Genomic DNA, 139,200 nt, shown 5'->3' on the forward strand with positions numbered 1-139,200 from the left:
CAGGGGGTCCCCGCTTGCAAGGGGTGCACGGTTGCAGCGGAGACCCCGGCTGCAGGGGGGTCTCCCGTTGCAGGGGGGACCCCGGTTTCAGGAGGATGCACGGCTGCAGGAGGGTCTCCGGTTGCAGGGGGGGTCCCTGGTTTCAGGGGGGGTGCACGGCTGCAGGAGGGTCCCCAGTTGTACGGGGGTGCAGGGCGACAGGGGGGGACCCGGTTGTAGGAGGGTCCCTGGCTGCACGGGGCTGCACGGCTGCAGGGGGGTCCCCAGTTGCACATGGGTCCCCTGCTGCAGGGGGGTCCCCCGTTTCAGGGGGCTGCACAGCTCCAGGGGGGTCCCCAGCTGTGGGAAGGAGGTGGGGGGGTCCCTGGGTGCAGGGAGGACACCCTGGTTGCAAGAGGGTGCACGGCTTTGGGGGATCCCTGGTTGCAGGGGGGTGCCTGGCTGCAGGGGGGTCCCCAGCCACAGAGGGGGTGTCCCCAAGGGTCACAGCTGAGGGGGTCCCCACCAAGCTGGGGTGGATCTGGGGGGTCCCCAGCTGCAGAGCGGGTGCTGGGTCATTGGGGTGGGGGGCGGTGGGAGCTGCAGGTGGGCTGGGTGCAGCAGCACCCTGTGTGGGGCTCCTGCACCCCACAGAGCTGAGCAAAGGGGGGTGACGCCCAGGTGACGCCCAGGTGACACGGACCTTGGGGAGCTCCTTGGGGACTTCTGCCCACCCCAGGGGGTCCTCACACCCCGAAACCCCCCGGTCCTCTGCCACGAGCTGCCGTGTCCTGCTGGCTGTCCTGGAGGGACAGGGACGATGCTCTCTCCCGCAGGATGGTGTCATGGGACCCTGGACAAGGCTGCACGGGGGTGGCAGTGGCACAGGGGACCCCAGTGACACCCAGCAAAGCCACCGTCCCCTGGGGCGGGAAGGGGGTGACGGAGGGAGGGAGGTGCAGGATGTAACTCGGAGCAAGCAGAAGGGAGAAAAACCCAAAAGGGTGTAAGAGGAGGAAAATCTCCGGCCCTTTCCCAGCCGGGGCCGCGGGGCGCAGGCGCGGGAGGGACACAAAGCGCTGGCAGCCCCCGGGTGTCCCCGCCAGCGGTGCCAGCGGGGATGAAAGGCGCCTTGTTCGCCGACATCCTCTCCGGCCCTAGTTCTGGAGGAAAATGTTTTTCCAAAGGTTTGGGGCGAGGAGGGGGGGAGCTTTGCATCAGCTTTCTGGCGTGATCCGTGCCTGGGTCACCCAGCCCCGGCTGCGACTCCGGGCTGGGAAACTGCTTGGGCAGATGAAAACGTGGAAGGCGAAGGGAACGATACCCCAAAATATCAGGGCTTTTTACCCCAAATCACGCAGGGAGAAGCCCCGACGTTAGCAGCACCCTGTGGCGACGCAGCCCTGTCCTGCCAGAGCAGGCAGCACCCAGCGGGGCGAGGGGGGGACGGGGGACGGTACCCGGGTGTCGCTGAGCCCCGTGAACCCGCCGGGAAGCTCCCAGCCCTGGAAACGGGACAACGCTGCCCGCCAGCGCCAAAAAGCTTCATCCAGGTTCCGCTCATCCCCGGGCTGCTGCTGTGCTGCTTCACCACGTCGGGCTGGCTTATTTATTTGGGGTCAAATCCCGGAGAAACTCTTGCCGGGAAAACTGGGGAGGACAAACCAGCCCCGGAGCCGGTTCTTGGGGTGCAGGCGAAGGACCGGGCACCCCAGTAGCACCTGCATCGATGATGAAAGGCCGATGCTGCTGTGGTTTTAATCCCAGCCCCGGCTGCATCGTTGCAACTTCATTTCCAAGATGACTTTTTCCTGGGAGCTGAAGAGCTTTTTGCCGAGGAAATCACGGCAGGCGCTCCCCGGGACGGGAGGATCGCTTGACGTGCTGCACGTGGAAAACCCGGGATGCGCCGGCTAAATCAGAGCTAAAAATAACAGCCTGTTTCGCGGGGCCTGAGGAGGAGGAGGAGGGGAGGAAGGCTAAGGGTGGGGGTTGCGGGGGTGCTGGGGGGCGTCTGTGTTTGGGCCGGCCTGGGAGTGTGCTCCTGCCCCGGGGACTCTCCTGTCCCCATGGCTCCGCGCGCATCATGTCCCCTGCCCAGAGCCCCAGCGCTGGCGCAAGCGGAGCAAAGGAATCTGCTGGTAACAGGTGGCTCCACTGACGGCTCTGGGGACACTGCACAGCCCCGGGGACACTGCACAGCCCCGGGGACACTGCACTGCTCTGGGGACACTGCACTGACCTCGGGACACTGCACAGCCCCTGGGGACGCTGCACTGCTCTGGGGACACTGCACTGCTCTGGGGACGCTGCACTGACCTGGGGACACTGCACTGCTCTGGGGACACTGCACTGCTCTGGGAATGTTGCACTGACCTGGGGACGCTGCACAGCCCTGGGGACACTGCATTGACCTGGGGACACTGCACTGACCTGGGGACACTGCACAGCCCCTGGGGACACTGCACTGCTCTGGGGACGCTGCACTGACCTGGGGACACTGCACAGCCCCGGGGACACTGCACTGCTCTGGGGACGCTGCACTGACCTGGGGACACTGCACAGCCCCTAGGGACACTGCACAGCCCCGGGGACACTGCACTGACCTGGGGACACTGCACAGCCCCTAGGGACACTGCACAGCCCCTGGGGACACTGCACAGCCCCCTCCCTGCCTCCTCCTCCCAGGCCACAGCCGCTCCCTGCGGCAGGGGCTCAGCAGGGCTGGGGTCACCCCAGAGCTGCCAGCCCCAACCCCACCCCATGGCAGCGTCCCCAGTGTCACCCCTCCCTGTTCCACAGGGGCGTGCAACGCATTCCCTCCATTTCCCATTCCCTCCAGTTGCTCCCAGCAAGCTCCCCAGCCAGGTTAGCACCGCAGTGGCACTTACTCGCAGGGATGTGTCTGTCCCCAGGGCTCCGGGGCCAAAGCGGACATGTCAGACCCCCGCCATCGGCACGCTGCGTGTCCCCCAGCCGGGACAGCACACTTCGGGGTGAAGGCGCAGGGCGATGGGCACCTCTCTCCAAACCACACCAGCCCTGAGCCGGGTGCGGATGCAGCCCCGTCCCCAGCCAGCACCGGCACCGCGTTGCCCCACGCTGAGCATGGAGCGATCCTGACAAATCCTCTCCCAGCGATGTTAAAAGCCTGTTAAAATAATGCCCGATAAAGGAATTAAGCCGCTTAAGATGCACGGCAGCGAAGGCAGGAGGGGGCTGGTGCGGTGCTGGCTCTGCAGGGTCCCCCCCGTCCCTGGGGATGTCGCAGGATCCGACCGTCGCTCTGCTGTTTCCCCTAAGAGGTCGGGATGGGCGAGTTGGTGCTTTTTCATGTATCAAGGGGAAAAGCCCCCCAAAATCCTACCGGGAAGAGGAGCTGGGTCATTCAGCACCTGAGGGACGGGCTGGGGACAGGCTGGGGAGGAATATCTTGGGGTTTTTTCCAGCAGCTGAACTGAAACATCTCAGTTCAGGAAGGGAAATGCAGCTGAGCCCAAGCAGAAGCAGGATATTTCCAGGATTTTGGGGAACCGACCTGGAAACATGGAGCTTTTAAGCTGCACAAGCCTGTTCAAGCGATGCACCGTGCTTCCCACAGCCTTTTAAACCCTGAAATTGTGTTTCTCAACCAATTGCTTTGCAAACCGAAATGGGAAGGGGTTTTTTTTCAGCCAACATGTTGCAACAAAACTGTCCCCAGTTCCCCGGCAGGTCACCATCCCGCTCCGTCACCCCACAGCCCAAACCACCCGGTGGTGAGTCACAAGGGGAAAAAGCCCAACCACAACCTCCTCGGGTGAGCTCTGGGATTAATTGGGGAATATATCCATGCTGCTTGATGAGGACCATTAATGCACCCTGGACCTGCCACCCGTCCCGGGGACGCGGCCCGAATTTTGCATGAGAGGAGCCGGAGGGAGACGTGGGCTCCACAAAGGCGCCTTGTTCCCCGTGAAGGGCTGGCGCTGGCCCAGGGCAAGGCGGCGCAGGCAGCCGCCAGCTCCCGGGGGGCTCCTTCCCCCGGGGAAGGGGCTTGGGGGAGCCCCCCGGGATGGTGGTGGTGCTGCTGGGATGCACGGAGGGGATGTATGTGTGGCGGGGATCCGTGGAGGGGATGAATAGAGGGGATGTATGCATGCATGGAGGGGATGCATGGAGGGGCTGTATGCATGGATGGAGGGGATGTGTGGAGGGGATCTATACATGTGTGGAAGGGCTGCATGGATGGGATGTATGCACGCATGGAGGGGATGTGTGGAGGGGATGCGTGGAGGGAATATACGCATGCATAAAAAAGATGCACAGATGGGATGTATGCATGCATGGACGGGGTGCATGGAGGGGCTGTATGCATGGATGGAGGGGATGAGTGGAGGGGATCTATACATGCATGGAAGGGATGCATGGATGGGATGTATGCATGCACAGAGGGGATGCATGGAGGGAATATATGCATGCATAAAAAAGATGCATGGATGGGATGTATGCATGCATGGAGGGCATGCGTGGAGGGGATGCATGCGTGGATGGAGGGGATGAGTGGAGGGGATCTATACATGCATGGAAGGGACACATGGATGGGATGTATGCATGCATAGAAGAGATGCATGGATGGGATGTGTGCATGGATGGAGGGGATGCGTGGAGGGGATCTATACATGCATGGAAGGGATGCATGGATGGGATGTATTCATGCATGGAGGGGGTGCGTGGCAGGGCTGTGTGCATGCAAGGAGGGGGTGCACTCATGGCCAGCAGGTTTGGGGACAAGCAGGAATTGCCCACGGGGCTCTGGGTGGGGACAGCTCCCCTCCAGCACATCCAGCTCAAATCCTGTTTAACAGGTCTGAAAGTGGGGGAGGGACTGTCACTGTCCCCCAGAGCTGGGGGGGACATCCCTCGCAGCGGTGCTGGGGCACAGCCAGGGGTGCAGGCAGGGGTGCAGGGATGGTTTTGGGGGTGGCACAGCACAGCACGCATCCTGCACGGCATGACACTAATCCTGCACAGCCCAGCACCTGTTCTGCATGGAGGGAAGAAAGGAGGGACAGGGGGAAGCAGGGAGGAAGGACAGATGGACAGACAGCACTGCTCCATGCAGCTACAGGGGTGGAGGTGGTGATGCCCCACCAGGGCCAAGCTCCATCCCATTCCTGGGGTGCAAATCCCATCCTCGATCCCTCCCCAAGCATCTCCTTCCACCCTGAGCGAGAGCTGAGGGGTCGGGGGGCAGCGAGCACCCAGCACCTGGCAGGATGAGCCTGCAGCCGCCAGCCCTTCCCCTGCCCCTTCTCCCCGCTGCCATCAGCCCCCGAGCGCCTTGCAGGAGCAATCGAGTTAAAATGAAGTAATCACTCTTCAAGTATAGTCATTTGCAGGAAAAATATAGGCCCTGCCATGATTGCAAATGGTCTCGACTGAAATCGTCCCTCCCATTCAAAGGATAAATGTTTTCAGCTCCGGGGTGTTCAGTGACAGCAGCCTCAAACGCAGCCGTCGCGGCCTCACCACATCTCTTGGGTTCCCACAGGTTGGGGGTAAAAAGCTGGGGTTTGGGGCTTTTGAACTGTTTAGGAGTCAACAGTGCTTTGGGGGGGATTTTTGTGCTCGCAGTTATCTCCATAAAAAGGCCGATCGAGGGAGAGGGGCTGCCCTGAGCCCGTACCCCAGCACCCGCAGGACGGAGCTGCAGCACCGGCCTCACCCAAACCAGCTGGACGAGCATCTCCACGCTGACCAGGGCTTTCCACACCAAAACCCTTTAATTTTTAATTTATCTACAGAATACCACATTTGCTGCCAGCGTAAATAATTCCCCATTTTCCCCATTAAAGCCCCAGGGCGTGGGGCCGGCACCTCCCCGGGCATCGCTCCCAGCGGCGCCTTCCCCGCAGCCAACGGCTCTTGCAGAGCTGCAGGGACACAACCCCCAGCAGCCTGCACTGAAATTTAAGCAATTTCACCCCCTCAATTTTTACCTTCTACTTTTTTTCCCACTTTTCCCTTTACACCAGGCTCTCTCCCTCTTCCCGCCGCATCCCCCTCTTTCTTTTTCTATACCTATACCTATTACACCCCCATCCAGTTCTTTATCTCTAATAAGTCTCTGTTATTTTCTCAAATCACCTGCCTTTCACTAATGCCAAAAATCCTTTTTCTTTCTTAACAGACAAAATAGATTATCTCATCTCGCCACTCTCCTCCCCGTCCGTCCAGCCCGGAGCGGTCAGACGCCCGACACGGTGCCGTGCCCGGATGTAATGGGGCTATTAGATGAGTTATCACAGCCTGAAAGGATGAAATAACTTCTGTGTCTTCATCCAAATAAACCTTCCTATTCCTGTTCAATGCAACGAATGAACAAGTGTTCCCAGAGAAAATAGCCAGGAAAATGTTAGAAGAAGCTGTTATTTAAGACCCGACCCCTTGCCAGCCTGCCTCCTGGTGTGTGCTCAAAGGGTGCTGGGGATTCTCCGCGGGGAACTGGGAAGCCCAAGGATCAGTGCCCAACACCCAGAGCTGAATCCTCGCCCAGGCGCTGCTCCGACAGCATTTTTTTGAGCGCTCGGTGGCACAGCCTCACAGATGCCCGACGCGTGGTGTGATGACCACATGCATCCAGAAAACTGTGCTTTTTTCACCCCAGGCACTGATTGCAAGGAGAAACGTTGCTCTCCATCTCAGAAGGAGCTTTCTCAAGCTACCCCTGCCTGTCCCATGGGCTGCATGCAATCTCCCCAAATTTGCAGGCGGAACGGCTGGCAGGGCCCACGGCAGCATCCCAGCCGGTGCGGGAGATGCTCCGGAGCCAGCGAGGCACCCATAAACCCCGGGCCAGCCCCACAGGGCAGCACTGCCCTGGCCAGCTCGGACTGACCTCCCTGTGCCCACAAATTCCCCCAGCAGGATTTTAAAGGGATTTTGTTAGAGTGATGCAAAAACCCCAGGTCCTCCCTCCTGGGCTGGCAGGGAACGGTCCGAGGCAGCGGCTCCGCTTCAAAACGTAAAATCCCAACGCTGTTATTAGGGCTAAGCTCGTTCCCTCTCTGCCACCCCACCAAAACCTCCCGTTTCTGTCCTTCACGGGGTGTGACAGCCATGGGGACTCAGCAGGGACCGGCACCGTCCCTGTCACCTCCAGGCACACCGCGATGCTCCAGGGGCTGCATCCAGGGACCCCGTGCCGCAGCCGCTCCCCAGCCACTGCGCTGCCGCCCGGGTGGGCTTAGCCCCAATGTCTCCTCCATGCCACCCTTTTTTGGGCTTATTTATCTCACTTTGGGGTTTTTTTTAATCTCTTTTTTTCATGCCTGGAAAGACCTCCATGATGGTGAGGGTGAAGTGGGGGAATAGCTCTGTGCTTCCCTGCGGTCCCAAACCCAGCATCCGCCGGCGTTGTCGTGCAAAACAGGTAAAAATCCCGTTATTGGGGACACGAGGGGCAGAATCGGTCCCTTGCCCTCTTCCAGAGCTGTCCAGGAGCATCCCATTTGCTCGTGGGATTTTTACAAACCACTTTTAACCCAAAAATATTCCAGAGCACCACGCACTGTCCATCTGTCCCTCCGCTCAGCACTTAACCCAGACCAGATACAATCCCAGCTGCATGGATTTGCCCACCCCTAAACCTTGCAATAAAATGACTTTGATCCAAAAAAAAAAGAATAAAGGCATTAAAATCAAGCGGATCTACAACAAAACTCTGTGCTGTCTCCTCCGCTGTTGCCTTGGGGTGGATTTTTTAAGGGAGGAGGGGATGTAAATCAGCCGGGGCGGTTTGGGTCTCTGATCACATCCAAAATCGCAAAAGCGGTTTATTTTCAGACCTGGGGTTTGGATATTGCTCAAATTTCTCATCATCGTCTCTCGGTGCTGACGGGCTGGAGCCTGAGCACGGAGACGGGTGTGCAACCAGCCTTCCCCGATCATTTAAAATCCAACTGAAAGGAAAGGAGGGAACAATATTGGTTCCTGCATTGATTTATTATTATTTTAAATTTGGTTTTACAGCCTGTTTGGTTTTATTTCACTCAATTTTATGTATGGGGGAAGAGTCAGCTCGCCTCCCTCTTCTTTGTCCTTCTCTGAGCATCGGCAGCTCCGGCTTGGTGATTTTCCAAACCCCGTCGGAGAAAGGACGCGCTTGGCAGTTTCCAACAAAAAGAGCTCGTCGGGCATTTGAGCAGAACAGGAACAAACAAAACCAACCAGCTTTTGAACTGGCAAAACCCAGAGATCGATCAATTCTTTTCCCAAATAAGACGGTTCCCGCTCACAGTTCCCTGCAGTGTTGGAAATGCTCCGGGTCTGCAGCCAACGGGAGCAGAATGGGGACGCACTGGGACCGTGGGCGGGGGGGAGGACAAAAGAAAAGCTAAAATACAGTTTAAAAAGGTTAAAAGATGCTGATTTGATGCCTTTCTTCACCTGGGCATCTTTTCAAGATGTTTCAAGAGATCTTCCCTGCCAAGCCAGCCAGGGGTGATGCCTTTGGGCACCGTTGCGGCAACACGGGTCCCAAAAGCAGCATCTCACCCCTGGCCCTCCTCCGCCCGGCTGGATGACGCCCCGCGGGCATCGCACCTCGGTTCTGCATCAGCCCCCCGACACCAATCCTGCACTGCCCCAAGCTGGAAAGATGCCTAAACAGGATGATTTTTGCATTAATCACCACTGAGAGTCCCGGGATGGACCAACTCTGTTGCACAACCCAAATATGAGCGGCACGGGAAAAAGCAGTCATAGGAAAAGCAACAGCAGGGCCCACGCAAGGACGATGTCCCGAGGTCACGCTGCTCGCAGGCAGAGCTAGCGGGCAGCAACACAGCTGGAGCCTCTCAGCATCTCCCTCTCCTTCCTTATTTATGGCTCGGGATGAAGCCTCCTTGTTCATCTCATTGGCAGAGGATCAGAACTCAGCAGTTCTCCGTTAGCCGCCGAACGGTGCGCTTCTTTCCATATTTTTTTTTATTATCTGACAATGAAACAATTTAAAGGGGGATAAAATTTGGAGGGGCAAGAAGCAGCCATCAGTGTGCTTAAAAAAAATAAAGCTTCCTTGGGCATCCAGTCGCATCTGCCCCAAGCCAGGAGCATCGGGCATAAATTTTTAGGTGAAGGATTCAATAGAGTCGATGGGTTTGTCCAGCAGCATCTGGGGTGTTAAATGAGGGATTCAGGGATAAGCTGAGGATTATGTAAAGGAGCCTTTAAGCACAAGGTATTTTTCATTCGAAGATTCAGGCACATCTAAGAAAAAGGCGATGGAGGCAGAGCGATGGGACTCTGCCAGTGCTGCTGGGTTTGGGGTGAAGGGGGCTCGAAATGGGAAAATAACAGCCGAGCTGTTCCTAAACCTTATAAAAAGCAGGTGGTGGGGACGGGTCCAGCCCCAGGACCTGCGACGGACGCCAGAGGACGGGACAGCGGCTGCAGCGAGCGGGCGAACAGAGGGAGAAGGGGCTGGTGGAGACGGGGGCTCCATGCTCGGTGGGACGGTGCAGCCCATCGACCGCCTTCCCCCACGGGTGTTGCGGAGCATCCTTTTCTCTGCCTGAAAAAGGGAATTATTTTGCGGATTGTTTTACAAAACCTTGTCCTCTTGGTGCATCCCAGCCCTGGGATCCCAGCCCGGCATCCCGACCCAAAACACCTGCGAGGGTGTGGGGTCTCCTGGAAATCCAGCAGTGCTCGGACCACATCTGGCTGCCGTGGGAAGGCCACCGAGATGCAACACCCAGCACCCCCCAAAGGAACCCCCCTTCACGCCAGGGTCTCCAGCCTCAGCTTTCTTAATTATTCCTAAGCGAAGCAGACACACCTTCAATTTCTCCACCAAAAAGGGAAAAGGCAATAGATTATTATTTTCCTTAATTAAAAAGCGTGTCGATCTTGTAAGCTGTTAATTAATAATTCCACATTAACTTGATTAAGTGCTAGGCAGCGCAGTGCACAGGAGGCTCCCGGGGTCGGGCTGAACGTGCTGGGCTCAACTCGTCCTTGTAAACCAGGGGCTAAATTCTCTGTCCTCAACAGGTCTTGAGGTTTTAGGGATAAAATCACAGCAAATGTCACCCCTGGTGTCACCCTGGTGTCACCCAGCACTTGCTCCCACCCATCCCCGCATCCCCCCAGGCTCTGGGCCAGGGGGTCCCCATCTCTGCAAGAATAAACCCACCTCACCGGCAGCACTTTTGCTTTCCAGCCATGAACAAGTAGGAATTAGTCAAATTAATCAATGGCTGTGACAAATCATAGCTCATTAACAATAACAGGGTTTTAAGGCAGAGGGAAGCAGAGAGCATCGCTCCTTCCCCGGCCGGAGCTCCCACCACAGCGCCGGGTGCTCAGGAACCGTCTCCTCTTCCTCCTCTCCCCACCCACTCCTAAACCCTCAATTGCAAAGTGGATTTTCATGCATCTCTCCTAAAAAAAATACAATTTCAGGAGATGAAGTAGTCATTAATCACCAGGAAATTGTGCTTGTTACAGGAGAAACATTAACAAAATAATCATAAATTGTCTGCCAGCCCTGATTTGCAAATGCATACATTTCTAAGGCTATGGAAAGGCATCTCATTTTGCTGGTGTAATTAGTTATTAACCCTTCGCCACGCGGTGCAGAGCGTGGGCACCCGCGTCTCCCAGCGTGCAGGCTCGCCTGCATCGCGAGCATCCTCCGCCGTGCCCGAAGCCGCTCATGCAGCTGCCCCACCGTAAAAAATCTGGAGCAGCCTGAGCACCCTCGGAAAGCTGCAGTTTTTAAGGCTATTAAAATCCTATTATTTTATTGCTGTGATTGGATTAAAGCACTGATTTAATGCGGCCAGCCATGCTGGAGATGACTGCACACCCCGCTCAGCCTCCTGAGGACCGTGCCTCCCCAGTGGTAAAGATGCTGCCAGGCCATGGATGTGCTCAGGATCCCACCAGACCAAGGAGATGGGAAGAGCCTGGTTTGCCCTCTGTGGCTCTGCTGTCACTCGCTGGCTCCACGCAGCGCCGTCACCAGTGGCATGGGGTTGCCCTGAGCCCTTTCAAACTCACTGCATGGATGGGGCATCCCCGGAGCTGCAAGAGCAGGGAGCAAACCCAGCCTCACGCGCTGATTCAGGCTGAGTAAAAGAGGGGGTGCTGCCAATTAGAGCAAGAAAATGTGGTTTGAAATCCATGGGGTCATCGAGTTCCTCTCTGCATCCAACGGCTGCGACCGCCCTGACATCGGGAGGCCAGGTCCCCGGCGCCGGTGTGGGGTTTCACCCTGGCAGCATCCATGTAAGGGGCTGGAAGCCAACTCCGGCAGCCCAAGGGCTGGCAATCCATCCTGACTTTGCTCGCCCCAGCACTCCTATCTGCCTGGGTTTTGATGCCGTATTGAATTTAATACGATGGAAATGGATATACTGAATTAATCGCCATCCCATGACGGAGGTGGCCCAGGGAGGCAGGGAGATGCAATGCCATGTGTCAGGGTCTGGCCGACCTCCTCCCACAGTGGATTCAGCTCGAAGGAGGGTGAATATCGCCCCGGTCCCCCCCTGTCCCTCCATCCAGCTCCTCGAGTCGTCCCACCCTGCTGGGAGAGAGCAACCAGCGTCACGAGCGGTGCCAGTGCTCTGCGGCACACAGGTGCCATCAGCTCGGCGAGCGCAGGGTGTTTGTGGGTGCATTTGTCAGCACCGATCAGCAAACCCCGCGGGTGCCTGAAGATTTGTACACCCACTCCTGTTACAAGCGACACCGAAATGTCTCGTAAGAGAAGACATCGGTGAGAAAAGTTCTTTTTCTCTTTGCTCCCCTCGTCTGTTGGCAGAGCCTTCGGCAGGGACGCGCCGAGCCGAGCCCTCCCTCGTCCCCGAAAGCAGCTGCAAATCCAACCCCAGAAGAGCAGGGAGGCAGAAAAGTCCTCAGCAGCACCTTTGAAGAGGATTTTTTTTCCAAAACTGCACTTTTCCTTCATCTCGAACCTTCTGCTCACATGAATTCACACCCCCAAAAAAGTGTTTTCCTTTTTTTCCTTAAAAAACCAATGTGAAATAGCAAGGAAGTTGATTATGATCTTTCATTTCAGATCACTACAGCCTTAGAGATGGGTTATTTGAGCCTAGAGGGACCCTCCCCAGCAGGACCCGGGCTGATTTCGGGTGCCCACCCGGGCCCATGCGCACCGTGACAGTGGGACAGGGACACTTTGGGGACAAGCTGCTGGCAGGAGATCTGCTGGGCGTGAGCCAAGTAACTTCTCACTTGGATATCGTTTGATTGCAAAGCAATTTTGCAGGAATAAAATATCAGGAGCTTGAAAATGGGACTGGAGGAGTGGGAAGGGAAGGAGGATGGGTTTACTGGTGATGCTGATGGCCATCGAAACCCAGCTACCATATGGCAGGGAAGGAAGCCTGACCCTCCCAGGCCTGCAAACATCAAAGTCTCCGGGAGGTGCAGGATCCAGCCGCAGGGTCAGTCAGTTTGCAGGTGACACCCAGTCGGGCGGGAGCGTTGACCTGCTGGAGGGCAGGGAGGCTCTGCAGAGGGCTCTGGCCAGGCTGGAGCCATGGGCCCAGGCACTGGGTGAGGGTCAGCAAGGCTCAGTGCTGGGTCCTGCACTTGGGGCACAACAACCCCAGGCACCGCTGCAGGCGTGGGGAGGAGCGGCTGGGAGCTGCCCGGCGGGAAAGGGCCTGGGGGTGCTGGTCAACAGCCGCTGAACACGAGCCAGCAGTGTGCTCAGGTGGCCAAGAGGGCCAATGGCATCCTGGCTTGTATCAGGAATAGTGTGGCCAGCAGGAGCAGGGCAGGGATCGTTCCCCTGTGCTCAGCACTGGTGAGGCCGCCCCTCGAATGCTGTGCTCAGCGCTGGGCCCCTCACCCCACGAAGGCCATGGAGGGGCTGGACCGTGGCCAGAGCAGGGCAGCGAGGCTGGGGCAGGGGCTGGAGCCCAAGGCTGGGGAGGAGCGGCTGGGGGAGCTGGGGGGGCTCAGCCTGGAGAAGAGGAGGCTGAGGGGAGCCCTCATCGCTCTCTGCAACTGCCTGAAAGGAGGCTGGAGCCGGGGGGGGTCGGTCTCTTCTCCCCAGTAACAAGCGATGGGATGAGAGGGAACGGCCTCAAGCTGCGCCAGGGCAGGTTTGGGTTGGATATTAGGAAAAACTTCTTCACCCAAAGGGCTGTCAGGCCCTGGCCCAGGCTGCCCAGGGCAGGGGCTGAGTCCCCATCCCTGGAGGGATTTAAAAGCCAGGGAGATGTGGTGCTTGGGGACATAGTTCAGTGGTGGCCTTGGCAGTGCTGGGTGACCGGTTGGACTCGATGATCTTAAAGGTTTTTTCCAACCTGAACGCTGCTATGATCCAGGCCCAGGCCCCCATGGGGGCTCCCAGGCCGCCCCAGGGACCGCAGCACCGGCCCCGCCGCCGGGCTCTCACCTGCGCTGATGCTCTGGGCCACGGCGGAGCAGCAAAGCCCCCGGGCTGGCGAGGGGACCACGTTGAGCAAACCAGGATTTATTGAGCTGCTCCCGACACCCAGTCGGAGAAGTCCAATCTCTACATGAAATTATTTTTAAAATCCACTGTTTATTCTGCCGTGACAGGTCGATCAGTAAGGCAGGCGTCTTCACTTCCCTTTTCTCCCTCTGATCTAATCAGTTTTAATTGGAAGAATAAATGAGACCTTTCCTTCACGATAATTATACAAAACATTGAATTAAATTACTATTAGGAATTTTTTTTCTCACCACTCATGCCAGGCATCTGTTGTTTTAAATACTCATCCAATTCACATTTGCCGTGCAGCTTTCCCTGCCGATCCCAAGCACGTACGTCCCTTCCAGGGTGGCTGGAAGCCATTCATAAATCACCATAAATCACCCTTAATAAAGCAGAGAAAAGGGGCTGTTCTCCCCAAAATGTCTCACCACCCGCACCAAGGCCCAAGGACCCCTTCCCTGGGCTCTGTAGGATGCTCCTGCGCCCGTCAGCGAGGCCTCTGGGCTGGCATTGCTGGGCACAGGGAGCTGGGGCCGCCTTCGCCGCGCTGACACGGACACACATAATATTTTCAGGAACGTTTTGGGATAAATCAGCCCCGAAGGAGGACCCGGGCCCCGGTAATCCCGGGAAACCCCCGGGCCGCCCCGCAGAGACCCCGCCGGCTCATCGCAGGTGTGGCCCAGCCGCCTTAAGGGCGGGCGGGGGGCGGGGCCGACCCGGAGGGGGCGGGGCTGCCCTCGTGACGCCGCTGGTGACCGCGCCGGGCTCAACTGAGCAGTGCCGAGCCCAGCCGAACCGGGCCGAGCGGAGCCGAACGCGGCCGGGCCGAGCCGAGCGGAGCCGAATGCAGCGGGCGGCAGCGCGGGTGCTGCGTGGGGCGCGGAGCGCGGTGCCCCCCGCGCGGGTTCGCTCCTCCACGGCGCGGTCCCCGCCGCGGGGGCTGCTCTATGAGCGGCACGGGGAGCCCGCGGCCGTCGTGCAGTAAGGGGGGGCGTGGCGGGGGGGCAGGGATGGGGCGGGGGGGGGCTGTGCTGGGGTGCGTTGCAGTGGGGGGTGCGGGGGGGGGGGGGGGGCAAAGATAGGGGTGCGTTGCAGGGGGTGCAAGTATGGGGGGGGGGCTGTGCTGGGGGTGCATTGCAGTAGGGGGTGCAGGAATGGGGTGGGAGCAATGGGGGGCATTGCCAGGGGGCGCGGGGGGGCGCTATGCTGGGGTGCATTGCAATAGGGGGTGCAAGTGGGGGCAAAAACAGGGGTGCCTTGCAGGGGGGTGCAAGTATGGGGTGAGGAGGCTACGCTGGGCTTCATTGAAGTAGGGGGTGCAGGTGGGGGGGCTATACCGGGGTGCATTGCAGTAGGGGGTGTGGGTGGGGTCAAAGATAGGGGTGCATTGCAGTAGGGGGTGCAGGTGGGGGGGCTATACCGGGGTGCATTGCAGTAGGGGGTGCAGGTGGGGGTGGGGGGGCTGTGCTGGGGTGCACTGCCATGGGGGGTGCAGGAATGGGGTGGGGACAAAGCTGGGGGTGCATTGCAGGGAGAGGGGGGTACAGGTGTAGGGGCAAGGCTGGGGTGGGGGTGCAGTGGGGGGCATGGGTATGGGGTGGGGGCTCGCAGAGGGGTGCAGTGGGGGGTGGGGGTGCAGTGGGGAGGTGCGGATGAGGTGTGTGGGTCTGGGGGTGCTGGTGGGCTGCTTTGGAGGTGCATTGCAGGGGGGGTCGGGGGTTGCCCACCCCAGGGGCAGCGGGGGGCGGGGATGGGGTGCAGCTCCCTGCAGGACCCCTGGGGCAGGGCCAAGGGTGCTTGGAGGCTCCCAAGCACGCAGGGGGACCCTGGGGGTGCCCCATTTCCCGCATCCCACAGTGTGCCGGGGGCTGCCTCCCCATCCCCCACCCGCCTGCTGCCACCCCTTCAATTTGCCTTAAAACCACGTGTTTTTCCCAGGAAACCCATTCTTGCTTAATTTGGGGTACGATGGGGAGGTCCAAGACCCTCGCTGCGCCCCGGCTTCGTCTTCGGTTGCATCGCATTGATGGGGTTTCTTTTTGAGGCCCCAACGACGGGACCAAGCCGGCGTCGTGAGCGTTTTTTGGGGACGCTCGGCGTCATCGTGGGATTTTCCTTCTGAACTGGTCAAAAAGCCTTTGCAAGAGAGATGTCACATTTTGGTGGATTTTAGGCCTTTTTTTTTCAAGGGAGGAAACCTCGAGGACTTGCTGCTTCGCTTGAACCAGCTCAGGTCACCCCTAGAAATGCAGGAGGTGCCGATGCGTCATCCCGGTGCATCCAGACACCGAACCCCCGGGGTTTTTTGGGGGATGGATGATTGGGTTTCCTTATGACCATTTAATTGTGCAACAGTGCTTGGCACCACTGCCCGCTCCTGAGATTTGCTGCCCTCACCCCGTTGCTTGTGCAAGGCCGGTCTTGTGCTTCATGACTTCTCTTTTTTGCAGATTTCTGGTCTGAGTTCCCGTAATGCTAAAGTGGGGCAGTACACGCCATAAACCCCCCGGCCAGATGAAACGGCGGCTTTTTTGCGCAACCTGCTGAATTTGTTAAGATTAGGGAGCGTTACTTTGCTTGGTGACGTGGGATCTTGTTGGGGAGTTGGCTTTGAGCAGCCTCCATCAAAAATCTGTCCATCTGTCTAATATAAATCCAATTTTTTTAATGTGATGGCAATCTGAGCGGCGGGTTTGTGCCCAAGGTGTTGGCAGAGGGCTGATGCTGTGCAGAGGTGCTGCATGGTATTAACTTTAACCTCAATATTTAACCTCATTTAAGAAAAAGGAACGGATTTCAATCAGTCAGACATGCAGAGGGTGGCAAAATCCAAAATGATTTACTTTGCTGCCTAACAAGGCAGAAAAATACACACGGCATGGAGACCGCATTGCTGGGGAGCGGGAGGCATGGGTGCCCATCGGCAGCGATGCCTCCGAATGGGTCCCTGTGTCTTCTAATGCTGATTTTTTTGTTTATTTTTATTTTTTTTAAACCTTAAACAGGATAGAGACACCATGTTTGCCTGCCAAAGCCTTGCAGTTCGGTTTGAAGCGGGTTTGCAAGGAGCTAACTTCATCCTGCTAATTCTGGCGGGTGGTTTGCACAGCAGCCGCTGTGCTGGATGTTAGACACACACCCAGCTTCATAATTCATAACCTTGCCAAAAACGCAGGGTTTTGAGCAAAATCCACCCAAGTCAGGACTCTTGGTCATACTCAGCAGCTACAGGGCCGTATCCTGCACCTGGCTGATGCCAGGCTCTCCAAGTGAGGTTTTTGGACCCTCCTGGGAGCCTCCCTCCCGTCTCATCATCCTAATGGCTAATTAGGAGAGGAAAATACTTGCAAAAGCCGGAGACCTGCCCCTGAGATGGGTGTGCAGGGACGGGGCAGCCGGCGTGACGGCAGGGGGGGATTTGCATGGTGCAGACGGAGGATTTCAGCGCTTGGGGGTGCTCCCGTATAGCAAGGGTGCTCAGCAGAGGTGCAGGCTGTGGGCTTTCTGTTTGGGTGGCTGCTGCTGAAAGCAGGAGCTGGAGCCTGGTGCCCTCACCCAAAAGCAGTACTGGGGCGTACGCGGGACCTAGAGCCGGGGCTGCAGCCGGCGATGCGAATTCCCATGCATTCTGACATGCGCACGGTGCTGTTTAATTCAAACCTCAAAGTCATCTCCAAATCAGGCGGGCAGCTTGGAGGAGGGAAGGGGGAAACCACTTTGACAGCATAGGCCAAGCCATGGAAAGAAATTCGGTGTTTTGTGCCTAACGACATGCACTTAGCGGGGTGTAATTGCGGCAAATAACCGCTCTTGAAATTGGCTGCCTTCACAGAGCCCCCAGCTCGTTTAAATGTAGTTAAAATTGGCTTCATCTTGCAAACGGGCACGGCTGGATGGGTTCGCCCTGGCTGGGAGATGGGTCAGGCAGGCATCGAGCCCCCGGCTCCTCTTTCCCCTTGGTCTCTGTCACAGTGCTGCTGGATTTTCTGGAGGAGCTTTTCCCTCCCCTTGCAAGACCCAAGGTATCCCAAAAGCTTTATATTGCAGTTCCCCGGGGCCGTGCATGCCAGGAGGATGCGTTTTTGGGAGGGAGATGAGCTAAATTACCCAGCCCTGCTCTTCCCTTGGTGTAAGAGCATCCTCATTGCATTTAAAACAGCCTCATGGCAAAGGGCTTGGGGGCATCAGCCCTCTTGGAGGGGCTTTTTTCTAGGCAGTGAGCATTTAGGGTTTGTTCCTCACCCCGGCTGAGGGTGTGAGGTTTAGGGGTGGATACAGGCATTGCTCCCTGCTGCTCCCAGGGCACAGAGGAGTCTCGATGGGCTCGGCTAAGTTGGACGTCGGATTTCTTTGCTGGAGGAGACCAGGCTACAGCAATATAGATGAGGCGGGGAATACAGTGCTGTTTATTTTAAGTCTAATGTGTTGTGTAGGTGATACAGGCGGCTCTTTCCAGCTTAAACCAAAGTGCAGAAGACGTCAGCCAAGCCTGTATTAATGCACTTTTCCTTTGTCTCTCCCTGTTCAGACTAAAGGACCTCGAGGTGGCCAAGCTGGGGGACTCCGATGTCCACGTCAAGATGTTGGCAGCCCCCATCAATCCTGCTGACATCAATATGATCCAAGGTAACGTGCTGGCTGCATCTTTTTTGTACATTGATCCCTGCGGGATGCTCCCGGCGGGATGTCTCGGAGGGTTTGGAGCTGGCTCCTGGGATGGGGAGGTCTGGGGTATGACGGGCTCCGCAGCTCACCTCCGGCTTCCCGGCAGGGACCTATGCCATCCTCTCCCCGCTGCCGGCCGTGGGAGGGAACGAGGGCGTCGGGGAAGTGCTGGAGGTTGGGCGTCGCGTGGCGGCTCTGAAACCCGGGGACTGGGTCATCCCGGCGACCACTGGACTGGGTGAGTGCGTACCCCGGGAGCCACGGCACCGCTGGATCCTTGCTTGGCGGTGAGGTCCTCCTCTGCATCCCCCCACCTGCAAAGCATCTTCTGAGGGGATTTTTGGGATGCTCGAGCCCGCCAGGAGCGGCCCAGGCATGCACAGAGAGTAAACCCGTGGTCCTGCTCTCGTGCAAACTGATGCTTGGGGAGCTGGTGCGGGGATTTTGGGGGTCCCGGAGCAAAACTGCTCCTCTCCAAAGCACCGTCTTTGCTGGGTGTGGGTAGAGCCACATGCATCTCCCGCTTATAGTGATTACATCTAATCAGATGTGACTTAAAATAAAAAAAAAAGCTCCATTAGAGAATGTTCCGGGCGAGGGAAGCAGCAGTTGGAACCCATTTAGTGCCGTATTAGCCTAATCATAAATATAATGGGCTGGATTGTCTCAGGCAAGAAGCATTGGGATAACCGCTGGAGCTGTACAAAGACCTCTTAATTTCTTACCTGTGTATATCTTGGTATAAGTTTTATTCTTTCTGCCACGTATTTTTATTTTTAATGTATTTTTTTTAAAGCGAGCTCAGTACCTGATCCCCAGCCCCAGCGAGTGATGCTGCTGGCCCTCTGCAGATGCAGGGGGTCCCCAGGGAAGGACGGGGGTCCCCAGAGAAGGGGACACATGCAGTGCAAAACCCGGAGCACTTGCAAGAGGAGCAGTAGCGATGCCATTGCTTATGCTAAACTTGAATTTAGAAATAATCTACTTTTCTATAGCATAGACCCTTTATGGGGCTTCTGTGCCGCTATAAAGCATTGCAGCAATCTGTGCTTCTCTGGAAACAACCGTGTTTTGTCACATCTACTGAGAGCTTCTTTAAAGACCCGGGATAAAGCAGTTAACCTGTGCAAGGTCATGGTTACATCTCATTACAGTTTTCTCCTCAATAGTGCTCTGATGGGAAAGCAGGAGAATTTATTTTCCAACAAATGTCTCTTGTGCTCCTCCAGAATGCCAATGGCCAGAAAAATTGTCCGTCCTGGTTTAGCCTAACAGCTTGTTCCTTGCCTATTTCTTCTTAAAAGGCTTTTTTGCTTAATGGGAGAATGAAAGCAATCCAGTTAAGATCCAAATGTGAGATTTTTAAACATAAAAAAAGGAAATGGATGATAGGGGGTTAAATCAGATATATAGAGGGAGTAAATCTAACTAAATTGGCTTTGAATGCATGGGCTCATCCATAGGGGGGGAGTATTTCCATTAGCTCTGCACACACTCCCTGCGCCCGGGGAGCCCCGCTCCCGTTATCCCTCTGGGAAATGATTAGACTTTGCTGGGTGATAAATCTTGGTGGGCAGCGGGGGATCCAGCCCCTGCCTCTCGCAGTATTTTGGCCGTACCCATACGGGAAAATGTTTCATAATTCATTCTCTGGGATTTAGACCGTGCCTGGCGTGGTGATGCTGCCGCGACCAGTGTTAAGGCTATGGCATGAGTTGAGGTCTCCTAACATTTTCCTTTCCTTGCCCACCTCCCTGCCGCGCTGCCTGCGATGCTGCCGGTGCCCCAGGGACGTGGCGGACGCAGGGGGTGTTCCCCGAGGAGACGCTGTTGAAAGTGCCCAGCGACATCCCGGTGCTGTGCGCCGCCACCCTGAGCGTCAACCCCTGCACGGCGTACCGCATGCTGACTGACTTCGAGACCCTGGCGCCAGGTACGGCTTTGCCGGGTGGAAAGAAATCCGGGTGGATTTGCCAGTCGCTCCTGCAATGAAAATCTGGATATATTTATATCCAGGTGACTCCGTCATCCAGAACGCTGCCAACAGCGGCGTGGGCCAGGCTGTTATCCAGATCGCCAAAGCCTCCGGCATCAAGACCATCAACGTGGTGAGGGACAGGTGAGTCCCCAGGGAGGGGAGAGGGTCTCCTACAGAGCAGGAGCTGCCCTCAGCGTGGGCTGGAGGCTGGCAGGAGGTCAGGCAAGTTTGGGGGCAGGATCTGGTTGTCCTGTCCATCCAACCTGGGATTTTCTCCTGTGGTTCAGCCTGCAACCCGTTTGCTCCTCCAGGGTGTCCTCCAGCCTCTGCCCTGTTGTCCCCAAGCTGCGTCTGAGCAGGAGGGAGGAGAAGGTGGTGCTGCTTTCTGGCTCATTGAGTCCTTTTTTTTTTTTTTTTTTCCCCCTCTCCCCCAGACCTGATCTCTCAAAGCTGGTGGAGAGGCTGATGGCCCTGGGCGCAGACCATGTCGTCACGGAGGAGATGCTGAGAAAGCCAGAGATGAAGGATATATTTAAGGTACCTCAATGCTGATCCCACTGGAGAGACCACGCAGGGCTGTCCCTGTGGTTCAGCGCTGTGGGAAAGGGTGCAGGGATGGTGGGAAGGGCAAATATCTCTCTAGATCAGGATTTAGCCCCAGAAGTTGAGGGCTTTTGCTGCTACCGCAGGGCCAGATCATAGATTTTAGCTCTACGACTCTTAGCTGCTCCCAGGTAAATGTTGAGGTTAAGGCAGTTGCTCCCTCAAGAACCGCGGTCCCATCCTCAAAAGGAGCCCTACAATTTGGGAACCTTCTTAATAAACTCTTGCAGAGCATCCCGAAGCCCCGGCTCGCCCTGAACTGCGTCGGAGGCAAAAGCACTACGGAGATGCTGCGGCATCTACAGTAAGTTTGGCTGGGTGAGGGCTTGGGGACAGCAGCCAGCACCGGAGGGTCCTGCTCCGGAGCCCCCAGAGGACAAGAGGTGGCTGGAGATGTTAGCTGATGTTGGTCATCACTGAAGTTTTGGAGAGGGGAGATGGGTGGAGAAGAACTGGTTTTGGAAAATAGCAGTGACTTAAAGTTAACCCATCATCACTGTGTGTCTCAAACGCTGCTGGTGGCTGGAGGCAGCTCCAGTTATGAAGGTCCAACCAGGTCCTGGCCAGGTATAACTGGTGTATTTAGCTGCAAATTCAGCTAATGGTGGATAGGATCGAGAGGGGAGCTCCAGAAAGTGGGGTCTGAGGGGTAACTGGGGGAGCCCTCGGTGCGAGAACAGCCCCATCGGTGCAGCGGTGGGGTTGGGCACAGCAGAGGGAGAGGTCGCAAGGTCCAAGCTGCATGTTGGGGACCGCATAACCAAACACCCCCTTGCTCTTCCAGGCCCAAAGGGACTGTGGTCACCTATGGGGGGATGGCAAAGCAGCCTGTGATGGTGCCTGTGGTGAGTACTGGGGATGCTCTTGATTTCCCTCGAGGCATGTCCCCTGTGTCCCACTGCAGATGTCCCCATCCCCTCGGCTCCTGCATGGCACTGCAGGAGCTCAGCTCTCCCCTGCCTGCAAATGGAGAGCCTCCAACCTTCTTTTTATTTAACTGATGGGGTCCGTTATGGGACAAGCTGCTTTGCATCCCAGTGCAGGCCTCTTGGGCTTTATTTATGGAGGATTTGGGCTGCTGTGAAATCCCAGTGGGGAAATGGCTCCGCAGATGCTAAGCATCAAACCTGCCCTGACTCCACGCCTCGGAGTCGCATCTCTGCATCCCGCTGTGCCCTGACTCACAAATGAGAGCGCTAATGAAGGAGCGAGGAGCCTCATTGCCACCTTCCACCGCTGTCGCACCGGGAGGGGACGGGTCTCACCTGGGTGCACGGCTCCCTCTCTCCGCAGAGCGTGTTCATCTTCCGGGACTTGCGGCTCCGTGGCTTCTGGATGACCCAGTGGAAGAAGGACCACGCGCAGGGTGAGCCAGATGGGTGCTGAGGGATGGCACCGGTGCGGCGGGTCAGCACGGGAATGGGTGCCAAACCGTCACGCCGGTGCCGTCCTCTTCATTGTTACTTGTGTCGCGAGTGCTGATAGTCCTCAGGGTGGCTGAAAGGCAGGCGCTGGGCGATGCCACCATGCCGGGGGTCCTGCCCCGTCGCGAGCTGGGAGCACATCGCACCCTGGCGTCCCCGGGACCCTGTATGGCGTCAGGCGGGTGTTTCCATGGGCACAGTCGGTTGCTCTGGCACGGCACAGGCGTGGGACATGCAGCAGTGAGAGCTCCCTCCTTCCCCTGCAGACCAGGAGAGCCTGACCAGCATGATGGACACCTTGTGCCAGCTCATCCGCAGGGGACAGCTCACCGCACCGGCCTGCACCGAGGTCCCGCTCCAGGACTACAAGGCAGCACTGGAGGCATCCATGAAGCCCTTCACGTCCTCAAAGCAGATCCTCCTCCTCTGACCCCCTGAGACCTCGGCTCATAGGCAGCAGCGGGCTGAGCCCGGTGCTGCTCCACCACAGCCAGGCTTTCCCTTGCTGTCTGGTCTGCAGACGAGAGATGCTTAGGGAAAAAACCTCCAGATCATTGATATTTTTTTTTTTTTAAACTTCTGGGTGCCTAGTTAAAGTTTTAAAAGCCTCTGCAGCTTTGTATGGATGGCAGCGTGCGTAATTGCTTCTGGAGGGAGGCTGCAATCTCGCTTTAGCTGGGGTGAGTTTGGGTGCAAGAGAAAGCTCAGGGAGCCCGGGGACGGCAGCGCGCTCGGCTCAGGGTGTCAAGAGAGCAGCAGCTCCCCTCGCGCGTGTTTTGGGGGCTGGGGGGTCGGCGCCGCCACCTCCTGCCTGGCTTAGCAGCTGGCAATGTCGTTCTGCTGTTTGCGCTGTCCCTCCGGGTGAATTTTGGCTGCTTTTGGGTGACTTTGCAGGGTTGCACGGGGCTGATCGCTGCCCGTCTCCCAGCCGGCACGGCCCCCCCTGCGCTGCTGCAGCTCTGAGCCACCTCCATGTTCCCCCCTCCAAGGTCAGCAGCCAAGTGTCCCTGGGCTGGGGGCACTCCCCACCTTGAATTGCAGAGAAAAACTCAATTTTTGAATTTTTTTTTTTGTTCTTCTAAATTTTTAAAAGTTTTTCTCTACCCAGCCCATGCAATGCTGGTAGGACAGGGGCAGGGGACACCCATGCAGGCTGGAGGACAAGGGCCCAAAGGGCTTTTCCAGCCCTTGGCGTCACTTCATCTCAAAAATGAGCTCAAACAGCAAAAAAAAAAAAAAAAAAAAAAAAAAAAGAGAAACGCCAAGTTACCAAGTACCAGCCAGCAATGCCACAGCAACGGAGCTGTAAGACACCGTTGTCCCTTCGGGGACAGCTCTGGGGTGGTGGCATTCAAGGTGGGGACAGGACTCACGCAGCAGGTCACAGCCGGACCCGTGTAGGGCAAGGGGGGCTTTTTGCAATACCTGGACTTGAATTCAGTTTTGCTGCTGTTCCTGCTGCCACTACTGATCGTGACAAGAACCTCTTGGAAATCAGTCTAATATATATTTTTTTTTAAGTTGCTACCAATAAATGTTTCCGTGCTCAGTCTGCCGTGCGAGGGTGGGCAGGGGATGCGCGGCATCAAGAATGGGCAAACCCAATGCACCAGGCTCCCTTGCGGCCTGGCCCTTTCCCCGTCCTAAATCCCAGGGATTTTCCATCCTATAAAACTTTAATTACAATAAGCTTTAATTACAAAAGCTTTAATTACAATAAGCAGTTAGCGTCCTGCTAAAACCGGCTGCGGGATGGATGCGGTTTTGGGCAGACAGGGCTGGCTCTGCCATGTTAGCACCTGTTGGGCACCAAAACCAGCATTTCTTGCCCCAAATCTGTGCCCCAAGACAGACAAAGAGACATTTTTCCCCCCAGTTATTGCAATGGGAAGGATGAGGCTCATCCTCAGGGCAACAGGGCAGGGGGACAAGAGCCATGAGTCCCTTCAAAGGCCATTTTGAAGCAACACGCTGTTCATTTTAATTTCAATTTTTGGTCTTAATTACGATATTCAGCAGCGGGGGAGCTGCTGGTGATGTCCCTCAGCGCCGTGGCCAGCAAAGCCCTGGGGCAAGGGGCTGGTGCCTGGGTGGGGGGATGACTCCCCAGCCCTTTGAGGTCCATTGCAAGCGGCAGAGAAACCCTGGGTTATTTATTCCCCCCCAAATTGGTGGCCACTTATGTCCTTTCGCTCGCCCCTGGGTTCAGGGTTGGAAGAGGACTGTTGAATCCTCAGCTGCAAGGGGATGAGATGCTGCAAGTGCAATGCATGCTTTTACCCATCCTTACACCAGTGGCTCCACCAGTAAGGCCAGAGCCACCCCCAGTCTCATCCACGCTCACCAGAAGAGTGAAAATCCCAAAGATGTGCTATAAACCATAAAACCCAGCAGTGGAATAAGGGGGGGAGAAACTCCTTGTGCTCCCGCTTGGGAGCGAGGTTCAGCTCCGCTCAACCCTATTAGACAGCAGAGAATCCACATGGCAGCACTTGCAAAAAAACATCGATTTAAGACAACTTGCCAAGGGATAGGGTGGGATTTCAGATAAAAAACTGGCTGATGGCCGGGCCCAAAGAGTTGTGGTGAATGGAGTTAACTCCAGTTGGTGGCTGGTCACCAGTGGTGGTCCCCAGGGCTCGGTACTGGGGCCGGTTCTGTTTAATATCTTTATCAAAGATCTGGACGAGGGGATCGGGGGCACCCTCAGTCAGTTTGCAGGTGACACCCAGTCGGGCGGGAGCGTTGACCTGCTGGAGGGCAGGGAGGCTCTGCAGAGGGCTCTGGCCAGGCTGGAGCCATGGGCCCAGGCACTGGGTGAGGGTCAACAAGGCCCAGGGCTGGGTCCTGCACTTGGGGCACAACAACCCCAGGCACCGCTGCAGGCGTGGGGAGGAGCGGCTGGGAGCTGCCCGGCGGGAAAGGACCTGGGGGTGCTGGTCAACAGCCGCTGAACACGAGCCAGCAGTGTGCTCAGGTGGCCAAGAGGGCCAACGGCATCCTGGCTTGTATCAGGAATAGTGTGGCCAGCAGGAGCAGGGCAGGGATCGTTCCCCTGTGCTCAGCACTGGTGAGGCCGCCCCTCGAATGCTGTGCTCAGCGCTGGGCCCCTCACCCCACGAAGGCCATGGAGGGGCTGGAGCGTGGCCAGAGCAGGGCAGCGAGGCTGGGGCAGGGGCTGGAGCCCAAGGCTGGGGAGGAGCGGCTGGGGGAGCTGGGGGGGCTCAGCCTGGAGAAGAGGAGGCTGAGGGGAGCCCTCATCGCTCTCTGCAACTGCCTGAAAGGAGGCTGGAGCCGGGGGGGGTCGGTCTCTTCTCCCCAGTAACAAGCGATGGGATGAGAGAAAACGGCCTCAAGTTGCATCAAGGCAGGTTTAGGTTGGATATTAGGAAAAACTTCTTCCCTGAAAGGGCTGTCAGGCATTGGAACAGGCTGCCCAGGGCAGTGGTGGAGTCCCCATCCCTGGGGATATTTAAAAGCCGGGGAGATGCCGTGCTTAGGGCCATGGGTTAGTGGCGGCCTTGGCAGTGCTGGGTTAGTGGTTGGACTTGATGATCTTAAGGGTCTTTTCCAACCTGAAAGACTCCATGACTCTGTGACAATCAGTGCAATAGCTGGACTGTGGCTGAGGGCCTTGCTGGAGAGGGTTGGGGGAAGGAAAGGGCCATCTCGCCATTGCTGTCTGCTATTTAAGAGGTTTCTTTGATTGCACACTCTTGTGAGTAAGAAACTTTCAAGCGTAGGTCCCCCCAGTGTATGTGTATTTATTTATTTGTAAGTCATACGTATGTTCTCCTGTACTAATACATTAGGTACCTTATATGCCATACACAGGCAGTAGAAATTAAAAAAGTAGGTGATAAAGGTGAACAATATTTGAAAACAATTTTTTAAATGTTAATCTGGTAATGGTACAATGCCCCCTTTTTGCTCTTGCTAAAAAAAGATACCATTAATAATACTAACAGTGTTTTATAGTGAGGGCTCTGTGATTGCCTACGCTTCATGAGTTTTGAAACTCTTGGTTTAGCACTTGGTGATCCAGCCACCCGAAGGGCTGGTTCCAAGTCCAGTTTATTTTGATACTGGGATTTAATGGCTGTCACTGCCGAAAAAAATTCCTCACGCAGCTGTGTAGGTGCAAATGGAAGAAGTGCATCGTCGGCTGCGCTTACTAAACCCCGATACTTGTTTTTCAACCCATCCACTGCTTAGGCGAAGGGTTTTCTCGGCTGGTGAATGTCCGTCTTGCCTGGCGTCAGCCCGTTGCGCTTGCAGACTAACTGGGAGGTGTTGCATTTGGGGGTTTTAGCAAACGCTCTCTCCATAGCACGAGTTCCTTTCAAAAAGCAGTTGTTCTCACTCGTCGGTCAAACAGCACCTTCACCTTGAAGGGGCACCTTAAGCGTATTTCTTTTTTGGACGAGATCTGCTGGGTAGCGTACCACTGACAGCAGCTGGTCACCAGCAAGTTTGCAACGCTTGTCTTTTGGTAAAATAAAACTCCTTTAAGTGCCACAGCTCTTTTAAGCCCTTCGCCGCGAGATAAGCAGCAAATCTCCATATGGTACGAGAGATTTTCATGGTTGCTCCCCGCCTCATTGCAACGTATCGTAAAGAAGTCATTTACTGTTGAGAATATTCCATCTCGGTATGAGAATATATAAATCAAATGAAAATAAATAGGAGCCCAAGGATTTCCTTCCCGCATCCCGACGGACTGTCTTGCACGCCCCGCTTTGGAGACCACTGGCTTAGCGAACCGAAGGGAGGAACGATCTGGGTGTCCTCTGCTGGGACCGTGCTGCAAGCCCAGAAGCCTTCAACACCCGGTTCGGTACAAGTGACCTCCCCCTCTCTGGATCAGCGTTTTTAACGTTGATGACTTCATCGGTTACGTTTCCGTCTGTGAACCTTGCTCGAACCAGTGTTCCTGCTTTGATCTGCTTCTCAATGCCTTTGTGCAGACCTGGAAAGCTCTCAGCTGCTATTGAAGATCTCCAGCGTCCGTAACCCAAGCCACCGCTTCAGCAATATGTATTTTAAGGTCATTGGGCCAAGGCATGAGATGAAATACATTTGTCTGCTGCTTCCCGGTGCCGGTTGAAGTGGCTGTTGTCCTCTTCATCTGCGTATGGATGCTTAACTTGGGAGGTGGAATCACGCACTCGGCTCTCTTACCGTGGGACCTGATTTAGGGACACTTTTGGCGATCGGACTGTGCCGTGTAGCGCTGCGTGTTTACTGTGAACCTATGGACTCACGATCTAATTTCTCATGAGCGCTGCAGTGTTTTTGCATACACGGCTGTGAAGGGTGGATCCTCCTCCACCACAGGAGTTACAGGGCTGCTCTCACCAGAACGTGAAATTCCCTGTTCTGTGGAAAGGAAGGGGATCATGAAGGAGCATCTCGTTTAAATGCCTTGGTGAAAGCCTCTTCTCTAAAGGAGGCCTTAGTAAATGCTGATGGGAGAGGTTCTTCCTCCGGTCGGTGCAACGGGTGACTCCTGCAGGACAGATTTATGGCTTTGCCAGCTGCAGTGCTGTAGTTCTCCCCAGCTGTGGTGTCGGATGGGCAGGAGAAGCCCTCGTCTGCTCCCCGCAGCCCCGCTGCCCCTTGCCCCTGCTCTGAGCTGGGGGAGGCAGGGGCATGGACTCCGCAAGAGCCCTGAGGGATTGGTTTGGTTGGAGTGGCCCTGGGTGCTGGCGCAGCTCCTGGAGAAGCCCCAGGTTGGCCTTCTGCTGAGTTTTGCTGAGTGCAGCGCTAGGGCCTGGGGCCTTTGGCTTTCGCAGGCTGGAGCCAAACCCTTCATGTCCCTGCAGGCAACGGCCCGCCCCGGGCGTTGAGACAGTGACCATGAGACTGTAGAGACAGGACAAGAGAACTTGAACAGATTTATTAGTGAGAACAAGAAACAATGGCTTATGACTTATTCCTATCCTAATGTGTTTCTACCTCTATGACGCTTAGGTGCTAGCTAAGACCTCTGCTCTTTCTAGTGCAGCCCCCGCTGGGGTCCAGCCCCGTTGCCGGCCGCTGCGGTATTTGGTCCGCAGGTGCAGGTTGGGCAGTGGCGGTGGGTTGGAGCTTGGCCGTGCGGTGGCCCTGACATGGCAACGGCAGAAGCCGCGGCCAGTGCGGCCATGGCAAACCATGGAGCGCAGAACAGAGGCAGGCCAGCCCCGGGGACCTGCACAGCAGCTCCATTTGTCTGCCCGGAGGGCAGTGCGGGGAGTCCCGTGGCTGGTGGGAAGGGAGTGTTTGGGGCAGGCGGTGAGACACGGGGCGGTGAAGCCGTGGATGGAGCAGGAGGTGCCTCCTGGATGCCAGCGGGGCTGTGGCTGCGGCGCCGTTTTGGCGGGGGTGGACCGGCACCGCCCGTGCGGGCGGTTGTGTCAGCCCGTGGCTCGGTCGGTGCGGAGCTGGTGGTTGCAGATGTCTGGGTGTCGTTCTCCTGCTCCGCAGCTCCTACCGCCGGCTGGGCATGAGGTCGTCGTCTTCTCGCGTGGTCTTCCTTCGGCTGGGCGCCCAGCGGGGATGCAGCCGGGGCTCCCTTTCTGTCACCAGCACTTTGTATAAACATGCGGAGGAGGCCGGGGTAATCTCTCCTAAAAAAGGGGTTGTAGTAGAAGAGCAGCTACAGAAGGCAAAGGAGAGGAGTTAGTTGCCATCATTGCACGGAGGAGAGAGAGATGCGATAACTAAGCATCTGCATCAGCAGAGACAAACGTGGGCATTAAAAAGGACTCTCTGGGGCATTTTGAACCTCAAGTGGAGGCTGAATCAAATGTTCGGATGGGGTTTTGTTAAGTAATAACCGCCCTTGTGTCTTGGGCAATTGGGAGCAGAGAAGCGTAGGGTTTTAAAAAGCCTAAAAACCGATGGAGAAACCCAAATGCCACCAGTTTTCAGGCACATCAGCGTGGAATGGGCATGTTGGGAATAACGTGATGCTGACGTGTATCTTGTCAGCATTAGACAGAGGCCACAAGAAGATTTAAACTTGTGGTGCAGCCAGATGCAGAGCAAGCACAGAAGCAGCACGATCCGATGGGACTATGTTTCCCTTTCACGGATTTGCTCCCATCCCCGTCTCCTACCTTGTAAAGGCTTATTTTATCTGAACGTGAACCTCTCACCCCCGAATGTCCCGAGGGTTCTTTCGCGTGCGGAGGAACCGACGTACCTTGCCCAGAGCAGAACCTGCTGCCGCTGCTGCTTGCAGCTCCTCGATGGAGGCAAATAAGAGCGAATTCCCTTCCATTTTGCAGAAGCCGTGGAGGTTGAGCTGGAGAATGAAGCCTCTCATGGACTCCACTCCAAAGATCGCCAGGGGTCCCCTCCTCCCCAGCACTTCCTCGCTGAAGAGTTTTTCTGCGATGACGACGCAGTTGCCATCGTTGCCCCACCAGATGGACCGGAAGCGATGGCTGCCAGTGATCTCCCAGAGGTTCTCGAGGAAGAGGCGGGCTGAAGCCTGGTTGGTGTTGGCACAGCTCTCCGAGAAACCAAATCGCAGGGTGGGGGCCGGGGATTCATCGGGCAAACCTTGAAGGGCGTTTTCTTCTGCGCGAGGTCTGGTGGCAGCATCCCCAGCGGCTGCCGCCTCACCTCCTGGCTGGCCGGGAGAAGTTGAAGCTGCCCGCCGATCCGGCTCCTCCGGGTTGGAAGCCCCAGATGTCTCTGGTGATGGCGGCTCCATTTTAAGTACTTTTTTCACAGCTTGGCTGCAACTTCCAGCTGTGGCCCTTTCCCCGAGCAGCCGGGCTTGGTCCTGCCGCTCAGCAGAATGAAGGGCCGTGGCGCCGGCTGCCTGGGGAGTTCTGCAACGTCACGGTGACGCCTGTGTTGCATCACGGTGACATCACAGCGCGGCGCCTGTCTCCTGGCAACAGGAAGCGGACGATGGAAGAAATTGCTGGAAAGCCCTGGTTTCTTTTCCTGGAGAGAGCTGTTTTGAGCCAAGACGTGAATCCAAGCGTAGTTGCCTTTGGGCAAATCCTGCTAGGGCAGTGCTGCGTCCCGTTGCCCCTGGGAGCTGGTCCCCAGGGAGGGACGGGGAAGGCTGCAGCGCTGGGCATCAAAGTGCCCCAGACCTGAAGTTCTTCCCTTGGGCCCCTTGCCCCCGTGCAGAAATGCCCATGCCCTCTTCTATGGAATAACCCCCGCTCTGTGATTTCAGGAGCGCTGCTTCTGCTGCGGCTGTCCATGTACCCAGGTGATGCTCTCAGCTGGCAGCAGGCTCTGCGTGCTGCTCCGTAAGATGAAGCATAAGTGAAACACCACCTAAATATATTTTGCAATTGAAATAAACTGGTGCACCAGCTCAGAACAAGGATTTTGGTTATTTCTTGCGCGGCCGTGGTGCAGCACCACGCTGTGCCTCGGGTAATGCCATCCTTCAGTTGAGCATCCCGCAGTTTCAGAGTCAAGGCAATATTTTTTCTTTCCCAGAGGGACTTTTTGAGTATCGCTGGTGGAGAGTGGTAAACGGCTGCTCTGCTCCACGGCTGCCATTTGCTGATGGCGGGGACGAGCCGCAAGCGGCACGTTTACCTCCCCGGAGGGTGACACGGGATGGAAAACACCGATATGTCAAATTACTGCGGCAGGGGGGAGTCTCGCTCCTCCAGCTCAGCTTTTGGGAGTGAAAAGGGGGAATTAAGCATCGTACGTTCATTTTCAGGCGTTTTCTGGGTCTGGGGGGTGAGGAGAAGGGCAGTCGGGCAGGGGCATTCTCAAGGTTGGAGGGGGCTCCTCTACAACTGTGTTTGCTTTTGGAGGAGCAAACCACTTTGAATTTAAAACTCACAGCCCATGTTAGCAGCTAAATTTGCCAGGCCATCCCCTTGTTATCCCCTTGTAACCCCTCACACTCAGACCTCCCTTAGACAAGAGCAAACCAAGAAGCCTACTAGATGTAACCCGCGATAAACTCCTTGCCAGCATCTGCCCTCTGCTCTCCCAGCACTTTTAAACCCCCTAATATTTTGTATTTTCATTATCCCCGCAGCAAAGCCGCCAGCGTTGGAGGCAGGGCAGCATCGCGTGCCCCAATGCTTTCCTGATCGACGAATAAACGGGGGAAAAAAGCAAGAAAAGGATTGTTAAGAGCGCTATTAAGCATGACATAAAGCAGAAAAATTAATGCAAAGCTTTTATCTCCCTTGTTTATTTGACTCGGCAATAAAATCTAACAAGCTTTAGAGAAGCCTCTTTCACAAAATGTTCCCGAGCGCTTACTCCTACACCAGGGCACGAAGGAATAAATAATTAAATTTAACTCTACTTGTCAAACGAGCGGGATCGTGGTTGGAAATCCAGCTGCCGGCATTCCAGATACACGCTCTTCGTTTTTTAGGGGGGTGATGGCGCGTTTTTTTTGGGGGGGTGGTGGCTACTAAGGCTGAAATGTTCCCGAGAGCCTCTGCTGGGGTTTGGTGTGATTTAGGCATCTGATGTGTCGACTGAAACGATAAAAATAAGTCCCCAAAAATGGCATTTAGGGATCTGCAAGAGGAACGCCGCTGTTCGTCAGTGGGGACGGGGCACGGCTGGGTGCGGCCGGGGTGGGGGTGTCCCCAGGGAGGGGGGACCCCCAGCACCCCAGGCTGTGGGGATGGGGGCCCCCATCCCTGCCTGCATCTGGGGAAGGAGGAGCCCATCGGTATGCGTCGTATCGGGGAGGGGGCACCCCACAAGCCCCCGCCGTATAGGGCACCCCATAAGCACCCTGGCACATAGGGGACCCCCACCCTCCCACCGCCGGCGTGTGGGGACGGGGAACCCCCATCATCGCCGTGTGCATGGGGAAGGGGGAGCCCCGCAAGACCGATGGGAAGGCGAACCCCAACAACGCCCCGTATACGGGGAGGGGGGACCCCGTAAGCCCCCAGACCCACGGGGAGGGAGGTCCCCACCCACGCCCCGCATATCGGGCAAGTGGGTGCCCCACAAGCCCCCTGGCACATGGGGGACCCCCATCAGTGCCCTGTATATAGGGAAAGGGGGGGACGGATACGTCCTCTCCATATGGGGAAGGGGGACCGCCATCCCCGCCCTGTCTCTGGGGCAGGTGGGGCCCACCACATCCCGTAGCGCACTCCGCACAGCGGCGTGGCCCCTTTAAGAGCCGGGAGGCGGGGAGGGAGGCGTGGCCTCCCGTGACGTATCCCCCCTTATCGCTCCCCCCTCCCGCGCGTCCTGACGTTACGCCGCCGCCTCGCCCCGCCCTCGGCGCGCGCGCTCCGCCGCCGGTGCAGCCCCGCCCCTTCCCGGCCCCGCCGGGCGCGATGCCGCGGGTGTACATCGGCCGCCTCAGCTACCAGGCGCGGGAGCGGGACGTGGAGCGGTTCTTCAAGGGCTACGGCAAGATCCTGGAGGTGGATCTCAAGAACGGGTGAGCGCGGAACGGACCGGCCTTTTTCCGTCGCTCGCCGTCGGTGGAGCGCGGACCGGGCCGGCCCGGCCCGGCCCTGGCGCCGGGCGGCGGCTGTGAGGGGCGGGCGGGACGCCCGGGCCTCCCGGGGGGTGAGGGCGGGCAGGACGCCTGGGTCTGTGTGGTGATGGGGGGGGAGGACGCCTGGGTTCCCATGGCAACCGGGGGCGGGCGGGAGGCCTGGGCCTCCATGGCGGGCGGGGGGGGGGGGGGCAGGGCGCCCGGGTTCCCATGGCAACGGGGGGGCAGCACCCCTGGGTCCCTGCTTCGGTTATGGGGGGGTCCCCTGTGTCCTGCACCCCTCGGGGGGGGGGTGTCCCTGAGGGCTTCCCCTGCGCCCCCAGGCCCCTCCGTGCCCCAGGCTGAGCACCCAAGGGTGGGCCGGGGCATCCCGCTCCCCAAAACCCGGCTGTGGGGGGCACAGCCCCCCTTCGCAGCCACCCTCGCAGCACCAGAGCTCTGTTCGCAGCACCCCGGGGCGGCATCAGCCGGTGGGGGTGTCCTGCCCCCCCCCGAGCCCCCCTGAAGCCCTGACCTACCCTGCGTGTTCGTACCTGGGTGCTGTTCCAGCTCCGCGCAGCACCTAGAGGGTTTGCATCCTGCTCCACCAGGACTTGCCCAAGACGTTCAAGTCTGGATTTTTCAAGAGAAAACAAATTGCTATTTTTGGTGTTGTTTTTTTTTCTCCCCAACACTTAAAGCCGCCAGCCGCATGAGTGTTGGCGTCTTTACTTTTTCCAAGAAACCCAACTTGAAGTCTTGCTTCGGAAGACTGAGTGGAATATGGATTTTATCGTTATCAGCCAGGAGAGCCAATTATTATTTTTGCTTTAGAGGTTGAGATGAGGAATCTCTTGTAAAAGTTAATCCCTGAGCATTAAAAAAAAAGCCTCATTAAGTTTAAACACTGGTTGTACTGGTAGGTGGACATATAACAGCTTTATAAGATGAATAAAAGCCACTATTAAAACAAACAAGCATGCACGTGTCAGTGTTTTCCCCAACGCAGCTTCAGGTGACGTTGAAGGTTGCCCATGCCTGAAATACTTGAGCGCTCTGTTTTCCAGTCCCACTGTGTGTCCTCAAAAGTGGGGGTTTTTGGGGGGGGGTCAGTTTTCCTGTTGATGTTTAAAGCTTCCAAACTAAATATTTCTGTTCCATAGACAGATGTCGGAAAAAAACCCAAACTTTCTTGGCAGATGTGGAACTCCCCAAGTTACATGGCTAATGGACTTGTCCTCTTGCTTTATTGAAAAACATCTACCAAGGACCAGCCCCACAATCCCAGCTCGGCGTTTAGAAATCGTCTGCGGGGCGGTGGTGTGGGTGCAGGAGTCGACTTACGGGTGCTGTTGAGTGGCCCAAACTTGTGGCATCTTAAGTACGAACGGTAACAGGTACAGAGGGGGAGAGGGCTCAGCTTGCCTGGACCTAAAATTTGGGTGCTCTGAATGGGATACGCTTTGTTCCAGAGCTAAAGTCATTTTTGTCACCTCGCTTGGGGGAGACAGAGTTCAAAAGTTGCAGATAACGGAAAGAACACGGGAAACTTCAGATAATGTAACTGAGTTGTCATTCCCCTTGCTGTTTGCCGCTTCTGTAGCGGATTGCTTCAGCTGTGGCTTCGATAGAGCTCAGTCTGTATTTCTGGGATTAACTCAACCCTTTAATTCCTCTTTTAGTTGTATATTCTGAAGTTCTTTCAACAGGCTGCTCTTGGTTTGTAGTTAAATTCCAGTTTGACAAAAAACGTACTTGAACTATCAGATTTTGTGTCTCTTACTTGGGACAGCCTTGTGCTGCACTTTTGCCGGGTGCTCTGCAGTTTGCTTTGTTCGCCTCCTGATCCTTTCTCCACAACTTATTTTTAGTAGTGCTTAGCAAACGGTTAAAAATTACCGCACAGTGTTAGACTTGAGAGATTCTTTCAGTTTCTTCTGGAAATTTGTGGGCTATTTTCGGTGCTCAGCCAGGAGGAGATTAGCCGTTCGGTATTTTAGCAGTTAAGCTGAAATGCTTGAGCAAGAGGATGAAACCGCAATGTGATACAGCGGAGTCCTAAAAGCTTAGCTGGGCCTTGCTTGCTGCTAATTGTAATTTAAGCTTGCGATTCAAAGGCTGAAAGCAATGTTTACCTGAGAGAAGGATGGGAAAATAAAAATCCAGTTTCTGTAGGATTCTCCGTTCCAAGTTGCAATTTCTACGCCCGTAGTTTTTATATTCTTTTTTTCCTACTCAGAACTGCATTGACAACCAGAGCTGTGCGTGGCAGTAGCATATGTATTGCACGACCAAAAAAATTGGACTTTTCAGCTGCTCTTTTATCTTCTAAAAACATGCTAAAAGCTAGCTGTAATAACTCTAAGAGCTGCAAGCTTTCATTGATGAGGAAAACAATTTGCAGTCTCGCTAGCTTAAAAAATAGTTCTACCTGTGTGCTTACCTGCCCTGCATCACCCTGACCAGCTTTCGAGAATTCATGGCTTCATCTGCATGACAGGGGACTGTAACGGATTGAAGAACACAGATCAAAACTAAAAGCTTCAAACTTCAGTTCTTTCATCTAGCCAGGTTCAAAGTCTGTATTTGTTGCCCAAAGAGAAGCAATTTGATTTCCCTGCGCCATCCCCACCAAAATATTTAATGCCCATTAACTTTAATTAGAGCAATCGGTATTAAAAAAATAACCAAATTGGTGTCACAACATACCGATACCCAGTACACCTAGATGATGGCAAGGTGACCTGCTCATGAATTGGTTTTTAAGTCCAGTGGATTTGTGGATTTTTTTTTTTTTCCTTTGCTAACATTAGGCTGAATAAGGTGAGATTTTAATTTTTTTTTTGCTTTAAGGTGTTCAGTTGTGCTAGAAGACCAGAAATGCTCAGCGATGTTTGTCATTAGTGCGGAAACTTCAAAGAATCACCACTAAATCTTAAATTTAAAGAGTTTAAGTATTGAAATTCAAATATTTGTTGAGGTTGTAACGTCAGTGACTCATTTAAATGAGTGATTTTGTTTCAAGCGGCCTGAGGATGCTTTTCCTTGATAAAGCCCTGCTCCTGGCCGCGGCCTCCTCGGCGCGGGAGGACTGGCAGGCAGCGTGCCGCCTGCGTCTCTGCCGTGCCTCTGCCTGGCTACGGCGCGGGCGAGCAGCCCAAATGGATCGCGAGCCATCTACAAGTTAACTTTCAGGAGCGTTTTCTAGAGCCGGACACATTGCATCTTTATTCCAAACGAAGCAGAAGCCAGGAATCAGTTTTTCATGTGTTTCCTCCTCTGCGGCTGCTCATCGACGCCTGCTTGCCCCAACCTCGCTCCTCCAGAGACGACGGAGGAGCGATGAGGTGCAATGAGCTCGTTTTGAAGGTATCTGTCCATAGGAAGCAATTGCGTAATGTGAAATTCAGAAAGCTGCCAAACCATCAACTCGATTTGTTGAGAGCGGGCGAGAGTTCAGCAGGTCTCCGTTGGGAACATGCAAAGCAGCGGCTGAATCGACCCCGCAGCCGCGGGCCGGGCTGAGACGGATTGCCGCCCATCTAAGCCTCACGGATTTCTAGCCTGCGTTGGCAAAGGGCAGAGCCAGCAGCTTTCAGGTCCTTCTCGGCGCACGGGGCTCGTGCTTTTGGGCTCCCGCACCAGCCATCGATGAGTAGAGGGGGAAAATTGGCACCTGGGGAATGCCATAGAGGTGGGCTTCGTGCTGGTGGGCTTTTTTGTCCTTTCACTTTGGGTTTAAAAAACAAAAAACCTCGCCTTTTCGGAGGTTCAGGTTATTGGAATTGCTTGGGCTAAGGACATACTCCTGCAGCTTTTTCCTTTTTTGAGTCATGAACAGAAAATGGTGTTGCTTCACATCAGCTGAAGTAAATTGCATTGACATTTTTAGTAAGTAGTTTTATGCCACATATGAAGTAGTAATAGTAGACATTTAAAAGAAGATTACTTGCGCTGCTGTCGTATCACAGCAGGTTCGGATTGCTGTAGTTAAGGCTGTGTCAGCAGTTGTGGCTTTCTGTGGTGTAAAACTGCTTCTGAAGGTTTGTGATTCCTGTTTTTAGCTCATACGGTGCAATGATGTTATACATATTTAACAGGTGGACCAGTATTACTTTCATTTAGGAGTGATGTGGGCTATGATGTTTAGTATTCTTCAAACGCAAGAAATCTCAAGGTTTGTAGGAGAGGGACTCGCTGGAGGTGCTGTGCCTCGTCTGGGGTGCGAGACAGGTGGCCGGGGCCCCCCGGCAACTCCTGGGTGCACTTCTGGGAAGAACAAGTTCAATACTGGGCTCGGATCGAATCCAGATATTCCTCTGTTATTCCAGCTTCAAATCTCTGTGCATTTATTGTCTCGAAAGTGCTGGTGCGTACCAGGCACTTCACCTTGTAAGTAATTGCTTTTAGGGTGCGATCTCGTTTAAACGTTTGAGCTCGCTTGCTCTATTTCTGGAATTGAAGGGAAGGAGGTTGCAATTTGAATGGTTTTATAATGACTGTGGTTGTTTCAATTGTTATAAATCAATCACGCTTGTTTCTTCCATGGAACTACAGCACTTGCATGCGAAAGCAGCCACCTTAGTTGTGGTGTTTGGAGTCATTCTGAAGTATTTTGTTAATACAGGCACCATTACACTGCAAAGCGGTAGCCATGGTTGGGGGAGGTAGTGAGAAGGCTTAAAAAAAGTGACCTAAAAGAGGAGGCCAGCATTTTTGTATCGGGGGGTTGTTCTTCTGGATTATTTAAAACACCAGCACTCACAAATATTTCCCCCTGGGGCTTGCGAAGGCCTGAGTTCAGGATTGTGTCTTTGCCTACAGCGGCCGGAGGTTGTAGCCGAAGGGAGGCTGCCGCTGCGCGCGGGGCTGCAGCGTCCTCGGCCGTTGCCTGCGGGACGCTGGAGCCTGGAGCTGGTCTTGGCAGCTGCCTGAGGGAGAAGTGACTTCAACGGCAGGTAGCCTCTGAATTCCGATAAACAGCGCTCTGATGCTTTTTGTCCTCTTTCCCCTGACCCGTCGGGATAATGGGCATCTGCACAATGTTGGCTTTTAAATAGGTGTTTAACTCTTGTCAGGTTAGGAATTGGCAGGCTCGAGTTTTGCTTCAGTGCCGCTGTGAGTTTGTTCTGCAGCCGTAAGCAAGCCACCGGCTTGTCCCTGAGCACCAGCTGTAAGAAATTATTTTAAAACCCTACGCTCGGTCTTTTGGGACCTCGGGCCCACAGGGATTAGGCGCTTGCAGCAGCCTGACGTTGGCACTGATGTCTGTGACACCCCAAAGATTAAACGCTGGCTTTGACTTCTCAGGCCAGCAGCGGTCTGCAAGCTTTTGTCTCTGTATCGTGTTCATCTTTGGTAATAGGAAACCCATGCCACAGAGTTCATTTGAATGTCGAAATTAAGCATTTTTTTTGTTTTTTTTTTTTCAATTGGTATCCTTCCTCTTGCGCTTGATCTGCCCATGACTTCCAAGTCTTGAGCAAGGCTAGCACAGCAGATGTTTTCAAAGAGAAAACTTGGTCTGCTCCTCTCTGGCCCTGCACCCTGTGCTGCCCTTGCAAGGCCTCTTGGCCGCAGCTGGACTCTTCGTTTGCCTGGGAAATTTGTTCCTGGTTGCTGTTGCTGCATTTTCTCACGTCCCTTAAAAAGGTTTGGACTCGCCATGCTCTCTTAAATGCTCGGATATTGGAAATACAGCAGGCAGAAAACACTTTCTCAGCAGTACCTGGGAAGCTGCAAGTATCTCAGCAGGTGGAAGATCTGTCCTGTTGCACGAGCACGTTTTCTTACCCAGCCCATCGGTACTGTCCACAGTCAAGAGTAAAATGAGTCTGACTGAAGAAAAAAAAAAAAAAATCCCTTTTCCTAACCTGCCTTTGTGTTTTATTTCTTGTCGGACCTTTCATGCAGGCTGCACAGACCACTTGTGTCTACAGAGATGAACGAATGTTTCCATTTGAAGTGTAGGAATTGAGGTAGCTTCCTAATCGAACCAGGAATGAACCCAGGGCTCTTCAAAAATCAGGACAAATCCTAATCCATGGAACATCTATTCTGGCATATCTGTCAAATGCCATTCCAGCCTCACTGCCGTTGAGCAAATGTATTGACTAAAGCAGGATAGCACCACATTTCGTGGGTTTGTGGGGTAGCGCTCGTGGCCTTGAAGGCTCCGGTAGCCTTCGGGCAGTTGCAGCCGATGGCCGTCTGAAGGACAGCAGCGGAGAAGCACGCTCCTCGGGCTCTGCAGAACCCCGCCGTGGGCTGCGAGTGGGTTTTGAGCCCAGATACCTCGGGTTCAGTTCTTTCCCGGTGATTCTTTTTTCTCTCCCTCTCTCTAGGTACGGCTTTGTTGAGTTTGATGATCTGCGAGATGCAGATGATGCCGTTTATGAGCTAAACGGTAAAGATCTTTGTGGGGAGAGAGTGATCGTTGAGCATGCCAGAGGCCCACGTCGTGACAGCAGTTACGGTTCTGGACGCAGTAAGCACTAACATGCATTTGTATCCGTGACTTATTTTAAATAAAACATTTTTTGCTCATTTTAAAAAAAAAAAAAAAAAGTAATTTTAAAAGAAAATGATATGAAGTTGTGAATAGTGTTCTGTAACTGTAAATGTAACTGTCGATCTGAATATTTATTAACTTGTTTGCTGTATTAAAGTATTTTAATTGATAAATTAATAAACACAATTTCTCGTACCATTTTTATTATTATCCTTTCGTTTAACTATTTGAATGGTTTATTTGCAATGTGATGTTTAACATAGCCTTAACAAAGACCTCAATGTTTTAATTGAAAGAGTCCTTTGAGGCTAAGATGACTGCCCGTTCCATTTGCTGACCTTGGGTTACCTTTCCATGAGTGGCTCTTTGACCTTTGTGGCCCTTGGCTGACCAAAAAAGGAAGCCATGTGACGACCGCAAGCTTTTCCCATTAGACCTGGGTGGTGAGGACCCCAAGGGTTAGAGACAGATGAGATTAATCTGAAATAGGTGCCTGAAAAGCTTTATTCATGTCAGATATTCAGAAAACTTTAAGCAATGTAAGTAACATGAGTAAACTGGCTTAATTCGGTTTCTTCTTTCAAACTGTTTTTAAAATAACTTAACTTTAATTGCATGTTAATCGTAGCGTAATTATAATCACGGGCGTTGTTTTAATTATGTGCTTGTAGTAAATTTTTTTTTTTAATGCTTTGGATCTTTGTAACGTTTTATAGAAAGGGGATTGAATTTAGACTAGCGGGTGGGTGAATTTTTAATGTATTTGCGATCATACGGGGCAGAACAGTTTTCGTCCGGGATGTAGCGAGAGCGCTCCAATTCCCTAGTTGAAGTACTGCTGTCTGCTTGTCACCTCCTAAAGGTGGATATGGTTATAGAAGAAGCGGAAGAGATAAGTACGGTCCTCCTACCCGTACAGAATACAGATTGATTGTGGAAAATTTGTCAAGCCGCTGCAGTTGGCAAGATCTTAAGGTATGGGGCCCCTTTCTTTACCCTCTCTCTATGAAAGAGCACAAAGGGTAAAAAAGTTAGCTTCCGTTTCAACAAGGAAAAACGGTATACGCTTGTGTTCTTGATTCCAACTTGTTAATAAGTCGGTGTGCTCCTATGCCTACAAGCAGATTTTGGAAGTAATACACACAGTAAGTCAATGTGGAAGCGTATTTGCATATATAAAATCATTAATGCAACGTTGGGAGTTGCAGCCGCAGACTCGGTGCCACGGAGGGAATAACTTTTTTCTTTAACACAAACCAACATCACGTACAGATGTGTTTTATCTTCTCTTTAAGCCCTGTCAAAACACTTTAATCGTGCCAGTGGTAGGAGTCACTAGAGATGGAGGAGTTCGCCCTTGTCACTTTGGATTTTACTCATCAACTTGCAAGGTGCTAGAGCTGTTTGGAAACGATAGCATCGTTCTTGCACAGCCTCTGTTAGAATTTCCACACCATGTAAAGCTGTTTTAAAGAGAGTTTCAGGGAAAGGATGCTTCCAGAATGAGCAATCACACCAAACCTCTGCCAAAAGCTAGTATTTTCTCCCAAGTCTGAAGGAGTGGAACGGGATTCTCGGCAGGGGAAGCAGTGGGTAACGCTGCGTAGCCCCCACTGCCTCCGAGTACGCTGGAGGTGAAGCGTTGGCTCGTGATTATCTGCATCGGGGATGGGGGCAGGACAGGGAGCAGAATTTCAATAGTGGGTGCAAAAAGATAGTGTTTCCTTATCAAACTTAGCAGCAATGGTTAAAAACACTTGTTCTTACAGGAACGCTTTCTTTTACGGTTCTCTTTTAAGGATGTGTAAAATTTGTTCTAAACAAACTTTGACGTAGTAGAAACTGGTCTGTAATTGAATATGTAACGCTAGTTCAGGTACGTACTGAGATGATTCTTCAAATGTCTCCTGTTGTTAATGCTTCACACCATCAATAGCTTGTCTTTGCTTCTGGTATTAAAAATTGTAAGTAGAGCATGGCATGATTAATCCTCTACTGGATGCGTTGCTTTTTTTGGAATAGCTTTCCTTTCAGTGTACTTAAGGTGGGAGTAGCTGGGTTGAAAACAGACCGAATCGGAGTTCTGTGCCCCGTTTCCATTGCAGCCGAAGCCCGCAGCGGCTGAAAGCCGGCCCCGGCTGACGGCTCGCTCAAAGCGGGGCGGAATGGCCCTCCCCGATCCACAGAGGTGTTCAGTCATCGAAACAGAGAGGCTGGGAAGCATGAAGTGGGAAAATGAATTGAGCTTTTACTTGTGTAGGGGTTTCTTCCAGCAGAATGATGAGATCTGTTACCTAGGCGGAGGGCGAAGGGAGGCCTGCTTGCCTGTAGTCTTCTTGCCTCTTCATATTCAACCTTTTGAAGTTTATCAGCTTTCCCAAGCTACCTTTGAAAAAATGATTTGGAGAGCAAGCATTTTATTTCTTTAATCGCTTTTGTAATTTGAAACTTATCATAGTCCAGAGCATATTCGATATTAGGGTCAGGATGGGAGACCTTAAATTATCATTTGGCTCAAAACTGTCAACACCACTGTTGGTTTGCGGTACCACCACCGTGGTTCTAATCGCACAAACTCTGTGAAATTTGGCTTGCTCAGAAACCTTGGCGTTAGCCCCGCAAACGCTGTTTGGTTAAAACCCTTGCTGACATCCGTGTGAACAGAAGAGGCTCAGTGAGCGTCGTTGCAGAAATGAGCAGGGTCAGCCTGCAAGCCTGGCTCTGGATTCGAGGCAATGGTTATTCTGTCCTCTTCCTCTAGGATTATATGCGTCAGGCAGGGGAAGTGACATATGCAGATGCACACAAAGGAAGGAAAAATGAAGGTGTGATTGAGTTCAAATCCTATTCTGACATGAAAAGAGCCCTTGAAAAGCTGGACGGGACAGAAGTAAATGGCAGAAAGATTAGATTAGTGGAAGACAGACCTGGATCGAGACGGCGCCGCTCTTACTCCCGAAGCCGAAGCCATTCGAGGTATGTCTCTCTATAGTGTAGAGATCAAATCTCCAGGCTGAATCTGGCTGCAATTATGTGAATACACAGCAGGTTCCACAACACCTTGGAAGTGTTCAGAGTTCCCAATAAATCTGGTTTTTGAGAATGTATTAGTTACCTGCAAGTAAGCAAGGGAGATGAGGCCTCTGTTCAGAGGCATCTTCCTCGGTGAACGGGTGTATCCGCCAGCTGAACACCTGACAGCGTGCTGCTGTTCCTCCCAGCTGCATCAGGTCCGTCGTCCCTGCTGTCTTGCAGGAGAAGGCTGCATGGCAGGCGGAGCTGTGCACGCAGAGTTTAACAGAAGGTGCTGTTAGCACTTCAGCTCTGAACGTCGTGTTCTGCTGAGGGCACCATGACGAACAGTTCTGTCTCAGCTTGGAAACCCCCGCCCCTTCCCTGTTTCTGAGATTCGCTGTTTCGTTGTACGATCGAGAGAGCCGCTTCAGCACGCAACACCGAGTATTTTCCCCTTCCCATTCTGGGGTAGAACTTGTTGTCGCAAGAAAACTCAGGCAAATTTCTGCTGTTCGTAGAACAGCTTGCTTAGGAAATCAAAGCCTGAATCAAAGCTTTATCCTAGTGTCTCCCGGGATTCAAATGCTGACTTGATTGGGAAAGTGATTCTCGCTGCTTTATCTTCAGTAAGGTTGCCTGTTTTCTTCCAGATTAGCAACCCTGCTCGCTTCCAGACATGGCAGCAGGGGCTGAGCAGTGGGGAGGGGGGTACCCTGCCTGCAACCTTACTGTGTAACGCTCTCGCCGTTCGGCTGCTTGAAAGGTGCTTTACTGCTACGGGGCTTTACCCGCAGGGGACCGGGGGATCGCAGGCTCTCCACGCGCGCGTGTGCTAATGTTGAGCTGATTGATTTTGTTCCAGGTCTCGCTCTCGAAGCAGACATTCTCATAAGAGCAGGAGCCGCAGTGCCAGTAGTAGTCGCTCCAAGAGTAGATCAAGATCCAGGTATGTCTCTGTGTGGGAAGAAATTAAATGGGAACCATCATCCTAAATTTGCAGTAGGAACACTGTTTTTCTTTTCCCTGCCGTATTATGCACAGCATTTAAGTGCCAGTCAAACCCAAGCCGTGCTAAAGCGGAGCTGTCTCTTGCCTTTGCGCTTTCAGGTCTGTGTCCCGTTCCAGAAGCAAGAGCCGTAGTCGAAGCAAGAGCCGTAGCAGAGGCCAAAAAGAGAAAAGCAGGACTCCAAGTAAAGAGGATAAAAGTAGGAGCCGCAGCAGGAGTGCAGAGAAATCCCGAAACAAAAGTAAAGATAAATCCGAGGGCGCTCTCCATAACAGTGACGAGAAAACAAAGAGCAGGAGCCGCAGCAAGGAAAAGAGTAGGAGCAGGAGTGGGAGTAAGGACAGGGGAGAGATGAGGGAGAGCATGAGGAGCAGGAGCAAGGAGAAGAGTAGAAGCAAAGACAGGGAGAAGAGCATTAGCAAGGCTAGAAGCAGGAGCAAGAGCAGGGATGAGAGTAGGAGCAGGAGCCACAGTAAGGATAAAAGGAAAAGTAGGAAGAGAAGCAGGGATGACAGCAGGAGTAGAAGCAGGAGCCGCAGCAAGAGTGAGAAAAGCAAGAGGCGCAGCAAGCGAGACAGCAAACCAAGTAGCAAGAAGAAAAGGAAGGAGAGCCGCGAGCGGTCCAGGTCAGCCTCCAAAGAAAAGGAGCATCTAAAATCAGATTCTGACAAAAAGGAGGCAAGAGGTGAGGGGGAGGATGCAGCCGCACGTCGGGTGTCCCGCTCCAGGTCTAGGTCGATTTCCAAGTCAAAACCAAATCTCAAATCAGATTCTCGTTCCAGGTCTAAATCTGTTTCAAAGCCTAGGTCCCGGTCCAAGTCTAGATCTAGGTCTGCCTCTAGGTCACACTCCCGATCGCGGTCAAGGTCTCGCTCCAGATCCTAACCTTGCCACGACCACGCTTGGAACGGTTGGAAAAGTCTTTTGTACATGTTTAGTAGTTGTAGCGCAAGTGATTGAAGTAGAAAACCTGTCGATGCTGTATATTTTTAACAACCCTGATGGTATGTCTGTCACTGTGAGCTGCAGCGCTCCCTCCCTGCAGTGCTCTCTGGCGCAAGGCTCTTCAGCTCATTTTCTATCCGACAGAAAGGTTCTCTTTAAATATAACTCTTCCCAGAGCACCGAACTTGCCCTCTTTGCCAGGAGGAGCCTTGCAGAGGAGGAGCGCTGCACCTCGGTGGGTCTATGAGGTTGCAGTGGTGACTGATAGGTAGGTACGGCGGCTTCAGCAGTCTTCGCCCTCGAACTGATGCCCCTTGATGTATGCCATTTCGTGGAAGTGCTAAGTCTTAAGTTTCATACTACTTTCGTTTCATATTTTTTGGACTTAAAGTTGTGAATAGCACAGTCAAAAGGAAAAAAAAAAAAAAGGTACTTGCAGTAATCCATAGGGAAAAGAAGTATAGTTCCATATTCTGGTATTGTGACAATATCCTTGTTTTATATTAAATTTTTTTATTTTATTTTTCCCTGTCTTGCAAAGTACAGTGATTCCTGTTTCCATGAGATTTGAATAAAGACTATTTTTGCTTGATGACATTTGGTGGTGGTTCCACGGAGTTGTGTTGTGATTGTCACCGTTTTCTATCGATGGGCGCAGGCTTGCACTCGCAGAGGGGTTACTCGCGGCGAACGGGTCCTTGGTTTAGAAAGCCGCTTCACGCTAAAGGCAGTCGCGCCGATCGAATCCGATCCAGTTGAAATAACTCATTTCTCTAGAAACACTTGTTGTTTGGAGCTTTAACATTGCAGTAAGGAGAAGAATACAGGAGGATGAACCAAGAAGCAATAGTGAAGGTGACGGGCCTGCTTTCCACCGTCCGTGTAAATGAAGCGTGGGGAGCTTCGGCTCCCGTCGCACCGGGAAGAAAACTTTTCGCCAGCTTCACTCGCTCGACGCAAGTCAGCTGAAATCATTGTTTGTCCCACGACGTCTTAGGCGTTAAGCAGCTGATGCTGGAGGTGAGCGTGGCTGGCAGGGAAAGGTGCTTTTCTGCTTTTTCCTTTATTCTGTAGCTCGCCAGTCCAATCGTTTCCTCGCTCGCACCGTCGGCCTTTCTGCCGGCACCTTTGGGAACCGACGGGGGAAGCACCAGGCTGCTTTCACGGGTGGTTTTCTACTCTAGCACACTCGGCAAGAGAAAGCGAAGCCGTCGCAACCGTTTGCTTCTGGTTCTTCTTCGATGTCGTGATCCCTGATGGCGAGTTTGGGGTTTCAGTTGTGAGCCCTGACTTCCTCAACAGGAAGGTGTCGGTCCGACCCAGGCGCGACACGGACGTTAGGCTTGGACAGCGCGAACCAGCCTTCGCTCTGGGCACTGCGCAGCAGCCGCTGTCTGTCTTAACGTCCCCCAAAAATGCGGGGGGGGGGGAATTGTGGTGTGGGGATTTCCAGCCACGGACTGAAGGTCCGGTTCGTGCACGGCCCTTTCCTGGAAGGGAGCTGCTGTGCAGAAACCCCCGTCTGCTCTGAAGCTGCGGTGCCGAGGGGCTCTGCCATCCCACTGAAATTCCCTAGCGCTCGCTCTCCGGCTTCTCTAGTTACGCCCACAGCAATTTGGAGCCTCGGCTTGTCTCTCCTCAGCATATTTTCCAGGAGTTGTTCCTCCTAATAAAACACCTGTGCTTGGGGGGAACCTTTATAAAAGAAAAAACGGTGCAGGACGTGCTCCTGAGGAGCTCTGGGCCTGGGAGCACGGCGCAGGGCCGCTCTGCCGGCGCGTCCCCGGCATCCCCGCGGACATGGGGCGGAAGGCAGGCGCCTCCTAGCAGGAGCTTTGTAGCCGTTCCTGAGCAACACCCCAATTTTAGACTGGGGCCGGTAGCAAATCGCTCAAACTGAGCTTTCCACAAGCTCTTCTGTTGCACGGGGGGCTTTGAATGCAGAACCGGCGTCCCCAGCACCCCGCTCTGCTGGCCAGCAGTGTTCCGAAAAATAAAAGGCAAAACCTGAAAAATAAAAGGCAAAACCCGAAAAATAAAAGGCAAAACACATTTTGTGAGTTCTTGCTTGGTCTGGAGGAAAAAAAAAAAAGGTTAGTTATGGCTTTATCAAAAACTTTTCTTTAGCAACTTTCAAACCGCTAACAATACTCAGGACAGCAGTTCTCGCGGCCAGATCTTAACTTCATAGGTGCGAGTAATTCCGTATAATTTGATCATTTGAAACTTGTACTGCTGTGTGAAAAAGATGAAAGGGCGACAGATCCTAAGAGTTGCTTTCAACACAAACTATTGCCGTAGAGTTGAAGAGGGGTCAGGGCTCGGTGAGAGGCTCAGACTTTATCAAATGTCAGATTGCTACGGCAGCAGGAGAAAGCTCTGCGGAAGCGATATTTCATTTCTTTAGAAGGAAAGGCCTTTTTCAGCTGTATATATTTAGTGCTTTAACATCTTAGGCTCTCGTAGTAACATTTCTAATCCCTTTTGCTGCTTAATCTTAGCACAGAAGCAAATGAGGCTAGGCGAGCTGTTTGCTAATAGGGGATAATTAGCTGAAAAATACCTTTAAGAAAATCTGCGAACGATAAAGTCTCGGCTAAGACTTTAAAAAGCGACTCTGGCTTTTGCTGTCTGGCTGCAAGGCCGCTCCTAATGGAGCGAGCGTGGTTTTAGTGAGCCGGCTGGGAGAAAGGTCTCTCCCCTAAACGCCCGAAGACGAGGCCTTTGGAGGTGGAGGTGGGTGGGAAAGCGTGGGCTGAGGCGTAGATTTGCGTTGTGTGCAGCCAGGGACGTGCCCCGCCACGGGAAAGACAGGCACCCCTCGAGGCTGCGCGGGCGATGCTGGGGGTCCGGAGCCAGCACCCGCGCCGCGGGGAGGTCGCGTGTGCGAACAGAGCCGCAGCGCGGGCGTTTGATCCCGTTAAGTGTGAATTCCCTGCTTTTCGTCCTGCCGTTTTCCAAGGAGGCGATGGATTGTTGCAAACAAATTATCGGGGGAAGAAAAAACAAGTTTTGAGTTAAAAAAAGGCATCGGAGAGTTGGGCAGCCTGCGATCGGCGCCTGTTTGCCCAGGTCTCTGCTGCTGTATCAGGAGGAGCCTTTGGCTTAGCCCTGTGGGGGCAGCTCTTAAAAAATCACTGAAGTATTTAAAGACGCACCTAGAGCACCTGTTTGGAAGCGCTGGAACTTCAGGAGGAATTTTAATTTCTGGATTTCGGTAAGAATTTGGTCACCTATCGGAGACAGGGTCTTCTGCAAAGCCCAGGGTTGCTAAACTGCACCTCAGGCTCCTGCTACCTCAGCAAACCTTGCCCCGAGGCTGCGATCCGGCTGGGTTTGTCCTGAGCACGAGTGACCCCAGCGAGGGGCTGGGGCTCTTCTCACGCTTGACACGAAGCCTGTGCTTAAGCACTGGCTACGATTTGGCTCCGCACCCTCCCGTGCTTCGCTTTACCCCTAAAGGCGCCCAGCTCTGAGCGGGGGCTGCCGCAACGGAGCGACCCCAGCAGCAGCATTACCCCAGCCCTGGGACAAGCTGCTTTCTCAGCCTGCCGACTCCTTTTTCTTTTTTCTTTTTCGGTTGGCTTGAGGCTGCCACATCTCCCATTGCTCAGATGAAGTTAGAAACGAAGCCGGGAACCCGGCCGTGCCACCGCACGCGCGTGACGCAGCTCAGCGCCTGCGCAGCGAGGATGCGGTGGGAGCGACGGGGGGAGAGCGGCTTCCCGAAGAGGAGATTTCATCAGCTGCAACCATCAGGAAGGTGAAAAATTAAACCCTCGCAGCGGCTCTGGGCTATGAGCCGTCCTGGGGTGTCACATACCCCGGTGTCTCCCTGCAGGAAGGTCCCCGTGCGGGCAGTGGGACCAGCAAGTGGCTCGTTCGGGGCTGCGTCCCCGCACGTCCGGCTCTGGGGGGACGCGGTGGTGTTCCCGCGGCGGGGACGTGGTGGGGAGGTGACAGCTGTCCCAAAATCCGCTGAGCTGCTGGGCAAAGCAAGCTCCAACGCCCTCGCCCCACTGGGACTTTCTTCCTCTGCCGTGAAGGCAGCCTTTAGCGACTCAAGCTTTAAAGCAGGATTTAGCACGTGAAAGGGCTGCTGCCGCTGTTTACGGAAGGTATAGAAGCTCGTATTAAACAAAAAATAAAAGGCGTTATTTCCTCCGCCTCCTGCCTCTGTGGAGGGGGTGGCTCCAGCTGCCGCAGAGGCCCTGCGTTTCACCGCAGCGTCCTTGTCCCCGGTGCGCTGCTCCGGCCGGAGGCTGCGTGGGAATGGGCTCCTCCAAGGAAAGAGCCGTGGTCCCCATCGCAGCCCAGCGTCCCCAGCCAGAGGCTGGGATGATGACGGTCGTTGCCTTCAGCCTCTTTGCCTGCGGGTGCTGGTGGGCTCTGTGGGCTGGCCTGGGGGTCCTCAAACCTCTCCTGTCCCAGGGTCCCCATCTTGGCTGTGATCCCAGCATCTCTGCTACTTTTCCAGAACTGAGACACCGCCCCCCGCCCAGCCAATGTCCCTGCAGGCTGCTGACAGCTGAGATGCCCCAATTCCCGGGATGCTCCAGGTCTCATCGCTCCCTGCAACTGCCTGAAAGGAGGCTGGAGCCGGGGGGGTCGGTCTCTTCTCCCAAGCAACAAGTGATGGGACGAGGGGAAATGGCCTCAAGCTGCGCCAGGGCAGGTTTAGGTTGGATATTGGGAAAAACTTCTTCACCGAAAGGGCTGTCAGGCCCTGGCCCAGGCTGCCCAGGGGGGATTTAAAAGCCGGGGAGATGTGGTGCTGAGGGACATGGTTTAGTGGTGGCCTTGGCAGTGCTGGGTTAACAGTTGGACTTGATGATCTTAAAGGGCTTTTCCAACCTTAACGATTCTGTGATTCTGTGATTCTGTGATTCTATTCTATGATTCATCCCGAGAGCGCAGCATTGCACCTGCCACCCCTCCGTCACCAGCCCCCCAGCAGGTTGGTCCCTTCCCCGCCCCAGGAGAGCTGCTTCGGGCTGCAAAGCCCTCGAGCACCCTGAGGTCTCGAGCCCAGGGGGTGGCACCTCCGCTCATCAGCCCCAAATCCCCAGCCATCGGCATTTTTAAAAAGGCAAAACAGCAGCACCGAAAATCAAAAGCCTTTTTCCCCACCGCCCCATGCTCGGGGGATGCTGCGGGAGAAAACGGCCGCTGTAACCCAGGCGAGAGGAGCTGCTTGCACCCATTTTGGGTGCATTATGCTAAATTCTTATCTGAATTTGGCAGCTCTGGGACGTGGCATCCAGCAGGACGGCGCTGGAAGGGAGCGCGTCGGGAGTCTTTTTTGTCTTTCTTCATTCCACCCTTGCTCAATGTTTTGTCCAAGAGAAAAGGGAAACTTTGAGGCATGTCTGGAAAGCAGGGAAAACTAGGAACAGAGCCATTTCCATGGCACCTTCTCCTTTTGCTGCGTAATCCCGGGTGCCTCGGAGGGGCAGGGACGATGCAAAGCCTCAGGCCGCTGCCTGCACAGAGCGTGCCTCAGTTTCCCTACCTGTAGGATGGAAATATTGGCTCAGGTCTGTCTGCGCTCCGGTGACGGGCATCATCCCTTCCCCACCGACCCTTCGCAGCAGCGCTGCGATGCTTCGCTCCCCGGTGTAGGGGAGGGGCGACCGCCCCGCGAGCGTGCTCGTCCTCCCCGGCAGGTACCCTGATTTTCAGCCCAGGCGCCTTTTTGCAGCAGCTGGGCGGCCTGGGGGTGTCGGAGCAGGAATTTCCAAGGTGAGGACATTTTGAGGCATCTTATTGCCGATAATTAGGCTGAAGCACGGTAAGCGCCGCCCCGGCAGGGCAGCGATGGCAGCAGGGCTCTGCAGCGGCGCGGGTCACTGTGCCCGCGACACCTCTGCCACCAGCACTGCAACGGGCAGGGACGGGCAGGCGCCTCAGCCGCGTCCCGGCTGCGTACCGCAACGCTCCTTTCTGGCTCGCGGGCGGCTGAACGTCACCGAGCGAGTCTCCCCTGCTAATTTTGCATAAAAGTGTAGGTTTTGCATCAAAACCTTCGGCTGGCGCCGCTCACCGGTGCCGGCCCTTAGGGCTTCCCAGCCTGGAGCTGCTGCAACCCCGGTGCTGCACAACGGGCTCGTCAAACCGCGGGGACTTAACCGGCAGCGGTTGTGAAGCCCGTACAATAATATAAAATAATAATAATAATATTGCGTGGCTGGAGAGGAAGAATCAGTGGAACGTCTGCAATAGTTCTGCAATATTTCCAAGCAATAATTCTGTTTGGATAATTAAATACAAGAGCGAAGGCGGCTTTAGGAGGGAGGTATCTGCCCAGACGCACTGAAAAAGAGCCCTAAAATGCGACTGAGGGCCGGGAGGCCCGTCTCGCGGGGGAAACGCCGCCGGCGCGGCAGCTCCGCGGGGGAAAGGAGAAATCCCTGCGGCAGGCACGGGGCGGGCTCTGTCCTGAAACAATCCGTCCAAGCAGCGAGATCGAAGGGTGAGAAGGCCCAAAATAGGGATCACTCAACAAAAATTACTGCAATTAAACCCAAAATATGAGTCTAAATAAACATGGAGAGTTTGGTTAGTTCTAACTCTTCCGGCTCCTCGCCGTCCCCTGGTCCCAGCAAGCGCTCAGACGCCGGCCAGGAGCATCTGCAGAATTAGGGCTGGAACTGGAACTTGCTGACGCAGAGAAGGTGAGAAACGTATTTGTTTTCTAATTTTAAAGACGGGTGTTTTATGTGCCTCACTCGAGGGATGAAGAATATTATGATGCGTATTTCAAATGAGCCATTTCAAATCTCATTTATTATTTTTTTGAAATCCCATTCCATTTAAGCTGTCACAGCTTGGGGCCCGCTCGTGCTCCTTCCTCACTTACGATGGCAAAAAAACCCCCAAAGGGTCGTTAAAAAACCTACCGCCAGTTCTTTTATTGTTTCAAGATTCAAATACAAAGGAAAATAACATTCTCAGATGAGAAGAAAAACAAGTTTAACAAATGCAGAGGAGAAGGGGAAATGTTTTATATTACTCATCGGCGAGGGAGGCGGCGGTCCGTCGCGGTCATGATCCGCCGGGCGCCGGCGGCGATACTGATTTACGTCTCCATTTCCCAAATCTCCGTGAACGTGCCCTAACGCCCCACGGACGTTCATCCCCCTCCCAGTTCATCCCCCTCCCAGTGCCTCCCTGTCCCAGTTCATCCCCCTCCCAGTGCCTCCCTGTCCCAGTTCATCCCCATCCCAGTGCCTCCCTGTCCCAGTTCATCCCCATCCCAGTACCTCCCTGTCCCAGTTCATCCCCATCCCAGTGCCTGCCTCTCCCAACACCTCCCTGTCCCAATGCCAGCCCCATCCCAGTGCTAACCTCGTCCCAGTTCATCCCCCTCCCAGTGCCTCCCTGTCCCAGTTCATCCCCATCCCAGTGCCTCCCTGTCCCAGTTCATCCCCATCCCAGTACCTTCCTGTCCCAGTTCATCCCCATCCCAGTGCCTCCCTGTCCCAGTGCAGGCTCCATCCCAGTGCCTCCCTCAGTTCATTCCCATCCCAGTGCCTGCCTCTCCCAACAACTCCCTGTCCCAATGCCAGCCCCATCCCCGTGCCAACCTCCTTCCAGTTCATCCCCATCCCAGTGCCCAGTTCATCCCCATCCCAGTGTCTGCCTGTCCCAGTTCATCCCCATCCCAGTACCTCCCTGTCCCAGTTCATCCCCATCCCAGTGCCTGCCTCTCCCAACACCTCCCTGTCCCAATGCCAGCCCCATCCCAGTGCCAACCTCGTCCCAGTTCATCCCCATCCCAGTGCCTCCCTGTCCCAGTTCATCCCCATCCCAGTACCTTCCTGTCCCAGTTCATCCCCATCCCAGTGCCTCCCTATCCCAGTGCAGGCTCCATCCCAGTGCCTCCCTGTCCCAGTTCATTCCCATCCCAGTGCCTGCCTCTCCCAACAACTCCCTGTCCCAATGCCAGCCCCATCCCAGTGCTAACCTCGTCCCAGTTCATCCCCATCCCAGTGCCCAGTTCATCCCCATCCCAGTGCCAGCCCTGTCCCAGTTCATCCCCATCCCAGTGTCTGCCTCTCCCAGTTCATCCCCATCCCAGTGCCTGCCTCTCCCAATACCTCCCTGTCGTAGAGCCCAGTCCCATCCCAGCGCCAGCTCCATCCCAGTGCCAGCCCTGTCCCAGTTCACCCCTGTCCCAGGGCCAGCCCCATCCCAGAGCCATCCCCGTCCCGGTCCCCATCCCCGTTCCCCGTCCCGCCCTGCCCCCAGCGCCGCCTCAGCCGGGGCCGGGGCCGGGGCCGGGGCCGGGACCGGCGGGGAGCGGGACCGCCGCGCATGCGCTCCGCCCTCCCGCGGGACGGCCGGGGCACTAATTGTTACCGGAGTTAAAGAGAAAAAAGACCCGGTAGGCGAGAGAGGCACCGGGCGGCCGGGCCGGGTGAGTGGGGACAGCGGGGGGGAACAGCGGGAGCGCGGGAAGCCGCCGGCCGCCATCTTGTGGCGGGGGGCGGCGGGGCCGAGACGGGCCGGGCCGCTTCGCCGTGGCTCCGCCACGGCGAAGCGGCCCGGCCCGTCTCGGCCCCCGGGTTTGTGAGGGGGAAATGGCGCCTCTGAGGCGAGGGGCAGCCCCGCGTCCCGTCACAGCTCGACCCCCGGCGAGGACGGGCCCCTCTCTGGGGGTCTCCTCCCCGCTGAGCGCTGAGGAAACCCCTCAGGGTTTCCCCTCGGCGTAAAGCTCCCCGTTGGGTGCGGAAAGTGTATTTTAAACCACTCTAAAGGGGAAAGTCCACTCTAAAGCTCAGCTAAGGAAGCGTTCAGAAGACGAGTTGAAGTTGTTCACAGGCTACGGAGCAAAATGATAAAATATTTACAGTTTCTGGGGTTGTTTTTTTTTTCCTGTTTCTCATGGGTCTGCAAGAGGTGGCTGAGAAAATCAGGGTTATTCAGCCCTGGTCCCAGCTCTGGCATAAACTTCTTGGGAGTGTGAAAACTCAAAAATACTAAAAAATACATAAATACAGTGTAATAGAAGGAGACCTTGGAGACTTACCCAAGACCAGAAAGATTTAAGTTTGAAAACAGAGATTTTTACATGAGGGGGAAAAAACCATCAAACTTCTTGACAGCAAATTCAAAGACTAGAACTAATGATATCAAGATTTTATGAACAGAGGGAAGGCCAGTGCCAGATAAATAGGGGGATAAATATAATACTTCAAAAGTATTGATCAGTGCTCTGGATAAAGATCGGTATGGGACAGTCTTAATGATGTTTGGTGTTCAGAAGAAAGGGATTAAGCCAGTTTTATAGATGCTTGGTGCCGCAAGGAATGGGATTAGATTTTTAATACGAAAACATTTACTCTAATGTATTCAAATATCGCCCAGATAAATTTAAAAAGAAACAAAAACATACACACGTTGGTCTGTAATTGGGATTAAGGGATAAAGAGCTCTGATCTTTTGTGCCAAATTGCGTAAGACCTCTCTGGTTCATGTCTTTTTATATAATAAAACAGAAGTAAAAGGAGAGAAAAGGGGTACTTGATGCTGCAAACTCTTCTTACCATGCAGCAATTAACGACAGTCTGCCACGGTCTCGTTAGCATCGGTGTTTTGCTTCCCCGCTCTTCCCTGTCCCATCTATTTAAATCATATATTTTTGAGGGTGGGGACAGTCTTTTCCTCAGTGAGTACTTCTACTTGGTGGTGTAAGATATGTAATAATAATTAGTAAGAGTCCCCAGGGTAGTTTGCTGGATTGTAGTCTTATAAAGTAATTACAGATGCAATTAAAATGGAGGACATTTTTGGCCTCTGTGCTCTAGTTTTGGCCTAAAATTGATTGCACCTTACATTGCGAATAATCCCATTAAGGCTGAATGTGTGTGAAATAAATTGTAATTCATTGTGAGTACAGAGGTGGAAACGGAGCCCGGCTTCGAGCTGCTGGGTACAACTGGGTACAACTCCTGGGCAGATTGTGCGGGGCCAGTTCCATTTTTCTTGGCCAGAGTTAATTTATCTTGTCTTTGTGGTTTTTATTGCCATAAGTAGTAAGTTGCAGTAGGGTGAGTGGTTACAAACAGATGTGCTCTGCGGACCGTTCCCGACCGACTGACTTCTCATGGCCCAGGGGCCTGTTCTCTTTGCCTCAGCCATGCTGTTTGTCTGCACTTTTTACCACCCATTCGTTATTTACTGGAATTTTAAGGCCATAGCAGGAACGTGGGTCTTCAGACTGTTTATTAAAAGTAGCACCTAGAATTTATTTAAAACAGCATCTGCAATTTTACTTTATAATGGTTGGCTTAAAATTGTGTTGCTCTATCTGCAGGAGAAGGTCTGGCTCTCCGTTACCTCATGGCTATCTTCATGCAAAGCTTTTGGTCTAAACACTTCTAGGTATGATGATAGACTCCATTGGCAGGGGGGATGTGAATTTGAGGGTCAAGCTTCAGTGTAACCCCCTTGTCCTTTTCCATATGAACACTGGTATTGCCTGACACTGGTAGATGGGTAATGAGATCGGGTTCTCCCATGGTGGTGATGGAGACATGGATGAAGGTGTGGAGGGTTGGCTCTTCAGCCTTCCTGTGCCGGTCCATGCCTCCCCTCTGTGCAGGAAAGGCTTTTGGATGCCTGAGTCCCGTTATCAGAATTGCACAATTTGAGTATCAGAAAAACACAGATAAACTGGGTCAAAACCAGACTGAACCACAGCAGCAGTTACTCTGGACCTTTATGGACTTTCTGTGGAATAACAAGGTGGTTCCTGGGTTGCAATGTCAGGTCTTCCCCAGACACTCTTCCCTCTCTCCCACAGTTTATAATTTTTAATCTATTTCAGCCTTTTCTCAAGCCCTCCAGCAGTGCGTTGTCTTGAGGTGGAAGAGAGGGAAGAAGGTAGCACAGTGGGTTGAAAAATTAGATCAGAGACTGGGGGGGGGGGGGGGAAATGACCAAATGTTTACTTGTTAATGAAGGCTGGCAGCTGAAAGCTCCGACACGTGGAATCAATTAGCTGTCGAGGCAAACAGAGACCCGACCAAACCCCGTCCTTCCTAATTAGTAGCACTCACTGTGCGCTGCAGGTGAGGTATGCGTGCAGATGTGCTTTGCTAAATTTGGCAGATTACTTTCCAGAGGATGGTTCAACTTATTGGCAAAATACTTTACCTCTGAGGGATGGATGTTTTATTACTAGATTTAGCAACTTTTGGCTCATCTCCTGCTTTTTTTTTAATTTCTAATTGAATCCAGCTAAATGATGGGATAAAAGCATGGTAGATCTAAGCAAACAGAGGTAGAAGCTGCGTTCATAAACCACACAGGATTTGTTGTGGTGACCCTATTGATGCTGTAGCTTTTAAACCAAACAAAATACCTGATTTAAGCAAGAAACCTGAACATAAGCAGCAGCAGAGTTCATTCTTGACTGGTGTGATCAAAGCTTCCTCGCCTGTTGCTGTTTGGCTGGTAGCAGGGCGGTGCAGCGCTGAGGTCCCCGTGGCACATCAGACGATCCCAGGCACAGAAATAGTCACCGCTGTTGGAAGTCGTGTGGCTCATCTGTCTCTTTGTGGTGGGCTTGGTGGAGACAGGAGTTTTGGAAGGCTTGCAGGGGTGCGCTGTGTCTTCTAACCTGCAGCAGAATAGCTTTTCAAATAGTACATGGTGGCTCCTCTTGCATTCCTGCTGCTCCATGTCTTTGTGTGATGCTTTCTTTTCTCTTTGCACGTAGTTTGTTGGGTTGCTGTTTGGTTTTTTTGACTGTATCTTCCTATTTGGTCTCCACGATGCTACTTTCTGGTGTCCCCAGAGGCTGGAATGTGAATGGTGAGAACGCTGGAGCAGGGAGAAAATAGCTGCAGTGAATTTACAGGGTGAGCTACAGTAGCTTTGGCCTTCGCTTCCCTTGTTAATGCTAAACGCATGTGCCCTTGTCATGGCTCTAAGGAGATGCTTTCGTCCCTGTGCTGTGTTCGGAGGATGTCTTTGTGGCTAGAGAGGGATGGCAGCGTGGCGCAGGACCCGGGAGCCTGAGCTCCGTCCTGTTCGCTCCTGTGCACGGGAGCCTGGGCTCCGGATTCCCTCTTGGTGCTGGAGCTACGTCTGCTTCGGAGGCGGAATATATGTAAGTTTGGCATAATGCAGCTTTTCAAAGAAGATAGCATAGGACTAGATCACTGAAGTGTGTTTTGGTTTTTTTTTTTAAATAAATACATCGGAAAAAGTCAGTCCCATAAAGGTGTATTTTTTTTTTTAATTTCTTTATTTCAAACAGTGCAAGGCCCTGACCTGCTCAGCAGTCCTTTTCATTGTCATTCCCTTGTATTAAAACCAGGTGCAGATTTTCTGTACTTCCAGGGTCACCCTTGGCTACAGAAGAGTTATTGAGAAGGAATTGCCTCTGAAATGCCCGGGGAGGCTCTGCAGCTGCCTTTGCTCGCTCACTGGAGAGAGCAGGCACAGCAAGATCGGGGACGGTACTGGGTTGCTGAAGAAAAATAGCATCTCAGCTCTGGTTTGTAACTCTTACTGGACTAAAGCTGATACAGGGATATCAGAGTCCAAGGTATCATTTGTTTACCCTTGCTTTATAAATCACAAGATGTTTATAAATCACATTTGGAAAATGTTGGTACTATTGTGTGGACTGTGGGTGAGTTTTTCTTCTCTCTTTTTTTTTTTTTTTTAAAGAGTTAGCTGGAAATTTGGGTTATAACTTCTCAAGGTGAAAAGTTGGGTGACGTAGTCAAAGTAAAGAAGGTGTGGGGTTCTGGGCACTTGCGTAGATGCTCCCAGTGAAGCCCTGAAGCACGCACAAAATCCTTTAGGAAATCAGATAGGACGAAGCGTATACTTAAGTGAATTGTTGGATCAATAACAGCAGTATTGCTCACGGAATTTGCATGTTTTCTTCCCCTGCTCATGACTGATATATCAATCCATCTGCATTTGCTGAAACTTCTGATGGGAAAGGAGGGATGGAAAACGGCTCGTGTGTGTGCGCAAGCTGTGCTTTTTTTCACGTTATCTGAAAAAGTACTACTCTAGGTTTTTGTTTAATTAGTTCCTTGACTAAATGCTTCACTTTTCAGACTCAGATGCTTTTCTAAGAAGATTCATTTTTGACCTAACCTTTTCTGCAACAGGGACAGCAGTATTTTTGCAATTTCTCATTGTATTTAACACAAACAAGGTATGTGATGCTTAATTGAAAGAAGTTTGGATGTTTTTATATGGCCATCTGTGCCAGATTTTACTTTCATTCCTTCATTCTGTCGTAATGCTAAATCTGCAAATAACAATTTGACTGCATACTACACCAAGCTATTTAGAAAACAAATACCAGAAGAAAAATCTGTTTTGCCATTCTCGTTGCACAATTATGTGCACGAGTATGGGCACTCTGGCTGGTTCTGCCTCTTGACTTCAGCGTCAAATGGATCTGAAAGACAAGCCTACGCTTACTTGTATTTTTTAAGCTTGCTTTGTCAATTCTGTGCACTTTTTTCCTTTTGAAATACTTGACGTGCATTATTCAACATGGAACAACTGCTGTTGGTGTCAGTGTGACACATGAAAAACTTGTGGAGTAGGTACTGGTAGTTCTGGAGTTTAAGTCTAGTCCCCTTAACACCAGTCATTTGGAGTTTAGATAATGGACCTTAATTATTCCTCAGAAAATTATAAGTATTCAGAAAAGTACAGTGTAGTAAAGCGGCTTCAGAACAGAAGCGAATAAAATAACTAGTGCAGAGATTTGACGTCCCTTTAAAACATCTGTCTGGGAGCCCACACCCAACATACCGCCCTTATAGATGCCATAAATGCTGGAGGACAGCAAAACATTATGGGTAGTGGCATGCTCCTCTTGATTGTTTTCATTAATTACTTCCACTTTAAGAGCATGTTTTATTGCAAAATTAATTCTTTGTGTCTTAGTTAAGCATGTAAATGGTGTGACTGAACTTTTAGTTCTCCATTAGAAGAATCACTTTTTTTTCTCCAGCACTGCAATTTTTATGTTGTCACAAAATTGACTTTATCTTGAATCACAAATCTTACAGCTTCCTTACGGGTCATTAAGTTTTGAGTGAAAATAGTTCTGATTACAAGTGATGGAAAGTATTTATATCTTGCATCTGTTGTTGTAGAAATTGGATCAGATTTAGAAATGGCAGAAGTTCCAGCATCTTGCTAGGGAGTTCTTTGGGTCGCTCCTGCAGAGCTGCTTCTGAACGTGACAGTTTTTATGGTGTATGGTTTCTGCGTGGCACCGGGTGAAATTTATGAGTGTGTGCGAGTGTTATGGTCGCTACAAGGGGTTCCCAGAGGCTGGGATTAGCAGCGGCACGGTCTCAGGCCTCGAGGAGACGTCCCGGGGCCTCCTGGCTGAGCCCACTGAGCGTCAGGTTTGCACAGGGCTTTGTCAGCGGCCGGGTGCCTCCCCCAGAGCCACTGTTCTTCAGGAGCCGGAGGAGGTGAGGAGCTTGGCACCAAACGCTTTTTATGAAAGCTATAAAAATGAAGTTAAGATGTGCTTCTGTTCCTCGCTTTCAGTAAACGAACAGAAAGCATTAACTCTGTGGACATGGAAGTAGATTTTGTACCTTCTTTTGTGTCCCTCCCCTTCTATTGGGAACAGGTCAAAATGCTCTCCAGCGTAGCACCAAGTGCCTCGTTCAGCTCCTGCAGCAGAAAGGACAGGAGAAAGGCTGCTTCCTTGCTGGCTTCACGATGTCGCATAAATCTGAAGAGAAAGGTAGCAAAGTGAGTATGATCGCAGATGGGGATAGTTATAGTTAGCGCAGAAGTGAGGCGGCGCCGCTCTCAGCCTTCGCAATCGGCCGTGCTGCCGCTGACTTGCCGCACACTTGCTTCGGTGTGCTCCGTGAGGAAAGCTGGCTGGCGTGTCAGCTGGGCAGGGAACGGGTTTGTGTGCAAAACGGGCGCTTTGCAGAAAGCGCATTCGCGTAGCGAGCAGCCACAGCCTGTGCGGGTGCTTTTCTTTCGACAGCTGAAATAAACGTGTGTGTATTTTTGACACAACTGTGTCAAGAAACCAAGAGATGGCTGCTTATGTGCTACAGTGCTGATTTGGGCTTAATACTGGGATCAGCTGCTGGGTTTAGAGTAAACTCACGATATTCCTGTCTGATCTTATAAATGGATTTAAGTCGCATTGCCATGGTGCCTGTTTATTTGTCTCCCAGCACAACACCACCTAAGCATAATCTGTACATTAATGTGTACTTAGGGTAACCTTGGAAGGGCTGTATTGTACAAATGAACATGGCAAACTCCCGAAACCCAAAGGAGTTTATTTAGCGGTCTTGTAGCAGAGCTAAGACAAAAAGCGTTTGCTTCTCCTCCGTTCCAGCCCGTGCTGCAAGTCCAAGGCATCCTTCTCTTTTCCTAGACCATTTCCCGCCTCTAAGCTTTCAGAGAAGTGTTTTCCTTGTTCTGTAATTACAATTTTTCTCTCTTTTCATGAGAAACAAAAATTAGTAGGAAGTCAATGGGTGGAGCCTGCGATTCCTCAATTCTGAATTTTATCCTTCCCCCCCCTTCACTGACATAAATAGTGGAAGCGCTTAAGTCTTCTTCACACTGTTAAACGCTTGCCGGTGGCTACTAACACTTTCTCTTGAGGTGTTGGTACGGTTCCATCGCAGGCTCTGAAAGTTCATTTCAGTCCCTGACTGATGAGGTTCCTGGAGGTGAGGCTGGGTTTTTTGGTAATGGTATTAGTTCAGCCTTGCAAAATATTACTTGCCCGAGGTGAGTAATAGCTTTTGATGGGTAAGTAAAGTATCATCAGTCATCATCGTAGCAAAGGGCAGGCAAATGATTTTTGTGCCTGAACTGGTAAGTGTTCAGAGCAGGTCCTGAGACCAGATTAGTTGTGCCCTGCAAGAAGTCATGAATTTTTTTGTTTGTTTCTGTTTAAATTGCAGTTCAGTTCTCCAGTAACGTCACAGGAGTGACTGGCAGATCTAATGCGTTGGGTGTGAGACACCACTGCCAAATCTTACAAGAAGCTGGGGATGCACAGAGCTCTGAATGCCAACTCGCTTTGAGTGCATGTATATTACACTGAATTAAATGACCAGCTTTGCTAGGTTTCCCATTCTGTTTTGGGGAAGAAAGGTGATTTGTAAGTTGGTTATTCCCAGAACAGCACAGTATCAGATGGTTTTCTTGATGCCAGCTGCTTCTTGAATGGAATTTTGCCTCCTGGTACGTGGAGGCTTAGCCAGAAGGGCTGCGAACTTCAGTGTTGTTACTTGATTTACAGTCTTGGGGTTTATTGCACCGTTGTGTTTCTCATATTTACTCTGATATAAAGACACCGAAATCCTCATGTGATTGGAAGTCAACCTGGCAGCATCTGAAATGGGATTTCTGTTGAAATGTTTCTCTTCCCATTAGGTCTGATGGAGTACAGAGAAATACAGCGCACCCCCATCCACCCATTTAGCCTTCACATTTTTATTTGTTCATATGAACTTGCGCCTTTTTTCTTTCTTTTTTGTTTTTGTCTCCTAACTAAGGCAAGATGGATGTTAAAAGCCAAAGCTCGTTTTCTACAGTTATGATGAAGCAGTTTCCCAAGGCTGCACTGTGGTTTGGTGGCAGAAACAAGATCAAAACCTGAGTATTTCTGACCTCCTCTGCCTATGGATTCCCTCTCTAAAGATAAAGCACAGAGGTCTGGGTGGTAGCGTATTAATAATGAACCATTATCTCTGCCAGCATGGTAGTCATTTATCATTTCATAAATCGCAATCTGCGACTTGGGACTGAATGACTCATCTTAGTTTTGCTATATCTTCTTTTGCGTTAATGTTTCTGAGTCTTAAAATGTGAAAGATGGAAAGCAATCACAAATAGGGACAAACAGGGAACGTTCGTGCTTGACTACGGCTCTTCAAAATGTTTCAAGTTAGTTTCTGCTGTCTTTAATTGCACAGTTTGCTTCCCTTTATTGGGCTATCTTGATTTTATTGTAGATTTTACTGATAGGGAGCATTATAAGAAAAGCAATTTCTTTATTATATTTTTCTAGGGGTTTTACTGGATTTATAAATTACAGAGTTGAAAAAGGCCCGTTATTGTACAAGTCTTCTCTGGTTAGTACAAGATTATTTTCTACATTTTAAATAAATTCTGCAACTTAATTACTTCTGTCCAAGTATCTTCCAAACTCCTTCTCCCAGAGGGAGCTCTGTAAATAGTCTTGGGGTTTGAGCTGCTTTATTTTTAGAGCCTGAATGCAAAGAATGACATCTAAAAAGTGATGGTTTTGCCCTTGCTGAAACTGGCATCGAAACATCGGCTAACAAACAAGTGTTTGTAGATGTACAAGGCTGCATCAAATATTAATGTACGGCAAACCATCGGCTACAGTTGTTCAATACCGCCCTACATAAGGCTTATTTAGTCCGATTGATAAATCTCCGTACAGCCGTGGTGCGCGGTGCTGGTGCGGATCTGTTCTGTGTACGTAGCCAAGGACACCGGCTGCGGATCTTCCGCACCTGCGCTTCAGTTAAAACCGGTGGCAGCTAAACGGGCTCCTGCAGCTTGACCGCTGCTCCGCTTTGCTCCCGGTTTCACCCTCCTGACTCACTCTGACTAGCCTATATGCCGCTAATCTTCACAATTATGCAGGATTGTAAGTAGCTGGAATTTTATATTTTGGAGAAATAAAAAAAAAAAGGAGGAGGGACTTTTCCTACAGAGATTAGATTGTGATACCCAAAGATATTTGGTACTGCAGTTTTCGAACGTCTGGCCTGCTTTTGACCCAATTAAGATAATCGTGAAGAGCTGTGATGCTTGAATTAGAGTTGCAGGAGCCCTCAAACAGCATAAATTATCCTACATCAGATCTGTGGTTTTGCCTTAGGCTGAATTAATCTTACACTCTCAACCTGTAGGTAGAAGGTCTAGCATGTGGAAGGCTCCAGATCAGGAGTGGAGTTTGCCTGCCCTAATTTAAGCACTCAGCAGTTAAAAACCTGCCCCGGCCATCTACCTTAAGGGCCTTTCCAGTGCTCAAAGAGAGAAACAATCTGCCAAAGGCAGGCCAAGCCCATGGGCCTTGGATGATGCCTGCTCTTACTCTGAGCTAAGAGCTCGGAGGGACCTTGTTGAACTCAAGCATTCATATGTCAGAGAGAAGACCCCCGCTACGGGCAGTTTTGACCCATTCCCACAGGGATGCAGTTAGGCCTGTCAGTTGGGCTGTGCTTTTTCGAACTTAACATCAGTGGTGTTGCTCACGCTGGAAAAATTAGTAGAGCTGAGAGTTCAAGGGAAGGTTGTGAATCTTTTTTTCCTCTTTTTTTTTTTTTTTTTTAAAGCAAGCAGTTACGTTCATAGATCGAAAATATTCAGGTCACGTTTAAAGGGCAGGAACGTGGAGTTAAGTTATGGTCAGTGTTTGGGTAATGTCTACAGCAAAAATAGTTGAATAATTGGATATGGGGAGTCCATACAGCAGTACGGCTTTTAGTCAAGTCTTCTAATGGAGCCCAGTAGTTTATTTGCTGGGATGCGAAAGCAATACACGGGAGCTTAAGCATTTTAAGAGCTTTATAGCGTTTCTAGCATAGAGCCTTGACATTATAGCGGTATAGGGGGACCTGCCAACAGCCGCTGGATGCTGCTGCTCCCCCCCAAGCTGTACAGACTTGTTGCTTTTATCAATTTGTGCATACACCTGTGTATTTGTGTTTCTGTAATTTTAAATCCTGGTACTACTAATGTCCGCACCAAAGCTCCTGCTGAATCCAGAGACCCCAGGATCTTGCCAGTGAACTGTAGTTGGCAAAACCACTGTACAAGTCAAGTAATTGTTAAAACTTACTGGTTTATCTTTTTGTCCTCAAACTGCACATATGCTTAATGCCCTTAACTTTCTATTCTTATTTACTTAAGTGTCATGGGCAAAATGCAAGTTTGACTTTTTTTCCCATCTTTTGAAACTAGTATTGCTCTGAAAACCCCTTGTGAAATGTAAGCAACAGGCCTGTTTATTCTGTGCCTCTTTGTTTTGTTTTGTTTTCACACCCTAGTTTTCTTTCTTAAAATTAAATAAAGAACCCAAAGACTAAGCAGAAAGATGGAACAGGATGTCTCGAAGAGAATCATCAGCATCCCGACAGCAGACCTCGATATGTTGAATGCCTTAGACTGGAAAGACGGCATTGGTACCTTGCCCGGTAGCAACATACAAGTAAGAAACCAAGGAACAGAATACATGAGCGGCCACCGTGCATTTGGCAGTGCAAAATATTTGCAATATATTCTGCAGTTTGCAAACAAAAGTTGTGCGGAGAAAACACTTTGTTTTAAACAAGTGGGTTGCCATTACCAAGGAAGTGGTGGAATTCTACTAATGTTTCTGAAAGCCTGGTGATACTCCCTCTCCCTTTCTAATTTCTTGCTCAATTGATTTCTAAAGGCAGGAAGTATTTTAAATAATTGTTTTCTGCTGATGGAAGTTATGGGCCTGATCTTCCTAATTCTCAGTCATGTCCATACAACATACTCAGGCAAGAAATCCCGTTAATTTCAGCCCAGCATGAGAAAGACATTTTCTCAGAAAGACAAATTTTCTCAATTTGTGGGGTTGAGTCTTTAGGTTCTCTTCACATCGGTGGTTCTTTTTTGCAGCTTTTGACAGCTGTCTATATTTTACATATTCATGATAGTGACAAATGCAGCTCTGGTGTAAATGGGAACCAAGATCTGATAGTCACAAACTGGTGTTCTGTGTTAGAGGGGGGAGGAGGGTGAGTGTCTGTTGACTGTTTCCCAAATTACCTTCAACTGTTATTTCAGTTCGATTGCGCTTCTGATGGCTGAAAATGAATACATAAAATCGCCCTCAAAGGCTGCAAGTTCTGAATCTCGGGGAGGGGGGGAGAAATCAATTTCAAGTGAAATAAATTGGAGCTGAAGGGACTTGAGAGCTTTCAGAAATCAGATTGTTGGTATCGCATCAGGCATTCAGAATCAGGACCCCGACCTTCTGGAAGTGTTGACAGTCTTCCCCTTCCTCCCCTCCTCCTCCTCCCTTTCTGCAGAGAAGTCTTCTGCATGGGCTACCAGACCTCACTTAGGCTATGAGGACAACAGTTCTGCTAGCACATGTCGCGAGAACATGGATGAACTTGCATGCTTGGAGTATTTTGAGATCAGTGGTTTACGCTCCCATCAGACTGACATGGAATTGGGTCCGCTGACTTCCTAGGAGGTGCTTTGGATGATTATTTTGCAGTGGCCTAACTTCTGCCCTGTATTTAATCAAAGTCATTATACTTCTGCTTCTTAAATAGCTTAACAGTGTATTGCCACAGGTTTTCTCTTACACAGCAGTAACGTTCCTTTGCAGAAACAGCTTCACTTTTATTGATCCTCATAATAGTAGAGAATCAACAAAGCACCACGTTATTTATTGGACTGAAAGACACCAGATAATATTGTATTGTTTTATATTGGATGATCAAGTATAAGAGCACTGAGTACCATGGTTAGTGAGTGTGGTAGAAATGTTTACATGATAACTAGCTGCACAGGAAGCCACTTCATTCTTAAGATGCCAGACACTTTTTTTTTTTTTCCCAGCAGAAATGCCAAACACTTTTTAATTTTTTTGGTTTTGCTGTTTAAATCTTTTTTTCCCCTCTCTACCTGCTATATGCCAGTTCTTGCATGCACAATGAAACATATTTTTCCTTAATTCCCTTAAAAAAATTCTCAGGAAGGACAGATTGTTTCTGGAGGATTTGTGCGGATTTCATATCTGCAAACACGCTATATTGAACCCCTTTGTGTAAAGGAAGATGCAGTCCTGATAGTAGCAGAGTCATGCATTTCCAGAACTTAGGAATGAGGGATATTGCCTTGAAGAGTCTTGGGATGAAACTGGAGATTGCCTCCATGGATCCGCCAGTCCTCAGCATCAGATCAGAGACTGTTAATAAAGATGCACGTTGTTTTTCTAGTGCAAACTTTGTTTTCTGGGGCCCGGACTGGGCTTCACCAGTTCATGTGGCTGCAGGTACGCCATCGAGTTATTAAAGGAGGAAACACCAGCCTGCTGTCTCACTGGTTTGGGCTGAATCAGAACTGTTAATTTGTATGCAGGAGTGTCACTACCCCAGAGACTAATCTGCTAATGCAAAATGACATTGGCACCCTTCCCCACCTCCAGCTGCGCGCTCTGCTTCCCGCTCGCTCTGCTGCTCAATGGCATGTAGAGATCTGGAGATGCTCCTTCTGCTGACCTTCTGCTGGTGATGCTGAGCTGTCTTTATCAGCCGTAGCAAGGAACCCCTGGGATCTGCACCGCTGTGCTGCTGCTCTTCTGGCGTTTGAGGAAAGTGATAGGTTTCTCCTCTAAACTGGATGGTCTCCTGCAGGAAACTCAGTCCAGTTAGAATTATAATTTCTTTGAAATGGATTGTTTCTCCTCGTGCTGAAATAAAAATGATGCTCTGTTTCTTCAGGGCTGCAGAGGAGGAAGTGAACTTTTTAGAGGCAAGTCCAGCATCTTTGAAGCTTTAAATACAGCCTTCAGATAAAAAAGAGGGAAAGAGGGGGAAGAACATTTGGGATAAGGCTTTGATAGGGTGCTGGAGGCAGGATCCTGAGCCCAGGAAACATGCAGGAGTAGAGGAAGAATGGTGCTTCTCAGTGCAATGAGGAGGCGAAGCAAATGCTTTTGAACTGGGTTTAGCAGGTTTGAGCGAAGAGCGGATGGCTGAGTAAAGATCTCAACCTAATAAAGTGCTATGAATAAAAGCTTGGGAGCAGAGCTTGCAAATGCAACCCACCTTTGACTTGTCTCTCTCATTCTGGAGTTCAGTAGCTCCGTATTGTAGACAGTAAAGAAGATCAAGGAATGAGTAATCCTTAGAGCTATTTGCTCATCAGAAAGATAATTTTAAATTTTTTTAATAATAAATCTAATAAAAATAATCTAATAAAAGATGCACATTGACAGTATTTGGCACACTTTAATGATTTTGTCTGGACCGATGAAGTGTTCCTTTATAGCCTAAGACATTTTTTAAGCTTAAAGGATTAAAGTCTCTGAAGTCCGCCACATATCATTTTCCATAGCTACCCCGTGGAGTGAGCGCTTCGCTGTGTGGCTGGAGGGGTTTTCTTGTTCTGCATCAGAATGTACTCTTGGCCTGTGGTGGGCCAGGCGGCGTGTGTGCGGGGTTGGTAGGCAGGAGCTGCGCTGGAGCAGAGGATGGCTGTGCTAGCAGAACGTCCCTGGGAGGGTCGCCGACCCCAGCAGCTGACGGAGGGTTTAAGGGTCAAAACTTGGGAGAGCTGGGACTGGGAGCTCGGACACTGACTCCTGGCCGTACTGGTACATGTACCTACCTACCTGCACTGCCTGTGGCCCCTGTTAGGTGTATTTCTAGGTTGTCTGGAAGGGGTTTGGTCTTGAGACTCTCCCCCCTGTCTGTGGGTCAGGGCCCCACTGTGGCTTTCACTAATAAGTGGTACCTGTGCAAGGACGAGCTTATCAAACGAAGAAAGGCTAGTTATTTCTGAGTGTCTGCTGGTCTTCAACAGCCTCTGCTTATCCCCGCATTCCTCTGCTCCTCTGGGAAGTTCCACTTCCCACTGGACTGTCAAGTGTCATTGAAGGAGGGTTGAGAACCGCTTGGCCTCTTGCAGCTCCAGATGCTCACTGCGTTTATGCGGTCCCGGCTGGCGCTGTGCTCTGAGGTCTTTAAAGCCCAGGCAGCACCAGCTGGGGGACGTATCGGACAAGTTCCCCACTGGAACGTGACCTTTCTGTCAGCATCCGCTGGGTGATTCCTGCTTGCACTCGGATTTTAGGGAAGTTGTTGTATGTCATAATGCAATAAATGTAATTGGTTTTGTTGGATGGATTTGAACTGTCAGAGCAGAGTTTTGGGTTAAACTGCTTTTCTGAGGGTATTTATTCTGATGTCTCCGTCGGAGGTCTGCGTTTTATAAGGGGAGCACATCCAAAGCAGGTAGAATTAACGTTGCTTTCCTTCGTTAACAACAAAAAGTGTATTGTTTGGGTTTTTTGGGGGCCCTTGGTGGCGTTTTGAGGAGGAGTTGTGTTGGGTGTTTCTCACTTTTGTTGTTACTTATTTTTAATGCTTCTTAATGTACATACGGCCATTTCTTTTTGTCCCATACCTAGGTGCTCCTCAGGGAATCCTATATTCCTTCCTGTCCCCCTTCCTCGCCCTTTTACTACTGCTTATTCGCTTGCTTTCTTCTCTTACCTGCAGTTCTGTTTAAATGAGTTTGGACTGCTAGAAATCATTACTGAAGCAGAAGCAGAAGCCATAAAAACTCTTTCAGCTTCAGCAGTAAATGCCAGCCCAGCCAGCTTTGCTCCTGCCGCTATCAACGTTTCCACTGCCTCTAGCACTGATTGGGAAGGTGAGCTTTTTGCTGTGGAAGAGAATATACAGTTTCTGAAAAAGCTTCTAGAAACAGGTCTGAAATGTGTGTTTCAGTAGCATGGTGCTCCCTGGCGCAGCATGTGGAGTGAGTCACTGTCTTATTTCAAATATTTTAGGAGTATTTAGAGTGAACGTAATTACTGCGTAGTCATAACAGTACCTGGTGCATGCATTGTGCTCGCCTTTGTGGAAGGTAAGTGTGGTTATATAAAGGAGCTGGGCTAGATTTGTCGATGTCGTCAAACATCCCTCTCACGCTGAGTTTTAACTTAGGTCCTGGGATCTCTTTATGTGGTGATTCTGGGAAGCCGGAGCCCCTTCTTTCCAGGGTAGTGGATCAGCAATGACATCAGTGTTTCTCCCTAACACTGGTGATATACTTGTCACAACACCAGTTAAGTTTGCATCTGTATTAAACTAAACTGCCTGTTTTGGGACTTTGCGACGAGAATGGTCTGGTCATATGTACCTTATTAAATACTCTCAGCTTCCAAAACAGAGTGGTTGCACCCACTGGGCAGCGTCTCAGCTCCATGCTAACTCCTGAACCGTGCTTGGGAAGTGCTTGGGACGGTGCTAGGTGCCCTGGGCCAGACGTGCCGTGGGGCTGTGCTAAAGATGCACGTGGCTGAGTTGCAGGACCTGGCGCTGTTTGATTTACTCGTATGGCTGTGCCTTAGCTGACTGCTCTCAGGGGTGGGCGGGGGTTTCCAGCGTTATTCCTTTCTCCGGTTGCATGCATTACGCAGTGCGGAGCATGAACGGATGGCACAGTGCTGTGCTAAACTAGGATTCCTGGCTCAGGGTGAATCCGCAGTAAGGTTAGTTATCTTTGCAAGAGCATCCTTGAGAGTCTCCTCTAACCTGGCTCATGCCAAGAGTTATGCTATAAGCCATAAAAGTTTTGAGGTTTCCGAGGCTACTGTAATTGAAATGAGGGAAAAGCTGCGTTTTAGCAGGGTAATACAAGCATGTTAGTGGACATGCACAGCGATGTAACGGACAAGAAATATCTCAGTTCTTTGCAGACCTGTTCTTACTCTGTTTATCCAGAAACCAGTAGCTCAAACCAGAACATTTGTTTGTGAACCTCTGAGCTCTTTCGTTCCAGAGCACTCGGTTGGTTAAGCTGGCCAGCCTCGCTTACTTTGGTAAATCGCTAGTTTCCTTTGATTAAATTACTCACTGTTTCAGTAGAACTCCCTCGCACATGTGCTTGAGTGTCCCTCAGAGCGCATTGATGGAGACCAGGTCTAGGGACTGAGTGATGATTAAAAGCTTTCATCCCAAGAGTCCCATTAGCCGTCCAGCGTAAGGTCATATTTTTGTACCGAAACAGGGCTTCTTCTCAGGTGGTGGCAGGAGACTTGAGAATTCGCTTGGGACACACAGGCACCACAGGACAGCCGCTGGAGCCTGTTCAGTGTCTCACTTGTCACCGGTGCACCCTGGTGCAGCAATGGAAAGGACGTTAGCTCTTTGTATAAGGTCTGTGTTAGTGATAATGGATCCCTCGTCAAGGCAAGGCTACATCACTGAAGTCGTACGTCCCTGTGAAGGGAATTTCTTCTTTGAGGAAGGAACGATCTCTTGTCTTGTTGCCTGCCTGGACAAGTGTCTGCCAGTTGGCTTTCCCCAGGATTTTGATGGAACTATTTCTGGTTTTGGGTAGGAAGGCTTTGCACCTGTCTTCCCTGCTGGCTTTTCTCATCTCGAATTTCATGGTAAGCTCTGCAGATTCACTTACACTTACAGGCATTTGCTTACGCCTCTGCTGATTGTGGGTCATTCTCCTCGTCTGCGCAAGCTCAGGAGATGTCAATCCATCAGGTGAAGAACCGGCTCTTACATGGACACCTCTGCACTAAGCATTTTTCACACCCTTTTAGTCCAAGTGTATTCCGTAGATCAGTGTGACTTCTAATTGAGCAGAGCTCTTCCAGCGCTCTTGGTTCATGCAAGTTTTCCCTGTTTTGTCTTTTTCCTGCCTGGAATCATTGGTCCCCGATGGCACAGGGAGAGGCTTTACGTCGTGTTACAAGCAGGCACGTGTGCACTCTGTGCATAGGCAGTCTGTCTGCCCAGTTCCAGCCAGCACCATCTGACGTCCATATTGGGCCATAGGGAGCAATCAAATATAAATGAAAAATGTCAGTCGTCCTAGCAGAACGAGTACAAATACTGGTAAGGAGACTATGAAAATGGCTTTAAACAGAAAGGAAGGTGACTCATATCTCAGCGTTCTGGCTTGTGTGCTGTGGTGTGGTTTTTCTTTTTTTCCTTTAAAGTGTTCAATGGTGCATTCAAAAATGGGTTGATCAAACCAGTGCACACAAACGGTGCCACTAAATGCAGAATAGGAATGGCGTATATGCAGGAGCCCCCGTGCACAATTTGCACGTCAGGTTACTTGAGCAAGGTATGCATCAGGATAGTGCAGATGCCTGGTAATGGGTATCACTGTCATTGTGTTTTGTTAAAATATTAAACATAAATTAATTTGCATTAGGAAGAACTCAAATAATAGGAGAAAGTAAAGATAAATGATATATTGGAGTTATTCCTTACATTTTCGTGCTTTCATTCAGATGAAAGATTGATATATATCCCTTGCTAGATAGAGAAATAATTGTTCCTAGTCTGTCATCAATAATGTGCTATTTTTAGAGGCTGCGTACAAAGGATTTTCATATGTATAAAGGCTGAAGTCTTTAAACTTAACCAACTGTATTAAAAGTATCCAAACAAGATGGACTTGTTTGACATGTCTTTCAATTTAGAGAGTTACTAAGAATAAAGAAATAGAAAAAGATTTGTAACTGTGTCCTGGTTATAGCCTTGAGATTATATCCTCCTTTATCACTTTTACAGGGGGCAGGGTTTCTCCAAAATTAAAATATTACAGATAAAAGGGTTTTTCTTTAATGAGGTAGTACACTCTTTCTGTGTGCCAGCGCACAGATGATAATTACTTCCCTCACAATGGGATACTGAGGGTCACTTAATGAAAGTCTGAAAAGGACTTTGACGGAACTAATTGCATGAAAGGTGTTTTAACATTTTAATTTAATAGTTGTCTTTTTCTTTGCTTCGGCAGTGCCCAGAGAAGACGTGCCCTGCTCTCATTTCCAAACCTGTGAGCAAATGGATTGCTTTGAGAATGGAAAGTTTGGTACTCAAATGGGCTCCCAGCAGCACAGGGACAGGTAAAGAAACGCAACATTCTTCCTGTTCTGGGTTTAAAAATGTTTAAAGAGAACATTGTGTTAGAAAAAAGGGTTGCTGTGAGTAGAACGAAATCCTCAGAGCAAGTGTTACCGTGGCATGGCTGAAGCAGAGCCACCTGCGCAGCTCTGCCGGCGACCTTCCTTCTAGCCCTGAGGCTCCCATGCCCGCCAGAGGAGAGCTCCTCTCTAGAGCTCCGTCCTCATTTCTCTTCCCAGCCTGCAGAAATGCTGGTTGTATGCTCGATGCCTCAGTTCCTCATCCTGCAGTTAAGGATGATGTCTTAAATTCTGTAGAGTTGTAAAAAGGCAAAATTAAAAACTCTCGAGCTGCTCTGGTGGTGAGAGCAGTGCCAGTACTTTGGAGTGCTTTTAAAAGATATATATCTGACAAATCCTGCAAACACGACTCACTTCTTTAGGTTCTCAGCCCAGGCACCTTTATTCTTCCAGAGAGGTACAGAGACACTGGGAATACTGCAGGAGTATTGTTGCACTTTTAATTTGGTTTTGTTTTCAATTTTGGATGTTTAGTGGTACCAGAGACATTCCAGATGATTGCAGAAACAGGGGAAATAGTAGAAATCTTAATACCAGCAGTGGCTGTCAGGTGAATGAGGCTGACAGACCTGTCAAACGTCTCAGAAGGAAGAGAAGGCTGCTTCTGGAGTCTGAGGATGACGAGGAAAATGCAGATGAGGATGAGGTAAATGAGGCTGCATGTATTTTCTTTAAAGAGAACCGTGAAGAGCAAGGACCGTTCTGTGTCTCAGATTACACTGCAACGCAAACTGAGCTGAGGGAGGTTGTTTTGTACCCATGAGAGTGGTCTGGGTCTGATCCTGATTTCCATCAGTGATGAGAATATCTGTTCTGAAGTCTGAGGAATCGTAAGGGTGAATGGCTCATGTGAAGTCAAAGTCAAGATTTCAGACTGTATCTTCATAGGTGTAGTTATAGCCCTGTGCACCAAGTGTATTCCACAGTAATAAAAACACATGCCTCCAAAGATACTTCGGCTAACTACAGTCAAGGACTAGTATGTGATATTGAAGATTAGTGTCAAACCACAGAGTTTGATTGCTTTTTATGAGGTACTTGCAGGTACACTCACTGCATTACTAGAAACCTGTATTAATGGAGGATGAATAGAAGTACCTCAGTCCTGACCTGATTTTTCTTAACTTTCATGAAGGATCTTACTCCCTGTAGGGGCCCTTCTTTGTGCAAGCCTGCATTCTGCTACCGTGTGCGTAGCATCTCAGGCCTGAACCATTTTATTTATATTCACGTATTGCACGTGCTTTTGTAATGCAGAGGTGCTGGGGTAGGTGTTTGTTGGTAATGCAAGCTGAAACTTCTGATGCCGTGAACAGTTTAACTCGTTGCTCAGCTTTTCTCTGTGATGTGTATAAGATGTTTTTAAGTACATACATGTTCAGAAGTACTTGCATTCTGTCTCTTCCCCCTTCTCCTTCTTTGAAACTGCCCCCCCCCTTCTGGGGCATGTTTGGCAGGCAGCTTTGCATTTCAGATTTTGCCCTTTTTGGTTTGCTTTGAGAAATGAAAACCCTGGGTGAATTAACATGAGTTTGAAAACCCCACAGAAGAAATGTGAATGGCAGTCCGGCTTGGAGTGTGACACAGAGAGACCCCATTTTCTGGGGTGTTCATCTATGACAGTAGTTACTTGAAGCTTCTGCTTCCTTCAGGGCTTCAGAAATTATTTTTTTCTGTATCCATTCCCTGGTATAGATGACACAAGAACCTCTGAAAGGAAAAGGAAAGTGGAGCATTACAGTGAGGCTGCTTACGTGAGCAGTAAATCCTGCATTGCAGAAAGCAAATCCTGTGTATTGTAATGGAGATTTTGGGCCCGTGTTGCTCTTCAGTAGCCATATTTAAATGAACTTTAGTAGCATATATTAAATAATTTGTAAAGCACTTTGGGATACTGCAGGATCAAAGTTATATATGTAACATACCCTACTAATGTTCTTGCAGGGTTATTCAAAAGAAAATAATGCTAGCTAATAGTCTTGTAGTTACATGTTACATCCTTATTGTACCTGCATTGTGAGATGATCAAAGAGGGAGGAAAAAACAATATTGCTAAACTTTTTTTTAACATATCTGTGTCTAGGAGAAGAATAAATCAAATAATATGAAAAGCCGCAGAAACACTAAACCAATAAAACAAGGTGAGCTAAGCTCATAGTCTCTTTTCTTTAATGTTTATAGATTTTTTTGCTAGCTATTATAAAATGAATAATAGTAAACAGAAGAGGAAAGGACAGTAGAGCTCATTTCACATTCAGAATAGCTTATTAGGTACATAACCCTCTTCCCACAGTCAGTCTTCTGAAATGTATTAGCCAGAATAGACCAGGTTTGCCTGCATGGTGGGCACAGCGCAGAGGATCGAGAAGGAGACAGCCTGATCCAAAGCTCACTGAAGCCAGTAAGAATATTTTTTCCATTGACTTTGGAGAGCTTCATAGCCACAGATGACAAATGCTAAATAGAAAATAAGTTGTAAACAACATGTGATTGATTATAGACTTTGGGTTAAATATACCTTAAAGCATATGTCAACTGGGGGGAGTTTTTTAATATGCATTTAAAATGTAATTTTCTGTGTGTTTGACCGTGGTCCTACTAGAATGAATACAAGCACTTGCCCAAGTTGTTGTTTTCATCGTCCGCGTATTGGTAGCTGCCTCTCTAGTAGATGCATTGTGGTATTAGCGGGTTATAAATATATGTGTGTGTATATGTATAAAAAATGTGAACTGGACAAAAATTCACTTTGTTTTTCATTTGTTTTGGGTTTATTTCAGCTGCAATTATATGCCTGTTTGTGCTGTCTTTTAGTTTATATCTGACCCCTTATTCCTCTGTGAAATATCAGGAGAAGGAATTATTTTCCGCAATTTTAAGTTATTATATCTTGTCCAAACTTTACAGTGGCAACTTTCCATGGGCAGCTTGCCAGCAGTCCGGGTGCCACAGCTCATTTGACCTGTGATACAATACATTTTTTTTTTAATGAGAAATGAGCACGGTTTTCCTACTGCTGGAATCCATACCTTTCCTCAAAAGTTGGGTAACACTGCCTCCTTTGGGGTACGACAGCAAAACAGCGTTGGCGTGTACGTGGGAGGAGAAAGAGAAGAGAGGGCAGAGCGGGAGGCATCTGAGAGAAACATTCATTTTTCTCTTTGTTTTTGATTGCTTAGTTGTTCCTGGAAAGAAGAAGGTATGGAACTGGGTTTCCTACTTAGAAGAGGAACGGATGCCAGCTGCTCCCCTAAAACTGTTCAGAGAGGTTGGCAGCTTTTTCAACTCTCTTGCTATGTTTTTCTCAGGCAGAGAATTACTAACTCAGTGGAGGTAGGATTGGAGACTGTCCTCAAGCCAGCAGTTACATTTATGAGTTGTTTCGTTGCAAGCAGGCAGTAAAACCCCCACGTTTGTTTCCAGCCCTGAAGCACTGTGGAAACAGGCATCTACCCTGTGAGTCTCATCCCAAACCAGGGTGTAAAAAATGCTGGTTGAATCTCGCTCAGAAATGAACAATGACTGTTTCGATCGGCCTTGGGTAGCTCTGGATAAATGGGCTGTTAGGCAATCTCCAAGTAACGTTGGAGAGGGACAGCTTAATGTCTTTCATATGTCCCGTGCTTCGGCTGTGGTTGTACAACACCCCTTCCACCCTTCCTCTGTAGAAAACTGCAAGTCGGTTAGCTCTGTGAATGTTGTAGATTGTCTCAATGAGAAGTGACTGCTGCGAGGGAGGGTGGAAGTTGTGTTCGTTCGTAGTCTGATGCGCTGAAGGTGGAAGAGGATGGGTTTAGCCTCGGTGAAGCTGCTTCTGCGCTCCAGCACACCAGCCCACGTGAAAAGTTCAGCTCCCAGTGAGCTCTGCAAAGCCAAGGGCTGTTGGCACCTTACAGAGTGAGATGAGAAGGAAAGTCAGGTAACCACAGCGGGTGCAGTAAGCCATTTGCAATTGCAGTTCAGATTTCTTTTTAAGCCTTTACTATACTTCAAATGTTTAATTTGGATTAAGACCGCAAATAATTGAAAAACACAAATGTTTTCTGGAATGACTGTGTAAATGGGCTCCAGATCAAACATGCCCTGTCCCTTTTCCCATTTGAAGATGAGAAGTTACCTTTTGGGAATGCCGGGACTGCTGACCTCGTGCTGACACAGGCAAAGGGATTTTGGCTTTCCTGGCCCTTTGTTTCTGCTAGCCCTCCTACATGAGGCTATGAAGGGGATTCTTTTGTGTTTGAATAGAGCTCATTTCTGCATCTGCTGAAAGATCTGTTCATAACTAATTGCAACAGACTCGTGGTTCAGTGGTTTTGAGAGATTAATTAGAATAACAAGTAAATCTGAAATATGGTGATCATGCCATTATTGATCTCTGTACCTGCGCCTGCCTATTAAAGCAGTAATCATTTAGTGATAGAATTTCTTCTCCGAGTTGAAGATTTGAAGCCTTAGGTTTATCTGATGACTGCACTGCAATAGATTCTGTCTTCTGGAATTAAAAAAAAGTGTTTCCTTCTTCCCCTCCCTCACAGTATCAGTCATTCCCACAAGGCCGAAACGGATTTAAAGTTGGAATGAAATTGGAAGGGCTGGATCCTGAACACCCCTCTCGATTTTGTGTTCTCACAGTGGCTGAGGTAGTTGCTCTTCCTGTCTTTGATTCCAAAAGTCTCATGTACATTTAGGATTTTTTTTCAATAAAAAGTAGAAACATAACAATAATAGTACTTCAATTAATTAATGGTTGGGAGGAGTTCAAGGTGACACTGAAGGAATAGCATTACATTGTTAAGGATCTATACCTGAAATTTTACTGTCAGATTTTTGCAATTGTAACTCAAAATAGTAAACCTACTAATTGCATGCAATGAACAAATATGAAGCAGAACAATGCAATTAGGCCCTAAGACTTAGTAAATATAAGGAAGTTAAAACGCTTTCATGCTTCTTCAATTATGTGAAATCTGTGTTGATCTGGTGTAGACATAAAAGATCTCGGGCTGTATCTGTACTCCAGATATTGCCGCACAGTAATATGTACATGAGTATGGAATAGGAGGCCAGTGAAATTACACTGACCAATTTTATTTTCAACTGTTTGAAGTGAGGAACGAGGAGCATGGCAACTGGGAGACGTAAATGAGGAAAAATAAAACTCAACTTTGAGAAATCAATGAGATCTTAAATTTACTTCCGTCTATAAATCCAATTATGGGAGGAGTGTTTGATTAGTGTTTTTCTTTAACTTCTTTATGACCCTTTATGATAATCAGAGCTCCCATCATTATAGGTACAAGGGTACAGAATGCGATTACACTTTGATGGTTATCCAGAGTGCTATGACTTCTGGCTTAATGCTGATTCCTCAGACATCCATCCTGTTGGCTGGTGTGAAAAAACAAGTCATAAGCTGCTCCCTCCTAAAGGTATGAAAAAAAAATAGAACGGTGTACAAGAAACCATAAATTCTACTAAGAACTAGTTGTCCTGGCTCTGCATATTTCATTTTTAGTATGATTTCATTGTGGAACTGAATCTGAGTGGCTTAAAGGGAAGAGGTGTAACTAAGATAGGGAATCACAAAAGAACAAAACAGCTTCCTTTTGATATTGCCAAAGATTGACATTGTTAGTCAAATTAGAAGCTCTCTATTGGATGAGCGTGTAAAGCAAGGGGTCTCTTTGGGGTTCAGGACTTGCTTCTTTCCTGCATTAAATTTCCTAGAAACGTTTGAAGGTTGAGATTAATGGTCGAACATTATACCGGAAAAGAGAGAGATGTTTTAGCTGAAATGCATAACCCCTGAAGATTGTAGGGCAGTTATCATGCAAAGTTCATATTCTTCCCAGGTAATTTCCATTTCTGAAAAACCAATCTGAATGTAACGGAGCTGTGTAAAACAATCTTTTTATCTCTCTTTCTAGGTTTCAAGGAGGGAGAATTTAATTGGACTTCCTATTTGAAGAATTGCAAAGCTCAAGCAGCTCCAAAGAGCCTTTTTAAGACCCTCAGCACTGTAAGTGGTGATATTGAATCCAAGATGTTTCAGATAGGTCTGATGCTAAGTGAGCTTTGACCAGAATATTTACGTGGTTTTAATACGCTCATGTTAGAGGTACAACCATGGTACAATCAGATGTGAGCCATTTCCTGCTGTGATTTATTTTTAAGATAGGAAACTAGTACAATTTTTCTTCCTTCTCCCAGTCACTGACTTTCCAGAGGGAGAATTTGTGTTTCCCTTCCTCCTTAATACTGGAGGAAAAGATTTACTCTACCATTTATTAAATATATTACAACGGTCTGTTTTGCTGTGTCCCTACACTCAAGATATTTGTGTCACTTCCCTCTAATTTAATCATTTCCAAAATAATTTCTGGTTTCCAGCAGCATACTCATGTGCACCATGGGATTCATTATGAGGCTATGGATCTTGAGCATTTTTCATCCTTCGCCCACTGTTACTTTCTTTTTGGTTGTTAGCCTCAGTTCCTGTATAACACTCGCTGCCATTTTGTGTCACTCAGATGACACAAAGGCCACGGTCTGGCGGATTTGACGCTGCAGAGGGACAGAGCACTGACTTCAGTAGGATCAGGGCCTAACGGTGCAGCTCTGCTCTGCTTCCGATGGAGTCACCTCTTTTCCTTGAAGACACTCTAATTTTTCCACTAATAAGGCCAGGCCTGCAATGCTGGCACTTTTCCTCAGCCAATACTCATCACTGCAAGGCATGTGCATCTTAGCCTTTGAATCTGTAGTGTTGTTGTGTACCTGGCGATTCTGTTATTTGAGCCACGTCAGCTCTTTTTTAGAAATAGTAACAATCATTGCCAGAACACATGGAAATCTTGTCTGTAGACCTCTTGCTAGTAACTGTAGTGTGTTTTCATCTGTGGGTTTCAGGGTTGCAACCTGCGACAAATGAGTTTGTAAGGGTAATTTAAATGGCCTGACCTAGAACATGGCTGATTTCCCTTTCCTGATGTCCTGTTCCTCAGCCTGTCACACCCTCTGGTTTTCGTCTGGGAATGAAACTAGAGGCAGTGGACAAGAAGAATCCGTCGCTGATGTGTGTCGCGACCATCACGGACATGGTGGATAACCGCCTGCTAATTCATTTCGATAACTGGGATGAGAGTTATGACTACTGGTAAAGAGATTCTGTTTCTAATATATATCTGCAAGTAGACTGTGGTTTATATGGCTCTTCCACTAAGGGTAATATCTAATATTTTAAATATAGTCACTAATGTTGGGATCTTAAATCAGTTTTCAAGCATCTGTATAATTACTGTGGGTTTTTACAAAGTGCCGGTTGCCCAGTAGCTTCCCTTGCTGTTTGAGTGCTCGTCAGTTGGCTCAGTGCAAAACCAGTGGGGTTAGCTGGAACTGCCTGTGGAGCGCTCGAGGAAAGAAGCGTTTGAGGTAATGCAGCTGGCTGACTTGGGTCAGGCCAGGGAATGTTCATGTTTTCTATTCCTCTGGCAGAGCTAAAGGAAGAGAAAGCTCCACTAGTGACACCACCTGGAATTAGTAACACCCTCTCCTCCAGGACTAGTAGTGGGTGTTGGCGTGCCTCTCTGCCAACTTACATTTGGAAGCAGGCAGTACTGAAGTCAGGAAAAATCTTTTCCATTCGCTTTAGCGGAGTTTGGCTAAGGCCCTTTGAAAATAAAAATGATTGCCAACATTTAGGCTTTTAAGTCCTGACCTGCTCTGCAGTTGTTCTGCATCTGAGAATTTTGATCCCCTGCCCTCGTGCTGGGGCCAGGTGGAATATTGGTCAAGGAAACATTTTCCCTTTTTGGTCCGTGTTTTCCAACCTACATGAGTGGAGCAACTTACTTTGAATTTGTCTGTGAAAGCAACACAAGGCACATGCTTATCAAAATAGCACTGATTCGATCAGTATTCTCTGTTCTCTCTCCCATCTTCTTTTGTTTTTTTCAGAATAGGCACCTATTTGGTGGCAAGTTGGTCTTTTCTTTCTTTGCCATAAATCCATCACGCAGAGCTTTGTAACACCGGTGTTTCCATTTGCAAGACTTCAGATCTCATTCCTTTACCATTTTAGCTCGTGAAGCTTTGTTTTCATGCTGTGTTTTGTTTGGAATTTGAAAATTTTAATGGGAAACATAAGCAAACAAAGCTTCAAAGTAGAGCTTGGCTGAAAACACAGAGGTTTTCCTAGATCTGAAAGAATGCTTTGGTTCCTTCCTCAGAGCAGATGTGACAAAAGGGGCTGTCTCAAATTGGCCCGTCGCTTCTTTCAGGGACTCAGAAGATCTAAACATGCAATAAAATTGGGAACCAGGCAAACTACCACTAGGTTTTGGCTAGAATTAATGGATAACGTGCAGTTCTTGGCAAAGACCTTAAAAGTAATTTCCCCTTCTTCCACAGTAATGGCGTTTCAGTTAGGGACGAGGGTTTGGTTTTTGTTTCTTCGCTTCCTTTGCATTTTAGCTCGGATGATCTATGTCCAGGCTGAACTGTGGTTGGTATGGTCCGGGGGGGGACTTTTTGTTTTTTTAAAGCACCAGAAAGTCGTCTTTGTATTTCTCTGTCCTGTGGGACAGCTTAAACGCCTTGAAAACTTGACGTTATAAATTCTAACGAGGTAATGCTTGTCTTTTACACCATGATCACACCCACTGAAAGCATCTGCTAACCCAGCAAAGGCGTATCAGTCAGCATTTGAAATTCTGCTTTTCTTTTTGCTTTAAAATTGACTGGTGCCAACTTTCTCTCTTTCATTCAGGTGTGAAGCTAGCAGCCCATATATTCGTCCTGTTGGCTACTGCCAAGAAACTGGAACCCCACTGACAACACCACCTGGTATGTTGAAAGTGAGACTTATTTCCTGCCTCAGTCAAAAAACGTGCAAGCTTTCTCTTCCACATAATTACATATTTGCAAGTTACAGGTTGCGTTCGGTACTCTTTTCTCTACTGAGTGAACAATATTATTGTTCATGCTTTTTGCCACTGCATTTCATTTTGTTTCATAGCTCTTTCAAAAAATGGAACGGGGTTTGGTAATTTGTAATTGAATTTGATTTCAGAAGGGAAATAACTTTGAAGTATTTACAGCATTTCCTTTAAGGTGAGCTGGAAGAAAGAGGAATCAGTATCATGATTTCATAGATGATAAGATGGAATTTCTGGAAATGAAGGAGTAACTGAAGCCACATCTCTTTCTGCCGCACTGGAATTCAGTAAATGAAGAGAATGTTGGCAAATGAAAAAGGACAGAACGTACAGGAAAATCAATGTTGTTTTCAGGCCTTGGAAGTGCTCATTCACCTTAAAAATAACAAAAATTTTAAAATGTTGTCTGCTGTTTGCTAGATTGACAGCCCTGGAGCAAGAATTTCTGTAATTACTGTGTATCAAGTTTGGTAGAGTGGGTGGCGCTACAAGATCCCTCTGCCTTGGAGGAATGAGCCTTTGTGCCTTTGCTGCAGATGCAAAAGGGGTTGTAAACACTTACGCTTTCTTCAGCAACACCGCATCTGTTCCTGCTCCTGGAACGTGCAACAAGGCTGTGGCGTGCAGCTCCCCTACTCGTATCATGATTGCCTGTGCCCCCAGCAGAATCTGCAGTCAATTCTGGTTTCTCTGCTGAGAGATTTATGCGTAGCAATTTGCAGACTGTCCTATGCATTTAGTCACTGCACCCTCCTGCCAAAAGGAAACAATACTGAGGCTGAAAAATAATGAAATAGGAGGGGGAAAAAAGTAGAGCAGTTTCTTAAATGTAGCTGCCAGGGAGAGACATCCCATTGTTGTTAGAGTAGCACACCCATGTAGGTGTCTGAGATGATGGTAATGGCAATGGAGCCTTTTATCTCCAGACTGCTGGTTTTACTCAGCTATGGGTGAGTAGGTAGCAGGAGACGAGAAATTTCTACAATCTTGCAGGCACTCACACATAGAATAGTTAATAAAATAGGAAATGAATTCAGTGATGCCATTGCACATCGCAGAATCCTCTGACTAGCTCTTAATTGGCAGCTTTCTCTAGAGAATAAGTGTTGAATAAGCTGTACGGAAATGAACTCTTCAGGTCTTTCAGGTCAGGGTTAAAGCCCTGTGTGGAAGCTAAGGAAACTTGCGGTGCTGCTGTGTGTGCTGTAAGTGGTGTGTATGAATAAACAGACCACTTTCCAGCACCATCCATTGTAAGTGCTAAATTAACATAATAGCCATGTGTTACATAGCTGCTTTTCTGTTGTTTGTAACAATAAATGTGGGTTTTTCTTACTTAAATGTTAATTCTCTGCTTTTTTCAGGATACAAGGATTCCAAAGTCTTCTCATGGGAGAAATACTTGGAAGAAACTAATTCCCAGGCAGCCCCAGCAAGAGCATTCAAACTGGTTGGTGAATCTCTTTGATTGTCCTAGATCAGGAGGGTAGGGGAAACTGCTGTATCTACCCTTTCTTGCTAGATGCTTTCTTTGATGGTGGTTCACCACGTCTGTGCCAAGAGGGCAAAACTGGGTTTTTTACTTTGAGTTTAAGATCATCTGTCACTGCTGCTAAAACAAAACACACAGCAGACTACAGGATTTTTTTTTTTTTTTAATTCCATAAAAAGCTGTCTTGGAAAGGATTTTTGACTCAACAGCTTAACTTGCTCCATTAGCAGATTTAAAGGAAGAGCCTTCAGTCCACACAGATAACTGTAGCTTTCAGAGGAATGTATGAAGGGCAGTACCTTGCCTCAGAGAGGCCATGGAGAAGAGAAAGAGCTGGTCTTCTGCTCAAGGTCTGACTGGGTGAGCAAAGGGGATCTCCCAGTTGATATCTGAGCAGGACTGATGCTGCTTGAACAGACTTTCCAGACTCTCCCTTCGTAGGGGTCAGAGGCGGATATCACTGGCCTGCCGCTGGTGATGTTTGGTGGGGAAGGGAGGAAGGGGTGGGGTGTGTGCGTGTGTTTGAGGGGGAATGAGGAGCATGCAGTTCCTCCATCAGGTGTCCCCTCCGCATGAAGTTTCAAAAACTTCTCTAAAATATTGTCACCTTGCAGTTGTGCAAATCCTTCTTCCCCTGGTTGGTTAGGCTGGAATTAAGGTAGAGTGAGAAGTTCCTATCAAGGACTTAAATGTTCTAATATAGATCTTAGTTCTTCTAGGGAGGAGCCAGCTGTGCCCTCCAGAGACATAAGCATACTAACAGATGATGGAGCAGCTCTGCCAGACTCCTAGATGGAGGAAGGTCATCCTGCAGACTAAATCTGAGGATGGTGCTCTCAACCTTGGGACCGTGAGCTTTTGTTTCTTACATTGGAAGCTCACTGTGAGCAGAAACAAAACAAAAGCCTTTAAAGTAACTTCATAAAAAAAACCCCCATACTTTAAAGTTTGTTGGGTTTTTTTTCTTAGCAGCTTCTTCTGCACTGCTGCTCACCTTGCTAAACTTTGTAATATGTTTAAAAACTTTTCTGTGCCGTCGTGACACTTGTCTTGATTCCTTTCGATGAAGTTAGCGTTGCAGGTTAATACCTGCTGCCCTCCCGTATATTTTGTTGGTAAGCTCTTTGGGACTGAGGAGGAAAAGCAATCAGGGAGGCCTCAGATAAGGGAGGTAAAAATCCAGCCAGACAAGTTTGATAATTGCTAGATTTCAGCAGGTGTCCATTTGAGGTTGTTGGGGGTTGCAAGGTGGGTGTCAGGGAATAGGAAGAGGCTGGTTTTGCCTCTTTAGAGAACTGTAAGGCCACAGCTGGAGTTATCTGCGGCACAGTTGAACTCCAAAACATCCCTCGGATTAAGGTTTTCCAGAGTTGGGCAGACAGCATCGTCGATCATGCAGCGCAGCGTGTGAAGCACCTCGGAGCCAGCGTGCAGGATAATGAGCGAAGCTTGTCAGTAGGACATATTTGTTGCCCCCAGGGTAGGCTCAGCCTTTTCCTGAGCCGTGCTCGTAAAATCCCAGCAGTGCTGGAAAACGGGAACCTTCAGAATACACGAGCGACAGAATGCAGCAATTGGTCTTCTACACAATAGAGGAACAATAGAAGTAGTTTTGTAGAGACAAATATTTTGGAAAGATAATAAAACAAAAAGAAACAGTGAAGAACGACCTACTTAAAACTCCCAGTCTGAAGTCCTCAGTAATCTGTCATTACGGCACTCTTTCTGCAGATTTTCAGAATGTGTTGAGAAATGTCACCTGAAGATAACAGGGCTTTGCTCAGGACAGGGAGCCTTTTCAGTACCGAGTACTCCCTGTTTCGGATTCTTCCAAAGTGAAGTGTCTTCCCAAGGGGGAATTCAACTGCCTTGTCTACCTCTTTTCCTGTTTTACATACGTCTCTGCAGCCATTGTTTTGCTCCTTCAGGTATCTGGCTTTGAGAGAATAGGAGAAGGGCCAATTCTGGCTGTCATGAAACTCCAGAATATAAATTAGCATCCAAGACTGTGTTTTGAAAATGAGACAGAAAAAAAAAAAGGCATTTGATATATCAACAGTTAATAGAACTCTTTCAAGATCAAACCTCGTTATTTTTCTGGCTTGGTTGGTCTGAAGTGCAAATACATGGAACAGTTATTGATTTTTTTTTTATTATTATTATTATTCCAGCTAGCAATTACAAGAAATCAGTACATAAAAATACGGGTTGAGAGCCAGAACAGGCATTTCTCACTGAATTAGTTTTTAACAGTTTTCAAGAGCTATCTTATGTAGTCTGGAGACACTGATCATCAGCACAAATAGCAGATCTTGTGTCTGGATTTCTGCCTTTTCCTCCACCCAAAAACGCAGGAGGAGACAGCTGGGTTGTCAGCATCCCTATTTCAGCCCATTGTCTTGGGCTGTCAATTCAAAAACATTCATAAGCTACTACCAAAAAGGCAGCAACCCTTCAGCAAGACTTAACTAGTCCTGCTCATCTTCGGGGCAGGATTTTGTTCTCTAGCACTGAGGTTCCTTCCTCAGGGAAGACGGGCAAGGTTGGCTGGTTCAATAAGGTGCTCTTAAAACTAAAAGCAGTTTAGATTGTCTGGCTTCCGATGTGTCGTGCGGCTGAAAGCCTGGGGATAATTGTCTGCGTCCAGGTGAAAGGACCAAAGAGAAACTTGAGGTTTGGAGTCTGTAATCCCCTTAGCTCAGAAGTGGACCTCCTTCCCCACCCCCAGCTACTGGCAGTAAAAAGGGTAAGGAAGATAGTGAGGGAAGAGTGATTATAATCATCTTTTCATTAACCTGATCTTGTTCAAAGACACGATTTATCATCTCTTGCTAAAATCCTGACCTTTGTGTGCCGAAGTGAAGAAGGACGTGTTTTGAATGAGTATCCAGTGCTCCATAACCCCCAGCCGAGGAGGTCAGAGGAGGAATTTGCAGTCAGTCATTTAAAGATAAATGGAAAAATTGGTAAACGCTGTCTGTTACTTAGAGGTTTATATCTGTGGGTGCTGCAAAGGGCACGCGTCAGGTCAAAGGACATTCTGGAGTTTTTACAAAGTAGTTTGACCGCTGGGGTTTGAGAGAAAGGGGAAGTCAGCAACTGCAGGTGGGAGACTTCGGCAGCTGGAGCTGCTCACGAGGCCCAGCACTGCAGTTCTCGGCAGTCATCCGTAACAAGCAGATACAGTTGTTGTTGAAGTAGATGGTAACCTGCTTGATGAAGGTAACTGTAATATCCAGGTGCCAAGAAGGGTGTCACGTAGTGTGGTGAAGAGGGACGGCATGCAGTGGTGTGTTTCAGGTGTTCAGCTATAAGAGTGGTGAACTGGCCACCGTCCTTGGCAGATGTGAGATCATCTCTCTGCTGTGTTTGGGAGTTTTGCTGTCGGACTGCGGAGTCCGTGTGTTGGTGGAGCTTGTGGTAGTATCTGGCCTTTTTTCTGTTAGGGAAGCACCTCTTGCCCTGGCTGTGAAATGCTCCTCTGCACTGAGGAAGCTAAGACTTCCTCCTGAGTAGTTTTGGGCTGCTGACAAACCGACAGCTTAATCCTCTAGGAAACTCTGATTTTAACCTCCGAATCAGGCTGCCGTGTGAGATCAGGGGCCAAAGCTGCGCAGGCATTTGAATGGTAGATGAAAAGTTCAGCACATTTCGTTCAGAGCAGGTGACTAGCTCTGAACGCCCAGACTTGTTAGCATTCTGCTTACAATCCTCTCTTACAGCGTCCTGCTCACGGATTCCAAGTTAATATGAAGTTGGAGGCTGTGGACAGAAGAAATCCCATCTTGATAAGAGTGGCAACAATAGTTGACAAAGATGACCATCGCATTAAGGTATGACCTTGCTTCGAAGTGCAGAGCCCTTGTGCTGAGGAATATAGTGATTGGCAGTACAGAAGAAATACTCATTTGGTATGAGGAGCCTTGCAGATGATCTAGCCTGCAGGCTTGCCCAACTCTTGATTTCCGTTGTTTTGTCCTGTTGAAATCTGATGGAATTGCCTGGTATTGTTAGTTACTGTTTTAATGTAACTATTTTGAAATAACACTTGACAGCATGATTTTCCATCTCTTAGCAGTTCCTGTGTGATCTGTGTGAGCGAAGGCAGCGTTAATGTTCTGCTGGTGGGAAGCTACCTGACAATTTTTTTTTTCCTACCATACTTAAAGGAAAACCCAAAGCAAGTTAAACCCTGGTACATGTGGGCAGCAGCTTCATTCTCCAGTATGAATTTGTTACGTAAATGCATTTTAACTAATACCATTCACATAAATATATTGCCAGAAAAATCTGTTGTGCTTTGGCTTCTGAGAAATTAAGTACGAGCCAGCTAAAGTGGAGGCCGCACCAACGGAGGCTCCTTGGCCACAGGTCTCTTTCCCAAAGGGTGATTATGTGGGCAGGAGTGGAGTTCGCTCCCCATTAGCCATTTGATTCTCAGTCTCATCCCTGCGACTGCAAGCAAAAGTCAAGTTTCGCCAATATATAGTAGCATGATACTCAGTTCATACATTTGTTTGAAACTCTGCCACGTAGACAACCCACTAGCCTTTAAACGGCAGTGATCCTTGGTCTGTGTTAACCTGACCTGGATCTGAGTCCTTTCATCCAGCAGAAAATTCTATCTTGTTCCCTGCAAAACTCACCGAACTCATTGGCTTTTATAGTGTTTTGGGATCCTCAGAAAACAAAACAATTAAATGAGCAGTTGTGTTTGCATAGATTTAGTCTTTGAGTATAGAGTATGCTGGAGCACCCCATGGTCTGTGCTTTCTTGCGGACCCTGTGATTTGACTGTGTCGCCAGAATCTGTAAAACATAGATGCAGGGGTCAGGAAAACAAACAGTTACACTGAGCACAAAGGACGATTGTGCTTGACTGGAAGACTGAATGAATCAGCCCCGAGCTGAGCAAATGCGGGGGAAGTTAAAATAAAAGCTGAGTCATGTCCTTAACTTGTCTCTCACTGAGGTTGTGTGCTTCTTTTAGATACATTTTGATGGTTGGGACCGTAATTATGATTTCTGGGTCGATGCAGACAGCCCTGATGTTCATCCAGTAGGCTGGTGTGCAAAAACTGGACATGCTTTGCAAGTCCCTCTAGGTAAAGTAGATGACATCATATTGTTATGTTGAATAATTCTCCTAAGTGCAGTCTGCTCTTCAGATGCAGGGAGCATTTTACAAATCTGTTTAACTTTTTTTTTTGTATTACCAGGTGCTGTTGATCGAGTGGGAGCAGTGGGACAAGCGTGTCCTACTCCAGGCTGCCACGGTATCGGTCACGTCAGGGGACCACGATATGGAACACATTATACGTATGTATATGAGATCTTACAAGGGTTCTGACTGCTGTCCATAATAATAATAATGCAGCAATAAACACCTGCACTGCACTGAAATTATCTCAGGGTATTTATTCTGGAGATAGTTATAACTGCAATTCCAGCTCCCTCTTGTGTCTAAATGTGCTGTTTCATCATAAATTCTGTTTACACCAGTATAATCATTGCAACTGCAATGCAATCCAACATAGATTAATTCACTCCAATTTCTACATTCCAGCATTACTGAAGGGATTTTTTTTTGTAAAATAATATACCTAAGAACAGCATAGAAGGAGACAGTTGAAGAGGGAGGGAGTGCGGGCAGACTTTTAAAGTATAAGAGCGAGGAGAGCGAGCTCACATGTTGTGCTCTGCCTTTTGATTTCTTATGTGCTCTTGGAAAAGGAAGGTTTTTCTCGATTAAACTATTTTAAAGAGCAAGAAAACAATCTCAGACGGGAGGCCTGAAGATCTAGTAGTATATAATATGGTAAAGGGCTTTGCATTTTTCAGAGTGAAAGTTGCAGGACTCTCTTATTTCATGAAACATGGTTTAGACAAACAGGTTACAGAGGAATAGCTCTTCTTGTTCTCTGAGGTGACTCTTTAAAAACATGACTTTGGGTTCTAATTCTGCCATGTAGTCCCCTGCTTTCCCGCATCTAAAGCTGGGTAATAACATCGCCCTGAGTGGTTTTGGCCTCACTTTTTCTGGGTTTGTTGATGGATATGTCTGCCTGAGGCTGGTAAGACTGTATGACTTCAAAACATGCATCGTCATTTCTCTCTCTTTTTTTTTCTCTCTTTTTTCCTTTAACACAGGTTAGTTGGCTGCCCGTATTCTGATGTGAACCTCAACAGAGAAAACTTGTTACAGGACCGCCTGAGTGGGGAGAGACCTTCCCCCAGCAACAGCATGCAGAAAGCCAAGAGGCTGGAGACTCCTGCCCCGTTTCTGTTGGGGGCAGGAGAGTCTTCTCAGGAGGACTCTCCACAATCCCGGTGAGCTGAACCCTTTTCTTGGGCAGGGACTGGGGAGCAAAACCATTTTACAAGGCTGAAAAACACAGGAATTGGCAGAGAAGCAGCAGAGCATTGAGTTCATCTGTCTGTAATATTGACCCATGCCCCAGACGCTCTTAACCCAGAGCAGTGCACTTTTATACCCTCATATGCCTTAATAGGTTTCTTGATTCCTTAATCCTGCTGCTCTGGTGACATTCCAACAAAGGAAATTGCATTCTGTCTCCATAAATTTTTCCTTGCCGTTGCAATTTAAAATATATTCTTTTCCTTCGTTTCCTGTCCTAAAACTGTCAAGCAAGGTTATTTTGCACTATTAAACTGTAACTGCAATCCACCCCAGTCGGCTGCATTACACTGGTAGGCGTAATGACTGCATGTGTATCGCTTGGCAAACAAGATATTTTATTTTCTTACATGAAAATCTTGGAATGGAGTATCACTGAAGCAAACTGTGTATTGGTTCTTGGGCTGCAGGAGGCAGTTAAAATGTGTCATGGGACAGACCCAGACACGAAGGCTTTTATTATTGTCACCTTTAGTCTGTACGAATCCAGTCTCACTAGAGCAAACTCCAGCAATACTTCTGGTCTTTGTTGTATATAAAAGCATATATACATTTTCAAGTTCATTTGTTTTGCTTAGATTTACAACGTTTTCAAGATATATTTGGCCAGAAAAAAGGAGTACTTCTTTCCCCTCCCCAGCATATGTGGCCAAAGTTTGCCTCCTCCCATCCCAGAAATGTGCAGGGGTCTCCATTTGCTAACCTCAACACCAGAATTGATTGCATTTCGATAGCACTGTTACCATAAAGCTCTCCACGGAGCTTTGGGATTCTCCCAGAATAAATGGCATTCTAAAATTGTAATATATTTCTGTTCTTCTAAGTATTTCATTTCCCAATAATGCAGGGAGGTCTGAATTCAGTATGCAATAAAAAACCTGATACCACCTTACTGCTTGTCCTTGCTTGGGCAACTGTGTAGCTCAGTTTATGCATCAAACTCAGTCATGGAGACTCTTAAATGTTATCCGGAGGTATCAAGATTCAGAAATATTAAATCTCTTGATTTCACCAGAACACATGCTTCAGTGGGTTTCTTGTAGCTGCTGGGATCAGAGCCTCAGTCCAGAGGGGCTGATTTATTTCACATAATCTCTCTCAATCTGCACTGAACAGTAAAAAAGCACTTTGTACTGCGCCAGTAATGACAGTGGGGGCGAAGAAGGCTTCTGCCACTAGGTGGTAGTTGTTGCTCTCACTTGCAAGGAGCAGCCAGCTTTGCTCTCCTGCGGGAAAAGGGAACAGAGGATGTCAGTTTAGCAACTATCATTTATCTGTCTTTCCAGAAAATCTGCACAAGACAGTGAAAAGTCATGTCAAAGCAGTGTTCACAGTCTGTCGGAACAGTCTGAAAACAACCAAGAGAGAGACTGGGTAGAAGAGGATTCCTCTGCAGACATCAAAGCCAATCCGAAAAAGTAAATAAGATTTTTGTGATGTATTTTCATGCATTAATAGTTGTGTTTCTTGATGCTGCTGCTATATCTGAAATAAGATGTAAATCATAACTTAGAACAGCCCAATTTGATCAGAGATTTGCGGCATAGGGTTTTAGAACGACATGGTAAATCTCCTCCCTTCCTCCTGTTATTTTGGGCCCTCTCTTTCCTGCAGTAAACTCAAATCTGAGTTCTAGCCATGAATTTAATAGCACAGTCCTTAGCTTAGAGAGAGACGTCAGGGACAGAGCAGTGCTATTGCTTATTTTAAGAGGGAAAAGGTTTTGGTTCCTAAAAGTCCCATTAATCTCTGTATAGAGAAGAAATTATATCATATTTGTGTATCTTTTGAAACGTTTTGTAATTGATGCTTTCAGGCTTGGATGCTCGCATGCCTATATAAAGTTCCAGCTGGTGAAACAGGAAAGCAGTGGGAAAGGTTGGTTAAGTCTTATTTCTTTCTCTGTGTGCGTGCATGTATGTGCAATATACCACAGTCACAAGGAGCATTTAAAACTTTACAGCCTTTTTGTCTTCGATTCCACAGTCAAGAGAAAGCACATGCTGGAGGTGATGGAAATGGTAGTCTTCCTTCCTTTAAAATGAGGAGGAAAGGTAAAATTACTTAGAAGTGAAATATTTAATACTTTGCAGAGTGAAGCGTCATATTTATTAACTGAGAAGACAGGCTTGCACCATCTCTTGTGCCTCTGTATACTCTTCTGAAGCGGCAAGGGGTTTTTGTTCCCCAGGCAGTGGATGACCGTTCCGCTGACAGAGCCAGCAGAGGTGACAATGGAGAATTGGTCAAAACCTGGCAGATAGCTTAAGTTCTTTCAGCTTCTTTCTTCAGACCCCACTGGGTATTCAGAAACACAATTAGAATCATTTTGGGTGGTAACTTTTTTAAGGTTCTCCTAAGGATGACAAATAAAACAAAAAATTAAAGAGAAAAACAATGCTTTTTTTTTTTTTTTCTGGTACGTGACAGGTTAAGTTTTAAGAGAAGCTTCCTGATATCACTTTAGCAAACCATATGCTTAACTTTCAGATTTACTATAAAAAGCTATTTCAGAGAACCAAGCTGACCAGGCTTTTAGGAGGATTTAACATGGTAATAAGTCTCCAATCAAAAATAGCTAAGTAGGCACAAACTGGGACAGGTGCCTAGCTTTTTTTCTTTTTTTTAATACTCATTTTTACCTAGTGCTGACTTCTGCAGGCAGAGCTGGAGAAGTCTGCCAGCTATGGGCTGCAGTTGCAGCTGGCAGGGGAAGCTGTCTGCTCTCCCTTTGCATTCGCCTTAAACAGAATGATGGAAATCGGTGGCGGGAAATTCTGCAGTAAGCCACTGACCTGTAATTTCACGATTACCCGGAGCTTTCATCCCGTCTATGTTTAAACTATTAGAACACCGCTTCCTTCTCAGAGGGAAAATAATTTCTTTAGATTGTGGTTTGGATGCTTACCCCCGAGGATTTGGGCTTAGTGAAGAAAAGGAGACAGTCTGAGATAGAAGCAGCGCTCGCCCTGCAGGGACGTGGCAGTACATAAAACCCCCCTTCCACCGGGGAGGTGAGGAGTAGGTGACAGCCCTCCCAGGAGCCGTGTCCTGTGCCCTGTTGTCACCAGGGGCATCAGCTCCTGAACTGAGCAGTTCTTACTCAGGCTTTGTTTTTTTAAATTCTCCTCCTTTGGTCTGCTTATTAGAAATAGAGACCTGTATTTGATGCTGTCCTTTAGGAGGTGGAGACGAGGTAAGGTGACACAGCTGGGGACAAGGGAGTGACCTTTCACTAGATCAGGCTCTACCTCCAGTGCTGCTTTCACTTCGGCTGGCGAGGAGCAGGCAAATCATGGAAATTTGCTTTTTCTTTACAATACTATTTTCCTTTGTGCTTCACATGTAGCGACTGGCGCACCCGACAGATCCTTACACACCATCCTACTAACAACCATTCGTGCTAACACTGAGCAAACCCAGCAGAGGCGAGCGGCAGCCGTACCGGCGCTGAGCATGCCGAACCTTTCTGAAGGCAGGAACAAAATGGGAATTTTGTACGGTTGCCACGGGATGGCGCCGGGCAGCCTGCGCACCCTACACACAGCCTGGCAGGGCGGGGGGTGAGGGGACAGCACACGTTCACCGCTGTGAACCAGAGGATTATTTCCCATCTTGTTTCCATCCTCTGCTTCGCTTCCTGTTGTATAACCAGGCACGGCCCTGTAGGACCATGACTCTGCACTGCTGGAGTGATCTCATTAGGGAGGGGTGATTTCTTCCTTTTTTTGCCTTGATTTTTAAAGCTTCCGTCACTTGACACATGAGGAGGGAGTCGATGTCTGGAGGTAACGTGCAGCACTCCTGGCCTGGGGGAGTCTCCTGGGGAGGCAGCGAGCCCAGGCCATCGCTGGCACACGTAGCACTCTTCGCAGGCTGGCTACAGCTGTGAGCTGGAACAATGCCATTAGTTTCCAGCCGAAGATGCTGTTACCAGAACTCCTCCACCTTGTCAATAAAACGCTGCAAACATCTTCTCTATTAGCAGCATGACATCATTTTCCAGGGAAGAAGCTAATGATAAAGCCTCCAGCCTGGCAATCTTATCTTTTTTTTCTTTCTCCTTCTTGGAAGGGTGGGAGGAATGCCCTGAAAGCTCAGGGTGCCATGCGGTAGCCGTGCCTGGCCGTCTGCTTGCCCTGCCTTGCTTTTTCCTCCAGTGTGACCCTTCCACCTCCTTTGTTGTAATTGCTCCTACTTGAAGCCTTGCTCTGACTTGTCTCGTTTCCTTTTCCAGACCCTGACTTGGATCTCCAGCAAGCCCTCCACCAGTCCATCTTCATGCCTTCCCTGGCCTCTAACCCGACCCATCGCCTCCATCTCTGCTGGGAGCAGCACTGCAAGCTCTTGCCAGAGGTCTCGGGCCTCACAGCCAAACACGTGGCCAAATGGACTGTGGAAGAGGTGAGTTACCTGTTCCCTGTCCTGCTCTTTCGCGGTGCGGGAATGGCAGAGCCCTCCTCTTCTGGAGTGCTAATTGGAAGACATCTTTATTTTCTTTCCTAGGCAATTCTTTTCTGTTTGCTTTGCATATGCCATAGCTGACTCAGCTAGAAGTTATACCCAAGTCCTTTTATAAGGGACGGGAAGGATCCCTGTTAACCCTCTGGTGTCCATGGCTCATTTCCCTGAATAGGATTCCCTCCCTTTCTTTGTTTATTTACCCCTTGATCTTTTAGTCCTCGGGCCTGAACCATGATTCTGACAGCAGATTCCGTTTCTCTCTGATCTTCCCCCCCACCACCCCCCCCCGACTTTGCTGCTGATTCACTTTTATATTGTAGTTAATTCCAAACTGCACGGTGCATGCCCACTCCTCCTGCGTCTCCCTGCCTGATTCCTCTGGAACAAAACTGCCCACAGCCTGACCTGATTTCTGACAGAGGTAGCTGTGCAGCTGGGGATACGTCTCTGCAGTTCTAGCTCTTGAGATGTCTCCTGTAATTAGGTGGCATGTGAAAAAGCCGGTATCTTTTGTGTGCTGAGTAGTTGGTTTTTGCCTCGATGCCTTGGGCATAAATAATATTTGTATCTCCACTTGGGAAGTGGTGACAATTTGGATCCTGGCGCTTAATCACAGGCCATTTAATTCAAGAGAAATGTGCTGTAATGTTGCGCTTGCAAGGATGTAGGTAATCTGCACAGCAGGAAAAAGGTGCTGTTCTTCAGGATGCGTAGAGGATCTTCAGAGACTTTTAGAAAGTGCATTTTCCCTAAGTGCCTCTTACATCAGATAAATCCAATCTTGACTTTGCTCTTCATGCTGGAGGTCTGCTAGGAGTCTGGTGGGATTGCAGTATCACAAGAAACAGGAACCACAGCAGTTGTGAAGGGGTTAGAGCAATTAGTGCGGCTGTTTTAAAACTTCATCCTTTTTTGTTGAGGTTTTTTTTTGGGTAATGAGAATGTGTTTGAACTAAATTCATAGCAAGGAAGAAAAAAATCTCTCTGAAAGATTTGCTGTTCATATCCTTCTTTTGAAAAAGCTTCCAATGATCTTTTCCAAAAGGTCTTTTAAAAAATCAATAAAGGCAGAAGGAGGTTAATCCTCTGACATGAAAATCAGAATCTCTTTCTTTTGGATAAAACATGGAGGCTGGTTCATGGAAGAACAGAGTCAGGATACAAGCCAAATAAAATTTGTCCTTTGCAGTTGACCTTTAAAGCAACTGCTGGGTAAATTTAACTGGGATATTAGTTTGATAACGGATGAATGTAAGCAGGGACCACAGGGCATGAATGCAGGGCACTGGATATAGCGATTCAAAACCCAGAATACACTGAACCGTGCTCTGTGCTGCAGCCTGAAACAACTGATGAAGTTTCAACTGCCAGTAGGAGTGTGAATGGCACATTAAAAAGATCAGTTGCAGCACCACAACGGACTGGCTAAAGTCATTACAGGTTTTGTCTTGAATTTCAGTAAAGTGGATTTGGTTTTGCAAATGACGTTCATCACAAATTCCCATAGGAATCAATTTGGCCTCTGTATGAGCACTTGCAGGATCAACATGTGCAGTAAAATGTAGCCGCAGGTCTGGAAGATGAAAGCAGCAGGACTTTCTGTGTTTTAGTGAGTCCAAACTAGATTTGATCTGCCGGCATTTGGGCTCCTAACATCTTCCTACAGGGCAAACATTTGCCTTTGGGTTGTGCTTTGAACTCTGCTGCACAAAGGAGGCCATTCTGCTGATCTGAAACAAGAGCGATGGGGGTGTAAAATTCTCCTTTGGTTTCAGACCGAAGAACTGTTTTTATTTTATAAAACCCACATTAAGGAAGAAAATGTTGCTTTAAGTCTCTCTTGGTTGAGAACAGCTGAAATGGCAGAGCAGCAGCAGTATTAAGGGGCCCTCGAGCTAAGAAACTTGGTAACTCTGAACAGTCAACAAGAGTAGTTACTTTAATGCAGCTTTGTTATTTATTGAAAGCTTCCTGCCATGTTTTCAGAGTGAAGGATATTGAATCACAGAAGAACATTACTGTGTGCTAGAGTTGTATTGTTCGTGAGTTAATCCTGCATCAGATGCTAATACCTTGTGGGAGGACTGTCCTTGTGCTAATTGTTGGTGCGTTACTAAATCCCGGTTAAACGCAGCTCCTCTCTGCGCAGTCTCACGAGGTATTGTCAGTTCTGCTGTAGCTGGATATTAACGGGGTGCTGTATGAGGCTACCTTCCAACTTTACCGAAAAGGTACACCAATACTGTGCTGGTTTCAATATATCACACATCTGGGATTGCATCAGCACCTTCCATATGGGTTGCATGGAGTTTCTAAGGTGTTCTCAGAATTGCAGAAAGCTCTTTTTCACCCCCCTTCCCCAAGGCAGTTGTAGTGCAAGATGCCCCCACCAGATAGCTCTGTGAGCACTGAGGTTGTTATAGCAGGAAGGGCAGGCAGGCGTTCACCTCCTCAAAGGAAAAGCCCTGATCTGCCTGATCCCGCTGTGCTCCCAACCTGTCTGACTCCTCTCCCACCCTCATCTTGAGCCCCTCCGGCCTCACCCTTTCCCTTGGTTCAGGGCTTCACTGCCACCGTTGTGGGGCTGTGTTGGTTTCCTCTAGCCCATGGTGTTACTGTGCTTTGGCCTTGTGCACCCAAGTCTCCCTTGTCCCTCAACTGCCACGGCGTGGTTTGGGGACTCTCCTCCCCCAGCAGTGATGGGCCAGGCAGGTCACTGCGGCTCGGTGGAACCCAGGGTCTGGCTCGCATCCTGGGGACCTTCTCTCCTGTATTCTCCTCTTGCATCCTCCTTCCCTCTCTTGTCTCCATTTCTGGAAAACCCCAGGACTCCTGTTTGTTTAAAAGGCCACGCCTCTGGCGCACAGTGCTTGCAGTGTCCATACAAATGACTTCTGGGACAGATCAAGGGCCCGTCACTCCGTGTCCGTGACAAGAGCCAGCAGCAATTGTGCAGGGAAGGACACAGGAGCAAGGCACGCTGAGATCATTCGCTGGGAGATTTCTGCCAGCCTCTCAATACCATAGGCACTAAAGGGCACTTAACCGTCTTGCCCCCAGGGGTCCAACTGTCTCTTAAATTCTGGAAGGTACAAGACCCTGCAGAAGGAATTTCATTTGTGTTTTAATTATAAGGGGCAGGGAGGAATTAAAAAAGAAAGTAGTATTTTGTTATTTGTTTATAATAGGAGTTTGCACTTCTATAGAAGAAAATTCGGAGTCACTGCCCGATGGAGATGTGGATTTTAGGGGTTCCCTTTAAAATGGAGCTGTCCCAACTGGCAGAAGATAAGGGCGAAACACGAGAGGGATGCTCTGCGTTCAGCTTACGTAACAGAAACAACGGGAGTCAGAGCTGTTCACCAACAATCGGCTTCTGCCAGGGTAGAGCAGAACCGGAGGGCATGCTGACAGCTCTGTTCCTGCGTGGTCGGAGCTGGGGGAAGGGAACGAGTATTAGTCAAGTGGTGGGATCAGCTGGAGATGCAGTGACGCGATTTAGGAGAGAGTCTGACAATCGTGAGTTAAAGGGAAGCTCGTATTTGACAGTGAACCCTCCTGTTTGTCCGTTTGTGTTCATGGAAAAAATGTCACATCTGTAATAACTCAAATGAATATGCTTCATGAAACAGAGCTGTTCCTGTAAGGGAGCATCCAATTAGCATGAGATGTTTGATCTGATTATGCCTCAATATACAAATCTTCTATGAACCAGTGGAGCTACAGCTGGAGAAGACAATACATATTAAGTCATCCTCCACTGCGTTCAGGACTGCTCCTCGCGCTACTTAGTGTTATATAATGTAATCCAAGGGCTGCTTGCATGTCTCCGGGGAGATTATTCCAAATGTTAACATATTTCCTGCTTAGAAAGGTTTTCCCTAATGTGAAATGTAAAATTAACTTGTACTCGTTTAATCCTGTTGGTTCCGTGGATCCTGTGCACCCACCATGGATTAAATAAAAACGAAACGCCTTTCCTTCCCAGCTCTTCTCCCTTCTATATGTTGGTAAACCAGCAGTCCTCATTCGGTTGGTTTATCTTGTCTCTTAAAGGCATGTCATCATGGGAAACTAAATCCTTATTTCTTTTTGATTTTACTTTCCAGCAATACCATAGAGAAAGTGAAGTTGTGGATGGGTTTAAAATAGTATAGCCATATACGGCTTTTAATCTGTAAAAATATTGTTGCTGTTTTATAAAGATCCTTTTGAGCAATGGAGAAACTGGACTTTTACAGAAAGATAAATGGTCAAAAAGCAATACAGAAAGTATTATAGGTAACCAGAATATGCTTTGCAGTAATGTTTTTCACATATACCCTTCATTAATGGGAGAGTTATAAGTATTAAAGTTTTAAACATTCTTGCATATAGTACTCATATATAGAAATATGACCTTTTTGCTTGATGATACCCCATTTTAATTGTCCATATTTCTCTTTTCCCAAATGTAATTCCAGGTGGTAAGCTTTATCCAGCGTTTACCTGGTTGCAAAGAACAAGCGTCTGTTTTCAGGGAAGAGGTAAGTCAAGTCTGCCCAACTCCTGTGCTGTGCCGCTGGCGGGTCCGACGGCAGTGAGGTGGTTTTGTACCCCTGTTACTCTGGAGTTACAGTGCAGAGAGCAAAGACATGCTCAGACTTGTCATTAAAGAGCCTGTGGCATTTAGGAGGCAGCTTCGGCATCGAGCTGAATTCCAGCACGGCTAATTGCATTCTGCTGCTTTAAGTTTCCCCTGCAGTTCCAATCACTGGGCTTATGCTGAACATCCTGTCTTGGACTATTGTGCAGTGGGTTTGGCATCGTTATAAAGATGTCCTGTTGGAATGGTGCAGTGAAGATCTCATCTGCTCCCTCTAACGAGCGCATATGCCCGCTTCTCTCGGTGAGGCTGGCAGTCGTAGGGTTTCCCAGGAATCGCTGGCTTCCCCCACGGGCTGAGGTGAGAGCAGGAGGGGAACCTTTCCTTGAACCAGCAGTGGCTGGGAAATGAGAGCATCTCCTGCATGCAGTGTGTCCTGTATTTCCTGCCACTTGCTGAGCCAACTCTGCTCCCTGACTGTGGCGCATTCACCACGGCTTCTGAGAAACCGCAGCTAGTGCGGGATATGGCTGCCCTCTTTCTTAGCACGCTTCTTTGCGTGGATTATAGGCACTTGGGCTCTGTTGAGTGCTTCGGCCTCCAGTTACATTGCAGGTATGACTTGGAGATGCTTTATGAGCCCCTGATAAATTTGCACAGACATACCTCCCCTTCTATCATCACAGCTCTCCTGCTCTGATTGTAAGAGCTCGAGGGAAGAGGCTGTACCCTCTCTGTTCTGTGCGGCGCTGAGCACACCCTCTGTACTGAGGAAAAGCCTTGCACGTTGTAGCAACTGTAAAGGGCAGGTTTTTAATAGATGACTGCTCCCCAGAGCTGGCTTTCTTTGAGGATGAATCAGGCTGTAGTGCATTTTATGGGATTTATGTATCTGTATTTTGTTTTCCCTTGTTTTAAAAACCGTGCACATACACAAAATACGAAGCAAAAGAAACAGAGGCTTGCAAAAAGCACTATTCACAGTGTAACAGTATCGTGGAATGCTCGTTAATTGAATATAGTGGGAATAATGAAATTTATTCGAATGAACCAGTCTTTCAGTGTAGCTGAGTGTAAAACGTGCATCCTGATTTCTAGTGAAGATGTATTCAGAGGTGAGGGTTTGGTAGGTAAGATGGAACTAGCAAATCTTCTAATGAATCCAACCATTCACAATGTATTTTATTTCTTCCAGCCATAATTTAAACGGGTCCTGAACACAGCAACTGCTTTCTGGTTCAGAGAGCGGATAGCCGTGTTCTATTTTAATACCTTACTTTCTACAGCCTCAAAGTATGATTCCCTATGCCAGATGAGAGGGGCTTGGGTTCTTTTTCAGGTTTATGCTCAAACTGAATTGTCAGTTTGAAATTAAAACCCTTTTAGCAGTTTGGCTTTGGCCAGAATTCAGGTGTGAGTGACGGGACTGCTGAGCTCCACTCGCGTTGTCCGTTAGCTGTAATCAGGCCTTTGAGTGCTCGCCGTTGAGGATAAATAAATCCCTTGCAGGCTTCTCTTGGCGGGGGAGAGAGGGATAAGTTGCTGCTTACATTAGGAACGAAGAGAACAAATTGTGCACAGAATTTTAAAAACCATCCAAATAAGATGGAACAAAGAAATTAATAATAAAGCAGAGGCACTGATACTGTGCTTGTTTCTAGGTCCAGTTCAGGGAAGGTCTGTTTAAAATAAGCATCTTTCAGGCAATGCAGTGAAAATGAAGCATAGTAATAACATTGGACTCAAAAACATTTTGAAATGTAGGGCTGTTTTCCAGCAGTTTTCTGCTACTCTTGACTCTATATTATTTAATTTAAGCAGCAGTCCATTTGTTTCAAGCTATTTTTGACATGTTCATTGCTGTAGTGTAGACTCTAGGCAGCTTGCCGATAAGATTTGGGGATCTTGTGTGGCCATTTGTGGACTGGGAGCACTGCTGTCATTTCCAGTGTACATACTGGGAAGTTAAGTAACTTGCTAACACTCTCTTGTGTTGTTAGAGAAGGGGAAACCAAATCTCCTGGCTCCCAGCTCTTTGCTTTAATTATATGTTTGTCCAAGTTTATCCAATGTATCCTCTTCTACCAGTCACTGACGTCCAAAAAAATTCTAGTTTAGGAAGACTACAGAAATAGAAGAATTGTTATTCTGGATGAGTTGAGTGTCCGGTGTTGTCTGCTGCACTGGTGAACATCAAGTGAGAGGATGAGATGCTGTCAGTCCCTGTAAATGGACTTTAATGGAATAACTTCGGGAGACACGTATTGTTTGTCTGTGTCCATTAATCTTTGGCTTCTTCCCTGCAGCATTTGGGGTTTATATTAATTATATCTGTGTTGTCTCTGTGGATGTTCTTGTAAACCCAAGTAAATTTTTAACCTCTTCTTAAAATAGTATGTTATGATTTCACTCGCTGCTACATAGAGCATCCTTTATTTTCACAATGTAGTATGTTTTTCACTTGCTTACTCTGAATCTAATCAAATATCTTCTTGCTGATGGATTAGGAGGGTGTTTAGAAGTCTAGCGAGATGACATGTCTTTACTATGCCTTGTTCTATATAGCATATGTTCTCTTTTACCATGTGCTAAGCAAGCCCGTTTAGCGTCATTGAAAACAATTGAAACTACTTTTTCTCCTTTAAACAGAGCCTTGTTGTCTATGGGCATAGTACATACTAGTTGTGAGAGGAGCCAGATGTTCACATCTCAGCAATTTTTCTCATCTGTAAGGTTTTTAGCAGAGCTGACCAAGAAAACCAGAAGAAAATGTGTTCGGCTTTAAATTTTACCCTGAACAGCTTAACAGGAGTTGAAGAGTCTATGCAATGACAGTGTGTAATGAATGCACTAGGAAATGGTGATTTTATATTTCTAATCATCGTAGGTCAGCGTAATGTATTAATTCTTGGATAGCTGCCTCCTGAAGACTTGCGTTCTGGATTTCCTGATCCAATTTCTGGCCACAGATTGCGAATAGGCTGTAAGATTTTTGATGGTTGTTGGCTTTTTAGGGTAATTATAGTGAATATGAAGTCTAATGAACCAGCATCCTCCTCATGGTCTCTCCGTAAGCCCTGCCCACACTCGGGCTTCTCTGTTTCTAGAAAAAGGGCTGCTGGATGAGGCCTAAGACCCTTGGAGAGGGCAGCCTGCCTGGACACCTCACAGGCATGTGGGTGCCGGAACTAGGGAGAAATAAAAGGTTTCAGCCTTCAGAGCTGTGTTTGTACTTTCATTCCTCAGATCTAAGTACGTTGTTTCACTGAATGACCAGAAGTGAGAATCCTGCCTCTCTCTTGATGGTAATCATTATCTTATGTTGTGTTTCCGACCTCTAGCAGATAGACGGTGAGGCCTTCCTGCTCCTGAACCAGAGCGACATAGTTAAAATACTCAGTATCAAGCTGGGTCCTGCCCTGAAGATCTACAACGCCATTCTCATGTTCAAGTCCGCAGAAGACAACTGAGAAGAGCCCTTTGGCAGAGCCCACGAGGAATTGTCAGGGAACAGATCTTCCAACTGAGAGCATTACAACATGCCGAACAGGCAGATTGGGACTCAGATGTGTTTTAAGTAGAACTTATTAAAAATTTTTTGAGGACATAAAAATCCTGCCACAGTCTGGAATATGGGGCAGCTTCACTTCCAAGAAGAGGATATTATTATATTTTGTAATTGAATTTGGTTTTGATATATCAATCTCTTTTTGAGATCTAGAAGAAACCTCCGGTTATAAGGGGAATCCAGGGTAACATTGGTGGAGCTGCAATAGCAAGAAGAAAGCTATGAGTAAAATGACTTCTGTGTCCAATGATAGTGCCTGAAAGAGAGACTGAGTTATCACCAGCATGGTTAATATATTCTGTATGTATAAAAACCTCTGAAAAGGGAGTAAGAAAAGAGGAGAAAGATGCACTTCAGAGCAACTCACCTGTGTCCTTCAATGCTGTGACTCAAGAGCTGACCTTTTCAGGACTGATTTTTAAATTCCTGTTTTTCCTACTGATCCTAGTTGTTCTAATACCCTTGGCTATCGGGCTGCTTACACCACAGCAGAAAGGTACCATGGGCAAAGGGTTTCCATCAGTGACGACTTGCATCATTTTGGGTAACAAGCAAAATGCTCTCATTCATGCCACCAGACAGCGGGAAGCAAGCCCTGTGTAGACAGGCTTTGGGTAGGCAAACATCTGCTATAAAGTTGTCTCCCACAGGAGACAAAGATAAATATTCTAGCAGTAATTCTCCTGTCAGTGCTTTTGTGCAACTGCTGTCTGGACCAGGAACATCTTAGGGGAAAACAGCACAATCAGGAGCACTTGGGAGTTTGATGGGTTCATTCTTGTCCTCTCCACTGTCAGCCGAAAGCTGGTAATAAGAGTTGGAGACGCAGCACTGGCCAGCATATGCGTACAGATGCAGACAGATTTCCTAGAAACAATTTGCTTTTATTTTTAAACAATCAAAACTCGTGAGCCTTTTCAGCCTCCAGGTGGACTTTGGTCTGTTCTACCGAAGAGTCAGCGTGCTGTAGCAGCAGGGCACCAGCTCCTCTGCCTCTCTAGTGGCCAGGCAGGCAGAGCACACAGGGAGGTTTGACTGGAGGGGAATCAGGGTTTGAAGAGACAGCAAAACAAGGTAGGAATTAGTTCTCGAAAGAGAGCGCTAATCTGCGTCAGGGAGGAAGCAAAGCTTGTGTTCCTGTGCATGCAGTCTGTGCTCTCCTGGCAGTAGGGGAGCACGAGTATTTGCTGCTGCGCTGGAAGTCAGAGCATAGTTTTATGAACATGCACCTAAGACTGCGATGTCCTAGATGGGGGATTTCCAGACTGTTACTTCCAGAGCCGTCCTCTTACCGTGGAAGCCCTGGGAGAAGTGGTGAGCCTTGCTGGGGCTCCGCTCAGTGTTCCCGTTTGTGCCTGGCAGTATGCTCGCTCATCACTCTTCCTCTGGCCACTCTCCCTGATAGATATTTGGCTGTTCTGAGTTTAGCTAGAACCATCTGAGCTAGGGAAGCCTTTTCACCCCTTCATTCAGAGCTGCAAGGCTGAATCCTGTGTGTGTGAAGCCCTCCGAGTGCTCCGAGGTGCGTACGCAGTGTTGCCGAAGGCAGGCGTGCAGTCAGCCTCAGTCCAGGGTTGCATGAATTTCTCAGGGCATTGCATGATGAGATGTCATCCGTCCGTAGGCACCTCAGACTCCCTCCTGTAGTTGGCATCTTTGTCACCAGTGTTGTTCCCGTAGTCCCAGCCCTGCAGCTTCTCCAAGAGCCATCAGGAATGGAGAATGAACACGCTGTCCGTGACTGGTGACACAAGGAATGCACTTGGTCTTCCTTCCCTAATCACTCCATGTCCTTTGTCCAGCCTTCCAGCTGCTGAGAAGGTCCTTGTGACTTGCCTAAAGTAAGAAGTTCCTTAAAATTGTAAATAGAGCAGAATCCACACCGCTGAAGCCATTCAGTCCTGGATTAATGTATGGAGCAATTTGTCTTCATACTCTATTTTTGTATAAGATGTTTAAGGATTTTAAGCCTTCCACAGAGAAGACATAGGGGTGGTGGGATATTTAATGGCTGAAACATTAAATATCAGCCGGGCAACTGCAAGAGAGTAATTTAATGCAGAGTTAAGGACTAGACAAGATATGAATTTAATTTATTAAAATACATTTTTAGTATGATAACCAGGATATTCACCAAAGAGTCACATTCCTTTATCCCGCTCTGCGCATCCCACGTCTGTGTAAAGACTTGCATTTTAAGTGGCATGTCCTGGACTCTGACACAGCTCGCCTTCTAGGCAAAGCAAAATTGTTTCCTGACAGCTGGAGCAGAGGATCCGTAGCTGCGCTGTTTTGTTCCTGGCTCCCCACCGACTCGCTAAATAACCCTGAGCCCTTCTTTGCTCCAGTTTCCCCCCCCTGTGACATCCAGCCAGGGGGGGTGAGCGCAATTTCGCCTTTCCCTTGTTTCTAGCAAGAAGGTCCTGCTGGATTTTCTGTTTTACCTCCTTCCTTTGGGAAACTGAATTGGGGGACAGCAGATTGCCCCCAGCAATAAGACAAAACATAATATAATTTCATCTCTTTTACTATATATAGCTAGAGGATGAAGAGAATGAGCGAAACAAGCAATGCGATTGTAGTCACTGAAATTATTCAAACAGAAGAGAAATCTTTAATCCTAGGGGCTTCCAAGCCAGCTGGATCAAAGATGAAAACGTGTACTTGGAGTTTGTTCAGTGACAGCAAGAGTAGTGCTTTCAGCAAGGGGGAAGGAGGAACCCTTTTAGGGACAGAAGGAGGAGGAATGTGCTTCTTGTGCCTTTTTTTGTAATCCAATAATTGTCTTTGCAGAGCAAGCAAGAATGTGCACACATCTATTGCTGACTCCTTTTCCAAATATAGCTATATTCGAATAAAATCAAGCAACTTCAGAGTAACGACAGAGCAAAAAGATTTCCAGTGTCTTCACTGGGCATGTTTAAAATGTCCTAATATTTACATGACTGAAAAAACCCTAAACCAGCTCATCTTTTAGCCCCGTAACTTAGGAATTCATTGGTTGCTGATGCCGTTTCGCTTGCGTCAGGGAGCCCTGCGTTCACGTGCGGCTCGGTGACTTGTTTCTGCTGCCAGACTCTGCCTGCACAAACTCAGCTCTGCCTTTTCCCAGTCCTGGTCGAGGCCTGTGTCAAGGCGAGGGGTCTGCAGCTGCCTTTGATTCTCTAATGCCTTGTTGTTTAATTTGAAACATGCACTTTGAAGCAGAAAGCCAAAAGTTGTAGCTCTGTGGTGAACAAAGCTGAAACTGGTTAATGCCACCTGGTTTTAGGAGGCTTTTGTTGTCTGCCGAGTGTTGGCAGAAACCAGCTGTTGGCCCAACTGAACCCAGAAGTCGCTTAGAAATAGCAATATATTACTTAGAAGCAAGCCAGAGCTGCGACAACGTCCCGTGGGCCAGCAGTACAACTGGGAAGTCTCAGTTCTCAGTTAAAATGGGGCTTATTCCTGGATATGTTTTTGTTCCTGCGTCCCTGTTTATGAAATCCAAAACGATCGGATTTTTCCCCTTTTCTCTTTTTCTCCTCGGCAGAGAGTCCTGTTAAAATTTTTCTCTGCCGTCACCAACGATCATCTTTGTAATCCAGTAGCAGCAAATTTCTGCTCTGGGTAATGAGTCGCATTAAAGTTGGACAGAAGCGTTCCCCAACGCTGATACAACCAAAGGAAAAAAAAACCCCACCATTCAGCCCAGGGGATAAGCTAGTTCAGCTGTAGAAGATTTCCTGCCTGCTACTTTCATGCCCTGCTTTAGGGCTTTATACCACAGAAAGCTTTAAAGTTTTTGACATCCTCTCCATCATGTGATGAGCGAGCTTATTTTTGAAATTCCTAGTACTTGAACTGGAAACACGTGCAGGGGAAGGGAGCGTGCGCCCGTCGCCTCGGTTCAGCCTCGGAAATGTTTGCCTGTTTTAAACCAAACAAATACTTGAGCTTTTTGACACTAGCCATGACGTTGCACTCCACTGATGCTTTCTTCTGGAAATGTGAATAAAATTAATATAAGTTCAAACCTGACTCGTTCTTTCCGTGGTTGGGTCCGACCCCGGCGCGTGCTCGCAGGGGAGCTGGGCTGGCTCGCTGCCCTGAAGGGCCGGGCCGGGCTGGTCATGGCAGAGGTCCCTGGCTTCGTCCCCTTGTTCCCCCCCCTAAACCTGGCGATCAAAATGCAGGCAGCGTTTTCATCTTTTCTCTCTTCCATCAGGCGGAGCCAAGCCGTATATCTGAGCTCTCCTTGATCTGTACACAGGACAGCGTCAGCCTTGGCCGGCGGCGTCCGCTGAGGCTGTGCCCGATCCCCCAACTCCTTGCTGTCCTCTGCTGCTGACAGAATATTTTAACCCCTCACGGTTTCCTATTGCAGACCATCCCAGGGCTCTGCCGTCTTCCTAAAGCAGCTTCCAAATTTGAGCGTTTAACTAAAACTAGCCAAAACTTGCTATCAGTATGAATCAATGTTAACACTCTGCAATGTGGGGTCTTGGTGCCTGTTTTACCCCCCTAATGCCCTGTTGGGCTTCTTCACTGTGTCCCCCACAACAACTTTAATTAACTCACCTGGGCATTTTCTTTCTGCTCTAATTGTAATTAGCTGATTGCCAACCACTGTGCGCTGTGCCGGCAGTTGGGTTCCCCAGGTGGGGCGGCGGGAGCTTCCCTCCGGACCCTCGCAGCTGTTTCTGATGGGGCCCAGGGGCTGAAGCCGCACCGGCAGCCCCAGCCCGGGCAGGAGGGGACCAGGGCACGGATTCCCTTCGGCGGCTGAGGTGAGCAGACCTCGCGAAACTAAAAATATTGGAGAGCTGGTGCCCAGCCGTAATTTCTAAACTATCCCATCATCAGGGTAAACATTTGCTCTCATTGGTTTTTCCCTCCCAAGGTTTTTTTGCTCCTATTTAAACCCCGGCTTGTTTGCTTTTGTTAACCGTGATCGGATTCCCAGCCCGGTTGGCTTGGGTGCTTACTGCGCACTCGGGGACATCAAATTTAGCTTTTACTTGTGCTGTGAGTTCCCTCGGGGTTCTGCTGGGATGCGTGCTTGTCTGTGTTGTTACACTTGTGACATCTGAATTTCTCTGCGGAAGGGATTTTTCTTAACCACGATTTTGATGGAGAAGTCTTAACAGAGCAGGGTGCATTAATCACCTAAATGGCTGATTATATTTGCAGATTATTCTGCTCAGGCAGACGTGGAATTTTTTGTCCCGAGTCATATTTCTCCTTGGGCAGGAAAGACCTGTAGTTTATTATTTTTCTGCTTGAATGCTGGGGTTGTTCGGTGGTCAGCCCTCGCCACGCTCCTTGGGTCTGATTTTTCCCTCGAGCCGAGGCCCTTGCCCGGTTCCCTGCTGGGGTTTGCACACCCACTCGAGGGGTTGGAGGGGTCTCTGATTTCAGGTGAAGACAAAGTTTGGGGGAAGGGATGTGCCAGCTCCGTCGCTTCTTTGCATCATTGTTCAGCCAAGCACCTCTCCCTGCAGGAGCCTGCTTGCAGCCCCTCAGACCTGCTCAAGGCCCTGGAGCAAAACTCCGCCTGTCCCAAATACTCCTCAAACCCTTGTAATTACACTGAGCTTCGGCAGCTGTGACTCCGTTGGAGCTGGTGGGCAACCCCTCAGCCTGCACCTCCAGAAGAGACCTCCTTGACCTCCTCCTCCTCCTCTTCCTCCTCTCCAGCAGCTCTGCCCCGCGGAGGACAGCGATACCCAGCTCTGCAGCGAGGTACGTGCACAAACCTTCACTTGTTGCCTTTCTGCTGGAAGCGTGCTGCTTTCCCGTAAGGGAAGGTGTGACCTGCAGTGCTCCCCGGGGCACTGTGTGATTTTGATCGCTTGCGCAGAGCTTTGAGCTCCCCTTGGAGCAGCTCCTTCGTTCTTAACGCTGGTGTGAAAATTCGCCGAAGGGGCAAACATGGCTGATGGGGGTAGAGCCAGCAACCGGGAAAAGCAGCGCCCTACCCACCTCCGCCCCGTGCAGCCCATCTCCTGCACGATAAAACAAGTGACCCGCCGTCCTCTCCTCCTTTGCCTCCTCCCTTGGAGGATTCGGCAGAGCAGCAGTGCTGCGTCCGTGCCGGCATCCTCTGCCTTTACAGCCGGGATGCTGCAGCCTTCCGGAGAGCCGGGGCTGACGGGAGGCTGTTGGTCTTGGCTGCGTGGTTCTGGTGTTTAAGAACTGGTACTTGCTGGGCTGAGCTCTGCTGCTGTCGTCATCAAGTGAGATGGTGCGGCGCAGAGGGGCTGCGTTCGGAGCGATGGTGGGTCGGGGTTTTATGGTTGGGGAGGTGTCAGCTGGTTGCTTTCAAAGATTAATGTTAATTTTGAGAGAAAAGCTGGTGCTGGAGTTGTGTTGTTCCTTTGAGAGGCTGACTGCGGCCTTTATTCCCTGCACATGTAACGTGCCCAGGTCTGGCCTGGGGGATTTTGGGGGCTGCAGTGGGGTTGCTCCAGCAAAGGAGGCGTCTGCGTCCCCCCAAGGCTCCCCAGGGGCTGCTGCAAAGGTTGCTCTGCTGAGCATCTCGTTAAATGAAAAAGAAGCCAAGCCCATTTGCCTTTTAAGTGCTTTTAAACACTGATTTTCATTGTGCTTTTGCAGCAGGGTTGAGGTGTTAATCAGCATTTTATTAGGGCTCAGTTAACCTGCTATTACCAGTGGGCGTAAAAGGAGGTGTGTACTGAGCACCGAGCCAGCTCTTACCTCCTCATACGTGCCCAGAGGGCTGGCCGGATCCTGCACCTCCAGGGACCCCCGGCGGGGTCTCTGCCCTGGTTTCCTACACACACATCTCACCTGGCCACTTAAAACTCTGAAGCCCAGCAGCCAGAACTGTAAAGACGAACATCACATCGCTGCAGTACCCTGACAGCCCAGCCCCCGCGGGGAACAAGGATGCGGGGATGGAGGGGGGACCTGCCCTCTCCAGCCTGCACCTCTGAAGCTGACGGGCAACTTCCAGCTTCAGGAGAAAGAGAGAACAGTGCTTGGAGGGGTTCAAGGACGAGGCTGGCTGTGCTCTGCCTGGGGGGGACTTTAACTGTGTTCGCTGCACCCCAGCCGTCAGCAGAACTGCTGGTCCTTTCCCCAAATAATGCACTTGCTCCACTAGTTATTGGCTTTGCGTGTCACTTCCCCTGATATTTTCTCACAAGTACAGCCTCAGCTTGCTAATTGTCCCACGACACCTTCTACATTATTCACCATCCAGGCGCTGTTAACGTAAGCAAGATATTTTTTCTTTTTTCCCTTTTGGAGATGGTTACATTTGCTGCTGAAACGATTACAGCCGTTTCTCCGAGAAATACGCTGAAGACCTGTGTGAGTGGGGTATCTGTGCCGTTAGCCCCGAGAGGTGCCGGCGCGGGGGCTCTGGTGTCCCTCCGGCAAACCCCTTACCGCCGGGCCGACCAGCTCCCATCTCAGAGCACAGCACATGGGCGTTGCATTTGCAGTAAGGTTTGTCCTCAAAAAGAGGGTTATGGTCTCACCGGGGTCCACCTGATGTCCCCAGGTGTCATCGGTGGTGGGTCCTTTTGGGCCAGGAAGTGGCTTTTTGCAGCAATGCTGATTTAAGAAGCCTTTCTACCTGCAGAGCGTTGTCCAGGCTCCCTTTCAGCTCTGTGCTTGAGTTGACTCAAATTACCCAAGTGTTAAAAAGCCCCCAAAAAAGGTTGTTTCAAACTCGCATGGTTTCTGTGGTTGGGGTCATGGCTGCGCTGGGAGCCGGCAGCTCTGCAGGTCGGGGTTGCCAAAACGCCTCTGCTTCGTGCACCGTCCTAAGACTCGAATGAAGCTGTTCCGCTCTGGGCTCGGGTACCCGCGGCACGCGGCTCTGGGTTTTGTTATCCCTGGCAGAAGCGAAGCGCGGGGAAGCTGTGGTATGTCTCTGCGTTACGAAGCGGGACCACACAACTATTCAATGAGTCTCTCTAGATGGTTTTTGCACCATCTTGAACTCATCTCTCTTATGGAAGGAATTGAAAAAGGCCAGAGAAGGGGATCGAGTATAAATTTCTCTTTTCCCAAGCACGTCCCTGCTGCTGGTCAATGGCTGGGGAAGGTCTTGCTCTTCGGTTTCAGTGAAAAACTTTTCAAGCATCTTCATTTCAGAAGAAACACAACAGTTAAAACGTTGATTATTTTTTTTCTCTTCATGAAACAGATTTTTTTCCTCCTTGCGCTGCGCCAGAGCCCCATGCGCTGGAAGAATTAACCTAATTAGTCTTCAGAGCTCAGTAACACCTTTGTTTTTTTCCCCGGGTCGTTTTTCCTCTCTCTGGTCTCCCTCCCCTGCCCGCAGGATTCCCCTGCCCGCGGGATTCCCCTGCCCGCTCCTTTCTCAAAGGAGAGAGACTCCTCTGTCGACGCAGGATGCTGTCGGGATCTTTGTGCTCCTGCGATGCTCACCAGTTAAGAGATCGCAGGCTGGGCTGGAAGGACGAGAGCATCGGAGCTGGTGCGAGTGGGAGAGCGATGCTGGTGGCTGCAGCACGGGCTGCGTTGCTCATCTCGTTGCAGCATCTTCGCAGCAGGTCTCCAGCGAAGGCGGCTCTGGGAATGCTTTCCCAAGGGATGGGGAGGCCCCTTTCCCACCCTCCTCTCCATAAATCAGCCAAGAGGGTTTCCACCTCTTCCTTGCTGCTTTCTCCGCTTCCCCAGGATTTTGCAAAACTCTGTGCCGAGTGACCCATTTGGAAGAAAACTGCCCTAAACAACTCGTGAACCGGGCAGTAGATAGAGGAATCGTTTACATTTCAAATAAATAAAGCATTTTTGGCTTTGGATCAAAACATAGTTGTGTTCAATGTTATCAGTTTCAGAGTGAGTAATTTTTTTTTTTTTATACCCAGGCAGTTTCTCATATAAAATGTGCATGAGGACTTGCTGTAAGCAGGGCGGGAAGCAGACTCTGGTTTGCTTTTTTACTATTGCACAGAGTTATCCCCACGACAGAGCCGCCAAAGCTTTTCTCTTGCCCTAAAGCCAGTGCTTGTTTACATGTATTTACAATCAAACTACATCAAAGACCCAGAGTGATGCAGCAGATCGCGCTCTTGCACGTTGCCACCATATTTCCAGCTGGATGTTGCAAATAACTCTACATCTACTACAAATGGAAAAGCTTTATAAACTTGGATTGGAGCTTCTGATCGTGGAGCCGAGGAGCCTTATTCCAGGTGGGCTAAAAATACAGAGATTTGCCCCTATAACTGCAAAGAAAAGGGCTGGACGTGAGCACAGAAGGTAACAAAATTAACCCTGTCCACTTATTGCCACAAAGAGCTTGTGGTGATAACCAGGAGCAGCATAACATGTTAATACCCCAAACAAATCAATATCCACCGCAGCTGGAGACTCTTGGCATGGCAGAAGTCCTCAACCATGAGCCTTGGCTCTCATTCCAGGTGCTGTGCTTAACACCCAAGTGATCGGGGTGTCACAGCCTTTGTGGTGAGGTGATGGAGCTTCTGGTAGATGCTACTGCCCACCTCCTCACTGGGAGCTTTCTAGCACCCAGGTGAAATGGATGTGATGTTTCTGCCTGAGCTTCATCAATGGGAAGAGCTGGGAATATGTGTTTAATTCCTTCTGGATGGCAGAAATCGGGTAAGGGCATCTTCACAGAGGAATGTGATGTAGTAAAGTGAATTCTCAGAGCACCGTTTGATCTTGCAGAGTTTTCAGCCAGGGCAGTAGCAACTGCATCCCTTTAAGAAGACAGGTCTGGTTAAGATCATCTACTGCTTCCTCTGAAACAAGATTTAAAATAGGAGACCTCCCCTTCAAAGAGGCGGCTGTGTTTAGCAGTAAAATTGATTAATTACTGGAAGGGATAAAGAAAACAAAGTCTTCTCTTGTTCCCGTGGGGTAAGACCTGCTATGGCAGAGATACTCTGCAAATAACGGATGGTTTTACCTTCTGTTACCCTCTTCAAACTCTTCTGCTTTCAGGCAGAAGCCAAACAGCTTTGGACCGTGAGGGACCATCGTGTGTTGCTCTTGCCTGGTGTCAAGGGAGGTGATGCCAGGATGATGCCGGTAGCTACAACACGGAGCATCAACTGCTCGGCTCAAGGGCAAGAGCTCCGGTCAAAAGTATGATTCATTTCAGCTGGCATCAGCTGCACATCTTGTCTGAGGTATCTCAGCTTCTTGGTCAAGGGAAAAAAAAACCAGCATCTGTGGAAATGAATCAGTCCCCCTTCCCTTACACAGTTGCTCTGGGATCAGATGTGTGGAGACGCTGACTTTCCCCCTTAACTCTTGGGAGAGCCCAGAGGACGGCTGATTTTCAGATGGCTGAGGTCAGACGTGGTGAATCCCTGCAGGCGAGATGTATGGGATGCTTTCAGTAGTATTTATCCCATGTGTTATTATAATAACACGGCAGGATTTTTCTCCTCTCTCCTCTTTCCTTATGCCTGCCTGCACAGGCTCTGAGTGTGATTAACCTAGAAAAGCTCCTTGCAGTGTTCAGCAAGTGCTGGTTAACTTTTGGGAGCCATTGGCCAGGAAATACCAGCAGCTGGAGGGGTTGGTAATGCGGGCGCGTGGCTCCGGCGGTCCCGGGGGCGAGGTGCGTTGAGCTCTTTCCTCGCCGGGCAGGAGGGTCAGCTAATCCGCTGCTGCTCCGGCAGCTCAGCATAAAGTCCTGGATGGAAAGATTCAATACTTGCACGTGAGATCGTGAAATAGTCCCAAAAGAATGAAAAAAAAAAAAAAACCCTGATACTGCTATGGGAGCTGGGCTTCAGCAGGACTCATAAATTCACCACTTGAGCCCTTGGCAGAGTGTTAATTATTTCCTGCCTATTAGAGCCACATGTGTAATTGCTCCAGTGCCTGTTAGCAGGGTTAGCAAATTACTCTTCCAAATGACTGCTTTTTTTTTTTTTCCTGGTTTTCATCTAGACACAGTCGCTTGGAGACCAGATCCAAGTCTTCTACGTAACGTGGTGTCAAAAATCCTTGCTCCTCAGATGATCCCTTTGCCCTGGATCACTGAGAGGGAACCCATTTTGCAGCACCGAGACACCAAGGAGCTTGCACTGTTGCCTTGGGAGAACTCCAGGGTTTGTGAGCCTATTTGTTTACTGCTTCTCCAGAAAATCACCCCAAATTTCATATCATTTCTCGGAAGATTGAGTGGCACATAGAGGAACGCAGCACTCTGACAGCTGGGCTTCCCTCTAGGTTCAGGATCATTTCTTCCCAGGAATTGCTTCTCTTTGGGCAAGAGCCGAGGTCAGGCTGTTCTCCAGTTGCTGTTTAATTAGTTCCTAAGTTCTTCCAGTGCAAGTGTGGATCTACATAAATTAATGATAATAATCCCTGTAAGCACCTTTGTAAGGAACAGAGCTTTGTAAGGTCCCTGCCTCATGGCTCGGATTCCCCACCTTCCCTGTGGACCCGCACATCTCCTCTCCTCCCTGTTTCTTGCCTTTTTTTTTACTTGTTTTTAGCTCCTAGTCCTTCCTTCTTGCCATCCATGTCTGGGTCGGGCTCTCCAGCCAAATACCCCATGGCAAGAGGGATGGGAATAAATGGCTCGTGGGTGGCTCGGAGCCCTCGTGGGTGGCTCTGCCACCACCCAGCTCCGCTGAGCCTCCAACAGGTGCCCCCGTGAACAGGAAAGATGCTGCTTTTGTTTTTCAACTGCGGCCCCCAGAGAGCCCCTCTAACAACTGAGCTTGACTCCTTGACAGGTTTCAGCTAATAATCACACCCAACTGTGCCTGCAAGTATCATCAGCGGTAAATGCGCAGATGTAATCCTGCCGGGGAAGGGAAGAGGTGCCATTTAGCAGCTCTAGAAAAGCCTGCAAAGCAGCAGCTTTCTACAGACTATTGGTCCTTGGGGAACGACAGCACATGCAATATTCAATGGGACATGGAAAGCAACACAGAAAAAGCCATAAATATCTCCAGGAAAAAAAAAAAAACCACCAATGGAGATGATGAAGCTGAAGAGGATCAGAGGTCTGGAGAGCCTCCTCTGCGAGCCACCGCGCCCCGAGACCTTCATCGACTCCCCTCCAGCCCATGCTTACAGTGGGAGAAACCCCACGGTGTTTACCCACAACGTGATGGTGTTTTGGGCACCAGGAAGGTTTCTGAGCCCCGGAATCTTCACGGGGAACAGGAGCGGCCGGCGGGGAGCGGGTGCATGGGGCAGCCTGTGCACGATGCCCCGCTGCTCACTGGAGGAGCCCAGCGCAGACCTCATCTCATTACGATATTTTCCATAACATTACAATACTGACGTAACTATTACAGGATTTTCTGTTAGCCAGGCTGTAGTTGAAAACTTGCTGGGGGAAACAGTGTCAGGTTCCCTAAATTAAAGTTATCCCTTTTGCTCCCAGAAAACAACCTGGTTTCTGGTTGTTCCTGCTCAGGCCATGCCAGGTCCCTTTGCTGGTGTCTCCTCCCTTGCTCAATCCTCAGGTGGCCATAAACCATCTTGATTTTTGAAATCAGCATGGCTTAATCCTCTCCAGGGGGATTATAGCCAGCGTTTTTCATGGTTGTCATTGCCTTTGCGCTGATGGCCGATCGGCTGTGACCATCTCGGCGCTCGCACCGGGGTGCCAACCTGCAGCGACCCGCCAGGGTTACAGAGACATATATATATACATATATATATATATATACTGGCACGTATGGGCTGGGCTGGGCTGTACAAAGCTTGGTGTTTTCTAGGTAAAACTTCTCAGCAAAACACGGTAACTGGTGTTATTTCACCTCCTGAATTTCTGTCCATGCATCCAGCCTCCTCACCTCTGCTCCGTGCCGTCACCCCAAGCAGCTGAGTCCTTTCCAGCGAGGCTCTTGGAGAGGAGGGGGGAAACTCGCCCGGTGCCAGGGAACTCCAGCCAAGGGCTTTGAAGCTTGCTGAGGTCCAGGGGCAAGAAGCAAGGCCTTGCAATGGAAAGGGCTGTGTTGTTTTAATTGCAAACAGCGTTACTGGCTTTGCTTGTAAAATGACCGTACGCGCTGCCTGGCTGCACCGCCGCTGCGTCCAAGCCTGTCCCAGGCAAGCAGGAGCTCACAGCGGCTGCTCCCTGGGTCTGGGGGAGCAGCTTTTGGATGTTTCTCCCCAAGAACCAAAGCACACGACGGAGCAGGGAAAGGCTGAGCCGTCCTTTTGCCGGGAGGGCTCACGCCAGGCTCCTTTCGGCAAGGCGAGTTGTGCGGCAAACCCTGCCCCGGCAAACGCTCTCTGCGGGGGGAGCAGGTTGGCTTTGCACGCCTTCTCGTTAGCATGTGGGCTTGATTATGCACGGGGAAGGGCAGGAGGCTGGCAGGGGAGAGAGCGTGTGTGCGTGTGTGTGCACGGTGCAAACCATTCCGGTTGCCGCAAGCGTTAATGGTTGCCATATGGAGCGACGCGCTGAGGATGCTTGGCTGGCTGGGAGCGGGCAGAGCCTAATTCTCACGATGGGTTTAAGCTGCAAAATGTTATTTGTGAGCATCTTCTCCCTGGAGCACGCCAGCCTGGGATGCTGGCAGAGCAGCCGTAGCAGGGATGTTCAAGCGATGTGTGTGTAGTCGATGTGACGTGAAACCGTCCCGACCCCTCTTTTTCTTGCCCCGTCGCCCAGTGCACAGCATGGGGCAGGGGACCGCGGGATGTCTTCTTGTGCTGTGTTTAGGTTGCACGTTTGCACCCAGCCCTTGGCCTTGCAGGAGGCTGGGGGTCCTCCTGAATTCTGGATTTCCACTGTTTCTCCAGATATGAGAGTGTGAGATAAATGGACGTCTGCTGGCATATCTCGGCTGCCTCTTCTAGCTTCCCCTTGCAAACCCTCACCTGCGCCACAGCAGGGAACGCGCTCGATGCTGACCTTGCATCCCAGTGGGATTTCAGCCATCTCCCCGCTGGGGCCTGGGGGAGCCTGGCGAATGGGACGGGAGTTTTGTCCAGCTGAGGATGGCAGGCACACCCGAGAGGGTCACCCATCTCTGCTGTTAACCAGGACGAGGTTCGGCTGAGGCTGGAGAGGACGACGCTATGGCCCCACGACACATGGGGTTTTATTTAACCCCCAGCCAGACGCTGCTGTTCTGTTCGGTTTTTGAGTGATCTGTGTCAGGGCTGAGCCTTCGGGTGCAAATTTATAAACTGCCCAGCAAGAGGTGTCTGGAGAGGCACCAGCTCCTGATGTACAGGGACATCGAGGAGGCTGAGGCTGGCACTGGAGGAGAGGCAGAGCGGAGAGAGCTCGCTGTAAAGAAGATGAAAGAGAGCAGGGTTCATCTATCACATTCTTTTTTTTTTTTTCTTCTTTCTTATTCTTAAGGTGAAAATGCATTTGCTGCAAAAATTCTGACTTTAATCTTAATTGCAGTCTTTAGCAAGGAAATAGTCTGGTGTAGTGGGCTCGCTGCTGGAGTGTGATTTGCTGCTTCGGTGGCCTAAAACTGTGCATTTCTGGGTTATTTATCACCTGTGTCTCACTGGCAGTGCCCTGCTGAACGAAGAGGGCTTGGGCAGCGAGGACGCGCCGGTACAGCCTGGTCCCGCGGGTGCAATCGGCTCGTGGGTGCTGCAGAGCATCAGCGCAATGAGAGAGGTCCCACCTCCCCATCCCGCCCTGGTTCCGAAGCCGTACTGACCTCTGCGCACCCGCACGGGGCCAGACCTCGCGGTATCGGCTCCAAAAGTGTCCTACTTCGTCCCCAAGCTGACGCCTGTCCCCAGAGCCCTCTTGCTTCGGCAGTTTTACCTGGGTAAGCTCCAGCTGTCGGTTCATTTGTCTGGGCTGTGGTATGTGGCTGGCAGGTTGCGTTATTCTTTAAGTGCGTGTGGTTCCTCCAAAATTCATCCTCTTCCTAGCGAGGCGCAGCGGTTCCCACAGGCTGGCAGCAGTGACATTTTGCAGCATCCCAGACAGTGGTTCCCAGTGCCCTTCCCCAGCAGCCGGTGGTCACTGCTGCGGGATGCTGAAACCCTCACGTCATGCTTTTTCCCAGTAAATCTGGAAAAGCAGGATTACAGCTTCACCATTTGGGCTTTTTCTTATATCCCATCAGCTGTGAATCTCCTTATTTTTATCTAGCAAATAGCATACTGAAGGTATATACCTGTCGCTAACAGATATTTCAACTGAGGTCAACGTACTGTCCCTCGTTACATCGGGGGGGATGCAATTAAAAGCTCTCCACTCTGCTAATAATAATGAAACAAGTGCATTTATTGGCCAGGGCAGCTCCGTTTCTGACTAGCATGGGTAGGATCCGGGGGTGACTAGCGAGATGGCATTAATGGCGAAGTATCCTGCATTGGGACTTCTTTTCTGGAGTAAAACATGAGATGTCCAGAGGATGCGTAGCAGGCTGGGGGCAGGGAATGGAAACTGGGATTTTTATATCCCAGGACTTGTAGGGCATCAGCAAAGCAGAGCTGGGACCGGTGCCGGGTACCGCCCGGGAGCCGCAGCCAAAACTGCACCGCTGCTGGCTCCCAGCGCTCGGAAATGGGGATCCCCGGCCCCAGCTCATGGCTCCAGATCCCCTCTGGCTCTGTCCCCAGTTCATCCCACTGCCACTTCCAGCGCTCGGCATCTGTCCCCGCTCGCAGCCCCACCAGGACCCTCCCCAGCGCCAGCCCAGGGCGGGGGGAGATGCCTCCAGCTTTCCTGCAAGGCAGGAGAAGACATCAAAGGCACCAAACCCCTGCCTCGTCCGTGTCCCGCGTCCTCCCCTCTCCCCCCTCCGCAGTTTGCATCATGGAAAATAATGTCCGCGGGCCTCCAGCCCAGGCCGCTGGCTCGGCTCCACGGAGCCGCTCGGCTCCCTCCCGCCCGGGGCCGGCTGAGACGTGAGCACAAGGTCCTCCTCTGTCCGGGGAGGGGGCATTTTTTCCCCTCCCTCCCCTGATGCTGCATCTCTTCCCCTCTCCCGGAATATTTATAGCTGCTCGGGGAACGCCAAGGAAAGCCAACAAAAGAAACCGCTGCCTTTTCCTCCTTCCTTCCTTCTTATCCACCAGCCAGAACCAATTAAACCCGCAGAAGCTCAGCTCTTCCCTGCTTCCCCTTTCAGACCTCCTGGTAAGAGGAGACATGATAAAATGCAAGATTAAATGCCTAATACCTAGGATTTGGGATTACTGAGGCCCGGCTGGACGGTTGCAGGATGTATCTGGTTAAAGGGAGGTTTGAACTGGCAATGCCTCCCCACGTCTTCTCTCCCGTCTGCGGCATGGAAAGGGCAGGGCAGGCGTGAAACCCCTGCACGGATCCAGGCCGGAGGCGTTCGGAAATGAAAGGCTTCGCTTGCCGGTGTTCAGGGGTGGCCTTGGGAGGGGGTTTGTGTGCAGGGCTGGGGGGTGAGGTCCGAAATCCCACCCATAGCAGCAGGGTGGGGGTCCCCAGGGCCAAGTCTTTTGGGTTTGTGGGTAACAGCATCGCATAGCCCCTACCATAAACCAAACATACGTCATCCTGACATCCCCGCCGCTTCTCGCTCCGTACTGGAAGGTTTCAGGCTTTGATGGCTGGAAAGATGCTGCTGATTTATTCATGGACACTTCCCACCCATTAACTTTAATAGCTCTCGTTGCTCTTGTCCATCTCGTCCGTCTACGGAGCCCACTCCTGTCCCTGCCCGTCCTTTGCTGGGAGGGTCAAGCACAGTGAGATGCTGGAGCCCAAAAATTTTCCTGGAAATTGCCTTTGTGCCAGGTTTCCATCCTCAGCATCTGATCTTTCCAACAGGGAAGGAGAAGGATGCCAGCAAATGTCCTCTCTCTGTTTCTTCTTCCTCTTGATCTTCTCACTCAAGAGAAGAAAATTGCAAAGACGAAATTGTGCAGAGCTGGTCTGCCTTCCTCCCAGCTGCTCGCCGACCACGCCATATGGCAAACGAGCTCTGCTCTGGCTTGTTTGGGGTGGAAATGTGCCCTTTGGGTGGAAACGTGCCCTCTGGGTGAATCCCAGCCCTATGTAAGCCCTGTGGCTGTTGATCTTCACAAGGCCACCCCATCTCATCTCGCTGAGCAGCCGGGGGGCCCCAGGACCTGCCCAGGGGAGGGAAAATCAAGCGTCTGAGATAAACCTCCACATCTGAGCTGGTCAGAGGGGAATGAGCTCCCCAAAAGACGCTGCTAAATGCCTGGGTGCTCCTGCCCTTCGGTTCCCTCTTAGCTTCAAACCCGTCACCCTGCTGTGGCCCCATGCCTCCCCCCCACCTCTGTTTAATTTTACCACCATCACCTTTAAATGCGACCAGGGCGCAGCTCCAGCCCCGCTGCCGGACTGGTGTCCCTGGGGACCGGGATAGGAAGGATTCGAGGGGGCCGTGCTGGGGTTCTGGTGCTGTAGGGCTGCAATCCCCTGCCGAGACCCTGGGGGCCTGCCCTGCCGGGAGCATCGCTGCGAGGCGCGTGGGAGCCTTTCGCATCCTCCCAAGCCCGAGAAAGTGAGAGATGCTCTTTGCGCACGGCGGCTCTGTGCCTGCGAAGCGATGTGGGTGGGGGGATCCGAATCTGTCGAGGAAAAGGACTGCAGAGGACGAGCATTAATCCAGGGATGAAGCTGAATATCCCAAATCAAGAAAGCTTTGTGTCTGAGCTTCAGCTGGGGCTCGTCTCCTTTGCCGAGGGATCTTGCCCAAGTCCTCCTCCCTCCCGAGGCCCCCGCTCCCTGCCTGCGCCCTGCGGCGTTATTTGAAGCAGCGACATGGATAAATGCAATAACGTTTGAGAGATGCTGAGATGCAGCTGATGGGTCGAGGAGCTGATAAATGTGTTACTGCTGAGACACTGCTCAGGCTCCTCCTGCTCCTACCTGAGCTGTGGTAACTAGCTTTAATGTACAAGAAAAGGCCGTGGCCATTGTATTGGGTGATTATTTTATTGGTTTTTTTTAAATTACTAGTCCTTTAGAGGCTGGATAGCAGAACCAGAGCCGCCTTTGGGGCTGTCTGGGGAGCTGGTGCTCAGACAAAGCAAGAGACCACTTAAGTGAGCGAATATCGGTGAGGGTACATCTCTGCTTTGGGGATATTCACTGTATTTGGGAAATGCAGGGCTCAGTTATCTTAATGCCAATAAAGCCTATTTAATGTGCTGACCTAAGGTGGGTCCTCAGCTTGTGGACCGAGGGGACGTTTGCTGCCCAAGCGCCCGAGCCCTGCGGTTTTCCTCGTGTGACGGACTGGAGATGCTCGGCTTCTGTGTCGGCAAAACAAATATTGAAGCGTTTTGGGAAGAGGGCGTTTGGCAGAGGACAGGTCCATGCCCCGCCGGGGCGAACAAGGAGCAGGGACATTGCCAGACCCCACTGGTGTCACCTCTGCCGAGAGGGTCCCTCCGCCGGGCTGCAGGCGGGGAGCAGCCCTCTCCCCCTGCCACGCCGGCACAGCAAGCTGCTAGCGAAGGCCTGGTACTAACGAGGGTGTGATTTAATAAGGAGGGGACAAGCGAGGGACGGGAGGCACGGAGGGGTTGGGGACACAGACCCCGGCCTGGGTCAGCGCCGCGGCAGGGCAGGTTTCCCATCAGGGACCGGGGCGAGAGCTGGGCGTGCAGGGGGTGATGCTTTCCCGGTGTGCTCCATCCCCTCGGAGTGCCGATGCCGCAAGGGCTTCTGCAGTGGCAGGCGTCATCCCATCGATCGGGTTTGTTAGCTGCCGATGAAGCCCTTCATCAATTTGAGTTCTCCCCTTCTGAGCTTGTTTGTGAGCTCCTACAGCGACGAGTTCAGCAATTCAATTAAACAGGGTCTGAAAACACATTTCCCTCTGCGTGCGTTAAAATTTGGCCCTGATGGTTTCATCGGATTCCCCCGGGATTTCTCCTGTCGGATGAGACCTCACGAAGATCCCTCGCCTCTCCCCCGAGCCCCCGGGGTTTTGCCGAGCTGCCGAACCTGCCTGCCGTCGGCGAGAGCCCAGCCTGCCCCGAGTCCTGCCCTGCCCCTGCCCGCCCCGGCAAGGCAAGAGAGGGTTGAAAATACAAATTACCTTCCCCCAAGAGCCATGTGGAGCTGGAAATGTTATGGCTCATTTTGAAATGAAAAGGCAATCTCAGAATATTGCATTTCTGTGAAATATCCCATCCCAGCTTTAGCTGAAGCACTTCACTCCAGCTTTTATTTTTGTTACTTCAACATTAGCAAGCACTAATGCTTAGTAATTTAGAGTATAACCGAAATGACAAACCAAAACATGATGCGGAAAGCTCTCCGAAATCTGGAAAAGAGCTAGAAGGACAAGGCTTTTGGTGCATTTTGGGATAATCCTTCCTAGACGGTCCCCTCCTCCCATCAGGAGTCAGATCTTGAGCCCTTGCATGACCAAGCTTGCGAAGCGATGGCCAGATGCAGCTACTCCAGAGCAAAAAAAAAAAACCCTGCTCCTGAACACTTCTGGCTGCTTAAAATTAGGGCACGGACCCCCAGCCCAAGCCATCCGCCGAGGTGGTGGGTACGTACGTGGTGGGAACAGCCACCTCCCCTCTAGCTTTCAGTTCAGCTCCTAACGTACAGCGCGTATTCTGCTTTAGAGACGCTGGGTGAAATTAAAACCAGCTTCAATGCAGATTTCCTCCCCCAGCTCGTGCTGACGCTGCGGCATCGGAGCTGGAAATGCCATGGCCAAGTGGCTTCTGGCTAGTGCTGGCCCTGGGTCCGCAGCATCTCGCTCCCCGCTCCTCCTCCTCCTCCCCCCGAGCGGCTGCTGGAGCACCAGGAATGTAAATGCAGCAGGCAATGTTATCTACCCAACTATTTTCTGTCGAGCGTGGATATGTTTCTGTGGACTTTCAGTTGCATAAAACTTCACAGAGCTGCGTTTTGGCCTGAAGTCATCAGCTTCGTGCTCCCTTCAACTGGAAGATGTTTCTTTTTTGGTTGTTTGTACGGAAGAAATAATTCTTTACGCGGAGCTCTGCGACCCGTGGGCCCGGTCAGGCGAGGAGGAATTGCTTTACATGGCAGTGGAGGAGAGATCCCGTAAATCAGATCCCACCTTGTCTCCTGTACGACTGGGTAGAGAATAAAATGCAGCATCGTACAGTACGGTACGATATGTGCAATACAAGAAAAGTTTGCAAAACAGGATTATAAATCACGGGAAAGAGAAGAGACATTTAACTTAAAGCTTTGGAATTATATTAAAACTCGCTCATTTTGTAAATTTGGTTAACTTGTATTAATTGGTGAAAATATGCAGGTTTTATTCTATGTGGAGACAGATGACATTTCCAGAACTCAAGTCTTTTCCAAGTTCTTACTGAAAAGCCAGAGATAATTACTTTTCCAGGGACATAAAGGTAATGACTCCACATTTACAGAACATGATTAATAACAAGTCTGTTTGTATTTACAGTCGCTTCACTTACCACTGAAACGGGGCCACCTCCGAAGCAGCCTATGGAGCTTTTTATCCCACGGCGCTGGGAATCTGGCGCTGTGGTTACTTCCAGGCATGGTACCAAAAAATCTCTCTGAAAGGGACTTTGGGAAGATGCTGGCTCATCCCCCTGCTCCCAATGCCTTGCCCAAATCTGCCCTGGCTTCGGTGGATGGGGAGAATGTTTTTTTCCCCCTCCTCTCTGCAGCAACCCTGTGAATATTGGGGAAGCTGCTACAGCATCTCCCGCCGGATGGAAGCTGGGTGAAAGCTGGGTGAAGGCTGGGTGCCCTACGAGCGTCGGCTGCCAGCAGCCCGGGAGGGGACGGTGGTCCGACTCCTCAGCCAGAGACCGCTTCCAGCCACAAAATGTTCTGCCTCTTCCCAGCGTGAGGAGCGCGGACCACGGACCAAGGATGCTGCAGTGAGCAACAGCCATCGCGGGGATTTTTTTAACCTTGGCAGCTGACTCGGTGGTGGGAATACATCACCTCCCTGCTCTGTGCCTCAGTTTCCCCATTACTAGGGAAGGGAGAGGGATGTCTGCTTCGTACCTTGTACTTCTTCACTTCTGACCCATCCAGCCCCATCCCCACTGCTCCAACTCCCCCCTTCCCCAGGGCAGCGTCACCGACCCCGGCCGAAAGCAGACAAGGCCCTGCGCTACGGCTGCACATCCCTCAGCCAGAAGGGACCCTGCGAGCAAGAAACCTCACCGCTGAGCCCTGCCTGCTGCCCAAAACCCCCTCCGGGTGGTGACCCGGCTTTGGCAGGCAGCGGTCCCCACCCCATCACCTCCAGCACAGGTTGGCAGCTGCCTCTGCCAGATGGGAGCCATCGCGGAGGCTCCTCTCTCCTCTCTCCCCTCTCTGCTAACGGGGAAGGCTCCGCAGCCTTGGTGAGCCGGTGCCAAATCCCGCTCCAACAGCTGTATGTTCTCCAGCATGAGTCATCCCCACCCCGAGCTTTCAGCCTCTCCATAACAACATTCCTTCTCTCTGATCTCAGATCCTGGCTGTGATCACTCGCTGTCTAGTTCTCCTTCCTCCGTCCACATGGTTCCTCCTGCCCAGGCTCAGTCCCCAGCCCAGGCGGCAGAGAGCAGAGGCTTTGCCAGGATCGCCGCAGCTTGAAACACGGCGGATTCGGATCCCCTCCCTCCCCAAAATCAAGAGGAGGTGCCCAATTGCCATGAGACTCGTTTTTGCTCTCTCTGAAGAGACAGTGACGTCGATTCTTTTTCGTATTGCTTTTTTGTTGTTGCTCCCCATCCAAGACCTGTCTGTAAGAGCGACCGCTGCCCACCCTCTCCCAGAGCATCCGGAAAAGTGCTCTGAGCCTTTGGCCCTGCGCATCTCCTGCCCTGCCACGAGCTCCGCTCCGGAGCCTCCTCCCCGGGCCCGTTCCTCTCTCCCTGCCGTCACTTTTGTCCCCTGTGGGTTTTCTCCTCTTCGCCTCTCTGCTCCTCCGGAGGTGATCCCGCTGCCTGCAAGGACGCAGGCAACAGCCACATCCACCTCGCCCTCCGTGAGGTGGGTACCGCAGGACAAGGAGCTTGTCCCCTGCACAGCCCAGCTTTAACCCCTGGAGAGCTGCAGGCAGCTGCCCTCTTCCCTACGCCTGCCTCCAACATCTTTTATCCCATTAGTGGTAGACCCACGGGAGAGCAACCCACTCAGGGCATCACCAGGCGACCTGCAATTGGAAAAGTGCTTTTGAGCAGGCTCCTGCGCAGGGATGGGCAGCGCCTGAGCGCGACGGCCCTCTGCCAGCTCCGTGCTGCCAGATCCCTTCCCTGCCCGCGCTGCCGAAAGCGCTGACCCTCGCTCCTAAAGCTGCCGGCGCTGAGCTCTCACCGCTTCCCCCTCCGGCTCTTTGGCCGGCTCCGCCTGGCACAGGTACAGGCTCTGAATAGAAATCAGATTTTGCTCAAAAGCATTAATTTCTTCTGGACTGTGGAGTGCCCAGATGGTCTCCAGTGGTAACGAAGGGAGACCTTGAACGTGTCGCTTGAACAGCGTGAGAAGCCAAAGTCAAATACGATTCCTCCCTGGGCAGTTGTGTGCGTTAGCTTGCCCGGACAGGCAGGCTGAGCGAGGCGTCGCGCCGGCCCGGCGGTGCAGCTGGCCGCCCGAACCCGCAGCTGTGACCCCTCGCCCTTCCCCAGCGCTCGTCGCTCAAGAAGCTCCAAAGTTCCCCAAGCGTTGCTTTAACTGAGCCTGAAAGGTGGCCCCATGCAGCATCTCCGCAGCACGACCCAGGAGCGGGGATTTTCTTTCATCACCCACTCGCTGGATGATGCTCCCCTGCCAGAGACAGGTGAGGAACCCGGCATCCCGCACCCCATTTCTGAGCTTTGCCCCTACAATCCTTCCCTGGGCAATGGTCCCTGCCACAGAGCCGGCCGGCGGGATTCTGCATTTGCTTACGGACCATGGGGTGCCGGCGGCAAAGTCGCACGGGGAGCTGCGGGGCGGTGTTTTGCAGCTCCCTGGGGAGAGCAGGGGTCTGGTTTGATGCTCTTAGATTTACCACAACTATGGGGAAGGGGGGGCAACGCAAGCTCAGTGCATTTTTAATTAAAGGCTGATAAACAGCCTCTCTGCCTGCAAACCATCAGCGGCTCGGGGGGGTAACGAGGCTGAATCTCCTCAGCACTTACCGGCGCGTTGTGGCGTGGTGTTGGTGTGCGAGTATGTTGGTGCAAACTGGGATTGGTCGTTTCAGTGCATCGTGATGTGCCACGCAGCTTGCTGCCCTGCGGGGATGGGGATGTGGGGATGCGGGGTTGGGGATGCGGGGATGCGGGGATGGGGACGCGGGGATGGGGATGTGGGGATGGGGATGTGGGGATGGGGATGCGGGGATGTGGGGATGTGGGGATGGGGATGTGGGGATGGGGATGTGGGGATGGGGATGTGGGGATGGGGATGTGGGGATGTGGGGATGTGGGGATGGGGATGTGGGGATGTGGGGATGTGGGGATGGGGGGATGTGGGAATGGGGATGTGGGGATGGGGATGTGGGGATGGGGATGTGGGGATGGGGTTGGGGATGCGGGGATGGGGTTGTGGGGATGGGGATGTGGGGATGGGGATGGGGATGCGGGGATGCAGTGCCACAATCCTTGGGGCTGATGGAGGGGGCTGCGTGTGTCTCTTTGGCAAGTTCAGAGGCAGGAAAGCAAAGCGCTGCACTCAAAGCCGGCTCCTTGCAGAAGCTCTCCTCTTTGTGCCTGCCCGGAGGAGAAAGCACTTCTGGAACCTGCTTTAAACACCATCCGCGGGGACTGCATCGAACGCCTCGCCTGCTAAAGTTAACTTAGGGTCATGTTTTTCTCCCAAGCACCAAACTCTCCTGTGCTTTCGCAGCTGGAAGGGGGAAACTGCTGCAACCCCAGTGCCCGGCTGGGAGACGTGGGACCTGCTGGGGCGCGGTAGGCCGCGGGGCCGGGGTCCCTGAGCATCTTCTCGGCGGCGGGTCCGGCCCTGCGCAGGGGGATGCCGGGGCTGGGGTCCCTGCTGGGAAAGGCGGAGGGGGGACCCGAGAGCGAGGCATCCCTGCTCCCCGGGCCCCGGCCGGGCTCCGGCCCCGCTCGGAGGCAGGAAAAGCCCGCAAAAGCGATCGTAACTTTCCCACGGCGGGGAACCGGCTGCCGGCCGCGCCGGAGCCCGCACCCCCGGGGCGGGGGGACACGGGGGGGTCCCGTCCCGTAGCCCCCCCGTGTCCCCCCCGTGTCCCCCCGTCCCCTCCCCGCCATCCCCGCGCTCCGCCCTCCCGCGGGGCCGCGGCCGGGGCGGGGACCCGGGGCCGGGCGGAACCCGCCGCCCCCCCGCCCCTCGCCCAGACGTCCCGGCGGCGGCGAGGGCGAGCTGGCAGCCGGCAACCGGGAGCCGTGAGCCGGCCGCCCCGCCGCTCCATGGCCCCGGCCGCGGCGGCGGAGCCCAGCGCCCGCCGCCCCCGGGGGACCGGCCCCGGCCCCGGCCCCGGGAGGCGAACGGCTCGGCGGCCGCCGGTGAGTGCGGGGCGGCGGGGAGCGGGGGCACGGGTGGGTATCCAGACGGACACACGGACACACGGACACGGCACACTCACCGGGCACGCCGACCCCGCAGCGGGATGCACAGCGGGCTCCCACGGGCACGGGGCACTCACGGGCACGGAGCACCCACGGGCACGGGGTTACCCACGGGCACGGAGCACCCAGGGGCACAAACGCGCTCCCGCAGACACCAGGGACGCGCACAGACACGGGCACACGGGCACACGGACGCGTGCAGCCCGCACCCCGGCGCGCACAGCTGTGCAGGCACACTCGTGTGCAAGCCCACGCACGGCCCGCGCACCCTTGCACGGCCCCGCGCGGCCCCGAGAAGCTCCCCGAACCCCAGCACTTTTTGCAGTTCCCCGTCTCCTCGCCGAGGGTTGAGGCGCGGAGCGGTCGCGCAGCAAATCCCCACGCAGGATTTGATGTAGACACTCGAGAGAGGAGAACTGGGGGGGAATTATCCCGGTAACTCCCGGACTTTGGGATCGGGAGGGCCTTTCGGGACTCGGCTTTGCGGCTTGGAGCAGGGGGAGCAACCGCAGCCAGACCCACGGCCCCCGTCGCGCCTCCAGGTGGGTTTTGATTCCTGTTCACAAAATCGGGGAGAGGGGGCTTTTGCAGGGTAAAGAGGAGGGAGATGGGAGGTTTCAAATGCTGGAAGCACGAGGAATCCCAGCTGGGAATACGGCTGGGAACTTCGCTGCTTGCGGGCAAAGTGGGAGGGGGGTCCCTGGGGTGGGAGGAGATGGGTTGTAGGTGCCTGGACCCGCTGGATAACTTGGGCCATGCCTGGGAGCGGGGAGGACTTGGCAGCCCCCCGCATCCCCTCCCTCCCTCCCTCCCTCCCTCCACGCTGGCAGGGATTTTTCAAAGGAGCAGCAGGGAAGGTGCCAAATTCAGAAAGAGTTTGGTCCTAATTCCCTGGAAATCCCAGCCTACGGATTTTTTCCTCCTTCCTTTTCTCTTGGCCGTGAGGATTTGCAAGGTGCTTGGCTGCAGCCTGCAGCCCTGGGTGCCCGGCCACCCTGCACCGCTTCCAAGAGGCAGGAATTCTCCCGGGAAATCCCCCTGAGCTCCCCACTCCTCCTCCAAGCAAGCAAAAAGCTGCCATTAGAAATCTGCTCTCTGTTTAAATTTAGATGCCTGCATTATCTTGAATTTGGATTTATTAATTATTTGCATCTGGTTCATATCAAAAGAAGTTGAGCAATGCAGATGTCCTGATTTCGGCATCAGCTTGGAGGAGAAACACAAAATTCGCCGGCATTTCTATTGTCTCCTTAAACAATGGCCCGTCAGAAGCGGCCGGGAATTGCGATCCCCTTCGCAGGGGTCTGACACGAGTTAAGCAGCCGTCCAACTCGCGTGATCTCCTCGCTAGGGGTGACTGCGGCTCATTTCCCAGCCGTAGAGATTAGTCTAATTAGCAGAGCAAATCTGGGTAAGGCAAGCTCGTGTAATTAGTAATCAGTTGGATGTTTCCACGCACTTTCTTTGCCTGAGGGGTAGAGAGGAGTTTAGCGGATGGCCCCGTTTTGGGAGCAGGGAGGACTTTGGAGCAGTCAAGGTGAATGGGGCTGGTGGCACTGGTGGCTCTCCCCACTCCCGGGCGTTGCTGCATCCCATTTGCCCATCAGGACCTTCCACCATCAAGCACGGGGTGGAAAGCAAAGGGCCAGACCCGTCCGTGTCCCCAAACCACCCCAGCAGCACCTTTCCCCGTAGCCTGCTGTCCTGGATCGTGTTCCAAGTGACAGCGGTGGCCCCGGTGCCTCCTGGCTGCTGTCCGGGACGTGTGACCTGAAGATGGGAAGCTGGCAAGATGCTTCTCCGCAGCTTGGCCAGGCGTGGAGGTGATGTCTCCATCAGCGAGTGCTCAGTGGAGGCGGTTGTGTGTTACCGTCTCATCCATCCCGGCCTTTGCTCGGGGAAGCCGACGTCTCCGCTTCTGCAGAGAGAGAAACGAGGGATGTCGCAGACTGATGAGCCGGCACCTTTGGGTGACGGGCAGAGGGTAAATAGTGACAGCCGGCATCTCCTGTGCTGCAGCAAAGGTGAAAATATATCACAAGCCCCGTTAAAAGCAGGCGTGAGACCCCCAGCCCAGGAGCAGAAGGGGGTTCCCACTGGGGAGGGGGATAATCCTGCCCGCACCGTGATCATTAGCGTTACTGGGTTTATGTGAATGCTTCTATGAGGGAACTTAATTAATTATGATTGATTAACGGGTGTCCCCAGCCAAAGCTGAAGCTGCAGAGACAGATTTTGTCACCACGTTGGGAACACACTTGTGCTGGGGTCATGGCAGGGAGATTTACCCCTCGGGACTGAGCCTGGAGGAGGCCTCGCAGCTTCGGGCTGGGAGCTGCCGGTGGGCGCTGGGATGGTGACAGGGTTTTCTCCTGCTGGGAGAGTCCCAGAAAGATGCCTGGTGGCTTTTTATCTTGTTTCTTCTCTCTGGACACCTTCAATGCATAGCCAAGGGGGGAAATTTGAAGTGGACTGAGAAAAATAGGAAAGGAGGAGGCACCACGTGGGCAAGGATGTGGGGCCTCAAACCACCCCGAGCATCCAAGATGATGGTTGCACCACACGCCGGGACCGACGCTGCTCCTCCGCCGGCTTCGTCTCTCCTCCAGCTGGGATGGGAGGTGAGATGGGGAGAGGGGAGCTGGTGCCTGGGCGCTGCTCCGTGCGATCCCCTCCCTGCCCCGTGCCGGGGGCGGCGTTGGAGGTTAGGCTGAAAAAGGGAGTTATTTTTAAGTGTCGCATCTCGGCGCAGACTGTCATTACCGTTCTCCATACCTTCCCCGGTGGGTGGGGAAGCCAGGGAGGGCTCTCGCAGCACAGAGCATCCTTGTACCCACAAGGTCTCGGCTGCCTGGGACCCCCTTCCCTGCGGAGGAAGGATTTGCGGGAGCTCAGCCGCCACGGGCTGTGGCACCCTGGGCTCCCTTGGGGGCTTGGACAAGGCGGAGGGGGCTGCGCCGTGTCAGCACTTTGGGGGTCTCGCCCATCATCACGGCCTTTAAACACACTGCGGGCTTTGCTGGCTGATTTGGCAACGAATTTCAAACTCAGTTTATTCCCAAAGTCAGGAGAGTGGCTTTAAAGTCGCAATATTTTAGGAAACGAAACGGAAAAACGAGGGGCTTTCTGTTTGTCAGGCATTTCTTGAGCGCTCATTACAGCCTGGGCTGCTCCCTGTGCCAGCTCCCCGGGGTGATGCGCTGCAGACGTGACGTGCAGAAGACCCACAGGACGGGGTCCCGGGCACGGGACAGGGTCCTGGGCACAGGACAAGATCCTGGGCACGGGACAGGGTCCCGGGCACAGGACAAGATCCTGGGCACGGGACAGGGTCCCAGGCACGGGACAGGGTCCTGGGCACAGGATGGGACCGTGCCCTGAGGATGGGCACCGCAGCCTGGAGCGGGGCAGGACAGCCAGCAATGGAAATGCTCTCCCTGGGGAGATGCTGGGTTTTATATCGCTGCTGGTGCGGTGGAGGCCGTCCCTCACCACAGCCCTTTCTGGGTGTTATCCTGGAAAGGTAACTGGCAAGGGGGATAAACCTGCAAGGGGATGGCAGCTGCCCTCAGCGTTGCCTGCACTTGGCCCTTTCCACAGGGTGGTTTTGCAGCTCTCCAGCACATCACCGAGCTGGCCGGCCGCTGGCTGGCGTCTCTGGTGACAGGGCACCATAGTGGCACGGCCAGGCACCGGTGCAGCCCCGCAGCCCTCATCCGGACGGAGAATTTGAGGCCAAATCTGCTTTTTGATAGCCTGTGGCATGCTGCAGACTCAAGCTGACAGCACGGTCGTGGCAGGGGCAGAGCATCCCCGGGGCACCCAAGGAATGCGGGGACCCGCCTGCAAGAGGGACCCTTCCCAAATCCGGCGTCACCCCCAGCCCAGCTCCGCTGTTGTCGGATGCGTTGGGATTTAGTGTCAAATTTTAGGAGCGTCTGTCTGCGAAGGCGGCGGGAGAGGATTGGGATGGGAGGGTGGAGCCAGCAATATGCCTTCGTGATGGGGGGGATTAGAGAAATATTTGCATTTATTTTAATGCCAGGCTTATTGCAGGGATTGGAAGCTTAACTCCGAACCTGGCAGCAGAGCAGCCCTCATCTCGCTCTCTAACGCTAACGGCATTTACATTTCTATACTGTCATTCCTCCCCACCGGGAATCAAAACCTCAAAACTGGAGGCATCAGGTCCCAGTGAACCACGGCTGCCTCCGGGCTGGAGGGAGGTGGCCGGGAGCGAGGGGCAGCCCCGAGCCAGCGCCTGTCCCAGCCGAGGGACGGGGCTGTCCCCCTGCCCCGGCAGCACCCCGAGACCCCCGGCCGTGCCCTCCAGCCGAGCTGTGTCTTGCGCCGCTGCTCCAACGTTGAATTAATTCGCGTGAGTGTCGGCGTCTGTGAGTTGCAGAATTGGATGGCAACGCTGGGCTATATTTTTTTTTTTAATTTTTTTTTTTTTAAAGAGCTTATATAACCTTGGGGATTCTATTAATAAAAATAATGGTTTTGAACTCTGGGAACAACCAGCCCCGACGATGAGCAATTAAATGCTCCAACTTCGGAAAGCAGGCGGCTATCGGGCAGCGGGGAGATAAGGGGAGAGGCGCTGGGGCAGGGATGGTGGCAGGGGGCTGGGGAGGGGGTGAAGGGGATTCCCTGCCTGCAGGCAGATTGCCTGCGTCTGCCTGTCCCTCCTGCCCGGTATCTCCATCCCTGTGCCTGGGGAAAGGGAGATGGAAGGGGCGATGGGATCTGGGTCTGGACCAAGTGGATGCGGGCTGGATGGGCACCCTCTGGTCCTGCTGCACCCATTTTTAAGCACCCCCAGCTCCCCCAGTTTAACCCTGGGCTGTATCCAGTATAAAAGCGTGGGAACAGCAGCTGGGCACGGCGCGGGTGAGCATCGCCTGGACCCAACGCACGCCCTCGTGGGACCCGGGGTGCTCCCGGTCCCTGCGGGCGCTGGCTTTGGCTCCACGGGGCTCAGGGGGGTTAAAGGAGATAACGGGGGGTTAGAGGAGATAACGGTGGAACCGGGTTTAAAGAGGCTCGGGGGCAAAACCAGGAGGTGGCTGGGGGCTGTGTGTGCTCAGGGCGACCTGGGGGGCCGTCAGCCCCGGGGGGTTCACATGTCCCCCCGCCGGTGTCAAAGAGCCTTTGCTCCGCTCCCGTGGTTCAGGGGGTTTTACTCTTTTTCAATCCCTAAGTAGCCAGCAAGGCATTTAAAGGGTTTAATATAAATTTAAGAGAAGTCGAATCTAAGATGGTAATTAGAGAAAGCTGGAACATAACCTAAATCAGGGCATTTGGAGGCAAAGAACCCCACAGGCTTTGGGACATGTTCAAGTGCCCGCTTGTTTCTCTTTAATACCAAAATATTTTAAAACTCTTTTTTCCATTCAGGGTGACCATTGCGTTCGGTTTATTGTGTTTCCCCCTTTGCAATGCAGGATTATCGGCTTGTGTCACAGAAAGGTTTCTCACCCCACTCAGCAGTGGGCTGTGGGTTTGGGTTCTTTTGTTTGGGACTTTATTTTGGGTTTTTTTCCCCTTTAAATCTCCCTTATTCAAATTGTCACAGCTTGACAGCCTTGTGCCAGGAACACGCTGTCATCCTGAAACTCATATCTTTAATTCCTTCCCTCTGATGCTAATAACACCTTAAGATGATTAAGACTGGGAAAAAAAACTTAATATCTTATTTTTCTGCCGTCAGTGGTGCTGGTCGCTGGCTCTCGGCACTTCATTCATCTTGGGGAGTAAAATTAGAGCGGTCACCCTCCTCCCGCCAGCGTGTTTCTCCTTGGGTTTGGTTTCTGGCTTTTAATTGCTGAATATCGATGCCGCCAGGCTGCCCTGCTATCCCAACGCTTTTCTTTTGCAATTTAAGATGCAGCGGTGTGGCGAGCCCCTCCCGCAGCATCCCTTGGCTGGGGCCCCCCAGCGCTCCCCGCTCACGCCGGCGGCACGGCCCCGGCCCCCGTTTGGGAACAGCCCGGGCAGCGTTCCCGCACCGGCCCCCGGCAGCGCCGGCAGTGCCAGGAGACGCGGGCGAGGGCACGGACACGCCGTCCCGCCCGGGCTGCACAGCCACAGCCCGCATTACCAACCATTGCCGGGCACACAGCAGCGAGCAGCCGGGCTGCAAGGACACAGATTCCTGTCAACATGAGGTTATTATTTTTTTTTAAAGATATTTTCGGTCTGGGACGTGTTCAGAGCGTGTTTTAGCTTCCCCATATCACAGGGCACCGCTTACCCTGTGCGTGACGGTGCCAGTGCAGCTGATGCTTCCCTGCCGGGCTGGTCGCCGGCTGGTTTTGGCAGCAACTTTGACACCTTCTTGCTCATCTAGGAAACAAGGTACTGGATAAAATAAAATACTGCGTGCTCTGGAACGCCCCGTAAATCCCTGGATGCGGAGCTTTATCTCGGTGTGCACAAGGGCAGGACCCTGTGCATGCACTGAGTGGGTCGGCTTCTCCCTGAAGCAGAAGACAGCAGCAGATTGGGAAAAGAGCTGCTTTTGGCTAAAATCCTGCGCGGGCGCTGGGTTGGTGGGTCCCGTGGTCTGGTGAGCGGCTCGAGGCCGATGGGACGTTGATTCAGGTTTTTAGGTCCTGTTTGGATAGCGAGCAGCGCAAACTGGGGAGCTGCATCGTTCGCAGGGCCTCGCGCAGTGCGGCTTTGTCAGGCCTTTGGTTTGGGTTTTCACGTGCAGCTGTGCCTCAGTTTCCCCAGTGGGCAAGTAAATGGCCCCTTCCCTTGCTGCTGTCGAGCCAAGCTGGCTGGTGCCGCCCTTTTGCAGGCGTCGTAGGACTCGGTGGCCCAGGACGGGTCATTTTGGCCCCCTGATGCCAGCGATGTCTCTGTGCTGGTGCAGCGGGGTCCTGGCCATCCTCGCTGCCCTGGGCAGCCCAGGCAGTTTAGGGATACGAGTTTTGAGGCTTTGGTGGCGTGGTCGGGGGGAGCCCCTTAGCCCTTCCACTGCTCTCGAGTGGGGAGAGAGAAGTGACTCGAGGAGAGTAGGCAGGTGAAGGAGGAGAGCAAAGGTGCTGGTCCCTGATGTGGTGCAGCCTGCGGGCTCGGTGTCCCCCATGCTCCCGGCATCCCCGTGCTCCTGGTGTCCTCATGCTTCCCACGCTCCTCGTGTCCCCATGCTCCTCGTGCTCCCAGCATCCCTGTGCTCCCAGTGTCCCTGTGGTCCCCATGCTCCCCATGTCCCACTGGTCCCCATTCTCCCAGCATCCCCATGCTCCCAGCATCTCAGGCACGCAGACCTCCAGACCCGTCAAGTGATGCCTCTTCTCCCCCTTTTTCTCCTCCCCACCCTGCAGGAAGAGTGGCTGAGCCGGAGACGATGACTGCTGAGAGCGCCAAAACCAATGGACCCATGCGGGAGCCAGAGGCAGGGGGGACCAAGCTGCCGGTGCCCCCCGCCCCGTCGCGGCGCCGGGGACGCAGGCTACGGCGCAAGTCACCGCCAGAGGTCCCGGTGAAAGGGCAGCTCCGCATGCGCTCGCCGTCAGGAGCCTTCGTCATGGTGGGCATCTCGGTGGTCCTGGTGGGCATGACCATCGCCGTGGTGGGCTACTGGCCCCACCGGGGACCCGGGGGCACCGGGGCTGGCACGGGGAATGCCAGCACCGCAGGGGACATGAGGAGGGAGGTGGCCGCCGGGCGCCACGTGCCACACAGTGAGAAGCTCAAACTGATCGGCCCCGTCATCATGGGCATCGGGCTCTTCATCTTCATCTGTGCCAACACCATGCTGTACGAGAACAGGGACATGGAGACCCGCAGGCTGATGCAGAAGGGTCTCTACTCCATGGCGGCGGGTCTCCCCGAGGGGACCGGCCCCGAGGACGGGCACTGCCAGCACGGTGACGGCCAGCCCATCCCCAAGGCCAACTCCGAGTGCGTGGAGGGCTGCTACCAGGTGGATCTCTCCTGCCAGCCCTGCCCCGGCCCTGGCAGCAAGTGGTCCGACTGCTACGGCCCCAACCGGCTCCAGACCACAGCCGAGCTCCTCCAGCACCCAGCAGCATCCCCCGCCGCCTCCCTCCTCAGCCTCCGCTCCGGCGCCTCCGCCGAGGCCAACCTCAGCCTCTCCTGCCGCGCCGGAGCCGAGTCCCTCCTCTCCTCGGCCGTCGGTGCCTTGGCATTGCCTGTCATCAAGCTCAACAACCGCTTGCTGGATGCGGCGGCGCGGGGGGCTGGCGAGAGGGTGGAGGGGGGCCCCACCGAGCCCCCCACCGAAGCCCCGCGGCTCTCCCGGGCTCCGCTCTCCAGCGGCAGCAGCATCCCACCCCGTGGCCAGGACGATGGTGGTGGCCATGTCATCATCAACATGGATGGTGGCTGCCCCGGCACGGAGACAGCGGTGGCAGAGCTCAGCCTGGATGCGCAGCTCCACACCCCAGGACACTCCAAGTCCCTGGACCTCGGCCAGCCGGGGGTGCTGCTGGTGGCCCCCATCAAGGACCGTAAGAACCGGAGCTGGCCCCGGCTGGACCACGTCAGCCTGGTGGGTTACGCCAAACTGGAAAGCACCGGCGAGTCCTCGGACCGGCTGCTGGAGCCCGGCGAGCCCCGGCCCAGCTCCTGGGCGGTGGGGATGGAGCGAGGTGCGCGGGTCTGACGTCCCCACGGCCCTCAGGGCCCGTGACGCCGCGGTCCCTCATCCTGGCCCACAGCACCCACCAGCAACCCCAAAACCCCACGTCCAGAAGGGGCTCGGGGGCAGCGTTTTTAAGTGGATGCCAAGAGGGAGGTCCTGACCCGCTGCTCCTGGGGGAGGACTTGCCTGCGGTGAGATTGTCCTCTCCTGGCTGCCTCTCGATGGCCTTACAAGCCCTTCTCCTGGTGGCTTTTCCAGAGGAGCCCTCGCTTTCAGACCCAACACAAACTGCGGGATGGGGACGCAGGGCGGGCGAAGCCCCGCCAGCTCCCGCAGCACTTTATTTCAGCGGGCTTGGGGTGGGGGGATGTTCTGGGGGGTGGTGTCCCCTTGCCCAGCCTCAACCCACCGGAAAATTTGCTTGACCAGAGCACGTAAGCCCGATGGGGCTATTAAATATTATCTCAATGCCACGCGGTCCCGCCTCGCCTCATCGTCTCGCCTGCGGGATGCTCGGGGTGGGCAGCACGCCTGCGGCAGCCAGTCCCAGAGGGTCTCCGAGGCCGTGCTGCCCCCAGCCAGGCTCAGCTGCTGAGAACAAGGATACTCGATAACCAGCTGCTGAATATTTGCAGGATAAGGTGATAAGCTCAAGGTTTGTTTTGGTTTTTTTTCTATGGAGTAGGGATGTAAAGGTGCCTGCGGAGCTGCAGGCAGCAGGTGAGGGGCTGCTGCCCACCCTCCTGCTGTGCAGGCAGCTGCAAAATTAAGAGGGTCACCAGGGTGTGGTGGTGGCCAAAGCCCGTCTGCGGCTCAGGGTTTATTTGTGCTGTTTTCTGATGAGTGAGGGATGCAGGTAGTGGGAGGGATGCAATGGGGCACAGAGGTAGGGGTTAGTGTTGGTGCTGGTTTTGCTGGGCCCCGTTGGGTGCCGTCGCGTTATTTGGTGCCCTTTGGATGCAGAACAGGAGCTGGACGGGATGAGGCCGGAGAGCTGGGCTTGGCACTGGCGTGGTGCGATCCCTGGCGAGAGGGTAGCACAGAAACAAACCCCTCCAAAAACCCATCACAGCAGGAAAATGCAGTAGGAAAAAGTAGATAAAATAAGAAATGCAGTAAAAAAACAGGGTTCATGCTGTTGGGTGAGGCTGCGCTGCGGGATGCAGGTTGTATCCCATCTCGGGGGACGGCTCCGGGCTCAGCAGCCCGGGGAAGGGAAGCATCGGCTGCCCGTTTTCTTGCAAACGAGCCATTTTTGCTCTGGCATTTCTTTCCCAGGGCCTTTGCCACGTGTGCCGCCGGTGAAGGCGTGGGCTGGTCACTGCTTTGGTGCTCAGCCCTGATTCCTGTTGATTCCCCGGCCCGTGGTCGCGGTGTCCCTCCGATGTCCCCGTGGGTGATGCCCACCCAGGAGGGCTTGTGGGGACAGGGGGCGAGGAGCTGGCAGGTCCCACCGGCCATGGCACGGCCACGAGGCAGCAATGCTGCGGCATGGTTAAAATCAATAGGAACTGGAGGAATAGCCTTCACCTTTGTATTTTTAAGGCAGGGGCTGGAGGGTGCCAGCTGTGGCACCGGCTCGTGCGAACGCCGGGACAGACAGACCTCCACCAGGCTGTCCTCCCTCCGCCCAGGGAGGCACAACGCCAGGCTCTGAGCCGGTCCTTCTCCCCCGCAAAAAAAACTTTTTTTTAACACCAAGTCCATCTCTGGCTCTGGCAGAAACCCAGGAGCTGGGGGTGGCTGGGCACCCACCGCTGGCGGGCGCTGAGCCTCAGGTGGCTGCCAAGGCCACCAAGGTGGGAGCATCCCCACTGTCCCTCCATGGCAGGGTACCACCTGGGCTGATGGCTGCGTCTTTCCAAAGCATCTTCTTGCCCTTTGCCTGTTTCTTTTCCCCCATCTCTGGGGAGATGTCGCCTACCAAAAAGCAAAGAAGGATTTTTTTTTTGCAGCAGCAGCTTTGCCTTGTTGAAGCATCCGGCACCAGCATCTTGCCCGGCACCCAGGGACCACCCCGAGCCTGCCCTCCCCATCGATCCAGAAGTCAATGGTGCCCTTGTGCTCTGATCGCTGCCCTGATCCTGGTCTCCGGCCAGAAACACCCCGGCCATCCGCAGCGGCCGTGTCTGCCGGTGCTGGGGGCTCAGCCCATCCCACTCCCCCGGCTCTTCATCATCCTGGATGTCGAGGTGTCGAAGGATGGACCAGAGCGAAGGGACGAGGATGGCTCTGTGCTCCGTCAACTCGGGAGGCTTCAATATGTGGTGGTGTTGCTTAGATGGGGTCTCTGCCTTTTGCCTTCCCAAGAGCAGAGCCCGCCATGGTGCACATAAATGGCTGAAATATGTTTTCCCTGCATGAAATGTTTTTTTTTTTTTTTTGATTCCTGTCTCTGGTTCTCCCTCTCTCTGGTCTGAAGTGAGCACAGAGCCTCGGACCTTGCAAACCTCGGGGACAATATCCTTCTCCAGACCAAAACATCCCTGCAGAATGGCTTGGAAACTGCCTTTTCTGGCAAAAATACATTCCCAGCACAAGCTTTCCCAGCAGCTCAGAGGCCAGCATCCCCCTGGCCCGGGGCTGGGTGGAGGGGAACCGTCCCTGGCCAGGGCTCTTGTCACCCCTTTTTGTCACCCCACGGGGTTGGGGCCGGGGGCCAGGGCTGCGGGACTGGGGGGGTTGTGCTGGTGATGCTGTTGTCTCGCGCCCGGCTTTCATCGCCTTCCACACCACCCCACGTCACCGCCGGCGCTTGGCACCGGAGCTGGGGAACGGCAGATTAAAGCCTGCAAGAAACAAAACCGCTCTGTGCTCGTTTTAGAAAAGTCCGGGTTTTCCACAACTTTTGTATTTTTCCTCCCTTTGAAAACTCAGCATGTTTTGTTTTGATTGTTATTATTTTTTTTTTTTCATTTCAATTTCTACTTTGCCTTTCCAACAGGAGCGATATCTGCTTCGTGCCCTATTGCCCGGAGCAGAGCTGGCCCCATCTCCACCGACCCCGCTCCCAGCCGGCCCCATGTGAGACCGCCCCCGGCTGTGGGGTGCTGAACCCCCCCTTTTCCCAAAAAGCAACCCCTAAGCTTCCCACCATCCCCGCAGTGGGGTTTTTTCCTGCTTTCCAAGAAAAGGCTGTCTCTCTTTCCAATGCAAACTCTCCCAAAAAGTCTGGGTACCAGCATCCCCCTTTGCAGGGAGGCAGAGGTGGGGCTGAGGGCTGCGGTTTGGGGGTTGGTAGCATCTCTGAGGTTTCACTGGGAGCGATACCAGCGCACAGCTCAGCTATTTATTTGGCTGCTTAATCTCAAAATTATTTAGGCACTGGTTCAATGCAATAAACAGCAACAACAGAAAGTCACCGGCGGGGTCTGCCCCAAAGCAGCATCCCAGGGGACGTGCCAGGAGGCTGTTTTTATCTGAAAATAACTTTTCATTTGGGCTTAACCAGCTGCAGCCAGAGCTAACGCCAGGCCCTGGGCCACGCTTTGGAAAGGGGCAGCAAGGAATTCAAGCTGAAAACACTGCGAGGAGCCACGCTGGGAGCTGCTTCGGGGCTGGGGGCTTTTGTTTTCACTTTCCCCCTTCGTTTTCTGGCTGAGGCTCAGCCCGACATCGGGAAGCGGCTGCAACCCAACGTGGCAAATGATGGGGGACAAGAGGAGACCCTGCCTGCAATGTGTCCTGCCTGGACCGCGCACCCTCTCCGGCATCGTCCTGCCCCAGCAGCCTCCTGCCCAACTCAGCAGCATCCTCCGGGGAGGCTTTTCTGGGCCACATAGGGATCGTTTCAAAAAGTGCTTTATTAATTAATCCGGTGGGGTGAGAAGACCTGTGCTGTCTGGGGAGAGCATCGTCTGCGCATCCCTCACCTGCAGCTCTGCCTGCGGACACGGCTTCAAGAGCGTTTGTGGGATTTTAACAGCGCTGGCTTCAGCGGCTCGCCCTGCCATGGGTGCTCCCGCCCCCACGCTGTCCCCGCAGTGTGCTGGGAATAACACTGGGTGGGGATGGATCTGGGTTAAAACCAAAAATTTAAAAATAAAGCAAAAAATCCACCCTGGATCCCTCCCTTGACCCCGCTCGGCTGCCGAGCTGTGAAGTTAAACCATCCTGGAAGCGCTGGAGATCTCACGCTGTGCAGCTCGTGGAGGGTGATGCTGGACGGTATCGTCTCATCCTGCCCAGGAACCGGCTCTATAAACTACAGATTAGACATTTTTACCCGCTGCCATATCCCCACCGCAGGAGGAGATTCCTATCAAGAAAAGGGGGATTTCACCAAAAACACCAGCAAAAGAAAATCGTGGCCTTGTCCCCAAGGCTGACCGGGAGCCCTTGGGCCACCGCAGCAGAGGACGGAAACAGGAGAAGCAAGGGGCCCCGCTAATTGCAATTACCTCCGCACCACCAAGGCACCTCTAGGCTGGTGCACGGTTGTGGGACAGCCGGAGTTTGGGCCAAAAATGGACAAAATGTGGAAAATGGGTTGGGGGAAACCACTGCCATAGGCTGTGTGTGGGAGAGAGGCCCTGGGGAGGGCGCAGACCGCCCCAACAGCATCTCCCGTGCCCAGGGCCACCCCGGCCAGTGCCAGCGGGGCTCCAGGTTTGCTGCTGGGACACCTCCGACCCCAGGGGAGGTGTGGGGGTTAATAACAGCCCTTTGACCACCTCTTTAACGGGGTACCTGCATGGAGCTGGAGCCAAGGACTGTGCAGCTCAATGGGGCAGGGTGGGAGCCGGGCCAAGAAACGTCCCCCAAAGGGGCAAAACGGAGGGGGACAGAGAGAGAAGGGCTGGAGCAGCCCTGCCAAAAAGCAGCAGATTCCAATTGCAAAGACCCAAAAACCCGAGGAGGGCTGGCTAACGGCCAGATTGGCCACAGCTGGGGGGTGATGGCTCCCACCCCACAGCTGATGCTGCTCAGCCCACCCGCTCCCACCAAGCTGCCAGCCCTCGGCTGTTTGCAGCCCTTCCTCTTCCTCCTTCCTCCTCCTCTCTCCGCAGTGAGGGAGGCCACAGCCATGAGTCTGCCTGGCCGGTAAGTCCTTCCTTAAGATTTAGAGCCTATGCAAAGGAAAGCACTCTGCTAGTGGCCGCGCACTTGCAGTACAGCCAGGGAATGCAAATGTTGGTGCATTATTTAGGGCGAGTGCTCTTTGCCATAAATCTCCTTCCTGAGGTGCTGGGAAGATGACGTGTCGGGGCTTTCTGTGCCGGGGCTGAGGCTGGGGCCGTCGCGACGTGCGCTGAGCCATAGTGCGGCGCTTTGCGCCTTGTGTTTAAAGATGAGGACCCCTAAGCGGGGGTGATGGGGTGTGGATGTGCTCCCCAGTGCTGTAAAGCGTTGTGACCTTTTGGCGAGGTATAAAGGGTGCTGCTTTATTTTAAAAAAAAAAAAAAAAAAAAAAAGAAATAAGTGTAATGTGAAGTGCCACTCTGCATTAATGAGCCAGCACCGAGCCAAAGGTGCCCGTCTTGGTGCTTCCCGGCACCCGAGGGAGCCGGGACGGGGCTGGAGCTGGGGTGGGTTTACGGGTAGTTGCTTGATTTTTTTTTTTTTTTTTTCCTTTATTTTTTGGCTCCTGTGGGTTGGGGGTGTCCTGAACAGACTCGCTGGCACCCCAGGCTCAGCACATTTTCCCCACTGCAGAAAGGGGCTGTGCAAGGTGGGGCTGATCCCCTTGGGGCTGCTTCTGGGTGGGCTGGGGAGACCCGAGCTCCAAAGCCCGAGTCCCCCGTCCCTGCTGTCAGCGTCCCTGCGGTGTCCGGAGCTGGAGCCCAAAGCTCTGGGGCTTTGGCTTGGGGCCCGTTGGGGAGCACTGCCCATGCTGGGGGCAAACGGGGGGAAGGGATGCGCAGATAATGGGGT

General features: G+C 51.2%; 5 protein-coding genes across 9 annotated transcripts; 4 read left to right on the forward strand and 1 right to left on the reverse strand.

The window, feature by feature from the left end:
* Positions 1-14,205: 14,205 nt before the first annotated feature.
* Positions 14,206-23,687, forward strand: MECR (mitochondrial trans-2-enoyl-CoA reductase). Its single transcript, XM_087761037.1, has 10 exons — positions 14,206-14,449; positions 17,997-18,094; positions 18,240-18,371; positions 19,923-20,066; positions 20,150-20,252; positions 20,546-20,648; positions 20,945-21,018; positions 21,499-21,559; positions 22,008-22,080; positions 22,405-23,687. Exons 1-10 carry the CDS (start codon positions 14,313-14,315, stop codon positions 22,566-22,568), a joined length of 1,089 nt encoding a protein of 362 aa, XP_087617163.1. The 5' UTR covers positions 14,206-14,312; the 3' UTR covers positions 22,569-23,687.
* Positions 23,688-25,413: 1,726 nt separating this feature from the next.
* On the reverse strand, positions 25,414-31,053 carry LOC148055360 (uncharacterized). The gene is made up of 2 exons (XM_087760907.1): positions 29,328-31,053; positions 25,414-28,778 (listed from the first exon to the last, which is right to left on the reverse strand). Exons 1-2 carry the CDS (start codon positions 29,841-29,843, stop codon positions 28,137-28,139), a joined length of 1,158 nt encoding a protein of 385 aa, XP_087617033.1. The 5' UTR covers positions 29,844-31,053; the 3' UTR covers positions 25,414-28,136.
* Positions 31,054-32,368: 1,315 nt separating this feature from the next.
* Positions 32,369-44,653, forward strand: SRSF4 (serine and arginine rich splicing factor 4). Its single transcript, XM_087760993.1, has 6 exons — positions 32,369-32,540; positions 38,924-39,066; positions 39,953-40,065; positions 41,852-42,066; positions 42,968-43,051; positions 43,213-44,653. The coding sequence occupies exons 1-6, from the start codon at positions 32,434-32,436 to the stop codon at positions 43,994-43,996; spliced, it is 1,446 nt and encodes a 481-aa protein (XP_087617119.1). The 5' UTR covers positions 32,369-32,433; the 3' UTR covers positions 43,997-44,653.
* A 3,675-nt stretch (positions 44,654-48,328) lies between these two features.
* On the forward strand, positions 48,329-104,279 carry LOC104017817 (lethal(3)malignant brain tumor-like protein 4). Its single transcript, XM_087761281.1, has 22 exons — positions 48,329-48,438; positions 52,307-52,475; positions 67,351-67,504; positions 70,625-70,733; positions 71,286-71,457; positions 72,895-72,952; positions 73,991-74,079; positions 75,347-75,451; positions 76,105-76,240; positions 76,739-76,830; positions 77,816-77,967; positions 79,579-79,655; positions 81,112-81,197; positions 84,962-85,072; positions 86,230-86,344; positions 86,459-86,558; positions 87,390-87,569; positions 88,944-89,075; positions 89,474-89,535; positions 91,895-92,061; positions 96,585-96,647; positions 100,048-104,279. The coding sequence occupies exons 1-22, from the start codon at positions 48,329-48,331 to the stop codon at positions 100,174-100,176; spliced, it is 2,568 nt and encodes an 855-aa protein (XP_087617407.1). The 3' UTR covers positions 100,177-104,279.
* Positions 104,280-124,537: 20,258 nt separating this feature from the next.
* Positions 124,538-138,618, forward strand: TMEM200B (transmembrane protein 200B). Of its 5 annotated transcripts, none has more exons than XM_087761260.1 (3): positions 124,538-124,646; positions 132,044-133,981; positions 135,282-138,618. In XM_087761260.1, the coding sequence occupies exon 2, from the start codon at positions 132,067-132,069 to the stop codon at positions 133,345-133,347; it is 1,281 nt and encodes a 426-aa protein (XP_087617386.1). In that variant the 5' UTR covers positions 124,538-124,646; positions 132,044-132,066; the 3' UTR covers positions 133,348-133,981; positions 135,282-138,618. The 5 variants fall into 5 exon arrangements, with proteins under 5 accessions (XP_087617386.1, XP_087617382.1, XP_087617384.1 ...); XM_087761256.1 differs by lacking the exon at positions 124,538-124,646 and adding an exon at positions 127,217-127,330; XM_087761258.1 differs by lacking the exon at positions 124,538-124,646 and adding an exon at positions 127,217-127,330 and having other exon boundaries at positions 135,285-138,618.
* The last annotated feature ends 582 nt before the right edge of the window (positions 138,619-139,200 follow it).

This window comes from Nipponia nippon, unplaced genomic scaffold (assembly GCF_047370975.1).
Source record: "Nipponia nippon isolate SJK-2023a ecotype South Korea unplaced genomic scaffold, ASM4737097v1 scaffold_23, whole genome shotgun sequence".
Taxonomy (NCBI): domain Eukaryota; kingdom Metazoa; phylum Chordata; class Aves; order Pelecaniformes; family Threskiornithidae; genus Nipponia; species Nipponia nippon.

Excerpts from the sequence above, each read along its gene's own strand:
- LOC104017817 (XM_087761281.1), top strand. The coding sequence starts at position 48,329 with ATGGGCTCCTCCAAGGAAAGAGCCGTGGTCCCCATCGCAGCCCAGCGT. Across the intron at positions 77,968-79,578 it reads GATGAGAGTTATGACTACTG|GTGTGAAGCTAGCAGCCCAT; the intron begins GTAAAGAGATTC and ends TCTTTCATTCAG. Across the intron at positions 89,536-91,894 it reads ACAGGAAAGCAGTGGGAAAG|ACCCTGACTTGGATCTCCAG; the intron begins GTTGGTTAAGTC and ends TTCCTTTTCCAG.
- MECR (XM_087761037.1), top strand. The coding sequence starts at position 14,313 with ATGCAGCGGGCGGCAGCGCGGGTGCTGCGTGGGGCGCGGAGCGCGGTG. Across the intron at positions 18,372-19,922 it reads CCCGGCGACCACTGGACTGG|GGACGTGGCGGACGCAGGGG; the intron begins GTGAGTGCGTAC and ends CCGGTGCCCCAG. Across the intron at positions 21,019-21,498 it reads GAGATGCTGCGGCATCTACA|GCCCAAAGGGACTGTGGTCA; the intron begins GTAAGTTTGGCT and ends TTGCTCTTCCAG.
- SRSF4 (XM_087760993.1), top strand. The coding sequence starts at position 32,434 with ATGCCGCGGGTGTACATCGGCCGCCTCAGCTACCAGGCGCGGGAGCGG. Across the intron at positions 42,067-42,967 it reads CGAAGCCGAAGCCATTCGAG|GTCTCGCTCTCGAAGCAGAC; the intron begins GTATGTCTCTCT and ends ATTTTGTTCCAG. Across the intron at positions 43,052-43,212 it reads AAGAGTAGATCAAGATCCAG|GTCTGTGTCCCGTTCCAGAA; the intron begins GTATGTCTCTGT and ends TTGCGCTTTCAG.
- LOC148055360 (XM_087760907.1), bottom strand. The coding sequence starts at position 29,843 with ATGGAGCCGCCATCACCAGAGACATCTGGGGCTTCCAACCCGGAGGAG. Across the intron at positions 28,779-29,327 it reads CAGGTTCTGCTCTGGGCAAG|CTGCTCTTCTACTACAACCC; the intron begins GTACGTCGGTTC and ends TGCCTTCTGTAG.